This window comes from Mytilus trossulus, chromosome 12, assembly GCF_036588685.1.
Source record: "Mytilus trossulus isolate FHL-02 chromosome 12, PNRI_Mtr1.1.1.hap1, whole genome shotgun sequence".
Taxonomy (NCBI): Eukaryota; Metazoa; Mollusca; class Bivalvia; order Mytilida; family Mytilidae; genus Mytilus; species Mytilus trossulus.
The window spans coordinates 13,637,153-13,777,738 of NC_086384.1; the positions used below are offsets into that span (position 1 = coordinate 13,637,153).

The 140,586-nt window shown below is 32.0% G+C and overlaps 6 protein-coding genes across 8 annotated transcripts; all 6 read left to right on the top strand.

Moving 5' to 3' along the window:
- The first annotated feature begins 27,133 nt into the window (after nucleotides 1-27,133).
- LOC134692897 (uncharacterized) lies at nucleotides 27,134-30,869 on the top strand. The gene is made up of 2 exons (XM_063553523.1): nucleotides 27,134-27,164; nucleotides 28,832-30,869. The coding sequence occupies exon 2, from the start codon at nucleotides 28,834-28,836 to the stop codon at nucleotides 30,526-30,528; it is 1,695 nt and encodes a 564-aa protein (XP_063409593.1). The 5' UTR covers nucleotides 27,134-27,164; nucleotides 28,832-28,833; the 3' UTR covers nucleotides 30,529-30,869.
- Nucleotides 30,870-38,125: 7,256 nt separating this feature from the next.
- On the top strand, nucleotides 38,126-40,664 carry LOC134693001 (tripartite motif-containing protein 66-like). Its single transcript, XM_063553670.1, has 2 exons — nucleotides 38,126-38,233; nucleotides 38,749-40,664. The coding sequence occupies exon 2, from the start codon at nucleotides 38,751-38,753 to the stop codon at nucleotides 39,717-39,719; it is 969 nt and encodes a 322-aa protein (XP_063409740.1). The 5' UTR covers nucleotides 38,126-38,233; nucleotides 38,749-38,750; the 3' UTR covers nucleotides 39,720-40,664.
- A 7,647-nt stretch (nucleotides 40,665-48,311) lies between these two features.
- Nucleotides 48,312-49,994, top strand: LOC134692225 (uncharacterized). Its single transcript, XM_063552676.1, has one exon. The coding sequence runs from the start codon at nucleotides 48,312-48,314 to the stop codon at nucleotides 49,992-49,994; it is 1,683 nt and encodes a 560-aa protein (XP_063408746.1).
- Nucleotides 49,995-54,224: 4,230 nt separating this feature from the next.
- On the top strand, nucleotides 54,225-109,015 carry LOC134693479 (centromere-associated protein E-like). Of its 3 annotated transcripts, none has more exons than XM_063554311.1 (33): nucleotides 54,225-54,324; nucleotides 57,624-57,845; nucleotides 58,612-58,870; nucleotides 60,379-60,566; nucleotides 62,012-62,132; nucleotides 63,046-63,270; nucleotides 67,322-67,433; nucleotides 68,317-68,388; nucleotides 69,671-69,817; nucleotides 72,125-72,290; nucleotides 72,771-72,870; nucleotides 73,525-73,643; nucleotides 77,653-77,792; nucleotides 78,287-78,458; nucleotides 80,449-80,613; nucleotides 81,271-81,342; nucleotides 82,007-82,096; nucleotides 82,647-82,772; nucleotides 83,774-83,903; nucleotides 88,653-88,828; nucleotides 90,334-93,819; nucleotides 94,354-94,506; nucleotides 95,224-95,431; nucleotides 96,060-96,185; nucleotides 97,169-97,710; nucleotides 99,369-99,473; nucleotides 101,426-101,530; nucleotides 102,261-102,392; nucleotides 102,874-103,035; nucleotides 104,289-104,447; nucleotides 106,251-106,407; nucleotides 107,119-107,300; nucleotides 108,339-109,015. In XM_063554311.1, the coding sequence occupies exons 2-33, from the start codon at nucleotides 57,642-57,644 to the stop codon at nucleotides 108,399-108,401; spliced, it is 8,364 nt and encodes a 2,787-aa protein (XP_063410381.1). In that variant the 5' UTR covers nucleotides 54,225-54,324; nucleotides 57,624-57,641; the 3' UTR covers nucleotides 108,402-109,015. The 3 variants fall into 3 exon arrangements, with proteins under 3 accessions (XP_063410381.1, XP_063410383.1, XP_063410382.1); XM_063554313.1 differs by having other exon boundaries at nucleotides 106,251-106,353; XM_063554312.1 differs by having other exon boundaries at nucleotides 54,261-54,374.
- Nucleotides 109,016-116,180: 7,165 nt separating this feature from the next.
- Nucleotides 116,181-119,049, top strand: LOC134692981 (uncharacterized). Its single transcript, XM_063553647.1, has 2 exons — nucleotides 116,181-116,284; nucleotides 117,238-119,049. The coding sequence occupies exon 2, from the start codon at nucleotides 117,334-117,336 to the stop codon at nucleotides 119,023-119,025; it is 1,692 nt and encodes a 563-aa protein (XP_063409717.1). The 5' UTR covers nucleotides 116,181-116,284; nucleotides 117,238-117,333; the 3' UTR covers nucleotides 119,026-119,049.
- Nucleotides 119,050-128,365: 9,316 nt separating this feature from the next.
- Nucleotides 128,366-129,740, top strand: LOC134692227 (basic phospholipase A2 2-like). The gene is made up of 4 exons (XM_063552677.1): nucleotides 128,366-128,384; nucleotides 128,608-128,755; nucleotides 128,909-129,012; nucleotides 129,631-129,740. Exons 1-4 carry the CDS (start codon nucleotides 128,366-128,368, stop codon nucleotides 129,732-129,734), a joined length of 375 nt encoding a protein of 124 aa, XP_063408747.1. The 3' UTR covers nucleotides 129,735-129,740.
- The last annotated feature ends 10,846 nt before the right edge of the window (nucleotides 129,741-140,586 follow it).

The window sequence follows — 140,586 nt, forward strand, 5'->3', positions numbered from 1 at the left end:
TTCAATACCTTTTTTGTAAGCAGTATTCATATTTTACGGAATTTATCAACTGAAAGATATGAATACATATGCAATCGCGTTTGTATTGTTTTATCTAAAAAGTCTAGTTGCCATCCGATTCTTAATGTAATTTCTTGTTTTGATGAGGTCAAGTTAAGAGCAGACCTTTCTGTATCGCTGATATATTCAATGCAATTCAACATAGTAATACTCACTTTAGTTATTAAATGAGAGTATACCGTCTACAGATGATTGAATACCTTAACAATTAATTAAGTCACGAATTCCATTGGATGTCCAATTTCTAATGTCCCAAACCTACACAAAGAGGTTAAAGTTTGCATAGATACCAGGCATATAATTTAAGAGGCGTGTTTCGTCTACACAAGATTCATCAGCGACGCTCGGATAAAAAAAGTTAGAATGCCAAACAAGTATTGAATATGCAGGTTAAATGTACAGTTTTCATTATAGTCATTCAAATTTAAAATATGGATGGCAGTAGTACTTAAATATCAAAAAGACGATATGGTATTATTGCCAATGAGACAACTATCCACAACAGACCAAAATGACGCAAACATTAACAACTACAGGTAACCATATGGCCTTCAACAATGAGCAAAGCCTATACCGCATAGTCAGCTATAAAAGGCCCCGATAAAACAATGTAAAACAATTCAAACGAGATAAGTAACGGCCTTATTTATGTAAAAAAAATGGACGAAAAAAAGAATATGTAACACATAAACAAACGACAACCACTGAATAACAGGCTCCTGACTGGGACAGGCACGTACATAAATAATGTGGCCATAAAATACATGAAACCTATCCTTCTGTTGTTATTATCTTGTAACCAAATCTATTATCTTATCTATAAGATTTATGGTAAGTTACGGACTCGGTTAGAACTACAATTGAGTGTTATAGATGTAAATGATTGATATTCATTTTTTTTTTAAATAATCAATATCAATTTATATATTAATATATTTTAAGCGTTTTAAACATCTTTATTTAACTTTAGTCTATAACATCCTGTGTTCTCTTATTCAATTACGTTTGCTAAGGTTTATTATTCACCTTGCTATGTTATATCTCTATTTCTGTAATTCTTAACATAACGCGTCATCTTTTAAAATCAACAATAGTGTATTTAACAAAAACTATTATGTCACCACAACCTTAGCTTGAACGTGATTGTGTTGTTGTTTACCTCATCAAAACGTCGCAGTGATAGAGTGAAAAAAATTGTAAATTTACAATTTAAACATTAATATTCAGCAAATCAAGGTTAAATATTGCACGGAAGACATAGAATATAAAAGGAAATATTTTGAGTTTAAACCCCTGGAGATTATTTAATATGTGATTGTCAAAAGCATTGGTTACAAATTATATGAACGACAATCCAATTGTGTATTCCTTAATAGAAGAAATATTGTGTTTGATTGCTTGTTAGCTAATCAGGCTATAAACATATCGACGTTTTGTCAACGTATGTTTGCGATTCTAACTCGTTTAAACTGGTAGATAAAACAACCTTCCCCTCATTGAAGTAGGCACGTGAACATAACATAAGCATTAACAAAACTCTAAGGTATATTAAAGCAGGGAATAGAACAAACCTGACAATTCTTGTAGGAATTTTCTGAAAGAAAGTCGAGGGTCCACGTTAATGGTGATCAGTGTTATGACATGTAAATTTTTGGTTGAATATTGAACTCAGAGAGAGTAATGATGAGTTATTTAGACTTTATACTCTAAAAAAAAATGAAAACTGTCAAAAAGCATTTTATATTTAAGGGGAAAATCATTATGGTTACTCAAATGTAAATGAACAGGACATTGTCAAATTTTATGCATACATTATGAAAATAATACTTGCCATATTTGGCACAGGACCTTCTTTGTGTTATCTTTTGCAGCAATGGGGAAAATAGAAATTCAGTTAAATGTCTAAATAAAAGTCGTCCTTCTGCAATGAAGCATTACCTGACAATCATCCCAAGCAACTTATCTTTTTGACTGCATTTTTGTTTTACAATAAAAAAAATTAAAAAAATTAAAGTGAACCTGACTTTTATAACAGGACGTTCTAAATTTTTATTGTAAATGAAATCGTAGATGATCAAAATATGATACGACTCAAATCTATATAAAATCAAACCTCCGGTAAAAACATGATTTTCTGATAAAAAGCCTTAAACAGTTACTTTTATTTCAAATCATACATTTTGTTATTTGAACTGGTGATATGGGAGAGAAAAGTCACCTTTTTCAAATATAAAGTCACTTGTCGTCAAAATCATTCAATCGCGTAGTGGAATTAACTTTTTGTGGATTCTTATAAATTCTATATATAACTTTTGGACTAGTTTAAATCCCAAGTCCATTTCTGAATTTTTTTTCATACATACTTTTGATTTTTTAACCCTGTATGCTAACATTGCTTTGTAAATTTTAAAAATGTGTGTATGCACATTGAACGACAAATCTGTGTGACGTATACAAAGTTTTCTGACGTCAGACACAAAAATCAATGAATGTGTTTGTATATAGTAGATGATTTTGTGTTCTGTTAAATTGTTCCTTTTAGAATTGTTATACGATGATGACTGATGTACCCATATTTTAACTTTTTTATTTATTTTGTCTGTTTAGTTAACGCATCAATGTAAATATAACGGAATTTGATGAGACTGTCATCAAAGTGAGAGGGTTAGTGCTATAAAAACCAGATTTAATCCACCATATTCTACATTTGAAAAATGCCTGTACCAAGTCAGGAATATGACAGTTCTTGTCTATTCGTTTTTTATGCGTTTTGTTATTTGATTTTGCAATGTGGTTGTGGACTTTCCGAATTGATTTTCCTCTAAGTTCAGATTATTTGTGATTTTACTTTTTGTTACGCAACTGTTTCATATATGCTTGATCGGGTATAATTTATTAGGTATTACAAGTCCATAACAATATCACTTCTAGAATGAAGAGTCACATTAAATTCTAACAAAGTTACAATGAACGATACTTCAGTTAACATATTTGCTTTTTGACGAATGTGCTAAAAAAGGCAATGCATTTTCTACAAATTAAAAATTATGATCTTTAATAAGGCGAACATATTGCATTTTGTTTGATTTCATCATCAACTGTATGAAGTTTTAATTGTTTAATCTTCATTTGGTATGAAATGAAATAAACCCTTAGTTTAAACAAATATTCCATCTCTCCATGGATTTTGTCAATTTTCTTCGTCAAATAAACATGATAAAATGAACAGCCTATTAATTAATACTGTTCAAATATTTCCGCTAAGATCATTAAGATGATTTGTTTCAGGAAATTATACTGCTGTGTGCATTCCGTGTCTCCGTCATCAACAAAACCAAACAAACATTGGAAAAACAAATACAAAAAAAATATTATAAACTTATTCAAATCAATTTGAGGATAAATAAATTAAAGGTGAGGTATTTAACACTACTTTCAGCACTTTTAGCGATTTCGCAGGTTGTTTTTTTTACAGGAGAGAGATCTTCTCAATTTAAACCTCTGTCTGTCACTAATGTATCAAAGGTACAAGTCTCAATTTTAGATTCGATAATTGTAGTTTGAGTTATCAACCTTCACAATAAACAAAATTATATTGCAAGCAACAAAATTGAACTGAAAAAAACACAGCCGAGGATCTGAATATGGGTGTTTTGGATTAATTATTTAGGAAGGTGTGTTTAATTTAGTGTAATGAAATCTCCTTTTTTTAATCTGATACATTCCTTGTTATTTTTTCATATTTCCTTAGTTACCATATTCCTTAAATGACATAACATTAAGAAGTAACGATAGAGTGAATGAATTTTAGTGATATCTTTTATTTCGGGTTAATCTATATTGTATTGCTTACAAAATCATTAATATTATCAAATTGCTATAGTTTAAGACATAGAAGTTATATTATAAAGCACCATCCTACATGTATGTAGATTTTAGTGAAATGCAGGAAGCTATTTTGTCTGTTATTTCCGAGATCAATTTGAGATGAACAGTTGTTCTCATTCAAGATAATCACTCGGAACTCTTAGAAGATGTAATGAAAAGTGTAAAGTGTTTCCTTTTAACCTAGTTGAATTATCAAACTCAGCAGTTTCACATGTTAAAGTTCATTAATCATAAAAAAAAATATAGCTTGTTTAAATTATTTCATTTAGTGTCTTGAATTAGGATAGAAGACTATCTTGCAATTATTTGAGTTTCCAATCTGTAACTCACTTTAATGGATGTCTTTATTTAATTATAAAATTTCAAGTAAGACAAATTAATGTGACAGGATCTTTTCATGTCAAATTTAAATTATAAGCGACATTTTGTTGTACTTTCTGGAATAATTTAAGGCCATAAAAACAAATTGACGGAAAAGAAGATTTTTATGATTTGATTGATAATTTGCTTTGCTTAATAAACACACATGAGACCTACTTCCGCTTTTGCTAGATTTACCTCGAGTGTTAATTTGTTGGAGGTTAAAAGTGTAAATCATTTAATAGATTACAACATACTTCATACACATTTGTCAATACCAAAATGGATCAACTTTATATGCAGAAGTTTCAATCATCTTTCTCGTTCGATCAAACATATTTGAACTGAAAATGAACAATGAAGCATACTTCAAATTATATCTCTTTGACGGGATTGTTGACCTGGTAGTAAACAAGTACGCTCTGAGCTCAACTGATTACGGCTGAAAAAGTGTCAGCCGTAATCAGTTGAGCTCAGAGCGTACTTGTTTAGCTTGGTCGATATACGCGCTGCCTTGTAATACAAAGATCCCGGGCCCAATTCCCGATTGGAATATAATTCATGCTGTCTGGTTCCACCTCCATACATAAGCACTGGCTACAGCACGGATGGTACCCTCGTGCATTTCTTTGTTGTCCGGCTTCTCTTCGAATCCAAAATAATTAATAAAAAGGGTATACTAACTGTATAAGTCGTCAAGAAAACTGGTTCTGGAATAACTTGCAACGCTGAAATCCAAAAGTGTTTGACGAGTCTTTTGATGTGAATACACTTATCATAGATAACAGGTACTAACTTAGTACGTCACATAGATTGCATACGAAAAAGGATCGATATTTTTTCCTTGAATTTATCAGTTGTAGGAAATTAAAAGAAATCTACATTTCATTACTAAAAATCGACGTGATGAAATTGAGAATGAAAATCTGGAATGTGTCAAAGAGACAACTACCCAAACAATGGGCAGAAAACATTAAAACATAGATGTTTATTTCAAGGCAATATTTATTTCTACTTACTATTTCCATAAAAACTTTGGAAACTTGGTGTTACATTGGTACTAAAGCTTGTAAACAGAAATAAAGTGGTGGACATTTGATTAACGGCAGCTTGTTTGGAATATATCAGTTTTTGGTAGGATTAAAAAAAAAAACCAAGCATATGACAATAACACAATTTTGTTTAGGGACAGCTGTGCGGGATTTTCTATCTAGTTTGAAATCCCTAGCATAGCCTTCGGCTGTTGTCTGCTCTATGGTAGAGTTGTTGTTCCTTTGACATATTCCACATTTTTATTCACATTTATGACAAGTTATGCAAGCATGAAATGGTATGTGCACATAAATATTCATTCTAAGCTTTGAAAATATCTAATTTTTAGTCCCTGCCGAAAATGGGACGCAAATTTCATCGTATCGACTAACAGCCTTACAGACAGAGGTGAAACCAGAAACTGCCCTCAATTATGGCAGTTATATAACATTTTTTTTGTAGGAAAAAGGAAAACAGATATACAATATTGATACAAACCGTGTAAATCATTTGCAACGAAATTAACTAAAATGTCTATTCGAGGAACAAAACCCATCAACATAAAAACCAAAAACACATAGCACCAAAATAAGAGTACTCATAGTTATTGAAAACTAGTTCAAAATCAATTACTACTAATAAATATATCATGATCTCGCAGACTAAGTTATCAATCATTAAACATCCAACGAATTTAGTGAAAAGCCGTCATAGACAGTTTGCGAAACGCATGACCTTGCTCAACACTACAATATAGTATCGACAATTCGGAGGATCCTAGTTTTCCTATACATCTTGATTTTTTTCTGCTCTTCCGCGGCTTGTGTTTTGTTTCCTCCCTGTTGAAATATATAATAAAAACAGTCGGGTGAAGTTTGCGATATTTTCAAACAGACCAGTATTACATTCCTTTTGCAGCTTCAATTCATTTGAAAAAATGGCCTACCAGTCATAGTCACGTGCTATGTGTCCGATATGTGCCTCTTATATTAAGTTAATAAAATATAGATTCTACCACTGCATCGAGTGTGATACGATATTCATCTACTCGAGACAGTTAAATTTTTTAATTTAAAACGCGAGGCTCGACGATCGTTTTAAATATTTAAAATTTAACTGTCGAGAGTTGATAAATATCGTATTACACGAGATTTGGTGGTAGAATCTGTTTCTCTAATGATTTTCAAACAATATGCAGACAAACATATTCTTTTTTTTCCGAATGATCTGCAAAAAGATGTGTTCTTTCTATGTGACTTCATCACTTTTTTTCGTGCCATCACAATAAGAAATTCAGAGGAAAGCAAGAATCTTCGACGTCATAATCGGATTTTAACCAATGAAGAACTGAGATCAAACGAACCACACGTTGATTAAAATTTGTTATACAACGGGTGCAGGAAGGGATAAATTGACAAAGAATTAGAGAAATGGTGTTATAAAGTTATTCATTGAGTTCGTTATCAAATCTCAGTGAGGAATCTATGAAATGAAGGTATCCAACCAGTTAACTTTACAAAGGGAAATACGCATGTCAGGAAAAAAACATTATTTAACATGCTTGCAACCCGAATTTGTTTTCTCTCAATTGATTTGATACTTTTGAACATATGTATTCTATAATTGCCTATATTTGTATATGTACATGTATTGCAACTATGAATGTAAATTGATTTCATATGTTTCCTTGACAGACCTCAAGCGCTGTTCTTTATTCAAATATAAATTGATTAATGCATAATAAGGTAAGGATTATTAACAACATTGCAAGTTGTGACTATATGAAATATTTTATTTTTAAATGTAGACCCTGTCTTGTTATGTGTTCCTTTATTTCTTGGATTGTTCCAAAATGATATGGTTTATTTCTCAATATGTTTTAAAGTTTATGGATTGTACCTCAATGAAATGGAATGTTCATCAAAGTTATCAATTGTGCCACAATGTTCTTGATTGTACAAAATATTATGGAATTATCCACAATGATATCGATTGTGCCACACTATTATGTATTTGTCTTCATGCCGACATACCTCTGCTTTCTTTCCTATATGTTGTTTTTTTGGCACTAGATTCAAGTGCAGTCATTTTTAAAGAAAAGAACCTGGTGATCAAAATGCCAACTCTTAAATCTGAAACATCAATTTTTATTCCTAACATCGTTATGTTGTATCACCTTGTAGGCGACCATAGTTCAATTGAGATCCGTTTTATCGGTAAAACCTTCATAATTATATCAATCACCGGAAACTTTTAATTAACGGTCATCAGACCGTTTTTATTTACACAATAGCTAATTACTTGGTTTTTGTTTGTATACACTGTGTACAATGACCAAAGTAAATAATATCTGTTTCTTATAAGTACAAACATCTGGCATGGCTACACGTATTCCAGGTCAATGGTTAGTGGCGACCTTTGATCAGTTGTCATGTAGAGAGTTTTCAGTTTCTAAAAGAACAATTAAAAGATATAAAAATATGTAACACTAAACTAGATAAATGTTTAGTTATATAAAATGTCGTCATATGTTGGTCATGTCTAATAGACATGAAAACATATGTTGTGTACACATACCTCCTTGTCTTATCATCAAACACACGATTTGTTTATGGAAAAGACATATTTTGTTCATAACTAATTCACAGAGTTGAGACTAATTACTGGTGGTTGCAATACAATATGTTGAAGATAGACGGCAAATATCAAGTGAATATTCAAATTCATAAGTGAAAATGAACTAACATTATTGATGCAAAAAAATATGAAAAATAGACTAACATCACAAAGAACAGTTTATTAGACGCAACACAAAAGACTGAAGACCAAGCAACACCCCTCTAAAAACTGGGTGATAACTGGAAGTCTAAAAAGATCCTGCTCGACTATTGGTATCCGTCATGTTTTCAAAATAGGTTAACATTCAGTTATAATATATTCGAGAGAAAGGAGGATGAAACTATTCTCGGACATATCCGTTGTCATGTGATATATATATATATAGGTCGATAGTATGATGTAAATAAGAAGATCCAATGAGAAACCCCTCTTTCCGAGACAAAATGTATAAAAAAGTTAACAATTATGTGTCAAAATGATTTGTTTCGTGTTTTTGGGTCACTGCCTCATCGATGTAAACCCCAATTTTTTTTTTATCGTTATCTTAACTCCGTCAAATTCATGACAAAATTCGCCGAAACGTTATGTAACTTATTCGATCACCATCTAAAATCACTGGTGCCAATTTAGATATGTCTCAGTTACCACTTAAGGACCACTTAAGGACACATTTTAAACAATCAAAACTAGAAAACTAACAGACCCTCTTCCTAACCAGGGACATTGGCGTAACAGTACAACATAATAAAAGCTATACTAATCGTTTAAAAATTACTTGACTCATCAAAAATATATAGCAACAAACAAAATCCAAAAACACAAATGATCCAAAATGCAGATAAGGGAGTAAATGCAGTTACTGACATGATAAAAAAATAATCAGTACACATCCAACGTCAAATGGATTTATTGTAAAGATGCTGTCAGAGAGAAAAACGGGACTTTATATAATGCCAAAATATAGGTATTTAGAAATTGTAGGATCTGTTTGTATATATGTGTTTAATAAAACTATATTTTGTTTATGTAAAATTTTGTTTCTTCATTGACGTAACATCAAAATCTTATATCATTTATACTAAAGAAAGATCAAAGTGCAATATTCATATATCAAACACTCTTTTTTTTCATAAAATATCTTTCTAGTGCGGCTCATGACTATGAACTAGTTCCAAATAAAGGCAACAGTAGTATACCGCTGTTTAAAAGTCATAAATTCATGGACAAAAAACTAAATCGGGGTAACAAACTAAAAGCGAGGGAAACCCCAAACACTGTCAAAATTTCCCATTATGGTCACATCATATATATAAAAAACTAAAGTCAATAATATTTTATATAACACTGGCGTTTCTCCGTTTAAAGTTTATTTAATTGTGATTGTTTCCTCTTTGTTTGCCTGTTTGTACTGAGAACTATTACTATCACAATAATATCTTCAAAATTCATTTTCGGTCCAAAATGTTATGAAATTCATGAACCTACTTTAAGCAGTTCATAAGTTTACGTATAGAGTTTAAGCATTAATGTACAAAAACAACTGTAAGAAACTATTTTTAACCAGTATAGTCAAAGAAAAAAGTTTACAAACAAAGTTAATGAGAATGAATTTGACAAGACATCTATATATACAGTTTATAAGATGAAACAATTGATGATTTATAAACCTGGTACACATACAAGAGCAAGGTGACAAAACACTAAGTTAAAACTAACTGGTTGATGGGAAATGAGAGTCGTCAAATGAGACTTCTCCATCATTTTAAGTACTGTCACAGTTGGTTGCGTTTCGATTGGGTTTCTACAAATGGCGGTCACGGCGGGCACTTGCTACTACCAGATAATTATCAAATTAAAAAAATGTAATTGAATGATTGATACATTATTGGTGTTACAGTAATGGTAGCATGTATTATTTATACAGAAATGAATAACTTTAATTAAGATTAAGTGATGGGAATCTAAAAAGGTGTTTCAATTGATATTTATTTTCGATAAAATGACACGTGGGTCGAACGTAATCATAATAGAATTTTCTTTCCCATTTATCAAACGACAAAATGTAATTGGCAAAATATTGAACAGTTATCCCGTCATTCATAATAAATAAAATGTGATTCAGATTTTGAAAGGTGTTTTTTTGTGACATTAGAAACTGAATATAATATGAATATATAATGGAATCACATTACCAGTATATTCAATTTGATATTTATTATGTTTGTCATTTATTTATTGTTTTATATTTGATAGCAATTTGTGATATTATCTATTTTACCATTTGTTAGATGGAAACTTCCTGAAAAATATAAAAGTTAATAAAAAAAAAAATAGTTATATGCATATGGGATTAATATTTCCCAACTTATTCGTTATTCAAGAGCTTGCAGTTCCTACTCAGACTTTGTAAAACATCGTCAGTGTCTGAGTAGAAAGTTGATGAACCAGGGGTATGTCAAAGAACGTATCGTCCTTTTTTACAAAAAAAAGTTCATTTGAAGGTACCAATACCTTGTTGATAAATATTCCGAATCAACTTCTCAAATAATACACGATGGTCTTGATGTATAGATTCTGCGTACTGATGTTGTTTATCATCTTAACAACGTGTTTTATAGTTCTTTCATTTGTCTTTGTTCTGTTATTAATATTATATTTACTGTTGAATGGTTTTATGGGATATCCGTTTGAAGTGGCTCGGTACTTAACATCTCGTTAATGTGTTTGTATTGGCTTTCATCTTTTGGTGGTCTGTTTTGTTTATGTGACTTTTTGTATTTTTTTTGTCCTTATAACGTGACTCTGTACTTTAAAAGATCCCGTCAGTATGATATTGTTCTATTATATGTCATTATGATATATTTCTATTATGAATTACAATATACGTTGAACCACAAATGTCAAATTCATTCAATCGCGTAGTGGAATTAACTATTTGTGGATTCTTATAAATTCTATATAGAACTTTTGGACTAGTTTAAATCTCGGTCTATTTCTGAAATTTATTCTTATATACTTTTGATATTTTAACCCTGTATGCTAACATTGCCGATGTAAATTTTAAAATGGTTTGTATGCACATTGAGCGACAAATTTATGTGACGTATAAAATTTTCTGACGTCAAACACTCAAATCAATGAATGTGTTCGTAGGTAGTAGATTTTTTTTGTGTTCTGTTAAATTGTTCCTTTTAAAATTGTTATACGATGATGACTGGTGTACCCATATTTTGACTGTCTTTAGTTAACGCATCAATGTAAATATGACGAAGTTTGATGAGACTGTCATTAAAGTGAGTGGGTCAGCGCTATATAACCAGGTTTAATCCACCATTGTCTACGTTTGAAAATGCCTGTAACAAGTTAGATATATGACAGTTGTTGTCTTTTCGTTTTTGATGCGTTTTGTTATTTGATTTTGCCACGTGATTATGGACTTTCCGAATTGATTTTCCTCTAAGTTCAGTATTTTTATGATTTTACTTTTTCGTATGATAGTGGGTTTTATTCAATCTAAAATTATTATCTACGAAAAAGCATCCAAAAGGCGAATTTCCTGTTAAAATAAAGATTTCCTACTATTAACAAAATGTCACATATTACGACATTCTTACAAAATGTGCCGGTTTAAATTTCTTAGAATAATCAATTTAAAAAAAACCAGTTATATTTAGAAGAAATTGTTATAAACTACAGATCTCATTTGGTTCATTAGGTAAGGATACAAGCATTATGATATTCATTGCTTTCAATGGCTATCTTGGGTTTTTTTAAATGTGCGTTATGAAAAAGCACGGGTCGCGAGAATTTGTAAGTTATGAAATTAGGTCTCTTCTTCATTTGGCATAGTGCTAATACATGTTGGCATTCAAACTTGCTTAATTAGAATAGTTGCGTTCTGCTGTTGTTTTTTCTATGGTCGGGTTGTTGTATCTTTAACACATTCCCAATTTCCATTCTCAATTGTATGCATTAATTTAACCAATGAAACGGGAGAATGGTGAAGATGTGTATAAAATGTTCAATCACTTATTTATGATAAAGACTAGGCGAGGTTAACTTATATCTACATGAACTCATATTCAAATATATTGAAATTTACTGTACAATGAAATGATAAACGTGAACCATTTATCTTTGAAACAAAATCAGTTAACATTCATTTAATAACAGCAATTGTACGTGCAATTTGGAAAATAACAGATCGGGCTTTGCTCATTATTGAAGGCCGTACGGTGACCTACAGTTGTTAATGTTTTCATTTTGGTCTTTTGTGGATAGTTGTCTCATTGGCAATCATACCACATCTTCTTTTTTTATATTTAAGTCGAGAAATTGTCTGTATTAACACTATCAAATAGTATGATTTTTTTCTTCTAAATTATGATTAAATTTAAGCTTTTTGTAGACTTTTTGTTCCTCCACTAGTTGGAGTAAAAAGTTTAAGAAGTATGCATAAAGATAAGTTTGCTTTACTTTTTTTGTGTTAAATCTATTCATTGTTCAATAAGAGGGGGCGCTGCGAAAGAATGAATATGTAATCAGGCAATCTCGTTTTTTTAATTAATTTCTGAATTAAATGACAATGTTCATGTCCTTTTATATCCATTACAAGAAAGCTATTGTTGTAGGCATATAACTGATGTTGGTTTTTTTTTTTTACATCTTTCAGATATGTATCTGATATAGTGAATATATGATCGTAATTGAAATTCAAAATCACAAAGCAATTAAATGGGTAAACAGTCCCTTTATTTATACAATGATAATTTCCTCGGAATATGTCATAAAATAATAATAAAACTATAATATAACATCGTCTGTAAATAAATATGGTCATCCTTTTATTAAAACAAAATAATAATAACTTGATAATTATCTTAATTTCCTCCAATGTATTCATAAATTAATATGGAATCAAATCAATGTTTGATAACGACATGATAAGATAATATTTGATTTTGAAATTAATCGGAGAAAACAACTTCTGTAATAAAAATGATTTATAGTCTGTTAGAATTGAAATTTAACTTCACATTACAAAAGCAATTTGAAGAAATTGATATTGTCAGTGATGTATATACTTAAGGGACATCTATCAAATGAACACGTGGAGTGGATGACAACCATTGAATAAACACGAGGAAGTGGGGGACAAATATAAAAATAAACACGTAGAGGCGGCCGGGGGCGGGGGCTTGGATTAAACAAACACGTGGATGTGGCGGGACAAATCTAAAAACAATCATGTGGAAGTTAGGGGTCATCGATTAAATATACACGTGGTTGTGGCGTAAAACCCTTTAAAAATCACGTGGAAGTTCGGGGGTATCGATTAAATAAACACGTGGATGTGGGGGACACGTTAAATCAACACAATGAAGAGATCGAGAACAAACATAAAATCAACATATGGCAAAGATTTAAATGATATAGTTTCAGTCCTTCTCACGCTAAAGGAGTGGTATAAACCAGTATAGAGGGGGATAGGATCTTTATCGGGACTCCGGGATTGGGTGTTTGTAAGCTCAGGATTTCGGGATTGACACTTTCGGGATCCGGGATTTTTTTTTCGACTTTCGGGACTTTGAGATTTTTAAGTCCGGGATTTTGGGACTAGGACCTCTCCTACCCCCTCTCAGTATATGCATGGACAAAACTTAGCATGGCAATGTTAACATGTTTTATATTTTTTGTTTTTGTTTATCGCAATCATTAATAACAGTCAAATAGTAAAATAATAATTCGCTTTTAGAAGCCATTTAGCTTTATTATTTTCAAATAGGCTAATAAACAAGTGTTTTGACCTCATTTTGTCCCTTTGTATGTGACCTTCTGATTAAACCTTAAACTAGATATGTGTTACTCATGAATAAGGTCAGTTCAATTAGCAAAAGTACATAATGTCAACATTTAAAGTGAAACAAGGGTAAACCAATTGAATGACTGATACAATCCCCAAACAAAACGATGATTAACATGTACTTTTAACCTGTAATATGAAATCAAACAGATCAAGAAAAGCCAAATTGCACGAGATCGCTATCTATTTATAACAACATTTATATGTATATCGGGTTATATGACCAACGACAGTCTTCGGAGATCCCCAGATGGTTACCTAGTCGGCATCTAAACTAAAATTATCATCAAATGCTGATACATATTATTGATTCAATGCATTGCAAAATCATTTCATACTCTTACAATTTTCATATACGTTATATATTAAATATACGAATTTAAGTCATTTGTCAAGATTTCATTTGCTTTTCATTTTCGTTCGGAAAGTATTTTTCTATTCCCTATGATAGGAGCAGGTAGCTGAGTGGTCAGGCTGAAGAAGTTTACTTTCTGTATCACTTGCCTGACAACAATAAGGCTGTGAATTCGACTCCGGACTATGAATGTTTCCCTACCGAAGGTCGGTCATCCTCTCCGGACACTCCTGATTCATTTACCAAATAAAATCTTACCGTCATGATAAAGCCAAACCTGCTGAAAGTGGCGTTAAAAATCCAGCTTCAACAATTTAAATCATCAATAAGCATACTTTTAATAGAGTAAATATTTTGTATTTGTTCCGTAATGGGGCTTATTGTTTACTAGTTATTGTTCGATAGCTTCAGCCTGGTAATTGTGTCCTAACAGAAAGTCACTGAAAACAACTTGGCAATGAAAATTAAAGAGTCTAAATATCATTTATTCTTTTCTACATATTTTCTTAAGACAATTTTGTTACACTATTGCAAATGTAAATGTGTTGTACAATATTGCAGCAACATTTACATGATTAACCAAAAAAAAGTATTTTATATCTGAAAGACAATTAAACTAGGAATAGTAACATGTAACGCATTTTTGCGACTGTCCCAAGTCAGGAGCCTCTGGCCTTTGTTAGTCTTGTATTATTTTAATTTTAGTTTCTTGTGTACAATTTGGAAATTAGTATGGCGTTCATTATCACTGAACTAGTATATATTTGTTTAGGGGCCAGCTGAAGGACGCCTCCGAGTGCGGGAATTTCTCGCTACATTGAAGACCTGTTGGTGACCTTCTGCTGTTTTTTTTTTTATTTGGTCGGGTTGTTGTCTCTTTGACACATTCCCCATTTCCATTCTCAATTTTAATCATAATATAAAAACATCTTTTTTTTGTTGATAGGATAACATTTTGACTATATATGGAATCTTAAGATTGTGGTTTAAGCTATCTCTATGGATTAATAGTTTGCTCATATGGTAAGGGAGTATTTATCCCAAAGTATGCGTTGTAAGCATATGTTCTGTGTCATTCAATAAAGAGTAGTAGTTTATTTTGAAAGTTGAAATGTTTTTTGGGAAAAAGAAATCGGGCATAATGTACTCTAACTGGATAATTACTCTATGGTTATTAAACATAAAAAAAAACCAGATCATATTCAGTTTGTGGTTTCAGAATGTGATACGGTCAATGATTTAATTGTTATATACTCTTTGTAACACGATATGAACAAACAAATGTTGTTTTTTAACATGGCACGGTCAATACATTGACAATTCATTAGAAATTATAAATGAAGAGAATATAAATGAAGTCAGATGATATGTGTATCTCAAAACCATTTCAATTAAGATTTATTGCACCTGTTTCGTAATGATAAAATATTTCTAAACTAAAATTAATAGATTTTCTCGTTGTTTGAGTAATGGGGATTTAATTACTGGCAGTTTTATTCATTTGCCGGTTATTGTTACCATTTTTATTATTTTTCGAATAAATTCAAATAATATTAACGATATTCGATGTAATTTTATATTTTTGCATTCCATATTTGATTGCAATTAAATTTTGTGAAAGCTTATCCGCCAAACATGTTATTCCCTCTCTGATTCTTTTATTATTTTGTCTATGTGTCCTACTTACAGTATTCTATAGATTCAGTTGACACATTGACACGATTCTATTTTATCTGTATGCTAAAAAATTAAAACAACATGTTAATAATAGCTTGCTCCCGAAGCGCTTTTGTAAACGGTTCTATAATGGTTCTTAAAAATAAGTACACTTAATTCTGATATAACTAAAAAGGAGAAATGATACAATGGGACCAATAAAAATCTATGAATCATAATTATTGTATACCTTCAAAACTACTTAAAAAATCAAAGATAGCATGAAATCACAAACACTCGCTCAAAGTTACAATACAAATATATTATAAATGTGTAGATTTTAAGTTGATAAGTTACGTAATTTCAATACAAGCCATGAATGCCACTCCCTCTGGTGAGTTGATCATTCAACTGATTGGGTCGTTTTATTTCTTTATGGTATCACATATTTTGTTGATTTGGCTTGATTTAGTCTCTTGAGTTTTTGATAAGCGTTATTCTTCAAATATGTGTCTTACGTAAGAACTTTTTTACCACATTAAATTTCGTGTCTCTCAATTCTGGAACTTATTCTTGCGTGTTTCGTCACAATTAATTAAAATTACAGTATTATTCTTACATAAAACTGATAACGGCTTAATATATTAAATATTTCTTTGAAATATGGTCATGAAATAGGAGAAAACATACTTTCATCTGATGTCTTCTATCACGCTGTTTGACAAAATTATCGTGATGAAATTTAATTAATTGGTTGTAAATGATTTTTGTAATGTTACATGATACAGGAATTACTATTTACTAATTATCATTAAGGCTAAAATCACCATGAAACGTGCTTATCTAACTCTGAAAGCGATAATTTTTTTCGACGTAGATATCACTTTCGATGGATATTATACTTAATAATTCAAACTAAAGATTCAAGGTAACGCATTAAAAATGCATAAAATAAAGAGAATGAAAAAGTATCCTCGTCAACAATTACAAATTAAATAATTTTTACAACGATTTTTGCCTAAAAAACACCTATACAAGATCTACCTAAACCTATCCCGATAATAAAACCAACGGTTACGATAGGTCAAGCCTCAAGTTAAATTCAGTTATCTCATACCTTTTCATATTTATTTTTCTTTCTTAAATTTGTTTTGCAATTATTTAGTTGGCACATAATGTATAGACATCTGTGTATTGTTGACAACAACTTGGTGTTCTCTAAATGTCTGCTAGGAGGCTATCAAACCAAGAGTTCCAAATGGTGACGCTGAAATTATACCTTCGTAAATTTTACAGACGCCATCACGAGTTGGTTGATCGTTATGGAATAACCGTTTCACAGATGATATTGGTTAGTTCCTTATGCCGTAACTACAATACCCATATCGACGAATGTGACCTTCCAAATTAAACTATTTATTATGTTATTTATAAGCAACACGATGGGTGTCATATGTTGAGCAGGATCTGCATACCCTTCCGGAGCACCTGAGATCACCCCAAGATTTAGTTGAATTCGTGTTCCTTGGTCTTTAGCTTTCTATGTTTTGTCTTCTGTACTATCATTTTCTGTTTGTCTTTTTATTTTTTAGCCTTGGCGTTGTGAATAGAAATAGCAAGATGTGGTGTGAGTGCCAACGAGACAACTCTCCTTCCAAATAACAATTTATAAAAGTAAACCATTATGATGCAATGTACGGCCTTCAACACGGAGCCTAGGCTCACACCAAACAACAAGCTATAACATCTTTCACATTAACTAATTGAATCAATTGAAATAGACAAGTAAGTGTTTAAAAAGTGTCTAAAATCTTTAGTTAGATTAACTTGAAAATTGAGGCCGAAATCGGCCCTTACATGACCTACTACTTTAGGAATTTTGATAAGAAATAACTAAAATTAATCCAATGGTCATGAATGTAGGAAAAACGTCACTTTTTGCTGTATATCTATCAAATTAAAAAAGAAAAATGTATCATTGACATTTTCATGAATTATGGTACAAATAATCTTCATACGTAATCAAACAAATGGGGGGGGGGGGTTTAAAAGAGGGTCCATGAACTCATTTAAAAGTTAAATCAGTTGGAATGATAAAAATCAATCGAAAAATACATCTTTTCCCGATAGTTCACAGTTTGACGTCGCAAAAATAACGCAATTAGTATGTACCTATAGAACCGGGTTTACATACTTTAAAATAGAGTTCGAAATTGGTCTTCAATATTAGGAATGTTAAAATAGTCGTTATCAATTAAAATAAATACAGATATCCAATGAGAATGTGACTCCAAATGCATTGTCGTCAATGCATACACCATAAGCTGTATTCAAATATTAATAAACATAATAGTTTCAACGTTCGGCTTTTTCACTGTAAAAGAGGGAAGAAAGATACCAAAGGACAGTCAAACATCGTGTTATCAGTTAACTTGCAACTGTACGTCATACGGTCATACGGTCAACTTCCTTGTTAATGGTCCTGCGACATTGTCAAGTAAACAATAGATACGGGTTTAAGTAACATTGAACATTTTTGTGTATGTATTTGTCTTTGTGTTAGTGTGTGTGTGTATGTGTGTTTATTTCAGTCGTAAACGAAATGTGTTTGAGGACAAAATCAAACCTCATTCTTCATTCGGTTGTTTTAAGACATGTATAGTGGCTCATTTACATACATGTATGTCTTATAACAGCAACAATCATCATTTAAAATTGGCGTGGATAAATTAAAAAAATAAACTTAATATGGATTTAGTACATCACTGTTGCATATATCTGCCCCGCTCCTACGTTGCACTTAGTTAAGTCGTTTAAATCAGCTCAATAAGTCGACTTGCCAGTTAAGTATACTTGTCAGATACTATCCACAACATTTAGCTTTTGATGTAATCTGTATTAATGACAGCATTGTAGCTGTATTATCATATTTCAACAAGCAAATAGAAATCATAAACATAGATACAAAGGCAATAAATTCCATCCATACTAAAGATGTATGTTATGGCATCATACACGAGGATGGATCACTACCTTGTTGTATCCAAGGAAATGGAATCCAAAATGTTTGATATCCAAAGTGAGAGAAGTACTAAAACGAGAGGGTTAGCGGTAAACAACCAGGTTTAATCCACCATTTTCTATATTTGAAAATGCCTGTACAATGTCAGGAATATGACAGTTCTTGTCCATTTGTTTTAATGGGTTTTGGTATTTGATATTGCCATGTGATTATGGACTTTCTGAATTGTTTTTTCCTCTATGTTCAGTATTTTTGTGATTTTACTTTCTACGATTGCACCATGTGATTTCGGTTCAGAGTCGTTTATCGTTTCCAATAACAATAAACTTTATTATACGAACACCGTTACATGTTCACTTATTTTGTTGTCTGCAGATTAACAAGAAAATGGACAAGTTTTGAAGAAAGACAACGGACTTAAGGATACAAGTGCAATAGCTTATGATAAGATCACAAATCGTTTTTGCGTTGTAAATTTGTATAATAACGGATTTCTGTTTGATGAAACATTTTGAGAGGAGATTGAAGAAATACTGGTTTATTATTGTTAAGGAGTTGTATTTGATTTATCTGTAATGTATCTATGTATGAATAAAATAGGTACCTCCTTTATTGATGAATAAACAAGAAGACAAAAAGGAACTTTTCTCAGCATACCATTTTCACTTGCATTCAATATTTAGACTAATTGTTAAAGTACGCTTTGATTGATTCATTAGACGTTACCAAAGAACAATAATGTTCAAAGTAAGAAGACAGAAACAATTATATTTCGTAGTTGCTTGATGATTGTTATAAAAAAATGCATGACGGTTCAATACGTGTTAGCTCCTTCAGGAAAACCATGTTTGTCTATCTGTGATTTTATGTCTGTTAACGAATTTAATATGTGATTTTGACCGTTAAAGCTTTGTTGTGCAGACATCAGTTATTTTGGCCTAAAATCCGATTTAGTATCATGAACACAATCATGTTTATAAATTTTGCATATATTTTGAAGACGATCACACGTTGTATATCAATTGACATATAGACATGCTATACGAAGAGGAGAAGGTTGCTTCTGCTGAGAAATTAGATGTGTATTGATCAATATTTCAGTTTGATTCATTTATAAGTTGATATTTGTTTTGAATTTACTTTTGACTTTATCTTACTAAGCAGCATATTTTATAAGAGTAACACAATGAGTTTAACACGAAGGATCTTTTCTTGGGCACCTGAGATCCTCACTGTCTTTTGGGATTCGTCTTGCTCAGAACTTTTTTGCCTATAAACTGTTTTGTGGACCTATTTGTTTGTTCATCTTTTTTCATGAAATGTCAGTTTCTTTTTGTTGAATAAGATTTTAATACCTACTACGAATTTGCCTACTTGAGGTTTTTTTTACAGTATCTCTGATTAGACCTTTTAGTTACAGTAGTGATAAAATTAAAATCAAGGATTTAGTTACGATGCAAGAACTTGATTGAAAAGTGGGTAATTGAAAAAAAATCATCCAAATATCTGAAAATTGAGTTGTAACTTTATAACTGCCTTTTCTTTTTCATGGGAAGGTTTGGTATGAGTTCAGGTTTATAAAGGTAAGGGAGCTTACAATAAGTGCCCCCCCCCCCCCCAAAAAAAAATGCTGTCCAATCAAAATTCAATATAAGGATATTATCTACTATGGTATATCTGTTATATGAATCAGGTTTGTGTTTTTATCAGAAAAAAAGTATACTTCATCACCTTCAGTTACAAAGTTGTATCTACTGTTTTCATGTTAATATCAAGGAATAAAGGACTATAAAACAGTCAAATGAAAACAGGTAGCCACCATCCATTTAACTGTTAAATCGTGGAGAATTTTGGTGCATTTGTGAGACTCCTATTTTGATGTGAATTCAAAAATAAAAATAAGAAGTAATGAACGACAAAGTCTTGAGTATGCCAAATCTGATATTGATTTAAAATAATAGATTTGATGTTCTGCCTACTTGAACTACAACATTTGGGTTTTGTGGGGAGGTAAATGCATCCACAATTTGAGTTTCCCAAAAGGATTACAAACCCGTGTTACCATGGTTAATCATAGTTTTATAAATTTATATGTGAATTCTTGACCAAACATTATTGATGTACTCAAATCTATACATTCCTGAATAGTTCATAGGAAACCTGAAGTTTTTAAATTGATTGGATAGATAATTTGCTTTTTGTGCCTTTAAATGACAGCTATCGTAGATCTTATCTCTCTTCCTCCTTATCCACTGCGATGACTCTTCTGTTTGTCTTCTGGCACATTCCCCATTTCCATTCTCAGAATCTACTACTCCTAAGGTCCTGGGAACGTACCATACTGCGTGTCACGCAAAGTCGCTGCATCTTACTTCAGCAGCAAAGCATCACGTCACCTATTCCCGATGTTGGCAATATGTTACAAGCTGTGGGTATTTTTTCTATTTTCCGTTCGTGTGACTGATCCATTCTTTCTTCCGAATGGACTGTCAGTTTCGGCAAGACGGTCTTCCTAGTTCGCTGTGACCATAATACCATATTTGGTCTTAGTGGTGTTTTTTTCTCTTTCTGCTGGATAGCTGCAGTAAACTACCTGTCTGTTGCTGTTGAAAGGATTACATAGCCTTCAGGTGTACTGTTTTTGCTCTCTTCAGCCTAAATTAAGTAAACGCAAGTGATGTTCCTCTTTACCTTTTATTCTTTCTCTGATTTTGTTTAACCTCGCTGCTATTGGTTTCAGTACATTATCATGTTTCCATGTGTACCAACCATCTTAAAGTGCTACTTAATATGATGACAACTCATGTTGTAGAATTGCTAGTTTGTCTCTGCATAAGGTGCACATTGCATCTGATATCAACCCCATGTATGGAGATTTGATGGACTTAGTAGTACATCATAAACTGATCTCAGACGGAAGCTCAATCGGTATCACTCAATACTCCTAATCTCGCTCCATGACAAGGTCTTGCTTCAAATGATAATCCTGGAACCTTTGATAAATATTTTAGCTCCTTGCCTATACAGCCAATTACCAGCCTGGTTCATGCCTACCGCCTTGATATTCCTGCTCTTAAATCTATCTGTCAAACTTCCTGATGTACCAAATCTCGCTTTCCCTTCTCATCTGCTGTATCCCATTTTGGTTTTGTTGTCAGATCCTTGCCTTCCCACTGCTGTGACACCTACGATAACACTGTGTCTACGTCTCATCTCTCCTTCTTTGACGACTTCCTCTGCCTTTTTTCTAACAGTGGTATTCTACTGTCTAAAAGAGGGACGAAAGATACCAGAGGGCATGTGAAATTCATAGCTTGACAATAAACTAGCAATGTCATGGCTAAAACTGAAAAAGATAAACAGATAACTAATAGTACACTTTAGGAGCTTGTAATTCAGTGGTTGTCGTTTGTTTATGTATGACATATTTGTGTTTGGTTAATTGTTTTATATAAATAAAGCCGTTAGTTTTTTAGTTTGAATTGTTTAATATTTTCATATCGGGGCATTTATAGCTGACTATGCGGTATGGGCTTTGCTCATTGTTGAAGGCCGTAAGGTGACCTATAGTTGTTAATGTCTGTGTAATGTTGGTCTCTTGTGGACAGTTGTCTCATTGGAAATCATACCACAACTTCTTTTTTATATTTCCACTTTCTTCCTGTCCGGATCGTCACTTTGGATCCTCTAACTTTGGCCTCTTTGCTGTCCCTCCATACTCCTCACTGTCGGGTGTTTGTAAATCTAAAATCTTCACTCTAAGCATTGAGTGGTAATTGAAGCTTAGACCCTGTACTGTACAAATCAACGCTGCTGGTGAAATTTCTTGGTACGTCGAGGCAACGTCTGAAGCACGCACTGATCTTTCTTTCTAAAACCTTAACTGAAGACTCGGGAAACCATATACCAATAGCCAAAGTATTATTAGCAAAACTCTATGTTGAAACATACAAGCTTTTAACCTTCCTGTCAGGCCACCTTTGGCTATCTTCTATAGCCAATCTACCAACCGCGTTTGTATTTCTTTATTGTTTCCACTGTCTGCTAGTGTAGCGTCAAACTTTTCTCCAACTGTTTGTTATATTTCCCCTGCAAATTCAAAAGTTTCATCTCTCACTATGCCTCAAAACCAAACTTTTTTATTTACTGGGTTTGAATTTCATTATGTAGAAGTAAATAATATTGTGATTATATGGAAATTTGTATATCTATGGAACATTTGTTTTTGTGTATGACTCAGACTCCTTTATTCTACACAAACATGCCTAAATTTCCATATTGGATTTGTCAACTTTATGATTTCCGCCAGTGAGAAGATACAAGGGACAAACGCCATACGCCTTGCCTAAATGAAAAGACGTATGTATCATATAACTAAAACTGTGTTGCTAGAAATAAAATAATTCTCACAAAAAATAATTGTCTGTATAAAGGATATTGAAATTCGAAATTAATTAAAAGGAATCTTTTTTTAAGAGCCATAAAACCACAAGTGTAAAATTATAAACGAGTCCAATTTATAAAATTGCATTTTGAAATTGATATGGAATGGGACAGCCACTCTAGTATTGACACGTTTGACCTTTTGTCCTCAACTTCCGGCTATTCAGATGATTTGTCATGAATTTTTAATCGTTTAATCAATTTCTATAAAATTAAGATATAATTTGATATCTAATAAAAAACAATAAAAACTTTGGTTGCTATTTAGACAGCAATTTAGACACATAAAGGTATTGATTTATAGTTTTGTCCATACTTAATATTATCAGCATTGTTTTCCTCTTTTGTGAATATTTAAGATTTATTAACCCGAGTGCTTAACTTTGCAGTTAAGAACATGAATGTGAAGACGCGTCATGCGTAAAGCACTGTATCCAAACAGTACGATCCTTAGAATCGTGATCAACTGACTTTTTTATTATTGTTTCAAAGACTTATCTTTTAGTCAAAGAGAAGAGGAAAATACAAAAGTGATCTTGAATATCATTAGTCGAAAGGTATTACTTATAATACCGAAACCTAACTTTATTTTATCAAGTGACAAGCAAAAAAAGCCAAAAATATAATCAAATGCCCGACTTAATTAAATAGCAAATGTATATATCACATCTGGAACAAGTTTGATTACAGTTTACCGAGCACCAGAGATAATAGACGAATTTCAATGGAGTATATTTTCTCTGTCACTAGTTTATTTTGCTTTATTTTGTAGACTTGTGAGGAAAAACTTTAATTGATACCTTTTTGGACGAATTGTGCTGGTTTTTGCTTTATTCTGTAAGTACAAAAAAAGTAAAATATAAAAATATAGAACTCCATGCAAAATAGAAACTACAAAATTCCCTATCATATGACAAAATCAAAAGCTCAAACACATCAAACGGATGAAAATAAATTGTCTATATTCGACTTTTTCTTTTGTACAAAATAATGGATTATAGCTGTTTAAACCTCTATCTCCCTTATATGACAGTGATATACAATTCAATTTGATTGACAGCACTAACAACACAACAAAACAAACAGACAAATATTTTAAAAAAATATCAATGTGTTCGTTTGGTAGACAGTGGATTATTCGTCATCGTTGTTTTTATCTAGTCGTCTTACTTATAAACATGGATGTAAGCGGGCATCGTTGAAAACAATCATTCTGTCACCTGGAGTTCTTTTTATATGTGATACAGTTTATAATCAATCTTCATACAATAGTCAAATTGAAAAAAATATGTGATTACGAAAATATAAAATAATGTTAAAATTGATGCAAAGAGATATAACTCCGACATTTCTAACTATTTTATATAAATTATGAAAGGCATGTTGTTGTCGTCGCTTTCCTTTGGCGATTAGCCATCAAAAAAGAAATAACAAAGACATTATCTCTTTTTTTCATTTTCATATCGTAACCAAATAATTGCATACATATAATACAATAACTGTCCTCCATTTGATGACCAGACATTAAAACTAATGAAAAATCATTTGAATTGTTATTTGTGTTTTATCTAACCGTGTTATTTGTGTTTTATTTAACTGTGTACATTTTGAGCACTGTTAATTAGTTTTGAAGTCTGTTCTGAGTTTGAAATTTAGTTCTTAAGAGAGATAAATGGTGTAGCTTATGCATACAGATTCTATTAAAATGTTTACAAGTTGTCGATCTTGTTCAACTTTACATGGACACTATTGTATGTAATACTTTTTATATTTGTAATGAAGTAATCGCTACTGGTGGTTGTTGTTCGTTTTACAAATGTAATTAACAGTTTGGACAGAATAAAGACATGCCTCGTGTATTCTCCACCCAAAACATTTCAAACGAAAACAAAGAGATTTTTTTTTAATGTTAAATTAAATTCTTAATCCCTTTCAAGAAGTTTAGATTAAACGCGGAGACAGCGATACTTGTCAATGTGTATATCTGCTTTATTTTGTATAATGCTATACAAATGGTTAACTCATATACAAGAATATAAGTGGTTTGCGCAACGCAGATAATGAAAGTTTGTTTGCCTTGTAAGCAGATTTCAAGATGATATATTTTGCATTTCTTTTGTGTAAAGTAACTAGTGACACGCACAATAGACAAACGAATGTGTTGATCGTTACACAACATCCGTTAAACAAATGATAGTGGAAATGTTCTTAATGTTTAAAGCGCTATCTGGACGCATTTTCTTGAATGAAACATATTAAATTAAACTTATTATCGGATTTGTACTAACATGAGCAACACGATAGAAGCCATATATTCGGCGGAATATGCTTTATTATCCATCCAGAGCACCAGAGGTCACCCCTGTATTTAGTGGGGTTTATGTTGTTCAGTCTTTAGTTTTAAAGTTTTGTTTTATGCGCTTTTTTGTTACATTCTGAAGTTATAAATCACCGTACGCCTTCAACGAGCAGACGACCCACACAGCACAGTAAGTAATATCTATATAAAAGGCCCTTAAATGAAAACAATTCAAACGAGATAACAAACGGCTTAATAAATGTACAAAAAGAACAAAAAAACAAATATGTAACACATCAACAAACGCCTACCACTGAATTACAAGCATAATGCATATGGTGTGTTTAGATATATTAGCGGGATCCCAATCATTTTCCTAACCTGGAACAGTGATGTGACAGTACAACATAAGAACGAACTATGACCATCGGGTGAAAAACTTTGTTTGTCTGTTTGACCTTTTCCTTTTTAGCCACGGCGTTGTAAGTTTGTTTTCGACTGGATGGTTTGAATGTCTCTCTGGTGTCCTTCGCCTCTTATTTAATTGTACACCAAACTTTACTCCTAAACGCAGAGTATACTGTTTTATTTTCTGCAACTGAACAAGATCTCCAACACCAAATAAATACATTTATTTACCCATTTCCATTCTCAATTTTATATTTAAGGAATATTTGTGAAATATGGAACGTGACGATTAATCCAATCAAACAAAAAGTTATTTTGTTTTGCAGTCAAACAATCTAAATTTTGCACGTTATAGAAAATTAACTCATCATAGATACTAGGACCAAATTTTGCATATAGTTTAGACGCGTGTTTCGTCTACAAAAGACTCATCAGTGACGCTCAATCCCGAAAAGGTAAAAAAGGGCCAAATAAAATACGAAGTTGAAAAGCAAGTTATCAAGCAATTGTAACGAATATATAGTATATTATATTCAGGCAATGTTTCGATAAAAGCGTTATACCAACCTTTTTTATTATATTGCAGCTATAGCAAAAGTCCATTAGAAATTCTGTAAAAAGTTATGAAAGGTACCAGGATTATAATTTAATATACCAGCCGCGCATTTCGTCTACATAAAACTCATCAGGGACGCTCAGATCAAAATAGAAAAAAAAAAATCTTTAAACTTTTGTTCGAAAAAAATCCAACAAAGATTCTATGTAAAAAAAGGTTGAATACTGTACAGTTACATTTGTAGTCTTATAGCTGTAACAGAGTACAATATACAGTTTGCTGAGGTCAACGTATTGTGTCGTGAAACTTCACGTTTATCTTATTGATGTGAGAGATCGCGAGTAATGATTTAAAATTGCCCTATAAATCAAACTCCAGAATAATAAAAGGTTATCATATATTTGTTGTAAAAAAAATATCGTAATAGGATTGAAATTCATATAAATTGTTTTTCGTCTCGAATCTAATTTAGAAATTCGAATTTTGTAAATCCCGCTATCTCAACTGTAAAAAACGTGTTATCAGGTAAACTTGCATAAGTCATATGACAAAACAACTTCCTTAAATTGTTGAAATTCCAGCGACATTTTAATGTAACAATAGGTAAGTGTTATGTAGTAATTAGATTGTAATCACTACAGGCTTTATAATAGTCAATGTAGAATTGATAATATGTTGATGCACATCACAACTGAACAGTGATTTGTGTGCATCATAAAATGGATGTTTATCTATCATGTTTATTGATCATATTGTTGTACATATATATTGATACACTTGTTTTCGTTGGATTGTATTTGAATTGTCTCCCCTTGACTTAGGTTGTCATTTAATGTTGTTATTTATTTTGTGATTCTTTCCAACATGTCCTGTCTACCCTTTTCTGTAACTGATTTCTGGTGGCCTCTTCTGGTACCTTTCATGTTTGACATCATAGTATTGACAAAGAAATTAGAACTATTAAATGATTCACGTAAATGTGATAGCTTTTTTGAATTATTTTCTGTTTAGTCCATTTTGGTAATTTACTTTTGTGTTGACTAGGTATTTAACTATTTAAAGATAGTGCTAATTTGTAATTGTGCTTAGGTCATTTTTGTGTTTTTGTGTTGTTGATTTGGTTTCTTGTTAACTTTGTCTTTATAGTGTACACTAGAAAAAAAAACGTGAAATCGCTGGTCCGTGACTGAATTAAAGTTTATAACTATGTGTAAGTCTCTTTTCAGCCTGGGTATTTAGTATTGATATTGTCATGTGATAAAGTCATGCTGATAATAAGATGCACAGTTTTATCTACTTTCAAAATCTTTCTGTTTGAAACCGTCGACCTGGAACTTATCAATTATTGGTAATATGATTATTTGACAAACAATAGGGCCTGAAATGGAGTAATTTTTCATCAACATTGTCCAATACTAGTTATGAATAAAGTTGAATTCTTTGTTTCTCTGTTTTGCGTCATGTCGGCTTACAAATTGGAATCTGTACCTATACGCCTTATTTTAGGTTGAGATTTTTAGTATTCGTATTGCCATCTTTTTAAATCATACTGATTCAAATAGTACAATAGGAAACAATGTGACAATGATAGAATTTAGTCATGTCATCCCTATGACTATGAACCGTGTATATAACAAATCCTAAATACACCGTTTGGCGGTGCACCTGTCAGATGCGGAACGTACAGCTAAGGTATAGGTAACATTTGAGTATATTTTTGGTATCGGCATCGGATTCTACCCAGTAAATTATTGGCAATAGTAATTATTGGGAAAATAAACGGGTCTGGAGTGGTGTAATTTTTATCAACACAATTGTCCTTTATTAGCTATATATAAAGTTGAATTCTCTGATTTGTCGTTTTTACCCCATGACAGCTGATAAATTGGACCTTGTTATTTTAGTATTATAGACGTGCCATTTTGTTATTCTTTGTTGAAACAGTTATTTGTTTAATCCAATTTTTGACATTTTTACCTTTTATGTCTCGCTCTCACATCGTTGTCAATATAATAAAATTATATGCGACTGTCATACAAGTGAGAAGTTGAACTAGCAATAAATCCAGGTTCAATCCACCATGTTGTACCTAAGTAAATAAATGCTTAAACCAAGTCAGGAATATGGCAGTTTGCTTCCTTGCGTTTTGTGTGTTTAAGCTTATGATTATGGCATTTGATAAAGGACTTTCCGTTTGGAATTTTCCTTAAAGTTCGGTGTTTTCTTATTTTACTTTGTTTTGTTATAATTTTCGTTTTATATGTTTACAGCTATGGCATCAAATCCTAAATTTTGTGGTATATGTGATCAACGTCATATCACAAAGTCCTCAAGTGACTGGTGTTCCGAATGTAACCAATCTCTGTGTATCGAATGCAAAGATTTCCATACACTGTCAAAAGCTTCACAAAACCATTCCACGATAGCGATATCAAACTACTTAGCTCTTGAATCCTCTTTTTCCAAAGTTGAGGGCCACTGCTCTGTACACGACGACAAGTACGTACTGTTTTGTCAAACCCATGATTGTTTACTCTGCCTTACGTGTCTAGAGGAACACACAAAGTGTGAAGACGTCGTTCGTATCAGTAAGATAACCAAAGATGTCAAAACTTCTGAAAGTTTGTTAGACACTCAAAAGAGTTTATCAGACATCATATTGAATCTTTCAAAAATTCAATGTGATCTCGAGGAAAATATATGCGATATAAAGAAACAGAAAGATTCAATTCTCCTGGAAATATCTCAGATGAGGGAAAAGATAAACAGCCATCTTGATAAAATCGAACACGCTCTGAAAACAGAATTATGTAAAGAGGTTGATAATCAATGCAATAACACTATGTATAAGACTCTGGAAGACATTAAAAGAAAGAAAATAGATATAGAAAAATGTCAGCAGCAAATGAGTGACCTGGATAGATATGGATCAGATCTCCAAATGTACTTCGGCCTGCGGGAGATAACAGCCAGGACAAATACCTACGATCTGTATATACAGACATTAGATGACGATGGTAGCTTGAACAGAGTGACTATTTCCTGTAAAATTGATAGCGAGATTTCAAAATTCGTTAAAAAAGTAGCGAGTTTAGGGACCATACAGGTGCAAAAAGTTCCGAGTCAACTAATCTTGAAGAGATCAAAGGACAAACAGGCACAATTAGTAGATGTGAGAAACAAATCTATCAACGATATCAAGCTTAAGTTGGTGCATACTTTTACATTGATGGGAAGTATTACCGGATGTTGTTTTCTTCCTGATGGAAAAATTGTTCTTTGCGATCGTTCATTAAAGAACCTTGTACAAATATTAAATCAACACGGCGTATTAATTTTTGAAGTTTCCATGTCCCCCTCTTATACTTTTGATGTTACGTGCATTGATGACAAAACTGTAGCTGTATCATCAGACAGTCCCAACCAGAAGCAAATTGATATCATAGATGTGAAAACAAGAGCAAGGAGGTCAATTCCTACTGCAGATAAATGTTATGGAATAACACATAAAGATGGATCACTAATGGTTTGCGTCGCAGGGAAAGGAGTACAGAATGTCAATACCCAAAATGGGAAAAGCATTTCACTTATACCGTGTGATATAGGTAGATGGTCTTATATTGTTACTAGTGACAATAAACTTTATTATACGAATTCTAAGAAGCACACCGTAACCTGTTGTGATAAGGGAGGTAATATTATCTGGACATTCAAAGACGAGAATGTTTTTAGGGATCCTCGTGGTATAGACGTTGACAATTCGGGAAATATTTACATTTTGAGTAACACATGTAACAGTCAAAATAAATTAATTGTGATATCTGCAGACGGACAACACAGTAGATCACTTTTGTCAAAAGACGACGGACTTGTAAATCCATATGCAGTGGCTTATGACAAGATTCAAAATCGTATTTGCGTTGTTAATTTTAACGATAAAGGATTTTTGTTCGACTTAACAATTTGAGAGGAGATGGAAGTAAGACTTATGATTTAGTTTGTTTTTTATAATGTTTTGTGTGTGCAGATGTTTTAGGGAGTTTTTGAATGACTGATTTTGCCTTCTTTACATAAATTATCAATAAAAAAACAAAAACGCGACAAGTAGAGATTGAAATTACCAAAAAAAATTATGAAAAAATCAGTCATACTTAAAAGTAAATTGTTCATTGTTTTAGAAGAAGGCATGAAATATCTACATGTTTTGTAAGTGCCTTACTAAAGATTCTGTTTATTCAATGTTAAATTTTCATCGATCAATGTTCCAATATTCATATCAACATAATCAGTAAAACAAAATGGACCAAGGAGAAGTGCATCTTCGATATAAGTTTTACTTATTTTGTTGTGAGTTTTAACGTTTCAATTATTTCTGACGACAAATAAATTATGTTGACAGTTAAAGCTCAATGGTGTCGTTTTTGCTTATAACTTATGATTTAGCATCAGAAACACAGGCCTTTCAATAAGTTTACATATTGTAAACTTGATCCCACGTAGTATAACAATTACGATATGTTAATGCTACACGACGAGGAGAGGGTTTCCTTCGAATGAGTAATCGGATATGTATTGATTAATTGTTCAGTCTGATTCAGAACGATAGATATCAGCGAGACAGTTAAACTCATAGATCGAAAATAAACTGACAATGCTTTTGTTAAAAAAAAGAGTAACAGACAAATAAAAATACACGAGACACAACATAGAAAACTAAAGACTAAGTAATACGGACCCCATCAATGTTGTTCGAAGCAGATCCGGCCCCACATGTGGACCCCCTTCGTGTTGCTCATGTTATTAAAAACCCGGTTAATAGTCTAATTCTGTATGTCACATTGGTGGTGTAGAGGGAAGTGGATGTAGTTAGGACATAAGGAACATATCCAATATTATCTGTGAATTGTGATATTTGCTGTGAATTATCTTTTAATTAAAATAGCTTAACATCATAATAAAATGGGTTTCATCCGTGGAGCAAAACTAGAATAAATTAAGATGTTTGTTTCTCTTGTCTTTGAGAATGTGTGTGACTTCTGCATTATATGAGTGCATAAACGAGTCGACCGACCAGCAAGGACTTACAATAAGTGTCCTTATGATTAAGAAGGTTTTTTATTTTTATAAAACTGTTATTCACCAAGCAAAAACTTAACAAAGTCAATCAAATGGTCAACATTATGAAATAATAATATTGCTTTTTTTATTCATTGCTGTTATGTATACTCCATCACAACATACTACATAAGAAGGGATCACATGAATCGCCAAAAATTGTGCAATGCGATAACCTAGATATTTGGTAATTTACAAAACGAAGAAAACAACAGAAAAGGAAAATCCATCTCCAATGCATCTTTGGTACAGCCACAAAATGGGGGTACATTTAAATCACATTAACGTGCACACAAACCACTGGCCTACTTAGACTATGTGTAATAGTCCCATACAATACAATAGCAAAGTCAACAGTGAAGTTTCAGACATGGTGAATGTTTATTCAATGAATTTAAAAACGATCATTTCATCTGGAAAGCAGGGTCAACATGTTGTCTCTACTACAGATAACTATCTCAGGTAACTACAGCTATAAATTGGTTATGAGCAACGATCCTATCAGTTTTCATTAACAATTCAGTCAAAAATGTGTGAACTATTTTTATTTCATTTTTGGAGTCTTTCCTGTTGAAACAATTAATTCTAGATTTTGGATACACTATTTCTCAGTTTTTTAGATAGATAAACGACATTTCAATTTTTGAATGCCTTTGAACAATTGACAAATGATAGAAAACACTTTAGAAAGATCCTGTTTCATGAAGGGTATTAGTACATAAGCAACATTCCTATTTGTATGTAAATTCAAATATGAAAATATGAAAATATGAAAATAAGAAGTAGTGGTATGAAAAGTTCTTTAGTAAGTATTTAAAGTACAAATATAATGTACTTCGGGGAAAATCAAAAACGGAAAGTCCCTTATTAAATTCTCAAACACATCTAACGAATGGATAACAACTCACGCATTCCTGACTTGGTTCAGGTATTTTCTTATGTAGAAATCCAGTTCTAATATTGATTCAAAACAATATATGAAATTTTCTATGTACTTGAACTACAACGTATATATGTCGCGTGGAAACGTAAATGCTTCCACAATACGGAGCTCCCAAAAGGATTACAAATCCATGTTATCTGAGTTTTTCGCTATTTTGTACATTTTTCCTTTGATATTTTTTGTGATAATTTTTGATATCATGCTACTGGCTAACGATGGAAAATTTTCGCTTGAAACTAAGGAGGCACGTGGCGTTGCTAATGAAATTAACATGAAATTGACAACGTCGTCATAGGTTAAATAGGGATAAACAGATTAGCATTGGTCATCCTAACTCGATTGCCGTACCAGCTCAAGCGAGAAAATCAATATTATTGAGATGATCAACGATAATCTATAATCATCACGGGTTCTAAATTTAAACAAAATTGTTTCAATCAAACATACCCATTATTTAAGATGAACAGTTTGTAAGAAACCTGGAGTTTTTCCAATTGATTGGCTAGATAATTTTCTGTTCTTGCTTATGAATGAGAGTTATGATCGTAGTTTTTCTTTGTACACGATGCTGATTTCCTAGGTTATAACACGAGCACATTACTATATTTGTATAAAATCAAATTCACAAAGATTCCGAACTGCCAGGAAAATTAAAAACGAAATATCTTTAATCTGATAGAAAAAATTAAAAGCCAAAACCCATCAAACGAACGGAGAACGACTGATATATTTCAGACTTTTTTCAGTACAGGCATTTTGTATGTGAACTTTATATATTTGAGAAATCAAGAGGTTTCGATTTTACATTCTTAAGTATGAATGATTCTTGTGAATATAATATGTTTGAATACAATATGTATGATGTAGGTCATCGCACGGCTTTCAACAATGAGCAAAGCCCATACCCCATTGTCAGCTATAAAAAGGCCAACAAATGAAAATGTAAATCAATTCAAACGAGAAAACTAACGGCCTTATGTATGTACAAAAATTGAACGAAAAACAAATATGTAACACATAAACAAACACGCTCTTTTCCTGAAATATAAAGTATATATAATATAGCTAAAATAGTGTTGCTAAAATGAATCAAGTATCACAAATAAGTGATTGCCTATAGAGAGTATATTGGAACTTGTATAAAATAAAAAAAAATTAAAAGGAAACATATTTTGAACCATAAAACCACAAGTATATAATTATAAACGAGTCAAATTTATAAAATTGCATTTTGAAAGTTATATGGAATGCGATAGCCACTCTAGTATTGATATATAATTCGCTATGTACCGTCAGTTATTTATGACGTGTTAACAATTCATATTCGAAAAACTTTTCATATACATATATATTTTAATTACCAAAGATGTCTGATAATGAAACTGAGGTTGTCGCCAATGCAATCATTTCTACAGAACGCATAATTAACACTGATCTGCCGTTTCTATAGCAATTGGATTTTCGAGGAAACATTGAAAAACAAATGGGAAACGCTTTAAAAGAATGTGGACAAACTATGAAATTGCAAAGGTTAGAGAAGCAAAAGGGCAAAACAAAAACTGCTACGTTCTAAACGTACACAGAAGAGGGACAAAAGATACCAAAGGGACAATCAAACTCATAACTCGAAAATAAACTGTCAACAAAATGGCTAAATAGGGAAAAAAAGACAAACAGACAAACAATAATACACATGTGACACCCGTCGTGTTGCTTGTGTGATATAAAATCCGGTAAATAGTCTAATTCGATATGTCACATTCATGAAAGGAAAGGGATTCTAGTTATGACGTAAGGAACATATCCGATATCATTAGTGTGTACTATTGTTTGTCTGTTTGTCTTTTTTTAATTTTAGCCATGGCGTTGTCAGTTTATTCTTGATTTATGAGTTTGATTGACCCTTTGGTATCTTTCGTCCCTCTTCTATGCACGTTTAGAAGGCAGTAGTTTTTGTTTTGCCCTCTTGCTTCTCTAGCAAACGAAACCAAGAGCAAGTTGAAGACATTGATATATAGCGCTACATTGCGTACATTAGTCAAAACATGTTTTTATCCACAATAGAGAAAAGCTTAATACGAGACAGAATAGTAATTGGCCTACCTTTTAAAATCAACAAGAAAGAAGTTATTACAGGATGCAAAACTAACTTTGAACCATTGTGTAGTCGTCTGCCGCGCAAATGAGAAAAACGATTATAAAAATGAAAGATATTTCACAAGAAGAGGTCTAGTATGTAAGGAGACGGGATCAAAAACCCAGAAAAAAACTTGACACCGGGACCGAAAACCAATTAGACATTTCTCGAATCAGTATGAATTTACGCATACAAGTTCGCCAAGATATCCACAATCAAATGGAAAGGTGGAAAACGCTATCAATACAACAAAAAAGTTGATGGTTAAATCTCAAAAGGCCGTATTTAGCATTGTTAAATTGGAGAAATACACCATCTGACGGTTTATGTAGTTCTCAGTCACAACGAATGTTTGGAAGAAGGGGTAGAACCATTTTACTATCGGCTTCAAGATTATTGAAGCCGGACATTCAAACAGATGATGTGAGGAAACAAGAATATTCAACAGGAGAAAGAGCGCAACTATTATTCCATTTCTATGTAGCAACATTCCACTATCACCTGCATACGGGGTATACATCTCCCAATTAATACGATATTCCAGTGCTTGCATTTCCGATAATGATTTTTTTATAGAGGGTTGTTGCTCTCAAGGAAGCTATTAAAACAAGAGTTCCAAATGGTGAAGTTGAAATCATCTCTTCGTAAATTTTACGGATGCCATCACGAGTTGGGTGACCGTTATGGAATAACCGTTTCACAAATGATATCGGATATGTTCCTGACGTCGTAACTACAATCCCCTTCCCTTTCATTAATGTGACCTACCGAATTAAACTATTTACCGGATTTGTTATCTCATAACCAACACGACGGGTGCCACATGTGGAGCACCCTTCCGGAGCACCTGCGATCACCCCAAATTTTTGGTGGGGTTCGTGTTGTTTATTCTTTATTTTTCTATGTTGTGTCATGTGAACTATTGTTTGTCTATTTGTCCTTTTCATTTTTAGCCATGTCGTTGTCAGTTTATTTTCGATTTATGAGTTTGACTGTCCCTCTGTTATCTTTCGTTCCTCTTTTACAATCTTAGTGCTAAAGTTAAGACCGAACTAGCGAAAGGAGATATAGTCCGAATAAAACCGTTCAAAAATGGAAAAGAATGGACAAAAGCAAAGGTTGATGAGAAATGTTATATTAGATCGTACAATGTGACTTCTGAAGATGGCAGCACTTATCGGAGAAATCGTAGAGACATTTAATATAAACTAAAGAGCCGATGATTGAATGCAGTCAGAAATAGATCTACCAACTCAAACCGCCGATTGTATTGACAATCATTCACAGCCGATCATTATCGAAATCTCAGAACTTACTCGTACTACACCGAAACATCTGCAGGACTATGTATGTGTAGTGCGTTGACTGGACTTAGTGCCTGTTTATTTGTTTTTGGTTCGAATTAGTGGAGGGTTTTGATATTGTGAATTTATAATGGACTTTTAAATATGTTCTGTAGTAAAAGTTACTTGTCTGGGTGTGTGTGTGTGTGCTTGGGTGTGTGTGTGTGTGCTTGTGTGTGTGTGGGTTTTTTTTAAATCTAGGGTTAAGTTTGGTATGACTTTTTTTGGATATTTTACTGGCTTTTGTCTGATCATTCTGATCGTTGAATAATGTAAAATGTTACTAGACATGAGATTCTATGTTTATTATGTAACTATTGTGAAAATGGGCTTTATTGAAACAATAAATCCGCTCACACCATTATGACTGATCCGTTGAAATAACAGTGCTGGAACGTATTGTTTACTAGAAAACACCCGTGATATCGCGGGTCCGTAACTGAATTAAAGTATACAACTATGCGTATACCTTATTTTAGTATTGGTATTGTCATCAGATAAAGTCATGCCGATTATAAGATTCACTGTTTTGTCTGCTTTCAAAATCTTTCTGTTTGAACCCGTCGACTTCGAACCTATCAATTATTGGTAAGATTAATAATTTGGTAAACAAAAGGGCCTGGAATGGAGTATTTTTTACTCAACTCAACAGTATACAGTAAAACTCTAAATACACCGTTTGGTGGTGCGCCTGTCAGATGCGAAACGTACAGATGAGGTAATAGGTAACAGGTAAATATAGTACTATTGGTATCGGTATCGGATTCGATCCGGAACTTCTTAGTTATTGGCAATATCAATTACGTGGAAAACAAAAGGGCCTGGAGTGGTGTAATTTTTAATCAACACTATTGTACTATATTAGTTATATATTAAGTTGAATTCTTTGATTCATCGTTTTTACATGATGACGGCTGACAAATTGGACCTCGTAATTTTAGTATTATAGATGTATTTCAGCAAAAAAGAGCGGTACATGGCAACGTTTTGATTTGTTTGATAGAAATGTGTTTTTTCGTGTCGGGTAGTTTTTAAACGCCTATTAGAGCGTTTGCATTATTCATGTATCAGGATACGTGCACGGATCGACGTATACGTATCGAACAGATTTGTTTAGAATAATGATTTAACCCCGTTCTCAATTAAATTTAAATGCATCATAGAATATTTTCATCGGCACCAACTTGACTTAAAAGAGGGACGAAAGATACCAAAGGGACAGTCAAACTCGAAAATCTAAAACAAACTGACAACGCCATGGCTAAAAATGAAAAAGACAAACAGAAAAACAATAGTACACATGACACAACATAGAAAACTAAAGAATAAACAACACGAACCCCACCAATGTATCTTTACTCATATACGTGTGATACGATACGTCGATACGGATACGCCAGCAAATACTTGATTAATGCAAATGCCCTATTTGAAACAAATTTCAAATGTATCCTATAGTGTGTGAAGTTTAAACAAACACATTAGGTTGCTAAGATAAACATCCTTTTCCTATTAATTGATACACAACAAACTTTTTGTTCTTTTCTTTTTATATACAACTTCCATATTGATGAAATGCAGCTTTACACTTTAATGTTTTTTAAACGCCTATTTGAAACAAATTTCAAATGTATCCTATAGTGTGTGAAGTTTAAACAAACACATTAGGTTGCTAAGATAAACATCCTTTTCCTATTAATTGATACACAACAAACGTGTTGTTCTTTTCTTTTTATATACAACTTCCATATTGATGAAATGCAGCTTTACACTTTAATGTTTTATAAAGTTTGATTAATATTGTTAAATGATCCATGTCTCTATCCTTGATAACGCGTGAAGCATAACAGTTTACAAACAAACATTTTAATGTTTATAAATTTAAATGCGTTGGAATGATTTTAACGATGCATGACTTCTAAAAAATCAATGAATTTGTATTATTTTACTTTTGACTTTCAATACCCTTTTTTATATATATACAAGTCAATACATGCAATACAAATGATACCTTATTCAATGCAGTAAAATAGGTATACACTTTTCGTCACGACGAGGAAAACCTTGGATGTCCGTTTACTTATGGGAAATTTGCAATCCAAAAAACTTTTTGCAGTATATGTGACTTAAATTAGTAAGTGTTTGATTTTACCTTTAATTTTTACATAATATTTCATCAACTTACTTTTACGTATTACATTTTTAATCTACCATCAAACCATTTTATGACCTCTTGTGACCTTTATTACGTATGTAGTATTGTTTCTGTTCTATAAGAATATATCGACGAGTCATCGACATTTTGTGTATTTGAAGACAGATCGTTACGCATATAGCTATCATCATCTATTATCAACTTGACAGAAAATGTAGCAGTAACCAAATGACAAAAAAAACAAAAGCATTAAAATATTACACATGTAAGTAACCAACTAATAGCTTATCAAAATGTCAAGCTATTAACCGTGTAATATTCTGAATAAACTATATAAAAAGTTTCAAATAGCTCTTAAAAAAGTAAGCTTTTCTATGATCAAGATAAACACAATGCATTCAATTGCCACTCTTCCTAGGATTGCCAATATTTTTCCGGTAAACTTTTCAAAACCATTTGAACTTTAAATCAAATATATATTTCACACTTTTCAGAGATGACGACGAATCCTAGATTGTGCGGTATATGTTACCAACGCCGAATCACAAAGCCATCAAGTGATTGGTGTTCCGAATGTAACCAAGCTCTATGTACCCAATGTAAAGATCTCCATGTAATTATCAAAGCTTTACAACATCATTCTTTGATACCAATAGCAAACTACCTATCTATTGGTACCTCTTTTTCTTTAGTTGAGGGACATTGTTCCTTACACGACGACAAATGTCAACTGTTTTGTCAATCACATGACTGTTTACTCTGCCTTACGTGTTTAGAAGGACATATGAATTGTGAGGGCGTGGTTCGTATCAGTAAGCTAACCAAAGATATAAAAACGTCTGAAAAATTTATAGAAACAAAAAATGATCTATCGGAGATTATACTAAAGTTATCGAAATTACAAAGTCAGCTTGAGGATAACTTAAGGAATATCAAGATACAGAAAGAATCAACACTTCGGGAAATAAATCAAATTAGAGAACAGATGAATAACCATCTGAATCAAATTGAAAGCGCTCTGAAAACAGAATTATGTGAAATAATGGATGATCAGTGCCACAGTGGTATTGATATGACTTTACAAGAGGTTAAAAAGGAGAAAACGAATGTTGAACATTTCCAGCAACAGATTGAAGACCTCAGTAAATATGGATCAGATCTACAAACGTTCTTTGGCCTGCGAAAGATAATTGCAAAAGCTGCCACCGCAAATCAGTACTTGCAGACCTTGGCGGTCGATGGTAAATTTGATAAAATGACATTAACCTATGAAATCAATAAGCATATTACAGACTTCCTTGCGGATGTAAAGAGTTTGGGAATAATCCGATTACAGACAAGTCCGGGTCAGATTAAACTGGAAAGTACAAAAGACACAAATGCACAGTTGGTAGGTTCGGGAAACAAATCTATTAGTGATATACAGATTTCTTTTCTGATATTACATGGTGGGTTAATTTTATGATTCTAAACCAGTTATTTCAAATTGATGCGTGTTAACATGGTGGTGCTGGATATTATGGAGGTTTTATGTGAATTGGGACACAGATTTACCGATTTAAAGAACTATCACAGAAATATTAAAAATGCTATGGCTATTGTGTTGTTCACGATGAGGTGGTGAAATGTGTGGGTTTATAGACGTGTTGTCGTATCTACATACAACATGACTACGAAATGCATTTTTAACAAAGGTAGTTCTAGAAGCAAAACTTTAATGACTCAGTTGTGAACATTTTTCTTGTTGTCGGCTGCACACAATTTTAGCATCACAGCCTAATTGATCAGTGGTCGTAATAATGTTATTGCTGACGCCGCGTCAAGACTTTATGAACCAGGACAATTATCTAGGCTTTATGACAAATTTGTGAGCCACTTATTTTATTTACCATTTACGACTATCGAGGTACTAAATCACATATTTCTTGACTTTTTTAATGCCAGATGGAGAAACAATGGTAACACAATTGTTGCAGAACAGCGTGGTTCGCTGGAAAAGCGAGGGGTGGGCTAGTTTAACTTCAGGAACTTACCGTATCCATCTCAAGCCAAAGTATGACCTTAAACCAGTGCCATGCACTACCAAAACTGTAGAACTTTACATTGCTTTTCTTGTGGATGTGAAAAACTTTGCATTTAGCTCGATACTATCGTATTTGAACATTATTTCTGTTCTGTATAAATCGCACGACAAACCGGACCCTATTGCAAGCTGTTGGAATGTCGGATATTTTCTAACTGGTGTCAAACGGGAACCTGGTACCAGTCAAAATTGTAACACATCTGTTACGCCAGAACTGTTGTTAAGATTTAAGTCTTGAATGGCATAATAATGTTGTTTTGGGCTGCTTGCCTTACAGGTTTTCTTACTTCAACACTGGTTTTCTTTTCAGCACAGGTTTCTGATATAATAATCCAACAGTCTTATCTTTCTGAAAATTTTGTGAACGAATTTTCATGTTAAAAAAGTCCACAAAAACACTGAACTCCGAGGAAAATTCAAAACGGAAAGCCCCTAATCAAATGGCAAAATCAAATGTTAAAACACATCAAACAAATGGACAACAACTGTCATGATGTGATTAATAGTTGAACCTTTAATGGTCCTTATCAATTTTCAAATAAAAAAAAATAGTATTTGCTGAATTTTCAAGTATCCGAAAGGTCTGAAAAATTGATGTAGTGTATAAATCTTGTAACAAATGCAATGAAGACATTAAATAATAAAATGAAAACTTACGCCAAAACTTAAGGTGCATTAGTAGCCAAAATTTCTATCAATAACCATCGAATAAAATATGGTTTTTTTCTCGGTCAAACGTTATCTTAATTATAAACATGCTTTGCATCAATAATTTCAGTAACATTTAAATGATCAGAAAGTTTTAACACATGATTTTACGTGTAACCAAACATGAACGAAAAACAAATATGTAACCACCAATAAACGACGCCCTCTGAATTACAGGCTCTTGCTTTTGGACATGCACATACATACAGAATGTAGCTTGTTTAAACATGTAAGCGGGATCACAAACCTACCTTTACCTTGGACATTGGTGTAACAGTACAGCAAAAGAACGAAGTATAAAAACAAGTTGAAAAGTTTAAATCATCAGACGGATGCTAACAGAAATACATCTAACAAAACACAGAGTGACCGGTTCTTGTATACATCCAAACAACAATTAGACACTAAGTACAGAATGCAGGTATACTCATCTGTATTCAACCTCTCCTTAAATTTTACGGACGCCATCACGAGTTGGTTGACCGTTATGGAATAACCATTTCACAAATGATATCGGATATGTTCCTTACGTCGTAACTACAATCCCCTTCCCTTTCATGAATTTGACCTACCGAATTAGACTATTTACCGGATTTGTAATCACATAAGCAACACGACGGGTGCCGCATGTGGAGCAGGATCTGCTTACCCTTCCGGAGCACCTGAGATCACCCCTAGTTTTTGGTGGGGTTCGTGTTGTTTATTCTTTAGTTTTCTATGGTGTGTCATGTGTACTATTGTTTTTCTGTTTGTCTTTTTCTTTTTTAGCCAAGGCGTTGTCAGTTTGTTTTAGATTTATGAGTTTGACTGTCCCTTTGGTATCTTTCGTCCCTCTTTTAAATATCCTTCGAAAATAATCAAAATGGCAAAAATACCAAACTGCGAGGACAATTCAGATCGGAAAGTCATTTATAAAATGGCAAATGTTCAAACAAAAAATTTCGAAAATACTTGAAAGAGTTGTACTCAATTGTATATAGAATGCAAATCAATCTAGAATGCACAATTACACAAGTTTGACGTGAGAAAGTCTATACGTTACAAATCTGAAATAAGTTTTTATGGACAGACCAACCCATGCATCGTTGTAAAAAAAAAGCCGAAAAAGAGATAGTCATTCTTCACATGTACTTGTAAGTTTTATATCATTTTAACATTCTGGCACTTACATACCAAGCATAATAATTCTATTAACGTATCCGTCTATTTGTTTGATACCTAGCTGGTAGGAAAACTGACTTCATAACGTAAAACTACCGTAGGTTACTTTGAAAAATACGTTATATTTTAAATTTACTATAAACATTTGCATATTCTTAAACTTTATCATCGTCATCATCATCAGCATCATCATCATCATCATCATTATTATCATCGTGCTGAAAGCTGAAGTAGTACTTCTAGTTACAGCCGATTGCATTGAGTGTGTAGGCAAAAGCAATATATTTAGTTAGCGTGCTTACTAGTTGAACTGTGAATTAATTATAAGGTTATGTACACTACTCTCCTTAGAAGTCGCGTTGACTCTATATTTCTTTAATAAAGTAGGTAGATTAGAGGTTTAACATGTTTGATTAAAAACAATAATTTCATAAATTGTAAATCTCGTCAGAAGTATAAAGTTAAAATATCATAAAGTACACGTTTACATATTATATGTAAATGTATTTCTTGGCCGGCATTCAATGAGTGACTTTCCAATGGTTTAAATCAAGGTAAATTTATCATTTAATTTTAAAAATCAAATCCGTGTGGGTATGTATCTGTGTTTGTGATATCTGTGGGTATAGGTTAGGTTTCACTTTTATGATATTTTCCTAGTTTAAGTCTGATCATTATGATCGTTAAATATTGTTATGTGTAATTAGTCACGAGATTTCCATGTTCATTAAAGGAGCACTAGCTACGATATATATAAAAAAATAAAGTATGATTTTTTTTTAGATTAATCATTAATTGAATTGGAATAGTGAAATAATAATTTGCTTTTAGCAATCAATTTGCTTTAATTTTGTTGAAATAAGCGATTATACATAATTTTTGACTGATTCACTTGCAAGTGAATACGTCATCATCATTCTTACCGGTATTCATGTGAACTTCAATTTAACCCCCTAGCTAGAGACTGACAACGCATGCATTGTACGTGAACTGGTTATTTAAAGAAAAAAAATGTCAACAATGAAAGTAAAACTACGGTAAATCATTTGATTACTAATTCGATCCACATAAATCATTCTTATACGGTTAAAAACAATAAGAAACTTATATTTTTAATCTATAAATTCAAATCAAACAGATCTATAAAAATCCAATTGCACGTGTTGGTTTAACCTATTCATATCTTTATTTGTGTTTACATCGCTTATATGGTCATCTGAGGTCAAATCGATAGTTAATTAGATGGCATCTGGATTTTAATACACACGAAACGAACCTACATATCATCTACCCCATGCTCTGTAAACTGTTTATTTTAAACGTTTGATAGATTGGATAAATGTTTTACATTGTTAATAATCAAATGTCAGAATTTGAGTCAAATTGGTGACCATGAATTTGACAGCTAGTGCCCCTTTAAGTATTAACTACTGTAATAATGGGCTTCTTTGACTGATCCGTTGAAATAACATGCAGTGCTGGAACTTATTTTTTTCATGTATTTCGGCAAATGAAGCATTACATGGTAACATTTTGATGTATATGATAGAAATGTGTTTAATTTGTGTCGAGTAGTTTTAAAACGCCTATTTGAAACAAATTTCAAATGTATCCTGTATTGTGTTATAAAGTTATATATATATAAGTTTAAACAAACACGTTAAGTTGCTAAGATAAACATCCGTTTTTTATTATTTGTTATTTGTTCTTTTTTATATATAACTTCCATATTGATTAAATGCAGCTTTTCACCTTTATGTAATTTAAAGTTTGATTTATATTGTTAAATGATCCATGTCCCTATCCTTGATAATGCGTGAAGCATAACAGTTTACAAATAAACAACTTAAATTATACATTCAAATACGATGGAATGGTTTTAACGATGCACAACTTATAAAATCAATGAATTTGTATTATTTTAATTTTGACTTCCAATACCCTTTTTGTATATATGTACATGTCAATTTATGCAATACGAATAGTGTCTTATTCAAATAAGCGACGCCTTATGTAAAATATTTGTAGTTAAATAGTTATACACCTATCGTCACTACTAGGTGACACTTAAATATCCGTTAACTTATGGGAAATTTGCTATCTAAAAACTTTTAAATTGGTAAGTGTTTAATATTATCTTTTATGTTTTAGTAATATTTCATAAACTTACTTTGAATTCACGTACTGTGGATTCATTTATTTTCGTGGGTACCAATTTTTGTGGATTGTGGAAAACTGAGATATTCGTTGATAGTTAATTTCGTGGTTTTTGCAACATCTTCAATCATTCTTTTGAAAAATATGTAATTCGTTTAATATTTGAATTCGCGGTTCTCTTGTTCTCACGAAATCCACGAAAATTAGTATCCAACGAATATTAATGAATCCACAGTATTACATATTAAATCTACTTTCAGAACTTATCATATGACCTCTTGTGACTTTTATTACGTATGTAGTATTGATACTGTTTTATATATTATGTATATGATCCAGACAGTCTTGATGTAAGTTTATATGCTATTTATTTTGTTTTGAGCGTCACTGATGAGTCTCATGTAGACGAAACGCTCGTCTGGCGTACTAAATTATAATCCTGGTACCTTTAATAACTAATTAGGGGACAAGCATAAATACTCGTGCATTTTTCTTTGAAACTTTTATTCATTTAGAATATTTAAAGTTCTAAATGAAAATGGTTCTTCCTTAGTGATATAACTGAGTATTGTGGAAGTCTTTCTGTTCTTAATTGGAATTTTAACAAGACAGTAACAATCAAAGACAAAGACTCACAAAACCAAAGGACATTTACGTCAACAGTTATAAATAATAAATAAGAAAAACCACGAACTCCACTAAAAACCGGGAGTGAAATGAGGTGCTCCGGAAGGGTAAACACTTCCTGAACCGTATACTGCATCCGTCGTGTTATTTCTTTGTTCAATTCGGTATTGATGGAAGGTTGTTATGACTGAGGAAGAATATCAGAAATGATTTCTGACACACTTTTGTCATAATGGCCAATCAGCTCATGATGGCGATCGTAAAATTTCTTGAGTGGTAACCTTAATTTGATTGATTCATAGCCCTGTCTTAGCAACCTTTGAAAAAGCGGTATCCCTCGTTCAACAAAATCAACTTACTTTGAGCTAGCTTTAGAGTAACGTTTCAGTTGAGACACATATATTTTATGTATACATATGCTGGTGCCGCTGGGATGTTGCTACACTGAAATGGAAAGTTGACTATAGAAAAATTAAAATCATCGCGTGTGTCATAAATTTTGGTATTCACCACCTACCATCAGTAGCCATTTCTAGAAAAAGTTCTAAATATGAAGCAGATGTATCTGTGACGGTAGTATCTTTAATTGCAAGTTCACTTGTATATATTAAATGAAAGTGATCACTGAATCTATTATTATTAAGAGACAGTACATTATCAATATACCGAAAGGTGAAATTAAAAAAACTGGGCTAATTCCTTTTCTCCTTTCTGTACAAGCCCTTGGATAAATTCAGCTTCATAGGAATATAAAATCAAATCTGCAAGTAGAGGAGCGCAATTGGTACCCATTGGGATTCCAATAGTCTGTTGGAAGACCAAACCTCCAAATTCAACAAATATGTTGTCAATTAAGTCCAGAATGGCAGTGACATCCTCTTCTGTATATTTTTCCCTTGATTCGGTATGGTTTTTCACAAAGTAAGCTGAATTTTAGTATGTGGATAGTGGTATAAAGAGTTGAAAATCAAAGGTTATAATGTTTTAATGATTGAGATTATAAATTCACCAATAACTCTTTGTAATTATTCAGTATCCACATTTGATTAAAAACAATATTGTTTGAGGCTCTGTCAGATGGAACGACAACATATTTGTCATGGAGGCAAGACAACTCCTATATGACCTGAGGGTCTTTAAAGATGAGAGGAGCTTTGGTGCTCATTGACCCTTTAAGCTTACTTACTCTAATCTGAATCAATGACCTTACTGATTTTACCCACTCCGAAAGAGTGCCAACCTCAACCTTTTCTCTTTTTGTCCATTATTTTGAATAGCCCTCAACAGAATACATTAGTAGTTTGAAGTTCTGCTTCCAATTGATTGTATATATTAAATGAAAGTGATCACTGAATCTATTATTATTAATAGTATGTGCTCTCTGTATGTTAAGATCAACCTCAAAACGAGTTTTTCATTTCAGAAATAATAGTAAGTCATACAATTTGTATCTTTATGTATATATGTATGTATTTACATAAAACGGAGATACATCAATGGAACAGTTACGGTTTGAAAAGAAAAAAACAAAAGCATTGAAATTTTTATAATGTCAAGCTCTTAACCTAAATTATTTTGAATGAACTATACAGAAAGTTTCAATACCTCTAAAAAAGACACGAAGGTATGAACTATGATTACTATTGCCATCGTTCATAAACCACATTTACGGAAAATATACTTCATTAATTATCCTCCATATACTATAGACATTTCATCATTGTTGTAAAAACATTGTATAGTTTGTATAAAAGCGTCTTAATTTTTAAAACTTTTCAGACGGATGAGTTGGAATTTATTTGGTAGTTTTTGCTTTATTATCTAAGAACCATACAATGAACTTATTAATATAGAAGGGATACCAAATAGATATTCAAACTAACAAGTCGATAACAAACTGAAAATACCATGGCAACATCAAATACAACGAAAAGACAACCAGTACACAACATAAAAAAAAACAAGTAAAACTAACGACTAACGAACACGAATAATACAAACAACAAGAGTCAAGTTATATTAACATGCACGTCTACTATTATAAATAGGCATTTTAAAATAGTCCTTATTTTAATACAAACATTGATGTATTTCAAAGAGACAGCTGCAGCTCTGAATTGCAGTACGACTCCTGGTTAGACACTACATACGTTGACAAATACGATATGTCTGTGTTACCTCTCTAGCGACATGTTTTCGCAGTCTTAATCTTTAAAGAAGATAGAATAGTCATATGATCTATAAGTCCTATAATTTGACCGATGGTTGCCTTTAACCGATTGTAAATTTCTTGAATGTGGATTTACATGACGGATGATGCATGCATATCAGAGGACGCGTCTGGAAAATTATCAACCTGGTACCTTTTAATAGCTATTATTTGTGTGTTTCTCTGTCCTATATGTTCCCCTATTAGCTTGTATTGTAGTCCTTTCATGTAAGGTTGTCATTTAAATGTGCTTTTTAACATTGCCATAAAAGCGGGAGGGTTTGGCTAGCCACAAAACCAGGTTCAATCCCCCATTTTTTTTCTTACAAAATGTCCTGTATCAAGTCAGGAAAATGGTCATTGTTTAGTTCGTTTCTGTGTGTGATACATTTTATTGTTGTATTTCTGTTGTGTCGTGTCCTCCACTTATATTTGATGTGTTTCCCTCAGTTCTAATGTATAGCCTGGATTTGATTTTTTTTCTCGGTCTATTTATGAATTTCGAACAGCGGTATACTAATGTTGCCTTTATTTACCTTGTCGATGCAGCCGGTATCGCTTCTTTTGGAATTCATGCATATCCCTTAGATTTTGTTTTATATTTTACATATATAAAAGAGGGACGAAAGACACCAAAGGGACAGTCAAACTCGTAAATCTAAAACAAACTGACAACGCCATGGCTAAAAATGAAAAAGACAAACAGAAAAACAATAGTACACATGACACAACATAGAAAACTAAAGAATAAACAACACGAACCCCACCAAAAACTAGGGGTGATCTCAGGTGCTCCGGAAGGGTAAGCAGATCCTGCTCCACATGCGGCACCCGTCGTGTTGCTTATGTGATTACAAATCCGGTAAATAGTCTAATTCGGTAGGTCAAATTCATGAAAGGGAAGGGGACGTTTGAGTCTATTTATGAGATTTGAACATAGTTAAACTACTATTACCTGAATGTATATACTGGTTGGTTAGACACTCTGCGGGCAAAATAAAAATAAAAATACATTCAATTGATCCTCCACATCGGATTGTCACTTATTCTCCTATTCACTTGTCAGTACTATTTAAACATTAAATAAAATAAATCTTTCATATTTTTCAGAAATGACGACAAATCATCAATTTTGCAGTATATGTGACCAACGCCATCTCACTAAGCCTTCAACTGACTGGTGTTCCGAATGTAACCAAGCTATATGTACCGAATGTAAAGATCTCCATGCAATTATTAAAGCTTTACAACATCATCCTTTAATACCAATAGCAAACTACCTATCTCTTGGTACCTCTTTTTCTTTAGTTGAGGGACATTGTTCCTTACACGACGACAAATATCAATTGTTTTGTCAATCACATGACTGTTTCCTCTGTCTTACGTGTTTAGAAGAACACATGACTTGTGAGAATGTGATTCGTATCAGTAAGGTAACCAAAGATGTAAAAACGTCTGAAAATGTTATAGAAGCTAAGAAGGGTGTATCGGAGATTGTACTAAAGTTTTCGAAATTACAAAGTCAGATTGAAGATAACTTAAGGGATATCAAGACACAGAAAGAATCAGTACTTCGAGAAATAACTCAGATTAGAGAAAAGATGAATAACCATCTGAATCAAATTGAAAGCGCTTTGAAAACAGAACTATGTGAAATAATGGATGATCAGTGCCTCCGTAATATTGAAATGACTTTACAAGAGGTTATAAAGGAGAAAGCGAATGTTGAACATTTCCATCAGCAAGTGGAAGACCTCTATAAATATGGATCAGATCTACAAACGTTCTTTGGCTTGCAAAAGATAATTGCAAAAACTGCCACCGCAAATCAGTACTTGCAGACATTCGCGGACGATGGTAGAGCAGATCAAGTGACATTTACCTGTAAAATTAATAAGCAAATATCAGACTTTTTTGAAGATGTAAAGAGTTTTGGATCAATTCAATTACAGGAAATTCCGAGTCAGATTACATTGGAAACTGCAAAGGATAAAGATGCACAGTTGGTTGGTTCGGGTAACAAATCTATAAGTGATATCAAACTCAGTTTGGTTAATACTATCAATTTAAGTGGAGAATTTACTGGATGTTGTATTCTCCCAGATGAAAAGATTGTGCTTTGTGATTGTAAAAATAACAGTGACTGTATACAATTATTGCATCCACATGGAGAACTCATTTTTAAAATCCCCACAGCATCCAGCTTTCATTCAGATGTTACATATATTGATAACCAAATCGTAGCTGTATCATCAGATGTCCAACAGCAAGTACATGTCATAAACGTGGATACAAAATCCATAAGATCCATGCCAACCCCTGATTCATGTTATGGAACAACGCACAAAGAGGGATCACTGCTATGTTGTATTCAAGGGAAAGGCATCCAAAGTATCAATCTTGGAAGTGAGAAAAGTACTACGATTGTAAACTGTAATCTGAGTCCATTGTCTTCTATTACTTTTGTCGACAAAAGAATATTTTATACTAATCAAAAAAGAAATAGTGTGACTTGCTGTGATATGGACACGGGTAATATTATCTGGACATTTAGAAACGCATCTGTTGTGAAGGATTTTCGTAGAATTGCAGTTGACAATGTTGGAAATGTTTACATTGCTTGTTACAGTCAAAATAAACTCGTTGTATTGTCTGCCGACGGACAACATCATAGGCAACTGCTATCGGAAAAAGATGGACTTCTTAAACCTTATGCTATTTGTTATGACAAAACCAAAAATCGTCTCCTGATTTTTAATCGAAAAAATACCGGGTTTTTGTTTGATGTGTCATAAAAGAACATAAACCAAATGCCTGTTTTATATTGTTTTTTGTTATTTTGAGTTTTTCCTGTGTTTGTTTGAATGTTTTGTTGTTTTTGGTGATTGCGGCAGTTGGGGCTGCAAAATTCCGAGTAATTCACATTTCGTAAAGTTTGCTTAAGTTCGTAATTAGGATTTCTAAAATTATTAGTCATGATAGATAATTGTACTACTAGTCGAACTCTTTGCTTTACACAGTAGATATATTGTCCATTGTCTGTATAGCGTTGACACTAGGTTTGTGAGACTATAACATGTATAAGATACAAGGGTCACACTTTGTCATGAGACCCTTTTTACCCGTAGCTGTATGTTTTCTCCCTACATGTAGTGATATTTATATTGTCTGACTTTCGTCTGCCGCTATGGTGTTTCTCGAGATCTTCGATGTATACTAGTTTTAAATGTCTCCTTGGTATCTTCCGATTCTTTATTGCAATTAGTTCGCGCGTAGTTTTGTGGTATCTCGCCACTTCCACGATAAGTTGTACATTGAAGAACGGATAGACCAGTTTGAACTTTAAAAATATTTGGATACACTTGAATAAACTGGCAAAGAGTCTTTTATCATGTCGAACCTAAGTTATGACCACTCACATATCAGTTTTTGTATCGAAAGCAACACATCTTTTTTTAACAGCAATAACAAGCTCTCTCAGATTCATCTCCAATGCCGGATAACAATAATTCACACGAATAATTACTTGAAAATTTTAAACTTCAAACACTTAAAATCAGACACATGAAAACCATGGCATTAGAAACTTACAAAAGTGTGTCCAAATCCAGTCCAGAGTTCCCATGCCAAGAAATTCGCGCTCACAACTACGGTGACCAATGGCACTCATGAGTAGTTAAAGATTTGTTTTCATTCAACAAATCAATTTATGACCTGCATGTACGTGTCGCTTAGAACACAGCCATATACAAAATGATCGATTTTAATCAGCCATGTAATTAGCTCTATGTGATGTTTGAAAACATTCAACTGAGGCAATTATTAATTGGAATGGGAGAACGGAAGAAAGACCATTCACAATTTGTCCAATATTGTCTCTCTTTTAACTAAATTTTTAAAAAAACCTTTCAAATGAAGAGTTCATAAGATAAAAAAATATACCCAGTGGACCTCCCCCTTTACTTGCTCTTTTTATTTTCAATCCTCTAATTCAACTTTCTAATCTAATTAAAATTAAAACATTGCTTTATAACCGATCTTTTCGTGTATCGGACGAGGATCTCTCTTTATTTAAAAAGAAAACCTACGATGCCGTTATACACATGCATGGTGTCTGCTTGGAGTCTCTAACCGAAAAGAGAGAAATAGCATAACTCAAATATAATATATTCCTATATCACGTGATTTTTACTCGTGGAGCTTACATTAGAAGAAATACCAAATATGTTATATAGTGACACTATAATTCAAAACGTAAAGATCGAATGCTAATAGAAGAAAAATATTTTTTTAATTGCAAAAGAGTGCCGGGGTAACCCGTTCTATGTTCAAAATATACATGAAATATTTGCCACTGCACCTTGTTTGTTTTAAATTCTAACCCTGAGTTTTCTATCAGTTACATGACAAAACAAACTCGTTCAAAACTCCGTATGAATTCCTACGGCAACCATTAGTAGTTAAAGATTTGATTTCATTCAACAAATTAATTCATGAAATGCATGTACGTGTGGCCTAGAACACAGCCATATACCAAATGGTCAATATTGATCATCCGTGTAATTTGCTCTCTCATGGATGTGTTTGCAAACTTTCAACGAAGGTAGTTTTTTGGCATGTACACATTATATTAAATGTTAAAGAGGGGGTCAAGGGGTTTAACTGTTATGATGTTATGAGTCAATTTAATTCTGTGTTATCTGTTATTTTGAAAAATATTTGCTGAAAGCTGTTATTGTCTTATTCTTTGCTAGCTGGCTTTTAGTTTTTTTTGTTATCTGTTATTGTGATTATGTATTTGCTGTTAACTGTTATTGAAAATTGGAATGTTAGCAATTTTTTTGACAGTCAATAATTGGTATACATTGAAGATCATTGGACATTTGGGTCTACCACTACTGATACGTTTGTCCCGTATTCAGAGAAGGATTCCATTAATATATACCCATCCCAGAAGTGAGGTCCAGGACAATTCAAGTATATCTTATGATCATCCTTTGAAATAAATTCCATTTTTATGAATGTGTATTTAGAATTATCTTAATTTTTTGTATGAGAATAATGTTCCTTGTTTCTCCTACGAACATATTAAATTAAAACAATTCTTAATATGACAAAAAGGAAAACATATGGCCAGGAATATCTGACAAGGATCTCAACTAAGGACTAGGTCCTAACAACCACTTAACCTTTTATATAATATGGTACATAGACTCAGCTCTGTGATTCTTTTCAAAGCAGACCCATATGCATTGTACAATGAAAGTTCCAAGCATGTACTTGGGTCCGAAGCTGCACATAACTCATTACGTATAAAAAAAGATTTATTTCGTTTCAAGCCATTATTTCCCTACTAAACTTTGTATTCTACTTACTAATACACTTGGTACAATCAAAAACCTGATAAAAAATTGTTCAAATCAAGCCTTTGAAAATAGTGGAAAAAATTGCTTTTGGAGTGTCAAAATTCGTTCGAAGTACTTGATAAATTGCATGCTTATAATTGGTGCTTTTGATTTTTCTACCCTATATACCACTTTGCCTCATAGTCTTATTTAGAAAAATGCACACACCTCATTAAATGGTCATTTAGAAAAAATCAGAATATTCAAACTCTTTTAGGTCATTTTTTTATAAGCAACAAAGGGAGCTTCAGTCAATATATATAAACAATACACCCGGTGCATTACGTTTGCGCGCATTACCATGACATTTGCGCGCAAAAATCATTACGTTTTCGCGCAGCTTTTGATTACAATTGCGCGCATTTTTTTGACAGTTAAACTCAGGTAAAATACAGGTAATAATCCTTATTTATTTATAATTTGTTCATTATTTACAAACATATATATATAAGTTCTCATTCCGTTAGTCTTAGTCCCCCCCTTTTTAATTAATAAAACCCGACTCGGAACTGTAAAATCCAAAATGTATAAAATTTGAAAGTGACCTCGTGTTAATAGATATATACAATTCACTAAAATTCCTTACATTGTGAAAGCATTTTTGAGATATTATCAGAAAACTGAAAAAAAACAAAACCAATTTTATTGAATAAAAACCCATTACCCAGAAACTTAAAATCTAAAATTTATAAAAAAACAAAAAACAAAAAACAAAAAGGGAGCTCACGTTAATAGATATAAGCAATTTCCCAAAGTTTAATGCAAATTGGTTAAAGAGTTTTTGAGTTAATGCCCGACATGTCGACAACAGACGGACAACAGTATACCATAATACGTCCCGTAAACGAGCGTATAAAAAAATATTATAATATATTGAGTAGTAATTTTAACACATTCTAGATACATAAATTAATACTAAAACATAATCATAGAAAATGGAATGCATTACAAAGGATTATATCCGTAACTAGAAATACTGATTAGTAAAAGACCGAATTATTTTAATATTTCATTTACTGTTATCTGTTTTTGTCCATTTTAATTCCTTGTTATCTGTTATGAGCCAAATCAATTTGCTGTTTTACTGTTATTGGGACCCCTTGCCCGGCCCTCTTCTATAGCTCAAGTAGACAGTAACTTGGTTGTCCCAAAGCTGAAGTCTTCTAGCCCTCGGTGTTCTCTTTGTTGTATGACTTTATTTCAATTATTGGATTTAGTTTATGTCTAGAGCTGTGCCAGTTAACTCAAAATGTGCTTTTCATTGATTTTTTTTATATGTGTAAATATTTATTTTAAAATAAAATAATTTAAATTATGAGTAAATAAATCGATCTTCTAGTTGGAAATTAACGAGATCATGTAACAAAATATTGAGTTTGTCCAATTTGCACTGATAGAATACTAGTTTATATATACTAGCTACATTCTGTTACAGTAATTTATAAAACTAAATATTTTTTATGTCAATTTTACTCTATTCAATACATATTTCATCAAAGATTGATTTTGCGTCAGAAAGGGAGTTTAAATGAGATTGACAAGTAGTGTGTAATACATGCGCGACTACGATTAGTGAAGAAAGTTACGGTACGAAACAAATATGGTCCGAAATTGCAATAATTTAGAGTTGCTTCCCTTGAAAGACTTTTTTGAAAGCTAGTTTTTGATTGGTTATTTTAAAACAAGCGGGCTATAGGAACATCGAAGAAGATAAAGAATGGTAAATAATACAGAAAATTTAATAATTAAGAACACCCTGAACTGATCATGGTAAGACACTTGCCTCAAAAGTAAGAGAGTGTATAAAAATTATGTTTAAACATGTGACGTCGTCGTAAACACAAAAGAAGCGTGTCCGATACGTTTTATATCCACTGGCACTGGGAAACAAAATTTAAAAATTCTGAAATAGTACTTACTTGCTTTTGATGCCGTCTTTTTAGAAATTTAAATTCCCTGTATCCAATTGATATTGACAATCTGTTTAGAAATCTGTTCACTCCTGGTGGAACCAAATCTTGACTTTAGGACTGATTGAAAGCAGAGGGGGATAGGAGGGGTCCTGATCCCGAAATCCTGGGCTTAAAATCTAGAGGTCTCAAATTCCCGAAATTCGAAAAAAAGAATTCCTAGATCCCGAATGGGTCAATCCTGAAATCCCGAGCTTAAAAACACCTGATCCTGGAGTCCTATCCCCCCATCAGAGCAGTTTAATAATCTTACATAGTCTGTAACTGAGTGCCGGATCACTCCACTATGCCCAGATCTTCGGTTATTTGCTGACTTGTTTCGGATCTGGTTCCTGTGTCAGCTTTTATACTTAGTCCGAGATTACTCTGACGTCCGACGGCTGTTTAGCCAGACAAGCTGGGGCCGTGGGACGTCAGAGCTTGTCCCATATCAAAAAGCGGATATTTGCCTACCCAAAATAGATGCGCTACTTCCTCGCTTCTGAAGCCGACTGAGGGCCTTGGAATTATATAAATCGGGCATCAATCTCTTCAGTTTTCATTTATCTCTTCATTTATGTAAGTTTCACCTACCTGCCAAACCTTTAATTTTCTATATTTTAACATTTTTCACAGAGACCCATGATTTCTCCATTTTGTCTTTCATTTTCAAAGTTTATCACGTGACCACGAGAAAATAGTGCAAATGACCATAATGTAACACCTCGTTCATTTACGCTTTAAGTTACCTAAATGTCCGAGAGCTGCCGATTGTTATCGTGGTCGGAACTAAATGTTAGTTACCGATTTCCTTTAAAGGAGGTGAAAAAACGTGGTTGCTTCTAAATGTTATTCATCGATCTCCTATAAAGGAGGTAACAAAATATAAATATTTGCATATTTGGGTCTCGAGGCCACGAAATCTCTCGTAACTTGACATCCATTTGAAAGTGAAAGTCAGAAATGGAGAAATCATGGATCTCTGTGAAAAATGTTAGAATGTAGAAAATTAAAGGTTTGGCAGGTAGGTGAAACTTACATAAATGAAGAGATAAATGAAAACTGAAGAGATTGATGCCCGATTTATATAATTCCAAGGCCCTCAGTCGGCTCCAGAAGCGAGGAAGTAGCGCATCTATTTAGGGTAGGCAAATATCCACTTTTTGATATGGGACAAGCAAGGTTGGCAAAAAAGCGGTCAATACTAGTATTGACCATGCCAGTGGTAAATACCGGTATTTACCGGGAAATACTGGCAAATACTGGGAAATACCGGCAAATACTGGTCGATTGAAATTTTGAGTGGTCATTACTATAGAAACCTCTATCTACTTGGTCAATTATAATTACAATTAATAAAATATTAATTAATTTATATAGAAGGTGTTTAAATCATTTTTAATGCTTTCATTTTTAATTCTATTGTAAATTCAAACAGGAATCTATATTGATTAATGTGAACACAATATTATAGTTAAAGGATAAAAACTTTTTGTCCCTACTTCAAATTTTCATTTCAAACATGAAGACGGTTTTTTATCTCACAGTTAAATAGCTATAGACAGGAAATAATTTATTGTTTAGGGGAGTCTTCAAATATCAATTTTATTACTTTCAACCCATGTAGTGTAAACTTTTATTGGAGGCTGTTGTTTTAGTGATTAAAGTTTCACACCTAGCAATGCCAGGTGATAGGTAAAAAGACCCATGTAACTTCATTTACCTGTAGTTTTATTTACCTTTAGTTTTAATTTCCTGTAAAATCATACATTTTGAATAAAAATTCATTTATTTAAACATGTTGAAATAAAATATAAATTTGTATATATATATATATATATATATATCTTAAGTATGTTATATTATAATTCATAAAAACTAAATTTTTAAATCAGTGACAGTAAGAATAAGTGTTATAGATGTATAAAACATATCAAATTTTTCATTAATTTTATAAGCTGACACATCATATTTGACTTTTTATCAAGATTTTACTTCAATTATTAGTAGAAACAACCAAGAAAATTTCAATTGACCAGTATTTGCCAGTATTGACCACTTGGGGAGTATTGTCCGGGGCGGTAAATACCGGTAAATACCACTGGTAAATACCGGGGGTGGTATTTACCGCCCAACCTTGGGGACAAGCTCTGACGTCCCACGGCCCCAGCTTGTCTGGCTAAACAGCCGTCGGACGTCAGAGTAATCTCGGACTACTTTTATACTATGCTTCCTCTTATTCCACATAAAATCTTCTGAGTAAAATTCTTTGTAGTGTTGAACTTTCATGACAGCTTGCAATCATTTATTTTTGGTAACTCCACCCACCTTAGGCTTTGATCGTGTATATTTCTTATATCTTAAACCTGAATTAAATTTTGTTGCGTATTACCTTATTTCCGCATAGATACATCTGAAATGTTTAGAAAATCAATCAGATAAATGGGTCACCAGTGTTTTTCACAGAAGTGTGATTGTCCCGTAAGTCTGCCCATGTGTAGTATTAAAACATGTATGGAGGAATGATTTATCATATTTTAACGAATTAAAGATGTTTCAGTGATGGAATAGTCCAAGATAACTCTGACATCCAACAGCTCCAATCTCGGACTAGTGATGGACCAATATGAAAGGAGTTCTAACAAAATATAAAAAAATAAAGTCAATATGATAGAGAAATTGGTGAAAATGGACAACAAACCAAAATGTGAATATCTTCTATATCCAGACAATAACAAACAAAGGGGTAACTTCCATGAGCATGATGAGTACATCATTACAAGAGAAAACATCAATAGCATAATATAAGAAAAACACATAACAAATCAATTACAAATAAATTGTGCGCTGTGATAAAAGTTTAAAAAGAATTATTGAAAATTACGCGCTTACCACAGCGCTATCAAAAAGTAATATTTACATTTCAATTGTTTGCATTCTGTGTATTTTTATTGTGGTTACAGAAAAAACTATGGAGTTAGAAGTCAAAATTTACACTAAATTTCTACATTTACATTATGTAAATATTGAGATAACCTGACGAGAATCAACAGGATGATTTATTTTTCAGTAAGAAGATACATAAACAATGGCAGGAAGGACAAGATTGCATTCAGATGTTGTGTTTGGAGACACTACTCAAGACGATGATATCTCCTTCAGGAATCCCAAGAAGAGGATATTGTTTGACGAGGAGAATACCAATACACCTGTGGAGATCTCAGAACACATGAAATGTTATCTCAGGATAAGGCCTTTTTCAGAAGAAGAAGTAGATAGCAAGGAAGACCAGGTATTCTGTTCAATACTAATCAAACACACAAAGTAATTTGAAACTGTACAAGGGATCAAACTTGGTTTTATTCATGTTTCTTAGCAATTTTGTACAAAATATTTAACTGATTTCAACACAGAAACAGTCTATTGTAATTGTCTTGGTTAAAAATGACATTTAAAAAGGGGTCAGTTTGGTTACCAGTGTATCCCATATTGACAAAACGTCAGACAACATTATCATCGACAACATTCATTCATTCAGTCAGACAGAATTTTCAGATTTTTTTGTTGAAAATATAGTTGGCATTTCTTTTATGGTCAGATAAACTCTAGAACAGTTTGGCACAACTGCTGAATACAGTTTTGTAATAACAATACACAAGTTTACATTTGTATCTTCATTTACATCATAAGGTATTAGTTTTGTTACCTTAATGTCATTGCTAACTTTTAGATATCCTTTGTCAATTTGTCATGTTTGTTATGTTAACTACATTGAAACTACTTGTGTTTTCAAAACATGCATATATATAAACGAAGTACATTATACTTTAAATTCACAAATTATTAAGAGTTTTTTTATTATTGTGAAAATTGCGATAGCGTTGTTAACGCAATAATTTAAACTCACATTTTTGAATATTTAATATGAATTAAGTAGGATTCTTCCCAAAATCGGAAATATTAAACTCGCATTTAAGTCTAAAATGACAAAATCGCAATAATAAATGCACGCAATAATTTCTGAATTTACAGTATACATGTGTATCTTTATTTTACAGAAATGTTTGACAATTGAAGATGAGCACACAGTAGCCACACATGCACCAAAGGAATCCCATACATTTAAAAACTGTACGCATGGTCTAGGAAAAACTACTCATAAGTTTAAATTTTCCCGAATATTTGATTCGGTAACAACCCAGAAGGACTTTTTTAATGAGACAATGCTTGGTCTTGTTAAGGACTTCATTGATGGACAGAATTGTTTAGTGTTTACTTATGGTGTAACAAGTTCTGGCAAAACATATACTATTCAAGGTAACTATGTGTTTGAATGCATCATCTATTAAAACTTTGAATAATTAATCTACCTTACCACTCTTAAAGCACATTTTTTTGCCCCACCTAAGATAGTAGAGGGGCATTATGTTTTCTGGTCTGTACGTCTGTTCGTCCGTCTGTTCCGCTTCAGGTTAAAGTTTTTGGTCAAGGTAGTTTTTGATGAAGTTGAAGTTCAATCAACTTGAAACTTAGTATACATTTGCCCTATGATATAATCTTTCTAATTTTAATGCCAAATTAGAGTTTTGACCCCAATTTTACGGTTCACTGAACATAGAAATTGATAGTGCAAATTTCAGGTTAAAGTTTTTGGTCAAGGTAGTTTTTGATAAAGTAAAAGTCCAATCAACTTGAAACTTAGTATACATGTTCCCTTTGATAAGATCATTCTAATTTTAATGCAAAATTAGAGAATTTATTCCAATTTCACGGTCCACTAAACATGGAAAATGATAATGCGAGTGTGGTATCCGTGTACTGTGGACACATTCTTGTTTCACTAGCTGTAAGTAAGAAAATTCAATTTGTATAAAGAGTTTAATATAATTTCCATTTTCCAACAACTTTTTTTTTTCTTTTTTTCAGAAAAACTGTAAGGGAATAAGATTAAAACAATATTTTAGAAATGAACTAAATCATTAATCACATGTATTTCAATAAACTAATGAAAGCGGCACATCTTTACTTCTTATACAGGTGATTTTTTCACTTAGTTCCCTTTTAGAGTGATTTCTCACAAGTTATAAATCTTTTTTCACCCCCTACAACTTGGCACTCACACCACATCTTCCTATATCTATTATAGAGCTCTGCAAGAATATTAAAACTTTCATCAGACATATCCAGAATTTTTTCAGGAATGACAATTTCAAAAGCCTTATTATTTTAAAAAATATATATATACTTCTTGGACCATTAGCAGTATCTTAGTTGAAAAGATGAAAACAAAATAAAGTTATTTACCTTACAAAAAAATTATGCATTCTTTGTCATAAAAAATCTGTCTTTATTGATGGGTTTCATTGTGAAGTATATTTCATTTATTAAACATAGAGTGTTTCATAAACATGCTATGTTGCTCAAAGGCCTTTCAGCAGTCAATGTCCAGGTTATAATGTTGACATGAATCCAGCAAGAATTTATAAGTCAGCAATATTTTTAAAGACAAATAACAAACTTAAGTTTAGTAAAAGCTTTTATATACATATTTCAACTGAAACATCAACAGATACACAGTAATTCCAAAACACAATCTCACTCTGATATGTTCAGTTGACTAACACTAACAGGAAGGTGTAAATTCTCTTTGGACAATTCTGTTTTAGTGGTTTTTTTTTAACTCTTTGATCTCAAATTAAGTTTACTGGAACTATAGATAACTCAAAACATTTTTTACCAGGCTCTCAAAGTTTGACATATCTAGTGAATGTAATGATTGTTGTGTATCTGACCCTTCCAATCTAAATAGCAATTTACATTTTCAGGAAAACCTAAAGATGCAGGAATTTTACCTCGAGCTCTAGATGTGTTGTTTAACAGTATCAATGGTAAACAGTGGCCTAATAATAACCTGAAGCCTAAGATGTTTATGGATGTAACTAGACTGTCAGCTGAGCAAGCAGCACAAGAAGTTAAAATTAAGGAGAGGACATTGAAGATGGTCACATTTGATGTATGTTGGTTTGGAAGTCATAAATGTTAAAGGACTATGCAGGCCTCATAAATTAAAGAATTCTGACTTTTTTCTCTTCAATTTTAACTATTTAACATTATCTATTTTTGACAACTGTATCAATACAGTTCTCCAATCTTACTGAAACCAGAAATGCGGATTTACTTTCAGTTACCAATATTTCAAAGTTTACTCATTCAGTCAGTGAAAATTGTGCTTTAACCAAAATCTAGTAATAAAGCAGTGAAATATATTTCACAAAATCCTTAAAGTCATATGAAACGAGTGAGTGGTGAAAATTTGTGTTTATCCAATTCTTGAACCAATGCATGTATATATCATAAACTTGGTCCTCTGTGCACGATTTTATCATTATTTTCGCAAATATATCATATAATCGTCGATATTTTCTCTCTCTGTTATGATTTAACAAATGGCTGCTCATTAAATGACGTGTTTTAAAGCCGAGTTTTACCGATTGTCACCTTATAGTAAACAAATCACAAAAAGCATGAGTATTGAGCAGGTGTTTAACATGTATAATCAGATATTTGTTTATTTCAATGACAGACCCATGCGTATTGCAACCACCGGATTTTTACGAGGAGGGTTACACTCGGGTCACTATGCATACAAAAAATATGTCGGCGAAATGCTTCCTGGAAGCAAGCAATTGAAAATGTTAAAGTAAACTTCTTCTAAATGTGGACAAATTAAAGAATTTTCCTCAAAAAGTATATGTGCATAAGTTGTAATGTGAAAACTATCCATTTAGTTATAAAAAACAAATGCATATTTTTTTTTAATTTGATGTTTCTTAAATGTTATGACTTTAAAACATTTGAAACAATGATATTAACCCTTTCCTCCATAATGAAGCTTTTGACACCACCCCATGAAATTTTTTCGTTTTCACAATGCATTAATACTATAAACCTGATAATTTTTTTTTTATTGAAAAAGTCCTATGCGAATCAAGTATGTGAGAGAAAAAAATTCCATCGAGGAAAGGGTTAAGCAGAAAACAGAATTAATCAGATCAGAGGCATTTTAAAAGTGTGGAAAGAATTAATTAGCATGATTTAAAACTAATATTAATTCTATTGAATATACAGTGAGGCATTTGCACCCTTAATCATCCCAGCTTCTTCATAAATAAATAAAGAGATACTGTGAAAATGTTCAGAATACAATTGCTTGGACACTAATGTTATATACATATTTGTATGCTCCTCAAATGTCCTTGTTCTGTTCCATGGTAAGAAATGCTAATATGTTGACTGGTGTCTAATATATAATGATAAGTTGTTAAAATGTGGGTAAAACTCTTGAATTAGGAGGTCTATTCTTTCTTTAAAGTTGTAAATATGGAATGTTGGCTCTAGATGGTGTGTCATATCTTAATAATTAGTATTTTAATCTTGAAATGTCATTTTATTTAACAGGAACCTGATGTGATGAGCCTTCTTGGTGATGATGCCTCAGATATGTCAATTATAAATAATACTACTACATGTTCAGAAAGTTCTAATGCTTCATATGGTCCTGCTGGTAGAGTATCTAAAGGTATATATATATATATATACATACATAAGTACGTCTGAGTCAGTGACAACACTACAACAGATGTATCCATCGGATCGCCATCAATGATGGTGATACATGGCTGTGTACATAATGTATATACAACTCGTCTAAACATCAACCCAACAATGTTAGATCTGTAAATTTGCTTTTGCAAATTTTGGTTCTTCCCTCGCCGGGATTCGAACCCATGCTACTGTGATATCGTGACACCAAATCGCCTGCACTGCAGCCGTCCCGCTAGACCACACGCCCACCTGGGCTCTCATATATATACACTAGTAAATACTTGTCCATTTTAAAGAAGCAGTCACAGACGTATTTCTCTCTTTCTAATCATTTACTTAAACTTTATGTCCTCTACTTCTTCGAATTCTATATATACCAGACTTTTACCAGGATCCTTTTTCTTAAAAAAACCAACTTGAATGATTTTGAGGAATATTGATTTATTAACCAGTGTTAGGAAAATACTGTAAATTCAGAAATTACTGGGATGTTTTTAGTATCGCAAAAATTTGACAGATTTATCATTGCACTAATTTAAACTCAAATTTAGAATTTTTATGTCCCATTTATGTGATGTGTGGATGGGGCATCCCTGTACTGGAAACACATTCTTGTTTCATATGAATTCACAGTATTTTTTCTCAATATTCGAAAAGTTAAATGGCATTTTAATGGCAATAATTTATTAACTTACAGTAAATATTTAATTTTAGTATTGTTTGTGTTTCATTCAAACTCAAAAGAATTATTTTTTTAACCTTAAAAAAATTGTGTGGTGGAATCTTTAACAATGCAATTTTCAGTTTTAAAAGTATTAGAAAATATATTTTCCCAACTGAACAACTCTTTGTAAATGTGTTCATTAAATAACAATGTTGTTTTGTAGATTCGTTAGATGAAGTTTTTTCTGACCTTGAGAACCGTGTTCGTGAGGAGGCAGCTGTCAATGTAGAAGACCAGGGTCTAATGAAATTCTCTGTTTGGGTCAGTTTTGCTGAAATTTATAATGAACAGATATTTGATTTGTTGGAACCAATACCTAAAAAGAAAACCACACGAAGACCTGTTCTACGACTGAGTGACGATAGAAATGGTAGTCCTTATATAAGAGGTAAGAAGAGAGAAATTTTAAACATGATATTTTCACAGTGTGACATTGACCGGTCAGCCACTGGACTTTAAGCAAACATCAATCAATCAATTTAAATGTATACATAAAACTTACAACAATTGAAAAACAGTGCAAATGAACATTTTAACAAACAAACAAAAAATATATAAACTTGTTTATGAAGAAGACCAAAGTGTATAACTCAATTACATTAGTAAAATGAACCAATATAACCAACTGCAAGTGTATATGAACATTTTCGTTTCATTTTTGTCGAGCCTTCGACTTTAGTCGAAAAAGCGAGACTAAGCGATCCTACTTTCTGTTGGCGGCGGCGGCGTCCACAAATATTCACTCTGTGGTTAAAGTTGTTGAAATTTTAATAACTTTCTTAAACTATACTGGATTTCTACAAAACTTGGACAGAAGCTTGTTTATGATCATAAGATAGTATCCAAAAGTAAATTTTATAAAAATAAAATTCCATTTTTTCAGTATTTTACTTATAAATGGACTTAGGCCGTGTTCACATTGACCTAAACTCGGTGTTATGTTAGTGTAACTCACACATAAACTAAACATAATTACGTTCCCATTGATAAAACTCAAATGTTTACATGTAGTTTAAATCATGTTTTGCCTACATGCAGTCGATAGTCGATGTAGGCCTTGTGTAGGTTCAGTGTACACAAAACTAGGCATTCCGAATTGTGATTTTTCCATTTATACGTAAAAAAGAAACGATTTTTATATAAAATTGATACTTATAACACTTATTAATAAAGTTCTTTACAGAAATATTTGTCTAAACTTGATATATTTATTTGCTATAAAACACTTTACGTAGCCTTATTCATGTTATTAGCCCCTTATCAAGACTCATCCATCATCTTTGCCGAACACATAATTTATTAGAAAAGGTCTACCCATATCGACTGGAAGTACACACTTGACAGAAATATTTGCCACTGGTATTTATTCAAACAACGATTCACTCATTAATGCATTACTGAAAAAGGGTGAGGTTACTTGCTTGTTTGTGTAGAATCTCAGATCCGTTAAAATACAATTAGAAATAAAAAAAAATATCACCCTCTTCTTTTGCCAAAGAAAAACTTGTAGAAAAAATATCATTTCAAACAAACAGAAAAGATAGAAATGTACTGAACCTTAAAATCGCTATTCTTTTTCTCTGTCTATAAGCAAGCTGATGCAGTTTTTTTTAATGCGAAGTCGAGACATCTTTAAACTACTGCAAATCATCCAAAATTACTTTCTTAAAGGAGCAACCACTTTACTTTAAAAACAAAGGGGGGGGGGGGGTCTGAGTCCGAATTTTTCTCTCGCGCGAAAGTTAATATTTATTTCGAGGATGGCAATTCAATATTTAACACTAAAATGTATGGGGAAACTTTGGATTCAGAATTTTTTTTCATTCTAATCATCTGTTTGACCCGATTTTTTTAATCAAATGGTCGTTCCCTTACTGCTAGAAAAGTTGTTTGAAAGTTTGAATTCGGTTTCTACGTAATGAACATTTAAATGACATATAGTTTACAAGTGTGAACAAATCTTATGTACAGGTAAATAAACAAGGTGTATAGATGTGGACAAATCTTATGTGAAACTAGTGTACAGTTCATTAAACCAAATGTAAACATGTTTACTGTACACGGCGTTTGGTGTGAACACGGCCTAAGTTTATTCTGCGGGGAAACATTACATTCACTCTGTGGTTAAAGTTTTTAAAATTTAATAACTTTCTTAAACTATCCTTGGTTTGTACCAAACTTGGACAGAAGCTTGTTTATGATCATAAGATAGTATCCAGAAGTAAATTTTGTAAAAAGATAACTCCATTTTTTCTGTATTTTACTTTTAAATGGACTTAGATTTTCTTCCAGTTAACATTTACATACAGTCTGCAGTTAAAGTTTTCAAAACATGTATTAGATTCATTAACCAGGATGTCAATAAGATTTGAAGTAGCAGGCTAAATCATAAAAGTAGGAGGCAACAATGTCGGACGGCGTAGCCGTTCGGCGCAACGAGCTTGCTCGTTGCCCTTCACGGCGAGGGGTCTGTTTTTTTTTTAAATGGTGCAAAATCCTGCACTCTGGGGTGCTCCAGAACTCTAATTTGTTCTTTGCAAACACCATTTTTATAATGATGATAAGGTAAATGAGCAGCAAGATGGTCATATTTTCTATAAAGTTGATAGTCACATAAATATCATCAAGACTTTCAGCTAACAAGTTACTGAAGTTGTTTGCAGATCTTTGAGGAAAATGATGAAGGCGTTACTCTTTAAGACATGGTGATATTCAGGAAATTTGATTTTATTAGTTGAAAATATTTTTAATACAACTGTAGACATGGTAGACATGCAATTATTCAAATAGTTCTAACCCATAGAAAACATTTTTCAGTATTAATAATTTCAAATACTAATCAGAATAAATCAAATGATTAATTCAATGGACTGTTTTTCAGGCAAAAAAAAATGCACTTTGGTTAAATCACAATAATCTAGAATTCAAAATTGATACTATAAGTCAGAAGAGCATTAGTTAAGAAGCAAACAAAAGGAAAGAAAGAAATCTTAGATCTGCTTAAATTTTGGTGTTAAAATGACTTTTTATGAGTTATTAATTGAAGTCTCATATTTAAGAAAGGAAAAATGGGGTCATCATGGTCATGGGTCAACATATTTTACTCTGTAGTGTATCATAGGGAAAACAACGAAGATCAAACATCTGACAGAAATTCCAGAACCTAGTCAAAGTACATCCTTGAATGAAAATGCAAGGCTTAAACTTAAATAATCATAGGGAGACGTGACTTCTCTTTCTGGAACTGATAGGGAGGAGTGGTGAGATTTGAAAGAGAAGTTCTCCTTCGAACATTGTGCTGCAATGTTTGTTCTTTGCTTCCAATATGTATAGTACAAAGGGTCATATATGTGAATAATGTTCTTTTTATATTGTTCAATTTATATCTGAGTAAACAATTAAAGTAACAGTCGAAATTCAAAGTTATTTAAGTTAAGGTTCTAGTTAGAAACTACTAACTAGATATAGCACTAAAAAGATTTGTTTAATGACACTGAGAAAGGGAAAGAAATGATAATATAAAAATTACAATTCAATAAGAAAAAAACTGTCTTGTTTATCATGTTTATGAAGTTCAGTGCTTTTGAAAAATCTAACATAAAAGTCTGTAAAATTGTGTCGAATGCGTAATTTTTCCATTTGGGATAAAATTTCTTCTTTCAGCTGTTCCATTCGAGGGTCGTAGATATGGGCCGTAGTTATTATTGTAAAAATACGGATTCCGGTCATAGCTGGTCCGTTTCCGATTTCTAGTTTACACATTAATGGCAGACGAAGTCCCGGGAAAATTAACAAAAATAAACGATGTTTGACAAGCTATTTGGAACGGAATAGGACGTTTTTAATGCAACAAATGGATTACACATTAACCGGAGACAATTTTCATCACGTTCAAATGAAGTAAAAAACTTATTTTGCCGCCGAAACTTAGATCGATGTACGCTTCTCTTGTCAACAAGTACTGAAACTTGCGGAAGTGATAAAAAGTTGTCTTTTTATTAAATAATCTGCCTCACACTGTAAAGTCAATGCTTAAATCTTTGTTCTTTAGAAAATGAATTGTTTATGTCCAAATTTCTATCATGATCAATTCATGATCGTTTCATCGACTAGGAAAAAATTGAAATTTTTTGAAAATATTATTTTTGACAATTTTGAAGTAGCCGGCGCCAAAGCAGAAATACCCGGCGTATTTCGCCGGTTGCCGGCTTCTAATGACATCCCTGTTAACTATCCTAGATTTTTACCAAACTTGGACAGAAGCTTCTTACAATCAAAAGATAGTATTAAGAGGAATATTTTTATTGTTTTTTTTCCTCATTTTTGTTGAGCCTGTGATTTACAGCAAAAGTAGGTGAGACACTGGGTTCCACGGAACCCTTACAAATTTTTTGAATATAAATCATGTATTTCACTACTGGTAATTAATACTGTTTTAGGTTTGAAAGAGATCCATGTAACATCAGCTGATGAAGCATATAACTTACTGACAGTGGGACAGAAAAATCTACGTACAGCTGTCACCAAACTAAATCATCAGTCATCTAGGAGGTCTGTAACAATTATAACAATGCCCCTTTTGATTTAAATATGTTGAATACAACCATCCACATAAGGAGGAAACATTATTTTCTGGACAGCTCTAAGAGCTATAATGCATCTGACTCTGAAGCATTATTTTCTGGAACAGCCCAAAGGGCAAAAAAGCATCTGACTTTCTGTGTATTTTGCAAATATCCCTTAACAAGCTGTAAGAAATTGTTGTCTCACATAGTTCACTTACAAAGTGATACACATTATAAGAGTTATTGATGTCAAACATGATTTTCACAGTGAAATTTGAAAATATGAGAGCATCTCTTGATGTCATGTATACTTGAAATAAAATGAAAACCAAAAGAATTTTGATTTTTTGGCAGGATTAGCTGTTTTGGTGAACATTGCAGTACACACAAATACAATCACATATGATAAAATTTTACTGTTTTTATTTCAATATTACCAATATTTCATGAGAAAGAAATATTCAAGTTTACATTAGCACAACATGAGTGCAAAGAAAAGTTAAACTATACAAAACATGTATCATGAATATTGCTTTACAGTTATCAAAATCAATATTCAAGACATCATTTTTTACCCATCCTATTTGTCCTTCACACTGCAATCAATAACCAGGGTTATATGTTGGTGTTATTACACTTATATTATTTATAGTGCTTTGAATAATGCAAGATACAACTTTGATAGTATTTAGATATTTATAGCGTACTTTCATGTAAGTATTAAAAAAAAGATGTGGAATGATTGCAAATGAGACCAACTCTCCACAAGAGACCAAAATAACACAGAAATTAACGAGGTTCAGTTAAATTGCTAAGTATTGTAAACATTTTATGAATTGTATATATAATTTGATTTATATATATTTCAGTCATTGTATTTTTAACATCAAGATTTTACGTGTTGTTGACAAAGGAAATCCAAATCATGCACGGGTCAGCATGTAAGTACTTAAACATATTCATATTAAAGATAAGATTCTGTTCTCTATGTTGTTATAGGCCAAAATGAATATAATTCAATGTACCTTTTGAGATCTGTTCAAGTTGAAAGTCATGATAAATACGGTAATCTTTTTTGAAGACTGCATATTTTGATTTAGGTCAGAATTTATTAAAATATAAATGTAATTTCATAGCAAAATTGATGACTTATTATTAAAAAATATATATTAGAGGGAAAACTTATGAAAATTTAACAACACAAGAAACTGAACACTGCTTGAAATCAATGCCACTATATTCCTCAGAAATGAAACCTAATTGGAACTAATTTAGTTAAGCTGGATGTAATTCAAATACTGTTTAAGATGTCTGTAGTCCTCTCTTGAATTAAGAATTACTGTAACAAAAGTCCAATGATGATTTTATCCTTGCTCACAGATCGCTGTCTTTGGTCAGCATGTAGATAAAACCGGCCCCCTGAGTTAAACCATGTGAGGTTAAGCTTGGGGCTGAGGACTTATTCCTTTTTGTCTTGATTTGATAATCCCCTTATATGTATTACAACAATCATACTAGAATGTTTACAGAACAGAAGGACTTGTGACTGTTTTTTACTAAAGCTTTATTTTTCGGTCCCATAAAAAAAATATATTCTACAGACTAATGGTAGCTATCTCAATAGCTAATTTTTTGGTACATGTTCACATACAAATTGAAATTTAAAGATGAACAACATTTATACCAAATAATATCATACATTTAGATGGCATTTTACCAGGATTTGATGAAAAAAATGTTAAATTTGTATTCTGCTATTGATATCAAGGATCTAACAACAATTGTTTCTAGCATGTTCGAAGCTCTATTGTTTGAATAATTGCTGTGTCAAAAGTCCAATGATGATTTTATCCTTGCTCACAGATCGCTGTCTCTGGTCAGCATGTAGATAAAACCGGCCCCCTGAGTTAAACCATGTGAGGTTCAACTTGGGGCTGAGGACTTTTTCTTTTGATAAGCATCAGATACCATAAGATTTTTTATATTTGTGACATAGAATGTTAATATACTTGTGACTTAGACAGTCAGTATTGATATTTGTGACTTAGAATGTTAATATACTTGTGACTAAGACAGTCAGTATTGATATTTGTGACTTAGAATGTTAATATACTTGTGACTAAGACAGTCAGTATTGATATTTGTGACTTAGAATGTTAATATACTTGTGACTAAGACAGTCAGTATTGATATTTGTGACTAAGGAAATGTATATTTGTACAGGTTGTCTCTATGTGATCTGGCTGGATCAGAACGACATTCTAAAACCCAGAGTAAAGGTGAGCGACTGAAGGAGGCGGGTAATATAAATACCTCATTGATGACACTAGGGCGATGTATTGAAGCACTGAGAAATAATCAACACCACAAGTAAGTACAGATGTGTACATCTTCATTTCACTTTATACCATAAATTGATGTTGATATAGGTGTAAGAACTTTAGATAAGCGCAAGAATAAAGAAAAGAAAAAAAAAAAAAAACACCAGGAAAAAATGTATCTTGTATTTGAAAGGCATGTTTTAAAGTTCTGTTGTTTCTTAGTCTTGATTAAAAAAATCGAAAGACATCGTTTACTTGCTCTTCATATTGCATGAGAACTAGTGTTGTTCCGATGATCGGAATAAGTCGGAAATCAGTTGGTTGGGCGTTGCGATGTCGATAATCGATTGGGATTTTGTTCAATCGATTGTCGTTTTTAGTTTCCGGACCTTTAGCTTGTCAACTTCCGGTCTGTTTTACGGTTTGCATTTTATATGCGCAGTCAAACAATATTAACCAGTCGATGACAGTAACAATGTCAAACATCCAATAATTAAAGAATTAACCAATTTCCTTCTTTATAAACGTGACAAAAGCATTTGCAGATTTATGGAAGGTTATTTAACATTAATAACTTTGTATGAAATACTTTCTTTCATTACCGGTACAGTACTTGTTACTTGAGAGCGGTACAAATCATTCTGATTTTAGACAAAATAATTTCGTTGCTTCATTAGAACGTGTTGCAAATTGCCTTTTAGAAATGTTTATCCATGTGTTGCATCAAAAACGTCATATTCCTTTCCAAATTGTTTGCCAAACATCGTTTATTGTTGTAAATTTTCCGAAATTTGTCCGCCATTTATAAAAATATAAGAATCACGAATCGGATACGGTTCAACTATGTAATAATTCCGCATTCTTACAATTATAGGTTCAGACGTACGAATGACACAATTGACAGAAAATAATGATCACAAGAGTGAAAAAAAGCGTTCTTCACGAATTAACAGACAATGGCTTTGACAAACCCTTTGTATACTGTATATCTTATAATGCAAATGCATTATTTTTTTTTTTTGTGTTAATTTTAAATTTCTAAAAATTGAAAACTTTATATATCTTTTCCTAATTAGAAGCATTCAAATGTTCATACAGCTATGTTATTAAAATTGTTTTGTGAGTTACACCATTGAAATTTAGAAATGTTAGTGTCACTGTTGGTAATAAATGTTGTAATTATGAGATAAAATATGTTCAATATGAATCTTGATTCTTATCAAGACATTTCATTGTTTTAACTGCTGAATAGATAATTATCAAAGGTACCAGGATTATAATTTAGTACACAAGAATATGAAAAGGAAACAAAAGATTAAATATGAATATATAAACTCTGCAATGATATTGAATGTACACATAAGACATGTACAATGAGACTAAATACATGATTTCCTTTAAAAAAAAAGGGCAAGGTATTATGATCCGATTATAACCGATAGTCGGTTGGTTGCTGTCAACCGATTGTAATAGATAATCGGTTGGTAATTTCAACCGATTATCCAACACTAATGAGAACAATATAATATGTTATCTTTTGTAAATGTGGGCGTGGTATCTCAGTGATAACTTTTATGAATAAACTTTGACACTGGTGAAATTCAGTGAGACAATTTTACATTGGTTGTAATTTCAAAAAGACAGGTTAACCACACATACAAAAATATATGATCACTACTCCTGGAGATATCAACATTTCACAAACATTATCTCTAGATTCAGTTAAGAGTCATTAGAACAACACAGATTAAGTCAAAATCATGTTGAAATTGAAACCCAAGAATTTGGGCTGTTTCATTAAAATATAAATGTCGTCGCTGGGCTTCTAAGATGTTGTATATGACTTTTTTGACTAAAAATACTTTTTGACACCAATGGTCTGGGCGGGAGGAAATCTTTGGTATTACAAAATAGCATACAGTTAGACCAATCAAAATGTGTGAAATAAGACATATTACAAAATTGCCAATGTCAGTTGTTTGTAAAGTTTGCTTCCAAAATGTTGTATAAAAACTTGAAAATGGTTGTCGAATGGCTTTGGGAGAAAAATAATTGTACACTTCTTTATTTCTGTGAAAATAACTTAAGTTCTTGGATAATCCAGAAATGTCAAAGTTTTTATTTCATTGCTATCTACAAAAATGTTCAAGTTCACATACAACATTTTGGAAGCATGCATTTTGCCAAAATTTTCAAAGCTTGTTTGTGAGAAATCTTTTTTTTGAAAAATTTGTAATATACAACATTTTAGAAGCCCAGCGACGATGTGTATTATGCTGTGGTAAAGATTTGAAAATGATATTATAACCAACTATTAACTTGAATTTCAGAAATAAATTTAACTCTTTGTTTGTAGAGATAAAACCCAGCTGATACCATTCAGAGACAGCAAGTTGACAAGATTGTTCCAGAATTTTTTCTCAGGTAGAGGAAAAGCTGCCATGATTGTCAATGTAAACCAGTGTGCCAGTATGTTTGATGAAACTTTACATGTCTTCAAATTTTCTGCCGTAGCAAAACAGGTACGGCTATACTAAACCATTGTTTTGTGGTTGTTCCTGTCGCTTACTTGGATAAATGGCTAACTTTTATCTTTTTACAATGAAGTTGCATTGTCAATATAGCAACACCATTTGTTCATACATCACCCTTTATACAAAAAACACAGCATTGGATTATTTTTGATACATTTGCGTAAAGGACGGAAGGCTTTCAAAGAAGATTTGGGTACAGACAATGGAAAAGCAAACTAACAACACTTATAACCAAAACACATGTATGATCTATGAAAAATCTATCCAGGCAAATTAAATTAACTGTCTTATAGTTATGTTCACAATAAAATGCCGACAGGACCAGTGAGGGTTAAATTATTTTATATTCCTCCTCAGAATTAAATAGATGTAGGATTTTAATGCCATATTTACATTGTCAAACCTGCAAAATACTCACATGTTAAGTGTTGTTATATAAATACTCACATCTTCATTGTTTGATTGTAGGTTGTAGTAGTTCAGAAACCAGAACCACCACCAAAGAAAAGACTGAAATCTGCACCTCCTCCTAAAGTACCCAGACCATCTATTCCATGGGCTACTCCAGGTTTGTTTTATTATTAACCAGGAACACAGGTTTACTTAAGTGGTTTACAGAACTTCTAATTCTAATATTACATATATAACCAAACAGTCTTGGACAGTAATCATCCCTTGTAATTCAACTGTTCCCTTTAACTTGCTGAAATGCCTCAAATCACACATGTATGCTGCTTTAATATGGATGATTTTGTCAATAATGTAAATTATTTCGTTTATTTATACCCCTCCTTTAAGTTGAGAGGTAAACGGCTTTGCCTCTGTTCAATCTCTCCTGTGTAATTTAATACAATCCCATTTATCACAAATCAGGTCTTCCTGAACTTTGGTTTCAAGAAAGTTTGTGAAACATTTTAATTACTAGTCATTCCTTTTGTTGAGGAATACAAATTAGAATAATAGTAATTATTGTAATAGGAGGGGTATATTTTTTTTGTTTTAAGTGGTTCTACTTCATAAGAATTGTTATAAAAAAAAACCAGGCACATTAAAATGCAAGTGGATGTGCCTTCAGATAAATCTCAATGCTTTCCAGCTAATTTTATTTAAGTAGCAATCATTTATTAAATGAAAGAATAAAAGTAACACATTTGTGATTTTTTGTAAATTTCATTAGTCACATAGATTTGTTTAAAATGAAGAGCTTGTTATATATTTTCAGGTGCAGCTGACATGTCACTAATGAACTCTGCCCTGAAACATGGACAGCAGATTCCATTACCAGAGGATGATTTTGATGAAGATATGGACTCTGATTCTATGGATGATTCAGAATCGGCTGTAATTATTTTAATATTAGAATTTTATGTTTAAAAATGTTTTTAGATTCAGATTTGTTACATGTCAGGGTTAAATGAGTGTAATCAATTGTTTCACTGTTTTACATTAAAATGTATGGAAAATTGGGCTTTGGTTGTTTTCGAATATAACTAGCTATAACTTTTTTAGCTCACCTGGCCCGAAGGGCCAAGTGAGCTTTTCCCATCACTTTGCGTCCGGCGTCCGTCGTCCGTCGTCTGTCGTCCGTCGTCCGTCGTCCGTCGTCGTTGTTAACTTTTACAAAAATCTTCTCCTCTGAAACTACTGGGCCAAATCAAACCAAACTTGGCCACAATCATCATTGGGGTATCTAGTTCAAAAAATGTGTGGCGTGACCCGGTCAACCAACCAAGATGGCCGCCAGGGCTAAAAATAGAACATAGGGGTAAAATGCAGTTTTTGGCTTATAACTCAAAAACCAAAGCATTTAGAGCAAATCTGACATGGGGTAAATATGTTTATCAGGTCAAGATCTATCTGCCCTGAAATTTTCAGATGAATCGGTCAATCGGTTGTTGGGTTGCTGCCCCTGAATTGGTAATTTTAAGGAAATTTTGCTGTTTTTGGTTTTTATCTTGAATATTATTATAGATAGAGATAAACTGTAAACAGCAATAATGTTCAGCAAAGTAAGATCTACAAATAATTCAACATGACCAAAATGGTCAGTTGACCCGTTTAGGAGTTATTGCCCTTTATAGTAAATTTTTAACCATTTTTCGTAAATTAAAGTTATCTTTTACAAAAATCTTCTCCTCTGAAACTACTGGGCCAAGCTAATCCAATCTTGGCCACAATCATCTTTGGGGTATCTAGTTTTAAAAATGTGTGGCGTGACCTGGTCAACCAACCAAGATGGCGGCCACGGCTAAAAATAGAACATAGGGGTAAAATGCAGTTTTTGGCTTATAACTCAAAAACCAAAACCTTTTGAGGAAATTTGACAGAGATAAAAATGTTTATCAGGTCAAGATCTATCTGCCCTGAAATTTTCAGATGAATCAGTCAATTGGTTGTTGGGTTGCTGCTCCTGAATTGGTAATTTTAAGGAAATTTTGCTGTTTTTGGTTTTTATCTTGAATATCATTATAGATAGAGATAAACTGTAAACAGCAATAATGTTCAACAAAGTATTATCTACAAATAAGTCAACATGACCGAAATGGTCAGTTGACCCGTTTAGGAGTTATTGCCCTTTATAGTCAATTTTTAACCATTTTTCGTAAATCTTAGTTATCTTTACAAAAATCTTCTCCTCTGAAACTACTGGGCCAAATTAATCCAAACTTGGCAACAATCATCTTTGGCGTATCTAGTTTTAAAAATGTGTGGCGTGACCAGGTCAACCAACCAAGATGGCCACAAAGGCTAAAAATAGAACATAGGGGTAAAATGCAGTTTTTGGCTTATAACTCAAAACCAAAGCATTTAGAGCAATCTGACTTGGGGTGAATTTGTTTATCAGATCAATATCTATCTGCCCTGTAATTGGAAGATGAATCTGACAATCTGTTGTTTGGGTTGCTGCCCGTGAATCGATAATTTTAAGGAAATTTTGCTGTTTTTGGTTATCATCTTGAATATTATTATAGATAAAGATAAACTGTAAACAGCAATAATGTTCAGCAAAGTAGGATCTATAAATAAGTCAACATGACCAAAATGGTCAATTGACCCCCTAAGGAGTTATTGTCCTTTATAGTCAATTTTTAACAATTTTCATAAAATTTGTAAATTTTTAATTAACATTTCCACTGATACTACTGGGCCAATTTCATTATAGATAGAGATAATTGTAAGCAGCAAGACTGTTTAGTAAAGTAAGATTTAAAAACACATCACCATCAACAAAACACAATTTTGTCATGAATTCATCTGCTTCCTTTGTTTAATATTCACATATACCAAGGTGAGCGACACAGGCTCTTTAGAGCCTCTAGTTTCATTTTAAAAGACATTTTAGACAAATGGAGTTCAATTTTAAGTACAGCATTCCAAGAAACATTTCCAAAGAGCTTGTTAAATCACCATTACCTTTACCAGTTTTCAAATGATCAAAGAATTAAAAAAAAATATTTAATAACATCATATTTTTAGCTGGGCCAAGTGAGCTTTTCTCATCACTTGGCGTCCGTCGTCGTTAACTTTTACAAAAATCTTCTCCTCTGAAACTATTGGGCCAAATTAAACCAAACTTGGCCACAATCATCATTGGGGTATCTAGTTTAAAAAATGTGTGGCATGACCCGCAAAACCAACCAAGATGGCCGCCATGGCTAAAAATAGAACATAGGGGTAAAATGCAGTTTTTGGCTTATAACTCAAAAACCAAAGCATTTAGAGCAAATCTGACATGGGATTAAATTGTTTATCAGGTCAACATCTATCTGCCCTGAAATTTTCAGATGAATCGGACAACCTGTTGTTGGGTTGCTGCCCCTGAATTGGTAATTTCAAGGAAATTTTGTCCGTTTTCGCTCATTATCTTGAAAATTATTATAGATAGAGATAAACTGTAAACAGCAATAATGTTCAGCAAAGTAAGATCTACAAATAAGTCAACATAATCAAAATGGTCAAGTTGACCCCTTAAGGAGTTATTGCCCTTAATAGTCATATTTCACCAATTTTTCGTAAATTTTGAAATCTTTTACAAAAATCTTCTCCTCTGAAACTACTGGGCCAAATTAAACCATACTTGGCCACAATCATCATTGGGGTATCTAGTTTAAAAAATGTGTGGCGTGACCCGGTCAACCAACCAAGATGGCTGCCACAGCTAAAAATAGAACATAGGTGTAAAATGCAGTTTTTGGCTTATAACTCAAAAACCAAATCATTTAAAGCAAATCTGACATGGGCAAAATTGTTCATCAAGTCAAGATCTATCTGCCCTGAAATTTTCAGATGAATCAGACAACCCTTTGTTGGGTTGCTGCCCCTAAATTGGTTATTTTCAGGAAATTTTGCTGTTTTTGGTTATTATTTTGAATATTGTTATAGATAGAGATCAACTGTAAACAGCAATAATGTTCAGCAAAGTAAGATTTACAAATAAGTCAACATGACCGAAATGGTCAGTTGACCCCTTTAGGAGTTATTGCCCTTTATAGTCAATTTTTAAACAATTTTTCGTATATCTCAGTAATCTTTTACAAAAATCTTCTCCTCTGATACTACGTGGTCAAATTAAACCAAACTTGGCTGCAATCGTCATTTGGGTATCTAGTTTAAAAATGTGTGGTGTGACCCGGTCAACCAACCAAGATGGCCACCACGGCTAAAAATAGAACATAGGGGTGAAATTCAGTTTTTGGCTTATAACTCAAAAACCAAAGCATTTAAAGCAAATCTGACACGAAGGTAAAATTGTTTATCAGGACAAAATCTATCTGCCCTGAAATTTTCAGATGAATCGGACAACCCGTTGTTAGCTATATACGTTGCTGCCTGTGAACTGGTAACTTTAAGGAAATTTTGCTGTTTTTGGTTATTATCTTGAATATTATTATAGATAGAGATAAACTGTAAAAAACAATAAATGTTACCAAAGTAAGATCTACAAATAAGTCAACATGACCGAAATGGTCGTTTGACCCCTGTAGGAGTTATTGCCCTTTACAGTCAAGTTTTAACCATTTTTTTGTAAATCTTAGTAATCTTTTACAAAAATCTTTTCCTCTGAAACTACTGGGCCAAGTTAATTATAGATAGAGATAATTGTAAGCAGATAGAAGGTTCAGTAAATTAAGATGTACAAACACATCACCATCACCAAAACACAATTTTGTCATGAATCCCTCTGCGTCCTTTGTTTAATATTCACATAGACCAAGGTGAGCGACACAGGCTCTTTAGAGCCTCTAGTTCTATTACTTTATCATTGTCAGCATGTCACAAATCAAATATAAACTATTTTGTTCTTCCTTTAAGAAAAAAAAATGTTAAACTTTTTTTATATATTTTATAGGAACTTGTGCGAATCATTGATAGTTTGCGTGAGAAACTTAAAGTTGAAAAACATGCAAAATTGTTAATGGAACGTGACATCAGAGATGAAGTGTGTAAAGAAATGATGGAACAGATTGTTAAAATAGAAAACGATTATGAGTAAGTAATGTTTATTGGGGCTGAAGTGTGGTAAATATCTGAAGTTTAATATTCGGGAGTTTGTCTTCATGAAATTAATCTGATGTGAACCAGTCTCTTTTACTAGGTTTATATTTTAAAGTCAGTTTGGTAAAACAGACCTGCCAAGTTTTGAAAATCTGGTCGGGTTGTTGTCTCTTTGACACATTCCCCATTTCCATTCTCAATTTTATTTACTCTCTCTCTCTTCAAGATGTATTTAATTTATAGTCATCACTGTAACAAGATGTGGCTATGTATTTTAACAGCCGATTTGATGCCTTTCGTTAACATGGGACTAACTGGGTTATGCATGATACACCACTGTCATTATTGAATTATATCACATTTGAAAATTGATTACACCAGCTACCTTTGAAAATAGATTTGTTATCAGACTTTTATCATATAAAATATTGTATAACTTGGAATCAATTGCAAATTTTTCAGAATAATTTTTAATTTGGTTGTTTTAGAGAACAGATAAGGGAACGGGAAATTTTAGCCGAAGAGATGATGGAGAAACGAATAAAGATTTTAACAAACACAATAAATCCCCGTAAACGACAAAGACAAGAGGTGATGGAGGATGAGGATGATGAGTGGGTGTCAAGTATGTTGTTACATCAGGAGAAGGTCAAAGTTCAGGTTTGTATCCCAAGTATTGAACCCAAATAGAAGGTCAAACAAGTAGAACAAACAAGTTGTCTTTTTATTTTTCCTCTTGGCGATAGAAAGTCCAATATTCCAACATTTACCTTGAAGGGAATGGGAAAAAATATGCAAGTAAACACCTTTTTTGACCATTTTGTAAAAGAACAGTTTACGGTGTTTATATATCTCAACTTGTACGATTCGCTCGTGTTTGTAACAATGTTTTAGATTTTAACGAGAGAAATTTATGTATTACTGAAAAATTATTACACCAGGGTTTTCGATATCACAAACTAGTCAAAACTTTTACTAAATTTTATCATCGGTATAAAAACATCATTCGTAAATATAGCTCAACATGCAGACTTTTTATACGTTCAGGTATTTCACATCCAATTTTTTATGGAAATATTCTTTATAAAGCACAAAGGTGTCAGTATTCACCTCAGAAACTTACAAGACCTTTAAATAGACTGATTAAGAAGGGATATAATTACGATACTGTTGTCAAGTCATTAAAGATTGCATATTTTGGCGTTAATATTGAGTCACTGATAAGGTCTTTGCGTCGGAACTAAAGACATTTATTCTGCTGTTGTTTTTTTATTTGGTCGGGTTGTTGTCTCTTTGACACATTCCCCATTTCCATTCTCAATTTTATTGTTTGTGAATTGCATAAGATGTACATAAATGAAGTATTTTTTTCCATAAGAACTAATGAACTATATTTAACTCTGAAATTTGTTTAGAAATATGTTATATTTACAATGACAGTGAGGAAAAACTATGTCTAACATGCCTGATCCCTGTAAAATATTTTGGCAGCATGATTGAATTATATTCTGATGTGATTATTTTAGCAATAATACCACTGATTAGATTGATTTACAGCTGATTTCAATGAGTGTGTAGCTAAAGGTAATATCTTTAGTTAGCTTGCTTGCTAGCTTAACTGTGAAGTCATTAGGTAAGGTATACATCCCCTCCTTTAAAATCGCCTAGTCTTACATACAGATACATTGGTTATTTGTCTGACTAGTCTACTCTTAAGGAGGGTAGTCTACCTTACCTTACAACGACTTCACGGTTCAGCTAGCAAGCAAGTGCATCAAATATATTACCTTTGCCTTCACACTCCTTGAAATCGGCTAATTTTTTTTTGTATTGGTGAATTAAGGATGTATTCTTCTGACATTTCAGTCTCGTTCAGTCTCGTTGAAATCTCGTTCTGGAATTATGTCTAAAACATGAGATACAAGTGTAAAATATGAAAGAATTTAAAAAATGTAATAATCAAACTCAACTCTGTAAAAAAATTGGGTATTTCCAATGAGTAGTTTTTGAGTAATACATTTTTCAAATTTTATTACCAATCGAGTCAGTCTTTTTAGCCAAAATATCGAGAAAATAGGTGAGTGATAAAAAAAAGGATTTTACCAGAAACATGTACATCCCACATCCCTTTTTTCTTTTCAAATTTCTTAGATATGTATGTTTTCAATCATTTATAACAAAGAAGTTGAAAAAATATGCAATTTGTACTTAAAACGGAGAAAAATCACAAATTTACAAAATTGACAACATGGTAAATTTGACACAAAAAAGCATCAAAATATGATAAAACTTTCTTATATTAACACCTACCTATAGTTTTTGAAATTAAAATTTATTCAGATTGGTCCCCTTCATCTTTATTGAAAGTATGACAAAAAGTTTAATTGTGGAAATGTGATTTTTTTTCATGATTAGAGCCCAAAAATAGGTAAAAACTGATGAAAAATGGGAAAATCCTGAAAATTGGGTACTTTCAAAGGGCCGTAGCAAAAAAAGAAGTGCACCACCGTATGATTTTTTCTTCACCAATAATTTTTTTACAGTCATATGAACACAAAAAACAGGTTTAGAAAAAAAGTTTAATTCTAGAAATTTTTGGCTCCTCAGAGGTGTACATCCTTAAGCTAAAGAGATAATAAACTATTTACAGGAAAGGGATGAAGAACTTAAAGAATTGAAAAAAGAGCTTGAAACCACAAAATCACAACTAAACAAGTACATCAAGGAGCAGGAGAATTATATTGCTAAGAATACATCTCTACAGTTTAAACTGGCTGATACAGAGCAAGTTCTTGAACAGACACAGAAAGATAAGGTATGATCTAATGGCAAGCACAAATCATATTTAGATGGTACCTAACACTACAGGGAGATAACTCTTTAGAGTCAGCTGAACGTTTTGATTACGGTGTGTTGTAAAGGAATATTAAGCTCCTCAATGATCAAATTTGGTGTTTGTCAAACTGCTATATAACCAGTGTAATTTTTCAGACAAAACGGTTGGTTAAATTTTTTTAAATTTTGTTAAAGTGTCAAAGTAAATACTTTGACGAAATTTTATGAAAAATAAATGAGCCAAATTAATTTTAGTGGAAGTGTTGGGTACCACCTTTAAAAGCGTTTGATCAAAGCAGTGCAGGTATATTTTTTTGTTGAGAAACCTGCTGTAACTGATACATGTTTATTTGACCAAAAAGGACATTTAACATTCAGTTTTAAATAAAATCACATTAACAAATATTTTTTTCATAATTCACATTTATTCACTCCTTTGAAAAGAATGTCTTTTGCTGCAGTATTACCAATATGTGCTGACACAGTGTTAAACTACCAAAAAAAGCATCAATTGTATTTCAAGATAGAGAAGACCACATAAGTGACCTTATATCTCCTTAAATATATTGTAACAATGTAAATTTGTCCACTGCAGCTTGTACTACTTATTAAATGAATTTGTGTTGTTTACTTATAGGAAGAAGCCAAGAACCAGGTGAAGAAAGTGAACAATAAAATGGATGAACTTGTAACTAATACTGTAGAAAAGGTAATCATTAAATCTTTGCTCTAAAAGAAAGGAGGTATACTGGTTCTATCTAAGTTTCTTTCTCTTTGTAAGATTATGGTGGCATTTTATTGGGAACTAATAATCAGAGCTTCCCGAAATTTGGTATCAAACTACATGTTTGTCCACTTAATTTAGAAAATGATAGTGTTAGTGGGGCATCCATGTAATATGGACACATTCTTGTAACATTTATTTGAGTTGTGAATTAAAAGGAATCTGGTGTTAAATGTTATTGAGATGGCAACCCAACAACACATGGCAATAGTAAAGACATATTATTTAAGTACTAGGAGAATACCAGCCTTTATCCAATCGTGTTCATATTGCAGACTGAAAATAAAACTGGATTCTTTTTATTTTTGTGGAGGAAGGGGAAATTTTTTATTTCGTGGTTATGCCAATCTCTGCATACAAAGTTTATAGAAAATTTGTAATTCTTTGAATATTTGAATTCATGGTTCACCTTTACCAATGAATAATAATTAATCCACTGTAACTGTTTTAGATTATCTTTGTGTAAAGATAGAACATTGTGATCTTTTAATTAATCACTTGTTTTCCTCCATATTATTTTGGTTGAGACAATTTATTGATACACTTGTTGTTTTGAACATAGATATTAAGAATGTTGCCTATTTTACAGAGAAAGAGTGATATTGATTTAGGAGATACTTGTTTGTTAGAAACCTTGTCACAACAGTTACAACAGGCTAAAGATCAGATCAAAGAACAGGTAATTAGGCTGATTAAAAATAGTATCTTGACTGTTTACTGTAAACCAACTTATTTTCGCGAGTGAAAAATAACGCGAATATAAATCGTCGTGATTATGTAAAATCTGGATATTTCCTTATCAACTACATCAAGTTAATCAGAAAATCACGAAATTAAATAGCTGCAAAATAGTCCAGAAAGGGTAAAACACGAAATAGAGTATCAGTGTAAATAAGTTGGTTTACAGTATAGATATTACCTTAAAGAAAATATTCGAGTTTTATAAGGAATATATTTCATTTACAAATTGATGCTTTTAATTTTGTTCTGTGTAATCTTTAGACAAATGTTGAAACTTAATTTACACCCAATGCTGAACATTAAAGCCAAACAGACCTTAGTGAAGTAGATTGATGCTTATGAAAAGAAGGCAGGTTTATGACGTCTGATCTAAGAAAGTTCATTACACACTTCTATATAAAGGTGACAGAAATTTAGAAATTAAATGCTGTGTTGTACAACAGTCCCTGAGCTATTAAAGAAGGTTCATTAAATACCTCTATTTGTAGGAGACAGAAATAAAGGAATTAAACTCTATGCTGACAGAAGCTGGAGAAACATTTCAACAGACAGATACAGAAATCAAACAGCTGAAGGAGGTCATTAATGATGACGAGGAGAAACTCAAACAACAGGTAAACACAGGGATACAGGCTTCATATGGAGGGGGAACCCCAATTAAAAATTTCTTTCTTCACATGAATCCTAAAGAATTAATTTCGATTGAAGTTCAAGTATAAGGTCTTTATTAATTTGATAATTGGAAGTAGGATTTGTCGATTCTTAAAAACGAAATACTCTTTGTGTTGAAAATAATTCATACTGGTGATTTCTTCATACAAATTAAAAGAGAGAATGGACTATGTTCATCTTCAACATAAAAATCCAATTCACCTACCTTTTGGGAAAGTTTTTGCGTTAAATATTTCATTCATTTTTAAGAAGAGTATGGTCTTTCCTCAGAGCTAGAACTAAGTGTCATCTTGTACAAGAATCCTTTAAATTTCCAACGACAAATCAGGCATTTTTTCATCATTTTATGTTTAATGATCAATTTCTGTCTTGTACTGTGCAATTTTATTTTTTGAAACATTCTTAGACTTTTGATACTATATTTGAAACATTTATGCAGTATTTGTGATACCAAAATCTGTCACCTTTTTCAACAGGAAAAGTGCAATTGTTTTGTTATCACAATCCCTAGCCTGTTGCAATAACAAGTGTCATGAACAGAAAGCTATAAAAAAGATGTGGTATGATTCACAATGAGGGAACTCCTCACAAGAGACAAAAGTGACCACGAAATTTACAATTTTAGGTCTATGTATGGCCTTCAACAATGAGCAAAGCCCATACCACTTATTTAGCAATCAAAAGCCCCAAAATTATAAATATAATTAATTTAAACGAACAAACTAATGGCCTCATTTTTGTACAAAATAATGAACTAAAAATAAATATGTAAGACAGCAACAAAAGACAACCACTGAATTACAGTCTCCTGACATGGTTGGACTGGCTCATACAGAATATGGTGGGGTTAAACTTGTTAGCAGGTACTGTCTGTTTGTAAAGTAATTTCCTTTTCGACTTAAAAAGTTTTACTTTACATTTACATGATTTATTATTTTTCCAGCAAACTTTGATATCAGAGCTTCAGACAGCATTGGAAGAAAGTACAAATGCTGTAACCACTGCTGAAGAAAGACTAATAAAGAAAGATGAACAGATCGTTAAACTGGAGTCTGAAAACTCTGAGTTAGAAGGTATTGACAATATTCCCTCCTCCCAAGGTAATCTGTGTCCCCCACTGAGCATGCGTCATTCTAGTCAGGAATTCATTATCAACCGACCATTACATAACAGCAGTCGTGTGTTACAAGTGGTGCTGACGCCCCTGCAGAACAAACTGACTGCACATCATACTAAAACTAGCCTACTAAGGCTAAGAAACTCACCTATAGCTGAAAATAGACGTAGTCGACAGATAGTGAAAAAAACAGTCAACGACCGAATAGTTAAGGACAAAGAAAATGTAAAGTTGGTCAAACGTAAACTTGGTGACAGATCCCGTGAACGTCTGAACACAAGTAAACGAAGACGAGTCAGTAATTCTGTCAAACAGAAGTTAGCTAGGTTGTCAGGGAAACATTCAGGTTTGAAATATAATCTGAGGACCAGAAATTGAATGTTTTTACTAGGCATGCTGTGTTTGATTTTCTGTTAGATTTTACTAAAGAGTCTCATTGCTGAAAATCTAAGAAAATCAATGAAATAATCCCAAGATAATCAGGTGTTTCCCATAATGTTGTGTCTGACAAAATATGTCTTGAAGTTTTTGATAATTTCCTTGATTTTCTCAGAAGCTAGACAGATTTTTTGCATCAAAATTCCAAACTGACCTCCAAATTTCATTGTTTAATTATTTTTAAGCCATAAAAATTATCAGTCTGTTTTAGATGTTTCAGAAACATGTCTTATTTATATCTGTTTAAGGTTATTGGCATAAATTATGCAAATTTCTTTGAATGACATGACAGAATTATATTATTCAAATAACGTATCATTACAGTTACAAATTTGTGTTTTTCTTGGTAAATAAGGCTCCTTTCATTTAACACCTGTGTTCATTTATAGAAGCTGCTGGTCATAAGATGATCAGTCAGCTTTTGTTATTTTATTTTGTTTTTATTTGAATTTTATTTTATCATTTATTTATTATTTTAACCCTCACATTTGTTTAGAGTCGACGTCATGACATGAAGATATCATGTATGAATAATATGGTTTATTTTTTTTTTTAATATAAACATCCATTGATGCACAGCTGATGTTCTAATATGACACTGACCACAGATAACTACTAATGCCTTATATTATTGCTTTAAGTTTTCAAAACAAATTCATATGTCTTTAACAGTATGCACCAAAAACTTTTTCAACTACCAATCCGAAAACCAATATTCAGACGTTTTTCTTTTTTGTCCAAACAAAGTTTTTGCAAAAACTCACTAGTCTGAATGAAATTTTACTAGTCTGGGGCATCTGACTAGTGGTTAACCGTGCAGACTGCTTTAATCAACAGACAAAAAGTTAACTTTTCGACCAAATTTGGTAAATAAAAACATCAACCTCTTGAAAATGTGACTTGTATTTGGGTATAATATTGAACCTTTCAGATAGCGAAAAGAATATAGGGACCTTTTTGTATATACTAAAAAAACTGCTTTATATGCAGTGATGGCTAATTTAAAGTATAAAACTCTTTACCACCTTGCTAGTTAACCCTTTCCTCCATAATGACGCCTTTTGACGCCACCACCTTTACTCCATAATGACGCCTGTGTAGTACATTAGTTGAAACACTTTGAATACAAAGTGTCTGCAGTTGACTTAATAAAATTTGTATCCAATATGAAAAGGAATATCATAGGAATATCCGACTTAAATTTATTTGATGAAATAGTTGTTTTTCGCAATGCCTTAATACTTTAAAGCATATGTTTAGTATTTTATTAAAAAAATCCTATGCGAATCAAGTATGCAAAAAAAAAATTCAATGGAGGAAAGGGTTAATATATAATGTTTGTCTTTGATAAGTGACCAAATCTATAATTCTGGTCTAAGATTTTATATAAGGTTGTCTCTTGACTTTTAAAGCAAATGCATATGACATTAACAACAATGTTATGAAAACCCCTAGAATTTCATAAATTATTGATTTTTAGAGCCTTGTAACCCCTACCACTGTTGACTTTTACAAACTTTGTTTGAAAGCTTGTATGTATTTTCATTAATATTTTGTGGTATTATGTTGCACCAATGTGTTGTCTGCCAGGTGCTGAATCACTGTGATGATGTATATTTCTCTAATAAAATTTTATACTCAACGATTTTACCTGTATAGTTTTATATATCACCTTTCCTACAACAACATTGTTCAGGTAGTTGTGGCTTTTGAAGCTACGAAATACCTTCATCCTAGCTTATCCACACTATACTTGCCCATTGTAAGTATTGTCCTCAGTGATCCTGGCAGACACATTGGCATGCTTCTCTCACTATGTATCTATAAACTTTCACCTGAATTTTTCTTATTTCAGGTGAGTCTGTTCAAGTTACTGATGTGCAGCCTAGCATGTCCATGTGTTTGTCAGGTTTGGCTTTAAAATACAATTAATATATATACTTAATAATCCAAGGGGGTCTTTGAAAGTGGTTTAATACCAACAAACACTGAAAACAGAAATCATTTAAAAATGGTAAATATTTATTGCATTCAGCGTGTTGGTCACCATTTGTGTGTCTGTCTATAGAAAAAAAGAAGATGTGGTTTGATTGCCAAAGAGACAACTCTCCACAAGAAACAAATGACACAGAAATTAACACTTATAGGTCACTATATGGCCTTCATTAATGAGAAAAGCCAATACCTGATAGTCGGTTATGAAAGGCCCAGAAATGACAAATGTTAAACAATTCAAATAAGAAAAACTAACAACCTAATTTATGTACAAGAAATGAAGGAAAACAAATATATAACACATCAACAAATGACAACCACTGAATTACAGACTCCTGACTTGGGACAGCCACATACATGCAGAATGTGGCAGGGTTAAGCATGTGAGAGTTATTTTAAACTTCCCCCTAACTTGGGACAGTAGTGTAACAGTACAACATAAGGATGTCTGTATTTTGTCACACTTTCATCAGATACTACTGAACAGAAAGACTTTATATTTGGTCAGCAGCTTATAATTAATTACATCAGATGATACATATAGGCGTACAAACTAATTTACTTAGAAAACAGTTGATTCCAATTTTCATGTCGACAACACCTTCATCCCAAATTATAAACATTTCAGTACATTACAATCAAAAAGGAGCCTTCATATCTTTGCCTGAGAGCATGACAGTTTAGGTTATAGTAGAATTATATAGTTTGTGATCTGAAATGTTACCAACAGATTGTATCATTCAATTCATGCCAGTGCAAAAGCACTAGCTAGCCACTGGAAGAAGTGCAAAAGCACTAGCTAGCCACTGGAAGAATGGAATTGTTAGGGACTGTCAAACTGAAAACCCAGTGTTAGTAACCAAAAGCTTTCTCATGGTATTCAGGAGACCAACATTTTAGAAGTTTTAAAGTATGATATCTGAAGGAATAAAAAGCAACAAAAAAAATGGTCTGAACATAAAAGGACTATCATTTATATATATATTATGTATGGTACCAAAGGAAAATTGTGTTATCTATATACATATGTAACAATCTGACAAAAACCTGCAGTAAAAATTTCAAATTGACAACCCTGGGTTTCATGATGTTTTGTATCTAAGGTTAGATTTGACAGCAGAACAAACTTCAATACAAAAAAAAAGAATTGGCTAATGCTTGTGAAAAGTATTTAATGATTGTAACGTCAAAAATACATTTTTAAAGATTGGGAAATGAGTAGTATTTTCACTCAATTTTTTCCAATGAATAATATCGAGCACAACTCTTGCAAAAGAACAATTATTTACAAAGGAAAATTAATTGGTAATTATGTACTTGCTTGCATAAAACTGTTATGGGCCACACTAGTTCTGTAAATAGAACTTATTTGATAACAGAAATCATAAAAAAATACAGAACAGTACACTGAGAAGTATGCAAAACCATGTTCCCATATTAAAGAAAAAAGAGGTACAAAGACAAGAAACAACTCAATGTTGGATATCAAATCATGTTAAAAAAATGTGTCAAAGAGCTTTTTTCACAAATGTATAATTTTTTATCAATTGATGAATATTTCTGAATCCATAATAAATTATCAGATATGGGGTAACAGTTACAATCGCAAAAAAGTGTAGTTATGAATGTATTTCTGTCAAAGTAACACATCTAAATGTTTTGACAGCTGTTAAATATTGAAAGTAGAAAATTATATACCATGAAACAACTTATAGGTCTGACCGTCATACAATGTTTTTTTTTAGTAAAGGCTCTAACAATCAGTCAAATTAAAACAAAATCTCAAAGGTTATTAGTTTAGACAGCTGTTATACTATTCCTGTTGAGAATGGAATGTGGATGTAGGAAAAGAGATTCTGCTGAAATGAATAATTTAGAGAATAACAAAGCTCTGATAAAAAATTTAATATTGATGCTACTTTATTTGGAAATAATTGTTAACAAAGTCTAAAAAAGAGATATAAAAGGATGATAAGACAAACTAGTTTACAAAACACTACACATATATAGTAAACTCAAAACTGAGCAACAAGAACTCCACCAAAAGCTGAGGAGTTATCTAATCTAGACGTATGGTAGGAACTATACGGTACAGTCTTAAATAAACCACAAGAAAACATTATCTATTCAAGCACTTCAGTGGTCATTGATAATGTATGTATACAAACAGTTGTTGGAGTGAAACAGACTTGAAATTTCCATTCTCAATTTTATATTACCGGTATATACATGTATATGAGTTTATATTTTATTGGTTATTTGAATTTCTTAGAGAAGTTGAAAAACCAGAAGAATTGTTGTTTGTTCCTGGAAGAAACTTTGAAGCAGAAAGACGAAGAAATAACTGGATGGAAGAATAAGTTTGCTAGGGAAGAAGATGAAAGTTTTAAAAGAGAACATGCACTCATTAATGGTTACAAGGCAGAAATCAGTAATCTTAAAACACAGGTGAACTTGAAGATTATAGTACAATGTACAATTAAAATCACTTATACTTAAAATACTTATGCTGTAAAAATTTGCAAAAGTTCATTTTGAAATGAAAAATTTTCACAAATTATTACCCAAAACAAAGTTAGATTTCAAATAATCCAAAAGACACAACTATAGTCGATAAGAAATAAAAAGATGTGATATGAGTGTTAATGAGACGACATTCCATCCTAGTCATAATTTGTAAGAAATAAAGCATTATAGGTCAAAATAAGGTCTTCAACACTGAGTCTTGTCTAGCTAAGAACAGCAAGCAATGAAAAGCTCTAAAAAGAATATTATAAGCTTCATTTGTATAAAGATCTGGAGTCGATTTCACAAAAAATCTTACGACTAAGATTAGTCTTAAGTTATGAACAAATCAGTAAACTTACGATAAATCTTAGTCGTAAGTTTTTTATGAAATCATCTCCTGAAGTTCAGTTATTTGTTGTCTTATCCCTGAAACTGAGATATATTTTTAACTTCATGAGTCTAGAGCCATAAACTAAATGAAAATCAGAAAATTCACTTTTAAGTGGACAGTTTAAATATGCTGAAAATATTAAAAAACAAACCATGCATTTATTTGCATAATCCTTTTTACGCACCAACTCTTAGAGTATTAAGTTAACATGTTTGATATTGTGCTTGAATTGACAAAGTCGTATCTACATTTTACTACAGAAACAAACATTCAACACACATATTCTATTGAAATAAACAAAATATAATAAGATGGAAAAATGTAAACGATGAGAATGATTAAAGACATCAACTAATAAAGGACATTTACATATACAAAAAAAGATGTGGTATGATTGACAATGAGAAAACTCTCCACCTGAGACCAAATGACATAGACATTAACAACAATAGCTCTTATGTACAGCCTTCAACAATGAGTGAAACTCATACTGCATAGTCAGCTATACAATATAATATATACATACATAGATAATCTTAGTGAGTGATGATCACCATTTTGCCTACAAAAACATTTATTTGATTTAATACTTCAAATAGAAGAAAATGAAGCAATATGCAATTGCCAATTGGAATTAAAACTAAATTGTCAGAAATTTTGCTGTAGGTGGGAAGGATTTGCATATAATTCATAATCATGTTGTCAAGCTTCTCTCTTCTGAAAATTGACTAGCTGTACTGTAGAATTGTATTGGAAATTTGGGCAAGGTGTTAAGATAAAATCATAAAAAATCCACTCCTGTCAAATTTACCCACCTCTCTAAGAAAGAACAGAATTGAGGACAATAAAAATGCACAAAAGATAAAACATACATACAATATTCGACGTAGAAATTGTAAAATTTTATATTCAGGAAAATCAACAGTATATCCAAGTAGTTCAGTTACAGTGACCTAAATTTAGAAAAGAAGATATTTTAAATCCAGGTATAAAAATGATTGTAACAAATAAGACGAATTATATGTATTATTTTAATGAAATGATAATTTTACAGATTCACCAGTTAAAAGCAGAACGTAAGCTGATGAGTCCTACGAAGAACTCGCCTTCAAAGAAATGTAAGGAAGTTCTATCTCCATCTCAATGTCTGAGAGAAACAGAATCTCCAAGAAAAACCAGAATAGACTCTCCTGTAAGGAGACTGAGAAGTAATGCCAATAATTGTGGAAGTGAAGAGAAAAACCACCACTTCAAGGAAAACCTTTCTCGACAAATCAAAGACTTGCAGGCTGAATTCATGAAGAATTCCTCCGTAACGGCTGAGTTAGAATCTGCATTGCATATAGCTAGACTTACATCAGAAGACCTAGAATCTCGTCTGGAAGCTGAACAAAAACATAAACAAGAAGCTGTTACTAAATTAGAGGAATTAACAACTAAGATGAGGGAGTTAGAAGATACAAAATCTCAGCTAGAAAAGGAAGTGGAAAAAAGAAAGGAATCAGATGAACAAGTGGAGAAATTAAAACTAGAACTAAAAGAACTTGATGACATTCACAATTCGTTCAAAGAATTGCAGGATAATTTTGGAGAACTTGAGAAAAAGATGGCAACCAAAGTTGAGGAAAATTTAACAGCTACAAATAAAGTAGAAACACTTGAGAGTGAAGTTGATAAATTTGAAAAGGAGAAAGTAACTGCAGACGGTCAAATAGAATCTCTTCAGAAAGATATTGAGCGACTTGAGAGAGAGAAGAATGAGGCAGATAGAAAAATACAGGATCTTCAAGACAATAATGACAGACTTGAGAGAGAGAAAGATGAATGTGTACAGAGTATTACCTTGTTACAACAGAGTGTTTCATGTTTGACTGTCTTAGAAGATAAAGTGAACAAGTTGGAACAGGATGTTCTCGATGCTTACGCTGTAAATAAAGACTTAGAGGAAACCAAAACAAAACTGGAATTGAATCTTGAACGTAGCAGACAGGAAATAAAGGAAAATTCAGAAAGAACAGCTTCAATTGAAAAGTATCTTCAACAGTTGAAAGAGGAACTTTCAGGAAAAGATATTGAGATTACAAATTTGACAGAAAAACTGGAAGAGACGGAAACAGTAAACTTAGGCCTCAGAGAAATGGTTAACCAAACAACCAATCAAATTCAAGAGAAGGAAACTGAAATCAAAGAAATTGTTGTTGAGAGTCTGCAATCATGTGACAGTCCGTCGTCTGATTCACTGACAAATATTCGTAAAAAGATGAGAGACTTGAAACAAGAGTGTGAAAAGATCAGAACAGAAAGTGAAAGTAAGTCACTAGAGATGGAACACCTGAAAAAAGAACTAGAAAAATCTAAAAGTTCTAACATGGAAAACGGGAATGAAATGAAGAAATTGGTGGAAAACTGTAAAGATTTAGAGTTCCAGTTGGAAGAGAAATCAATCGAAATTACAGACATGATAGAATGTAAGGTTGCCATTGAAACCAAGGTCAATGAATTAGAATGCAAGGTCAATGAAGTTGAATGTTTGTCAAAGGAGAAAACCACTCAGCTGATGGAATTGAATGATGAACTGAATAAGATAAAAGTTGCCAAAGAAATGTTGGAAGCTGACGTACGTGATTTGGAAGAGGAAAGAGAGGAGCTGCAAGCACACATTGAAACAAGGTCAAGTCTACAGAAAGATAACGAGACCTTAGAAAAAGATATTATAGAGGAACAAAGGACAATAGAAGATTTGTCTGAAGTTCTACAGAAAAAACAAAAGGAAAATGGGGAATATGTCCTAAAACTCGAGGATCAGATTACTGAGCTTAAAAATGGTGATTTAGGCAAAGAGGAGAGCCATAAGCAGACGGTCACCTTACTTGAACAGGAAATATCACAGCTTAAGAACGAGTTGGAAGAAAAGTGTAATAGAATTGAGGAATTAAATAGAGAAATTGATAATATATCAGAATCTGTTAGTGAAAAAAACAAAAAATTTGAGGAAATTCAAACACAACTGAAAGAAAATGTGAACTTGACTACACAACTTCACTCAGAGCAAAAAGTTTTAAATCAAAAGATGGAGAACGTGCAAGTAGGAAGTGACACAATTAGCAGGCAAATCAATGATATCAAAAAGGAAAAGGAAAGTCTGGAAAAAGAACATGAAGAATTAGGTGCAACGTGTTCTGAACTTGAAAATATGACTGTAGATTTGAAGGAAAGAAATGAAGCAAGTTTGGCAGAAAATAACTCACTAAGACAAGAAATTGAATGTGCAAATCAAGAAAAGCAAACTTTACAAACTGCTTTAAATAGACTTAAGATAAAGTGTAATGACCTCGAAAGTTGTAGTTCTCAGTCAGAGACCAGTGATAATGAACAGAGTTCTCGTAGTGGGGCCAAGTTACAAATTGCTGAACTCAAGTCTGCACTTCACATGCACAAGACGCTGCATGAAAATGCAAAGTCTGAAGTCTTAGAGAGTGAGGAAAGAATAGCAGAGCTTGAAAAGGAAATAGAAGATTTAAAGAGTAAACCTATCATTGTAAAAGATGATGTGGATGACAATGTTAAAGATGAGGATGAAGAAAATTTAAGACACAAAAAAGAACACGAAAGTTCCTTAAATAAATTAAAATCAGACTTGGAAATCAAAAATGTTGAAATAGAAAATTTGAAGAAACAAGTAGACTGTTTACAACAGGAAAATTTGGATAAAATTGAATCATGTGACAAACTGGAGTGTAAATTAGAATTAAAAAATGTTAAACTTCAGAAATTACTAGAAGACTTAGACAGTCTAAAACAGGACAAAAAATCATTGAAGGAGATGGATAGTTTGTCAAAAACATGTAAACAGCATGAGATTCTGATTAAGGAACAGGACCTGAAAATAAAAAGCTTTGAAAAATGTGTTAATGAAAAACAGGTATTAGTGGAAGAAGTAGAGCTAATACAATCTAAATGTGAAAAACTGGAAAAAGAAAAAAGTAAACTTAAAACTGAGATTGATGGGTGTAAGTTTCAAATGGAAGTGTCAGATCGAGAAATAAAAAATCTCAACCAGGCTATTTCTCAGCAACAAAAACTCATCTGTCAGCAGGCAGAAAAAGTTAAAGAATTAGTTCAATGTGATGGGTCGGTCACAATTTCACATGAATTAGACACTTTAAAATCTGACTTGAAAAGCAAGTCTGAGACATTAGAACTTCATAAAGATAAATTAACAAAAGTGGAAAATGACTTAGTCAGAATTAGTAATGAACTTAATAACAAAGAACAAATTATAGAGAACTTAAAGGAAAATCTTAATCAGTTCCGAGAAAATGAGTGCTTGAGTCCCACAAGTCAAAGTCACTGTGCTAGAAAGTTGCGGAAAGAAAAAATTGAAGTAGAAAATCAATTAATAGAAGCTAAGTTTAAGATTAAACAGTTAGAGAATGAAATACATAATGGAGTAATGTCATCACCCAGACGTATGGTACATACAGAGTCAATACAGAGGGCATCAGTAACTAGTCCTACAGTTCACAGAGAATTGAACAGGGTAGGTTGTTTTTTTCAATAGATATATGATAATGGTTGTTACAAAATACCACCTTTTGGCTCCAGAAAAGTTTTGTAATTACTAAACAAAAATTACTATAGAAAATATGTGGAGGTCATGGGTTCAAACCCAGACGGGTTCAAACGGAAGACTACAATTGGTATTTGTTCAGCAGACATTAATCATCATCATGGTAAAGTATAAATTATAGTGAACCTATTGAATAATGATTTTCAGTACTGGTATATCTGCTTCTTTTATTTGTCATAATGTTAAAATACTTTTATTTTCCTACATGAAAAAGAAAATGTGGTATGAACACTCTCCACAAGAGACTAAATGACACAGAAGCTAACAATTATATGTCACTGTACAGTCTTCAACCATGAATAAAGCCCAAACTGCATATATTTCATCTCTGTTATTTAAAGAAATGGAAAGTTTTAATTCTCTCTTTATTTTGACAATATACCTGTACATCTTCCTCAACAGTTTACTGTGAATTAGAAAAGAATGCTTTTCTTTGTTTTCTAGAGCCAGGAAAGGGAGCAAAACTTAAGGAGTCAATTACAACAAGCCAGCCAGACTGTAAAACAACAAAATGAAAAGATCAGTGAACTGGAAAAACAGATACTAGAAACCAGTACAAAACTTAGAGCCGCTGAAGATTCACTAAAACAAAGACAGGTAAGATGAATGTTATACCAATAATTGCCCCTGGCACAACATGTTGTGGAGGACATAGAAATACAGAGCATCTGTCTGGTATTGTTAGCCCTATCATGTGTACAATCTTGCCAGATTTTTATCCAACTTATATCAGAGGTTTATAACAGCAATGTCCTGGACTAGTTGAAAATCAGTACCAATAAGCTTTTTTTTTTTAAAAGATTTACACACATTTGAAATATTTATTTTATGGGAAATTGCATTGCAGGCGCTCTCGTGGGTACAATTGACATCTTTAGATTTTAATGCATTTCTGTCAAAAACTTTGGTTTTAGTGAACATTAGAGCTCCGTCATTTTATTAACATTGGTCAGCTGAGGGTTCACTAATGGAAAGACAGTAATATAGACTAGATACTAGTACCAAACATTTTCACTAGTTGTTTTTACCTGAAGCAGGTACCATTATCTGTATTGGTGGTAGGGTGTTCAATTAATGGAATTGTAAATTGTGGGTTCAATTCATTTTCAGTGTCCAAGAAAGGGGACACATTCTGCTGACCGTTACCTTAACATATTAAAGTCATACTTAGTTAACATGCGCTTGTTCAAATATATATGTAATGCTTGCCACTGGACATAAAACACCAATGAATCCATCTATCAAATGGCATAGTTACTATACATTAGGTTAAACAAAAAACAATAGGAATTTATTAAATAATTATTGTTTTAGTCTCTGTATGGAGTTCCACAAGACAGTTGTGTCCAGGAAGATATGAAGAGATTACGAGAGGAACATGCTAAAAGATGGGAGATCATTCAGAACTTGGAGAAAGATTTACAGAAGAAAGAAAGCAAGCTTCAAAGTAAAAGTCAAGTGGTTAAAGATTTGAAACAGACTATGGAAATGGAGAGAGATAAGTTTGAAGCTGCTCTTAGAGGTAATCACATTGGTATATGAAAAATTTATGTACATGCATATATGATTGGCAATCAGAAAAATATGGTTATACCTTATAATGGTGTTCATTTGAATTATAGTTTTTGATCAGAAATAGCTGTATAATAAAAGTAATATTTACTTTTTTCTATAATAACATACAACCCTGATTTAGAAATTGTTGGTGAATAATTTATTAAGTTCTTCTCATTTAGTGTTAGAATGAATAGCTATTTGTAATGCATCTCTAAATTTTGAAACAATGGAAATAACTTTAAGAGTAAGATTACATCTATGTAGGACTTCAAATGCTGTGAAATAGACTTTTGGTGCTATGGCGGCATAAAGGCAAACATCAGTCAATCAATCAAACTTTGAAATATGAGGTGTTCCTAATAGATAAATATTGCAGTCAATGGAGGAAAGAGGTAGAACTTTTTTGTCTAATGATTTAATAGAAAATGCTGAGTGCAATGTTTCTAGTTGGTCGAAACTATACAAAAGAAATTAAATCAATTTGTGCTGTATAAAAATATATCTTTTAATAATGGTTTAAATGCCTTTTAGAAAAAGAGAAATAGTTATTCCCAATGATAATTGATATAATGATGTATGATATTTGTCCCTAGATGCCAATGCTAATGAGGCTGTGATAGAAGAGTTAAAGAATGCCATAGCTTTACAGGAGGAAACGATGGAGGAACAAGACAGATACATACAACAGAAGGAAGAAACTATCAACAAATTACAACAGGGTAAACAATAAATAACTGGGGGCGTTAACTTAAGGTGGTACCTAACACTACAGGGAGATAACTCTGTAAAATCACCTAAACGTTTTATTGACGTTGTGTTGTTAAGGGAATATTAAGCTCCTCAATGATCAAAATTAGTTCTTGTCAAACTGCTATATAAACAGTAATTTTTCTGATAAAATGCTTGGTTCAAATTTTTTGAAAGTTTTATATTTTTGTCAAAGGGTCAAAGTAAGTACTTTGCCAAAATTTTATGAAAATTAAACGAGCGAAATTAATTTTAGTGAAAGTGTTGGGTACCATCTTAAAGGTCATCAAATTAGTCAAATTTTTTTTATGGCCCACCTACGATAGTACATTAAACAGTCAGACAAAAAAAATATATTTTAAAACCATTGGAGATGCTTTATCACTGTTTAATTCTTTAGCACTGGCAATATCTTTATGGACAATGAAGAGCAATGACAAGGATTAGTCACAACAAACATTTCAGCATGATACTATAGATTCATTTATTTCCGTCGGTACCAATTTTCATGCATTAAAGAAAACATAAAATTGAGAATGGAAATGGGGAATGTGTCAAAGAGACAACAACCCCACCAAATAAAAAAACAATGCATGTTCGTTGCATATCTAATTACATGGTTTTGCCAAATGCTGCATAAAGCCTATAGAAAATTTATTATTTGTTAAACAATGACTTTGGGGGTTCACCTGTATAACCAAATTCATGATAATTGGAATACCATGAATAATAATGAATCCACAGTTTTCTTATTGTTCAAAATATTTTCTTCTTCATATGTTGTTGCATAATTTAATTTGTATTAGAAGAGGTGAGAAACATTAACCCATAGCTCCCCTGAATATACTTCTCAAAAGATTTCTTCTGGAAAATATAAGCACATACCACAAGCAAGCAGCACGGAACAAGGTGTACAATTCATGAACAGCCCTATAAACAAACATGTCTTTTTCAGATGTTGAAAAGTATACAGATAAGTATCACCAGCTGTTGACCACCAGTGGGGACTCAGGAAAAGAAATGAGAGAAATGACGAGAGAGAATGTTAGACAGTCTGCAGAGGTCGATCAGTTCAAGAAAAATATGGAGGAAATGAATAGTAAACTGCAAAAACTGCAGGACGAAAAATTAGAATTATCGAACAAATTCAATGTAAAGTGTAAAGAACTGAGTGAACTTGAATCAATACTTAAAGAAAAGCGGGAGGAGTTTGATAAACTTCAATCTTCTACAAAGGGAGATAATGGAGAAGATCTTGATAAGATCGTTGAAGAACTGAAGCGTAACAATCAGAAATTAAAGGATGATAAATTATTATTGTCGGCAGTAATAAAGGAAAATAATGATGAACTTAAAGAAATGGAAAAGTTAGTATCAGAAAAACGAAAAGAGTGTGAAGAACTCAAGTCACAGAATAATACTGACAAGTTAGAAACTGTGGAGTCAAAAAGTAAAGAACAAGAACATGTCATTACAGAACTGAAAAATAAGATCAAGGTATGTTCTCTTGATGACAAGTGGAGCTTACATCAGATAATATGGGTGGATTAAAGTATAAAGGTTGTGAATACATTATGAAAAATCTGTGGGAAAAGATAATGGTATTTTGTCCAAAATCTGGCTTCACTCACTTATTACAAATTTTACAGCAGAAATATTCTACAAGTCTACTCAAAGAACACAAATCACTATTTCTTTTTTCAGAACTTAAAAGTCAAGAAAAACTTTTAGGGCAAGTATAGAGATGCATATGTTGTTTTTTGGCTTCATGAAATTTCCTTAGTCAAGACTATGAAATAGAAATCAAATAACAAACTGAATCTTTCTAAATTTGTACTGTATAACAATGAAAAAAAGGAAATATAGCATAAGGCAGATTTTACAGTATTGTGTTCTGTCTCCTACTTTCATGTTGCTAACGTGACAGAGACAAAAATTAGTAACGTTAGCGACATTTGGACAAGTCACATGAGCAACAACATCTTTAAAAGTTAAAATGTATGCACACAGTGATGTTTAATATATGCCTGGAGTAATAAAATTGTACAGTCTGGTTTAGAATTTCTAAATATACAGAATGTCATTTGTAGGTGTACTTTATATCAAATGAATACACAAGAAACCAATTCGTAATAGTAACATTAGCAACATCTACTATCATGACATTACGCTTTGTTGCGAACGTCTTTTTGATGGACGGAATACATTTAAGGTTCTCTTGTAACAATATTACATACAACTGACCTTCTTTGCTTCCCCATCATGTGAAGGAACTGACTCCGAATCTATTTCTGCAAAGGGCGATATCGTAACTCCTATACAGGAGAGTTACAGATCTAAATATGATGTTGCTCACGTGACACTGATTAGGACGGAAACCTCGAGCAGTAACGTTCGCAAAAAATAAAACAGCCAATGATATTGATTCCTCCAGTCCTTTGACCCCCTTACGTCATCCAAATTTAATATGATTGCTATTTTCAATTATTTATAAAACCCGGGATAAAAATAACTACAATGGCCTGTCTGAGAACCAACAAGAAAATTGCGATCGTGACATACCACAATGGACGGAAAAGATGTGACGTTAGCAACAATATTATTAAATTACCTTTTTTAGCCTTTACCAAAAAAAATCTGCCTTTAAGTTATGATTAAAACACAAAAGAAGACTTTTTATTAAAATATAAGTCCATGTTATTAGGCTCAACTTATAAATAATACTTCAAAATTCCACTCCAAATAAGCTGGATGTCAGTAAAGTAGGTCATGATGTCTATTCCATGTCCAATATTTTGAAATTGAAAACCCTCTAATTCTAACAAAAAACACAAACACAGAGTAATTTTTATTTTTATTTACTCAGAAAGACACATTTTATTCAATAACATAATGCATTACTCCATTACACAGTCTGTTTCACAGTTTCAGCAATTGCTTTTTTGATGGATACAAAAAAACAATAATTCCTTCTTATTGTAAAATCTGCCATAATTGCAATCAATCCTGCTTTAAAAAGTTCTGGGGGAATTGAATAGATGCAAAAACACCAAAAAGCAGTTCTTTTATATCAAATTTTGAAAGGAATCATAAATTGATTTTGATAAAAGGTATACCTGTGTCAAATGACTTATGATTGACCAACTATATTGCAGGATAAAGACCACAGTTTGAGGGATTCACACAAAGAAGTAAGAAGTATTAATGATGAACTGTCTAAAGTTAGACATGATCTAGATGTCTTGAAATCTGAATTAAGGGTAAGTTTTTCCTCAGAAAGAATAAAGTCGTCTTTAATTGCAATTGTGCTTTACTCTATATCTGTACTTTTGTAACAGTAAATTTGGTCCGGTAGGAAAATTTGTCCGCCGGACATTTTCCCCTAGGTAATCAAGTCCATGGCCAGAATTTTACTAGGAATAAAAGTCCTAGGACAAATTCTCCTAGGAAAATAAGTCCATAGCCAGTAAAATAAGTCTGGCATTTATTTTCCTAGGTAAAATTGTCCTATTACATGTTTTTCTAGTACTAAGTGAGCTTCGGTTCTATATAAAACTATAATAGAATCATGACTGGTGATTTAAACATTGATTATCTTAAAAACAAAAATCTCTACTAGAAACAATTTTATGATGAAAACTATTGAATAAACAACCCCATCTTAGTTAAGAAATGAAAGTTTTGATAATTATTTCCAATTAACATAAAGAAAGTGGACAAAATTTCCTAGGAAAATTAGTCTTAGGAAATATTTCATTTTAAATCTAAATACATAACTCTTTAGAAATATCAAAACAACACTTAAAAATATGGACGTTTCTACCTAGGACGTTTCTACCTAGGAATAATAAGAACATGGACATGATTTCCTAGAAATATTAGTCTGGGTTTTTTTTTTTTCTTCATAATATCAATACACAATTTTAAAACAATATTAAAACAACACAAGCCATGTTAATTAACCTTTAAACATAATTGATATGGGTGTCTTTATCTAGGAATAATAATGACATTAACATGATTTCCTAGGAAAATTAGTCCGGTGACATAAATTTAAAAAATATTAATACATAACTCTAAAACAATATTAATATCCTTTATGTAAAAAAACCTTTGAAATTAAATGATATGGATGTTTTTATCTAGAAATAATTATAGCATGTACATGATTTCCTAGGAAAATTTTTCTGGGTACATATTTTTTTCATATATTATTACATAACTCTTTAACAAAATCAAAATACATGAAAAGGTACTGGAAAAAGTTAAGTTGGTTAAAAATAACCTTTAATTCAAATTATAAAAAACATAGATGTTTTTTGACCTATTTATATTAATACCACGGACATGATTTCCTAGGAAAGTTAGTCTGGTTACTTACATTTTATCAAAAATATAAGAACACAACTCTTAAAATAATGTTCAATTATGTAAAGGAATTATATGTTTCAGATTTATAAAAAAAAAAGGACATGGACATTTTTACCTAGGATTATTAATGACATGGACTTAAATTCCTAGGTAAATTAGTCTGGGGACAAAAATTACTAACATCAGACTATATTTACTAGTAAAATTTGTAACCATGGACATTTTATACTAGGAATATGGGTCCACCCGGACATCTTTTACAAGGACAAATTTATCGCTTACACTTTAACATAACAGCAAAACAAATTTATTTTAAATTTATGCATTGGATAATATTTGGTATGCACTTTTATTAGCATCAGTGAAACTCGTTTTTCTGAAGAATGTTAAACCCTCCCAAACCCCTACAGTTATGGTCTATTGACTTTGCATTTTTGTTCAACCCTGCAAGGAAGACATAGTAATTCTACAGATCAGCAGTATCTATAATATACATGATATAATGTTTAGTCTTCCATTTCAGTCTTTTTAGACATCAATAAATTCATCAAATCTTCAGAAATAGATTTTTTGCAGTTTACATTTAGTTACAGTCCACAATTTGAGATGTCCATACATCATTCATCAAACTTATGTAACTTTCATCATTATCAAAGGACAGAGCAATTTTCAGTATTTTACTGATACATTTAGATGGCCTAAGTTTTAGCAGTTAACAATATTAGCATGAAGATTAGGGTCAAATTTCCAAACATCTAATTTTGTTAAACCTTCAAGAAATATTATGAGAATTGACACAGGATTCCACAACTTTTTTTTAATTTATTATTTTTTATTTCAGGAAAAAACTGATGCTATTACAGAATTTGGTAAACAGGTTCAACATAAAAATCAGGAGATTATCAGACTGCAGAGATCATTAGAAGATAAATCTACAGAACTAAATGTAAGGTTAAATTACAGTTCTACTACTTGTTGTATTTTTTCTATGTTGCCATTTTGTTTACATTTGTCTGTGACATAATTTTTGTTGAAGACTCGTGTACAAATCAAGAAACCTAAAAGGTTATTTGTTGGTGAATAATCGGTTTATCCAATATCTTTAGGGTTATTAGTCCTTTGTCACATGATAATGTATTTGCCAATAGATTGTATATAATAAATGTAAGGTATAAAATACCTCTTGGTAAAATACAAAAAATAAATTATAACTCAGATCTCATTAATCATGTTAATTACTAGTTTGACAAATGAATTCTTTAGGATGGAATATAAAGCTTCTTTTAATGGCTTAGTTTTAAACGAAAAAATCCAAAGATTAACTTTAAGATATAGAGTGAAAACAAATATAGTTCATGCAGTAAGTTTTTTAATAGGTTTTCCTGAGGATTCAATAAAAATTACAATATTGGTCCCCAGTCTGCTGGAAATCAAACATTGATATTTTAATGAAGATGTGGTTTATAATTGGTTGAATCGACAAATGCAAACAGAATTAGAAAACTTTAGGTTTGACTAACTTCAGTCAGATTAATATGCTTACAACATATTGTAAAATGAAGGAAATCACAACGTTGATACAAACTGACAAGTAAATCATCATGCATATGATATGTCTCAAATAATATTGCTCTTATTTTTGGTAGGTGTAATTTATATATTCTATTTACTTGTAGAATTGGAAACTAGAACGTGATAAGTTGGTTGATGGTCTGGAAGGAATAATGAAAAAACAACAGAAAGAAATAAACGATCTGAAAAAACAAAAATCCGAGTTAGAAGATAAACAGACGTCAAGACACAGACATGTAGGTCCTAAGTTGTATATGATGATGTATTAATAGGAAATAAACAGCATTGCTGTATTATAATATTAGGATTAGATGGGGTAGAATTATTTAGAATTACTGACTGACTTTTCTTGAACAGAAAAAATTGTCAAACTGCCACAGACTGAAAGTCTACCAAATGGTAGTAGTATGTACTGGTTTAAAGAAGTGTTCTCAGCAGGTTTCGATTTCCATTATAAATGACTGGCTTTAACAATTATATGATATTATTCATGGTTATGATGTGACATATGACAGCAACTAAACATGGTTGGTTCCGCCTCAAATATGATAATAATTTAAATTCGATGTTGTAGTTTCAGAGATTTCTGCTTTTAATAATCAGTCAGATTTTTTGGTCATGATATTTGTGGAAAGAGATGATTATGTAAAACTTTATTTCATATGGCAAAATTAAAAACTGTCTGTGTAGGGTAATAATTGACTTGATAATTTTCAGAGGTCCACTACACAGCATGAAAAATTAATCATTGTACCTGATTCTACAGAGGACATTGTTATCAAAGAAGAAATACCAGATGTTTTCCAGTCTCCACCCAGGAGAGCTCCAAGTAGGCGGGGTCGCAAAAGAAAATCACCAACCTTAGAAACCCCAGATATGGTAAGTGTCTTAAATGTATATCTTTCCATTAAAGAATGAGTATAAAATTATTTGTCTCATATCAACTGTGTTTAAACCTGAATGCTGTAAAAAAACATCTTATTGTTAAGAGTTTATATGACAATAAATATATTTGAATTAAATTGAATTGAATTGTAAATGTAATAATTTTCAACATTTTTATGCATGTAATGTATTTACAAGAAGATGAAGGATACAAATGTATACATCAAATAGACAGAAACCCAAAGATACAAATTACCGAAGACAACTAGGGGCAACATACAGTCTATTTGTAGCGAGAAATTCTCTCACCCAGAGGCGTTCTTTAGCTGGCCCCTAAACATATATATACTAGTTCAGTGATAATGAACACCATACTAATTTCCAAATTGTACACAAGAAACTAGAATTAAATTAATACAAGACTAACAAAGGCCAGAGGATCCTGACTTGGGACAGGTGCAAAAATGTGGCGGGGTTAAACATGTTTATGATATCTCAACCCTCCTCTATACCTTTAGCCAATGCAAAAAAGTAAACGCATAACAATAAGCACATTTAAAATTAAAGAACCTTAGTGAGAAAGCTCACATACCCCACGTCCCCACATTGTTATTGGAGAAATTAAAAAATTGTATAAGAAAAATTAATTTCCTGCCAATATGCACATCTAAATAGTATGTCATTATCTACAAAATTTCATGAAATTCTATTGTGTGGTTTCAGAGGAGTTGAGATGACAAACTGTTGCAGAAGTACATTGAAGCAAATAAGTTCAAAGGGGCGTAACTCCTAGAAAAAAAATTGAATCGCAATTTCCAGTCGATATGCACAACTACATAGTATGTCCTTTTTATCTGAAAAGGTTTCATGAAATTCTGTTGTGTGGTTTGAGAGCAGTTACGATGACAAACTGTGCAGTAGTACATTGAAGCAAATAAGTTCAAAGGGGCGTAACTCCTGGAAAAAAAATTGAATCACAATTTCCCGTCGATATGCACAACAACATAGTATGTCCTTATTATCTGAAAAGGTTTGGTGAAATTCTGTTGTGTGGTTTGAGAGGAGTTGTGATGACAAGAAACAGGACTGACGGACGGATGGGTCAAAAACATTATACCCTCCGCAACTCGTTGCTTGGGGTATAATTAAAAATGTCCATCATTTGATAATTTCTTGCCCAACATTTTCCATACTTATGCCTATTACCATTTGATATACTTCTTAAATCTTGTCCATATTGTTTTCAGCTGTCGTCTGCTAAGAAAGAAGTAACAGATGACAATATGACATTTGTATCGGAGGACGGAGACATCTCACATCATATAGAAATAGACGCTACCCCAGCCATTGCTGCTAAAACCCTCAGGAAAAGTAGAAAGAAGAGGTCCTCTGTTGATTTGTTAAGGGTAAGTAGTTTGTGAAGAGAAGATTTATTATGTTAAGGTTGGGTTTTAGCAAACAATACTAGTCTTATAGAATGTAGAAAAAGAGTATATTAGATGTCTCATTGGCAGAGTAATAAACCAATCAGATTGTAAGATTCATGCTTCATTAGAAATTAAAAAAAATTACATATCCCAGAGAAAGTGAAATATAAGGAAATTCATCTGATAAAAGTACCTTCAACCAATAGCAATGCAGGAAACATGTATAAGATGTTACTATAATGAATATTTTATATCTGACCTAATACACACATTCAAAGTAGAAAGAATCAGTATGAAAATTCTGTTTTATGATAAAAATTGAAATTGTGAAGTCCTGGCCTCATGGTCATAAAACTTTCAAGCATGATTTTTGTACTCAGACTTGAAAATTAACCAATCAAATTGCTGGATTTCATGTTTCCAGCATGATTTTTGTGCTCCGAGCGCTGAGCAAAGTTTTGTGCCTTCAAGGCCAGGTTTCCCTTCAAGGCTCAAAAGATAATCATTTAGGCCAAGTAAAAAATATTTGAAACTGATAAAACTAAGTTTAATGATTCTATTGCAAAGGAATTCAATATTCTGATATCAGAATGCAACTTGGAGGTTTTTCTGTTTAAAAAATTACATGCAAAAACTGAGTCTAATTCTCAGATTTTATCAAACTTGTTTTTTTCAATCATTGGTAGGCTGTTAGATTGCTTCACAAAAAGGTGAATTAATATATTAGATTGTTAACTTGTTTAATTTATCTTCTTTTTGTTTTGAACTATTAAAATTTATCTAATTTTGTTTGATTGTGTTATGTTTGTTTTGCCAATTTTCATTTAAAATTTCTTTGATTTGTTTTAATAGGCCTTCATAGGCTTCTCAAAAGTAAGTGACTTTTTGTTGTGTGACAACACAAGAATGTAGAACTGCAAAGGGAATAGTGGGTCATTACATAAAAGTATGGAGAGGTTAGAAGGCAATTTTATCTTTCAAATTATATTAAATCTAATGCCTTCTAATTCTTCATTCTATTGTAAAACTATCACAAGAATATTCTGTGTTAGTCTGGAAATATAATGGGGGTGGAAAATAGTATAATCAGAAAGCATTAAAAAAAGGTTTGCACGATTTTAGCTTAATGAAATGGATTTGTCTTTCCTTTTGTTTTCCACAATTTTAGAGCACAATAAAGAAGCTATTTAGTGTAATTTCACTTGTTAAAGGTTTATAATCAAATTGACATTCATAATGTGTACATATAATATAAATACAAAAAAATAGCAGTTTTGAACTTAACATGACATTTCACTTAAAACTTCAAAGTTATCTCCCTTTGATTATTTTACTTTATTTACATTTTAATTGAACTTATATAATCAGTATTTAAAATACAGCTAATGGTAACATATCAGGATTCGATTTAAAAAAAAAATTACGACTAAGATTGGTCTTAAATCATGAACAAATCAGTATACTTACGATAAATCTTAGTCATAAGTTTTTGTATGAAATCAACCCCAGGATATTTTACCTTATATATGATTTCATCAATTTTATATTTTTCTGTATTGAAATATAAACACAATGACTTACCCTTATTATATCAGTACTTTTAATCAAAGAGCCATTTAGATATTGGATTCATACCTTTTGAAATTAAAGATGTCTTATTATTACCACAACTTTACTGGAGTAACTCTGGTAACTGTGTCACAAAAAATTATATATATATATATTTATCATTTTGAAATTGATATTGAGTAGTGGCTGAAATTGTTGAATTTTATCCTTCAGGAAGAAAAATGTGATAAAGAAAATAAGAAGTCAACAAGAGGAAGAAAACAGAGAGCTTCTAAAACGTCCAGTGATACACCAGAGAGCAATGGAAAAGGACTAAGTAGGATTGGTTCTATTATGTCTGCCATTAAAGAATCTCCAATAACTAGAACTGGTAAATACTATCAGTGAAGGGAGATGAAGGGTACACATCGGTCAGACAACATACTAGCATTGGAGACTGTTTTGAAAATAAGAAAAACCTAAACAGTTCAGATCAATTCCAACAAAAATTATCCAATTGAACTAGTAATACAGTGTTCTTATCCATGTTATCTGCACATGATACAAATAATCCAACAAATTATGATAGCATTCAAGTACTTATTGGAGAGGACTAGCATTCACATTGTGTTATGATAGGCCATAGTTTAAAAAAAGTCCTTTATCTTTAGCAAAAATCTGAAAAATGACATGGTTGGTAGAGTATTATCAACTGAAAATTGTACTAATAATACTATTAAGTTTTAAAAGGTATAACACTAGGCTATAGGTGGTCTTTGGACCATGATTCTTGTGAAAAAATAAAAGGGCTAATCAAAATGATATTACAGATATGAGGTTCTAACACGTACAAAAACTTTCAAAAAATGCCTATTTGAAAGAGTTTTAAAATCACAATATACTACTGATGAACAATAAACAAATAGATGAACGAAAACAATGATTATGTTCCTTTTTCTTGGTTAGGTGGAGTACAAAAGACTGAAATATATATCCAGAAAACAAATAATTGATTTTTTATACCTAAAAAACTGCAGATGATATTTTGTCATTATATATACATTACCAAATTTCTTCACATACAAATAATGTTTGATTACAGCTAAGAAGTTATTGGAAGACATAACAGAGACTTCAGCGCCAAACAAAGATAGTGATATAGAAGTAGAGGATCATGGGACACAGATGTCGCCTGCCATGGCTAACAAAAGATCCAGGAGAAAACATACCTTGTATAAAGAGGCTCTACAGATATCGGAACCTCTGGATTGTGGAAGTTTTGTGGTAAGATATTTTATTCCCCTTTAAATGTGTCCTGTACCAAGTCAGGAAGATGGCCATTGTTATATTATTGTTCGTTTCTGTGTGTGTTGCATTTGAACGTTGAGTCGTTTGTGTTTTCTCTTATTTTTGAGATATTGAGAAAAGACGTGGCACGGTACTTGTCTATCCCAAATTCATGTATTTGGCTTTCATGTATATGTTATTCTCGTGGTGTTTTGTCTGATGCTTGGTCCGTTTCTGTGTGTGTTGCGTTTCGGTGTTGTGTCGTTGTTTTCTTATATTTAATGCGTTTCCCTCGGTTTTGGTTTGTTACCCCGATTTTGTTTTTTGTCCATGGATTTATGAGTTTTGAACAGCGGTAAACTACTGTTGCCTTTATTTAAGTTGTCTAGTCAAAAATGTGGTGTTCATTGCTATTTCCTATCCATAATAATTTTCTGGATGAAGGCATGTTATGATGATTTTGACAGTAAATTTTCTTGGTTTTTTTGCTATTTTTTTTTATTCAATTTAACAGCTCTCAGCTGATGATAGATCAATCATAAAAAACAAATAAACAAGTAATCTATATATTTTAATGTAAACAAAAGATATTACAACAACTTATAAACTATACACCGAAAATGAATTTAAACTGTGGTTAACTTTAAAACTCCTGCTTTAAGATCATCAGATATGTCAGATTTAACTTTAAAGAAAGAGAAAGCAGTTTCCTGAGACAATCAGACATATATAATTGGTACTATTTTAATACACAATAAATAATTAACCTGTTGTAAAGTTTCAAATAAACATAACCATCTAATACATCTTCAATAACATGTCGTAAAAACATCATTAACAGTATTGTTATAAAACAAATGAAATTAGTTGCATCTGTCTTACAGCAATGTTTATGAATATAAACTTTATTTTACCATTTTAACTGTGTATTTAGAGAGCATTGTTTACGAATATAACCTTTATTTTAACTATTTTTTGAATTAAAGTGCATTGTTAATGAATACAACCTTTTACCTATTTTTCCTGTATTTTTAGGGTCAATCTCCAGATGATGTCCATACAACTGTACAGAGGAAGTTACGTGGCAGAAAGAAGTGAAGTTTGTCTTGATCATGTGATAACAATCATGTCATTGATTTAATGGACCAAATATGCCTTCAGTTTATAGTGGTGGTACAGGTGATATCATCAGACATACATGTGCTTTCATTTTATAGGTCATAAATGTACTTTAGAGAATGTTTCACCCTGGTTTATTTGTATGTAATTGAATTATACAGTTAATACATGTACTTGAAACATAGGGTTTAGACATATACTTTTACTTTTGGTTCACACATGCATTTTCAATATGGGTTCGTACATGTACTTTCACATTAGGTTATTTACATGTAATTTCAATTTGGGTTATGTACATGTACTTTCATAGTATGTTAAGACATTTACTTTCACTAACTCATGCATGCATTCCCGTTTTACACTAGTTATTTTTGGGCCCTTTATTGCTTGTTGTTTGGTGTGAGCCAAGGCTCTGTGTTGAAGACAATACCTTGACCAATAATGGTTTACTTTATAAATTATTATTTGGATGGAGAGTTGTCTCATTGGCACTCATACCACATTTTCCTGTATCTATGTACTTTGAGTTATAACATGTAGTTTCAATTTGGTTCAAACATGTACATAGTTTCACTTCGTAACTCTTTTTTTGGTCGCATCTAAAATAAGAATTAAGTTTGTTTGACACTCTAGATACTGATGTCTCAGTCAAGTTTACAAGTTACAAACCCCACAAAAGATATAAAATTGTTTTATATCATGAACATTCATACAACTGATTGTATTTGTTTAATAGAGAGGAGGGTTCAATGAAAACTTAGATTTCATTACAACTTTATGTTCTTTTATAGGAAAGGATTTATTTTAAAAATTGTATACAGAGCATTCTTTACAAGAAGAGAATGTCTTGGGAGTTTACATTTATATCAGCAGAGAGTTGATCTGGATTTATTGTATTTTTGTATTGATATCTTAGAAGAGCATTTTTTGGTGCTATGCATATGGTGTTTATCATTTATATTTTTGGTTATATGATGAAGCCCATTATAGTGGCTTTGGTTTGTTGTTTGGAATGTCAAATTGAGATGCTTGAATGAACACAAGCCGAAAAAAATAGTGGGTTTGTCCATTCTATAGTTTTTTTAGATTTTTGTTTTCCAAATATAATTGTCATGAGGGCAATTTTATTGACTTGGCATTATGTTTTGAAAATTATGCCTTTGTCTAAATGTTTTGTTAAATCACACACTTATGTGAAGCATTTTAATCAACATTAGAAATTTTCAGATATAAACCAGTGTTCTCCCCAGGATTTTTGGATAGCACCAGGGTAACGTGTGACGAAATGAATTTTACAATATTTTGTGTCGCGTTGCGTCACTTATTTTTTTCTTATTAGTTTTTGTCATTACCTTTTTGCCTTTATTTTGTTAACTGTGGTACTGTGTTATATAGACTTTGAGTTAGAACATTATTGATAAAAAAGTAAATCAATAAAACAGTTTGTTTACTTTAATATCTTTGAAAAAGAAAAGAAAGCACAATTAGTCTCTGAACTAAAGTCACTTCTTTTATTTTGATCAAGCCATTTTGTCCCAATACTTGTAGTTACACTACACATTCCCCATGTTAGATTTGACCATAACAATGAACTTTGAACTAGATTAATTTATGATACAGAACGTTCAGCAAATTTTAAACTATTTTCCATTCTTTTTAACTTATATTGATTTAATTTCTCTTGCATATTATTTATTTATTTTTATTTAAATGTATAAGTAATATCATATTACACATTACTGTTACATTCAGGCATTAAGCTTGTCCGCTATAATTATCTGAAAAACCTACCAACTTAATATTAAATGTCTTTGTATCAATAAAGGTATGATTCTCTAAAATAATTTGCAAAACATTTTTGTTGGTATGTTTTGAGAAAGTTGTTATCCTTAATGTAACATTCTAATATAATATTGCATTCAATTTATACTTTATTTTAATTTTCAATGAGAAATTATATGTGAGGATCATTTATTTGTAATAAGAAAAATCAGGGGAAGTAACTCCACAATTTATTTCTAACAGGCAAATTATTTTGACTAAAGACTGGCGTAATTGAGTTCATTAACACATGTCTGCTTGTCCCCTATTACAAGTCTGATATTAAAATTATGATCTCTTAATTAATTAAAACACAAGAGAATCATGTACATCGATTAAATCCAATCATCAACAAGGTTAACCTCAACAGGTAAATCGATCACGTGGTGTAAACAATCTACTTGTCTATACTGGATTAAACTGGTTAGAACTGGTCAATTTTCATGTAAAATTTTAACCCTCACTGAAAGTTCAAGTCATCTGAAACTTTACCGATTTTAATACGATTTTTTACCGAAAACTTTAGCACCACGGAGAAAAATTATACATCGCGGCAAGAACGATACCACCGCGGTAGAAAATTATACATCGCGGGCCCGTGGTCCTTTAAGGGCCTGGGGAGAACACTGTAAACTTCTGGTCACTTACAATTTAATTTTATACCAGAAGTGTGCTGAAAATGAGTTTACTGTGTGATTATGAAGTCCATTATTATTACGTGTATGGCTACCACAGTTTTTAACACTCAGGGGCAGCTAATTGTTAATTGTTTTTCTGATACCTGAAGTGATGTTTATATTATAACTCCATAAAATTTAATACACTGCCCTATGATGCAGTTCTTTGCATGTGTCATTTACATATTGAGGATTCTGTAATTTGATAAATAGGAAATTAATGGATACAGGGTGAATTTATAGGAACATTTATCTTATGATAATTTCTATGAGTATGAAAGTTTTTAATTTTAGATAAACTTCAATTTTTGTTTTATTTTATTTATCTTTTCCATATGACCATAGATGGCCTTTTTTATGTGAATTTAAGAAGTTTATATTATAAACTCCTCACGTTGTGGCTATACTCCTACAGTTCTAACACTTCCCCTATAAATTTTCCCTTCTTTATACATTTTGTACTGTGACTATCCTCTACTCCTCAATCTATTCTAATTCATATGAAGAATTAACAGTATTAATGTATGTAAATAGACCATGAATATGTATGTAAAATATAGCCAATAATAAACAATCTGGCAGGTTGTCATACCATACATTTTGTTTTGTTCTATGCTGCATTGTGCAATCCAACATGTCCACTAAAATCAATTAGATATCCTTACCTGTTGTGTTGTTACCAGCTATTATAAGGGCACCTGCTTAATCATAGGAAGACCTTGAGTAATCAGCTTAACTGTCTGTGTACTGCTGTCCATCACAATTTGTTTAATTTTGAAACCCCATGTTGTTGGGTATAAACATTTGACATGGTTATCCAACATCACTGTTAATTTTGTCTTGTACAAGAAATATGTACAGTGAAATTTATAAACAAAAATAAGTTCATCATAATCACTCCTGTGGATATCATGTACAAAGATTGCTTATGTTTATGTTTTTAAGTTTTAATGAAACCCCTTGGAATTGGGTATTGATTGACACTTGTCATGATTATTCACCACTGAAAGATCAATCTGGTTCCCAGCATATATGTACTACTTAGTAATTATAAAAAAGAAGATGTGATATGATTACTACTAGGACAACTCTGCACAAGAAACAAATGACACAGAAATTAACAACTAAAAACCATTGTATGGCCTTCAGCATTGAGCAAGGCACATGCCTCATAGTCGGCTATAACAGATACTGAAATGACAAAATTAAAACAATGCAAACCAGAAAACTAACAGCCTCATTTGTGTACAAAATAGTGAGAAAAAAATATGACGCACAGCAACAAACAACAACCACTGAATTAAAGGCTCCTGACTTTGTGAAGTAACATCCAGAATGTGGCGGAGTGAACTATTTTATTTGTGCAAACCCTCCCCTAACATGGGATAGTGATACAACAACATTACACAAGAATAAAATATGCCAGATAATAAACGAAAAACAAATATAGAAAACAGGAAAAAATCTCTCAATAAAAATATATCAGCTTTTTTAACATCAAATCCATTTTGAGTATAGTTATGGTGGTTCATCATCCATTGGAATAAGCTATGTTGAAACCCAATAACACTTCACTTATTTGAAAGAGTTCTAAGTATGAATCTGAATCTGTTTGTTTACTAGAGCAGGGCCATGGCGACTCCCCTCACAGTTTACCTCAGGATTGCATAACATTAGATGCTTAGTCAGTAGAACAAATAAGTGTTCATCTCTTAGTTTTTTGTCTACTAGGTCATGCCTAGGCGTATGGATATAACTGAAATAAAGGGACTGAAAGTACTGTAAATGTGTAAACTAAATGAGTTATATACATATATACCATCAGTTATGAAATTGATTGATTGTTGAAGGATCTGATTTGCTCACAGAAAAAAAACCTGATCGGAGATGATAAATATCTTAAATACTTGATTGATTATTTTCTTGATGTCTGTTGGCAATTGAAGTAAAAAAAAGGACTGTCAAAATCAAGCAAAGTTTAGAGGAATAGCAGTGACTAAAATTCAAGAGTAAACTCAATTCAAGAATAGATAATAATGATTAAACAAATAAAAAAACCCAGCTAGAACGAAGATTTACTGAAGCAATACCCATGCTATTTGCAGATTTCATGGCATCAGAAGTTATAATACAATCTTGTGAAGATATCTAAGAAGTCCTACTAGTAACATTGGATGAATAAAAGGCGTTTGAAAATTTGGAAAATGAAATTTCATTCAGCAAGGTCTACCAATATGGCAATGACTGTTACCTGTCAATTCTACTCCGTAATATGTATAGAACAATAAGCATTATACTTGTTATAAAAATTTATGCCATGCATGATGCAAATAACATGGGTATTGCTTCTGTAAATCTTCGTTGTAGCTATTTTTTTAATAACTCATTAAAATTTCAAATCCTGGAACGTCAAATTGCAATGAAATATGAAAAAGCAACATTTATATTTATAAAACGATTACAGAACGTTCTGACCAAGTACAGGGTGATTATCTTATGAAACATCCAAAGGAAAAGGAAAAATGGAAAATGATAGTTAGATATCATGGAAATAAATACCGACATGAAATATGCATTGAAGATCTGTCAAATCAAAAGACAATGCCATAGTTTCAAATACAGGAAAACAGATCATTTATGCCGCATAATATCTGACAGTGAACGTACAGGAAACAATCCAACACATGTGAAAATAGGAAAAATAAAGAGCAGACTATTAACACAAACGTATTAGCTACAGACAGTTAGGTCTAGACACAAGAGTATATCTCCTATATGTACATTGTGAAATACATCAAACGAAGACATAGAACACTTCACTCTCATGCAGTAGGCCTAAGCATACACATGAAAGGCACCTCCATAAAATATAAATATACCTGCACAACTTAGATAATGGTTTCTATCAGAACTGTAACATGCTTGTACACATTGTGATGGACTGTACATCACACAACCATCAACCGTGGATTCCATATGAACCATCAACAATACATATAGCTAGAAAACCTCATACTATATTTCGGCTACGACATTCATATGGATTACCAGTTCAAAGAGACAGATGGCAGGATAGGGGCGAGGGTGTTGCATATATAGAGGCATTTTATCTTTACAAAAACAACGACAATCCTCTTAGCTACTTATCTTTGATCTACCTATTGCCTATACGGCAATTTTACAATATAGTGCTTTAACATTTTTCTTTTCCTATGTATTTGCCGCATAGGGCTTTAGTCACCTTTTGTGCCTTTTCACCACTTCGTTTGTGACGTCATTTATATGATTTTTTGCGTTGAGGCCTGGACTAAGTCGGGTGTGTCTATTTCTCTGTGTTGGTCTTTGTATTATGTATTCGGGTTTTGTTTTCTGTAATTAGTTAATACTTCAGTTTCATTATGTATATCTTTTATATTCATTTGATAAAATTTACTGTTTGCAATATCATAAATTGTTCTAAATAATAAGGATGTTTTATCCCAAGCATAAAAACATAGCCGTATTTGACACAACCTTTTTCAACTTTTGATTTTCAGTGCTGTACAACTTTGTACTTTTCTTCACTTTCGATCTTTTATATATGAGCGTCACTGGTGAGTCTTGTGTGGACGAGTCGCGTTTTTGGCGTATTGAATTTTAAACCTGATGCTTTGTCTAAAACGTTCTCCTATTTATTTGTATTGAAGTCCTGTAATATGATGTTGTCATTTCAATGGTATATTTAACATTACCGTTAAAGTGCGAGGTTTGGCATGCCACAAAACCAGGTTCAACCCACCATTTTTATCTTGAAAAATGTCCTGTACCAAGTCCGGAAAATGGCCATTGTTATATTATAGTTCGTTTCTGTGTGTGTAACATTTTAGCGTTGTGTTTCCGTTGTGTCGTTTGTTTTCTCTTATAATAAAGTGTGAATTCACATTACTTTAAGACGTGTCACTGTAATTTTCTATCCCAAATTCATGTATTTGGTTTAGATGCTTTATTTGTTATTATCATCGGATTTTGTCTAATGCTTAGTCCGTTTCGATCTGTGAGTGTTACATTTTAATGTTGTGTCGTTAATTGTTGTCCTCTTATATTTAATGCGTTTCCCTCAGTTTTGGTTTGTTACCCCAATTTAGTTTTTTTGTCCATAGATTTACTAGTTTTGAACAGCGGTATACTACTGTTGCCTTTATTTAGTGTGCTAATTTTTTTATTTTTTTTATATACAATGTATACATATTTTGCAAATGAACGCATACGTAAAACATTAACAGTATGTTCACAATAGAAGATATTAATAGATATAGGAAGATGTGGTGTGAGTGCCAATGAGACAACTCTCCATCCAAATAACAATTTAAAAATTAAACCATTATAGGTTAAAGTACGGCCTTCAACACGGAGCCTTGGCTCACACCGAACAACAAGCTATAAAGGGCCCCAAAATTACTAGTGTAAAACCATTCAAACGGGAAAACCAACGGTCTAATCTATATAAACAAAACGAGAAACGAGAAACACGTATATATTACATAAACAAACGACAACTACTGTACATCAGATTCCTGACTTAGGACAGGTGCAAACATTTGCAGCGGGATTAAACGTTTTAATGGGCCCAAACCTTCTCCCTTTTTCTGAAACAATAGCATAACATCACAACATATAAAAACATACGATAAAATATCAATTAGCAGACTTAACTCAATCAAAAAACGTATGATTACACAAAGAACGAATAAATTTGATCTGCGATATCTGAATACAAATGCACAGTTAATTAAATATTAGAGACAAACAGTCATGACCAAAAGGCTATAAAACAAATTCAAACACACTGAGAAATATTTAACCAATCAATGTTCACTTTAGAAAAAAACCGTTTTTTTATAATCTTGAAGTTTATACAAATGTTAACAGTTAACAGTTTATACAAATGTTAAATGTTAACCATTTTAACAGTGCTTATGTATAACCTGTTATAAAACTTATGTATATATGCGCACACCTAGCATGAAATAGCAACTAATAGATTAGGTAAGAAGCAGTGAAGAAGCCTTCTTGTAACTGTACTGTATTCTCGATGTACGATGTATAATTGGCACGTTCTTTTGTTTGTTGTTATGAAATATTAGTGGGTACGGGTGTATATTTGTATATATAAGAAGTGCGCTGATCTAGAAAGGCGATTCATACTTGTAGAAAGAAAGAAAAAAGCTTTGAATATTATTCATTTCATCAAAGGTAAGTTTAACATTTAAGTCACGTGATAATTTACTTCCTTGTTGACATGAAGTTCACCTGTATAATAAGCACAGTACTTTACACCTGTAACTAATGAATGCTCTGCCTCCTTCGTAAGATCTCTGTTTTCAGGTATGTATGTCTTTTTCGGCATCTCTGTCTTTATGTTTTCCTTAAACCACTATCAGCTATTCATGTTGTTTGCATATATAGAATATATATAACAACATGAACAATGCTGGCGATAAAAGTTTAGTCAAAAAGACATCTGATCAGCTATCGAGATAAACATCGAAGACTGCCGACGGTCACATAAAGCGAAATGAATTTTAGCATCGTGCAATAGGTTTTTCTTTTTTTTTTTTTTTTTTTAGGTCTGTTTGATTTCATGCTGAGGATAAAGAAATAAGACAATCATCGTATCAGTTTTCTTACTGGTTTGATGCCACTGCTGGTGGACGGTTTGTCCCCCAAGGTATCACCAGTATCCCAGGCAAAGATTACCTTAGCCGTATTTTGCACAACGTTTTTGGAATTTTGGGTCCTCAATGCTCTTCAACTTTAACACTTGTATGGATTTCTAACTCTTTTTTTTTTTTTTTTTATCTGAACGATGATTAGTCGTATGTAGATAAATCGTGCGTCTGGCTATCAAATTATAGGCCTAGTACCTTTGATAACTATTTACCTAGTACATATTAGAATGATTTTGGGACCAAAAGATGTCAACAAAATATTTCACCTATGTTTCACTTTCAATGTTGACATTATTTTTCTTTTCATGGCTGAACATTTATACATGCGTAACCAATTATTCGATAAGGGGTTAAATTGATGTTTATATGAATACGGATTCAATTAGGTCGAACTATTCACCAGTAATTTTTGTTTTACAAAACTGAACTAGACTGACTGCTTAAAGTGATATATATGTTTCACTCTCAATAATTATTGAACAAAATTTAATTTTTTTATATCTTGTAGTGAATGCCTCTTTAACATGTTTAATTAAGAATCATCATACTTTAATTTCAATATTTACATTGTGAATATGCAGTGAAAACATGCTGATTTTTTTTTCATAGGACTGGACAGAAATTTGAAGTGTATATATACTGATTAACTGGACTGATTCCATTATGGACGCATGCTGGTCTATTTCCCCATAAGTCTTGACAGTGATGACAGAAAATCCAAGGATCTGCAGTATATGTGATCTACGTCACCTTACAAAACCCTCGACCACATGGTGTTCTGAATGTGATCAGGCATTATGTGACGAGTGTAAGGAGTATCATAGTGTATTCAGGGGCACACAACACCATGCGACGATTGGAATTGATGACTACCAGTCATTGTCTCAGTCAGTTACCGTGTACAGTAACCACTGTAGTACGCACAATGATAAGTACCAGATGTATTGTCAAACCCACGACATACCTATCTGTATCTTCTGTGTAGAAGAACATAGCGAATGTAAAGATACAATTCCACTTAGTAAAAAAACAAAAGACATTAAAACATCGGATACATGGAAAGATACGGAACAAAATTTAGTAGATATTGATGAGAACATATATCAAATGGAAGCAGAAGTTAAAAAGAATATAGAAGAGATTGGGGAACAAAAGGGATCAATTTTAACGAATATAAGTCGAGTTCGACAGGAAATCAATGATCACCTTGACAAATTAGAAGAACGCTTGCGAAATGAGGTAACCAAGATAGAGGACCAGTCTACTAGCAAAATGAAAGATACATTACAAATGTTGGATAAAAAGAAAACCGAACGTTTGAAATACCAACAACAACTTCAGGACATGAAGAAGCATGCGTCAGATCTGCAGACATATCTCGGTCTTCATCAGATTTGTTCTGAAATCGTTAAATTGGAATCAAGTTTGCAATCTTTTATTGAAAACGGAAGCTTGGACAAAGTTGTTGTTATCTGCTCCATAAACAAGTCGCTTAATAATGTAACAAGAAGCATCCAAACCTTTGGAACTGTATGTGAGAAAAAAATCTCTACTAGTACAAATTACATACGCCAGAAAGATAAACAAGCACAGATTATAGGAGTTATTAATTGTAAATCCATTCATAATATCAAAATGAAATTGATTAAAAAATTTGATATTGACGCAAGAGAAATTAGGGGGTGTGATATATTTCCAGATAAAAGAATGGTCTTTAGTGACTATGACGCCCGACAAAAACATATAGTTATCACGGACACAAATGGAAAGCAACCGTTTAAGTTGTCTCTTGCTCCATCTGATGCATTTGATATTGTGTGTATAGATAATAGCACTGTAGCTGTGACATCAGGTTATTATGGTTGTAAATTAAACATAGTTGACATAAAGAGTAAAACTGTTAAACGTTACATACCTACAGAGAATCGATGTTATGGTATTACATATAGTGAGGGATGGTTATTCTACTGCGTCGAGGGCAAAGGAATCTTTAGGGTAGATCCAAAGGATTCAAGTGTGAAATGCATTGTAAAATGTGATTTGCCTATGTTGTCATATGTGTCATCATTCAAGGACAAATTGTATTATACACATAGAGACAAAAGCACGGTTATATGCTGTGATATCGATGGGAAGATAAATTGGACATTTGAAAACAAAAGTAATTTAATGAAACCTGGTGGTCTTACTGTGGATAATGAAGGGAACATTTACATTGTCAGTAGTCACCACAACAGTGTTCTCGTACTTTCCCCTGATGGTCAACAGTCCAAAACACTTATCTCTGAACATAGCGAGTTTAATAGACCCCATACGTCAAAGTTTGATAAGGATAGAAATCAAATGCTGATTGCAAATGAAGGGAATACTGCATTTCTGTTTGACATATACCGATGATTTTCCTTCCTCGCCATAACTCATGTAAAACATCAATATGACCGTGAATATTCTCTGTATTCGCATATCATTCCAGACTTTCATTGTTTGATTTTCACCATTTTATGTGTTTTTGTTACACTATTTGGATTAAACTATATTACAGTCAATATTGCTTGTTTTAATTCTTTTATAGTCTAGGATAATCTTAATCAAAAAGAATTGTTGTTTCAACAAAGAGTTTACGAAATCTGACAAAAAACCACGATAGATACAATTCTATTTAAATCAGTCTCGTACTTTTCTTTACTATAGTGGAACCCGTCAATAATAAGGCTAGTGTAAGTTCTTTTTAGTCATTTAGATGTCAAGTTCATAACATTGTGAATATTTTGCTAATAACACTATCTTCAAACTCACGACAAAAATATCAAACTACAAGGAGATTCAAAATTGAAAGTCCCTTTTCAAATGGAAAAATCAAAAACTCAAACACATCAAACAAAATGAAAGCTACGTAGAAACTGGTTGATTATACCTTGATTTTTAAAAAGTATATTTTAAAATCTATTTCAGGAAACATTAAAATTTACGATAGTCATGATGAATTGGTTATTCGTTTATATTTTTGACAATGTGTTGATACTATATTAAGTAGATACATTTAAAATTTAACGTTTATTGCATTTTTTTCTTTTACTTATTTAAGGACAACTTGTCTTTAAAGTTAAATGGATGCCCAGGGCTTGGAAATAAATTGCAGACAAAACAATTTGTAACATAAATACTGACTAGGGTGTTGCAGTTTATGTTTTTGTATATTTATATTCTCATGAAATTGACAGGTTTGCTAGTGATAATAACCATCTACTGCCTACCTGGGTTTTATTATAGAAAATGGAATATAATGGATATCAGTGCATTCACTGTTTATTGGTACGGTCTAAATGTGTTGTTTGTTCCACAGTTTGCATGTGATTGAAAGTGGCTATGAAAAGCTTACGGTACTATTGTTCTATATTTGTGGAGATCGGCGAATTATAAATCGTTTTCGTGTAAAAAAAACCAGGATAAAATTATTAATGAGGTGTGGGTTTCAGTTACTATTAAATTTATCAAGGGAGCTATTCGGTTTTGGTAATATAGATTTACCATTTAGGTTGTGGCTCTTGGAATGAATATTAAGGTGATATTATTAAACAATTACTAATTACTTTCATAGGTTGTTATTTTTTACATAGTTTAAATATTTTATTGCAGAAATTATGTATTCCTTTTTCTCTTTCTTTTTCTTCATTATGTGTTACATTTCTGACTTATGTTTAACTTTGAAAGAAATCACAAATTTACTTTAATAATGACAACAGTGGTGTACCGATATTCAAAAGTAAAAAAAAAATTTCAAAAAAAAATCAGGGTTATAAACTGAAACCGAGAGGAACAAATCAACTGTAAGAGGAAAACAAAGGAAAAACTAGAACACTCGAGAACATTAAAAACAAAAGCCAAATACTTACAAACGAACTATTGGATTACAAATGCCATGTTCCTGACTTGGTACAGAATATGTTAAGAAAAAATGGCGTGTTGAACCTGGTTTAATGGCTAGCCAACCCTACCACTTGATGACAATGTTGAAATATATCGCTCAAATGACAACAGTATGTGATAGAAATACAGCACAAAAACATGCAAGAACATTCATTCAAGAGAAACGCGATAAACAAATAATGTTATACTCGTAGAAACAGGGCAACTGCAGAACAACAACTTACGTATTCTATCAACGACAGACACCACAGGATATTACAGTGACGTTCTGTAATTTACGTGCAATCTCGAACTTTATACAACTATTTTCACAAGACTCGTCCAAACTAGTTTCATGACAGTGATGGTATGGAAAAACAATTTTATAGTTATTTGGACTACAAACTATAAGACATTTATCCAACCTAAACCATAACAGAAACATCAGAAAAAAGTACATGAACGTTGGGTGTACAAAATACTGAGACACGTCGTATATAACAATGCAAGTTCACACTCGCTATAACTGTCATGGTCAAAACTATATTAGTAAGTATGCTTTAACGAATGTTCAGAATAAATGTACAGAGTAACCAATATGATCTCGACAGGTATTTAGCCATATGTCCTATTTTTTTTATGCTTTTTGGGACGAGCTGTTGGCTCTTTTTGTTGTTTTTCTTCATTAACCAATTAAGTCATTAGGATTTGAAATAACTTCAATAAAGCGGAGAGACCAAAAACAAACAACAATCAAAACAATTTAGTCAGAATTATAGACAGAATACTATAAAACCAAAACGAGCATAACAGATAAAATTACTGACTGACAAACTGTGGATTGAACATTAATCTTTATTTAATATCGATAAGAAGGAGACTCCTACCTATCGATATCGAAATTATGAAGTCACATTGAATGCCAATTACAGTTTAGAATGATTAGACACGAATTTGAAAATATGACGGTACATTGCACGTTGGTTTGAGGAACATACCTCAATCTGGCTATTATAATAAATCCAAATATTAGAGATAGAGAGACATCATGTAACGACGTGACATCAGACTCTGGTATGCGTAGCGAACAAGCTAGTTGGCATATAAACTTGTTAGTTTTCTCGTTTAAATTGATTTACATTTGTCATTTAGCTGACTATGTGGTATGGACTTTGTCCATTGTTGAAGGAAGTATGAAGACATATAGCTGTTAATTTCAGTGTCATGTGGTCTCTTGTGTAGAATTGTCTCGGTGGCAATCATACCACATCTTATTTTTAACATTGTCAGTCAAAAAAAGGAAATTATGGAAAAAAATCGATTCAATATAAATATTAGTACATTTATAAGTTTAGCAATTTGAATATTGACGGAATTAGAAATCATTCTAAAACTGTCGTTCAATCTCCTTTGACAAAGTTGACCTGATATGGGTTTTGCCTTTGTTATGTCCCTTTAGGTCACATGACTTTTCACGTGTTCAAGTATTTATCCTTATCATGATTATTAAAATGTAGTTGCTGAGAGTTCGCAATGAAGGCACACAAAAAAGATAATCGGACTCACCAAATTTATATAAACTGCAGTGTGTAAGCAATGTTATTATGCCTCCTAGTTTTATAATTATATCATGTATATATAAGAACAGGTAAATGATAATAAAACTAGAAAAATGGACTCTTTCCTGTTAAAGCCTCGCCTTATGAGTATTGATAGTATTGGATCCGTAATACAAATGAAAGAAGAAGGAAGACTATATGAGTGACAAATCGACAACAAAGAATATAGCGATAAAAAATAATAGATGTTCTATTAAAAAAAAACAATCACGAGATGCGAAATGTTTTGTTTTGGAGGAAGTAAACGTTATTCGTCCTCCATATACTATTCATTGTTATGTGATTATTAAGTAACCTGTGCAATTTAAACAAAGAAATTGAGCTTATCTCACTTGGATTTGGCGTTAAAAAAATAATAATCAAGTAACCTTTAATTGTTATTAAATCTGTTAAAAATATGTGTATTTGGAACGTAGCTTTATAAACCTACATAAACTGTATCATTAATTTTTTTTAAACGATTGAACCCAATCTCAACAGTAAGTGTTAATAACAACAGTTATTTGAAACCGTTCATTACATTTTGAAAATGTTTTTGGAAATATATTACGGGAAACACGTTCTTTATTTTTAATCAAAATCTTTTACAAATGGTCATTTCAGTAGATATTCCATGTAGGCGTATTACATTTTTGCACGTGTATAAATTCCCTTATCAAAACTACGTTATCTATATTAATGATAGTTAACTTTTGGTAACATGTCATGTTTTACGGTGAAAACAACAGTAATCTAATACCAACAGATATTTGAAACTGTATATTAATGTAACACATGGTGACTTCACATCCGTCCTACTCATAACAATTCTATCAAAATAACCTTCTCTGAATTTATCATCAGGGTTTGGGTTTACTTTAAATTTTAATTCCTGTTTTATTGAACTTTGAATACTTCGAGACTTTTCTGTTTTTTTTAAACTGTTTAAAAACAACAAACTTATCTTTCCAAACATGTTATTTCAATAGTAATGACTTCCGCTTTCTTCTTGAAAGGTATTTGTTTAAAATTCTATGACAAAACCCAAATAAATACCCATATTATGTTAAAGTGAATAAACAGCCATTCTGTTAGTGCCGTTTTCACACTGTCCAGTTTATGTTGGAGTTTTACAGCTTGATATTTCAGTCTAGTGCATATAATGTTTTTTAAGTTGTTATTGGCTATCAACTATTTTATACCATATTACTCTATGTTCTATTTTGACCTGACGACACAATGTTCTAACTATTTTAGTTGAAGGACAATGAGGGTTTTTTTCCGACGTAGTCGGTATAGTTTCGGTTTGTGGCCTTTGAACTTAAGGACGCTTAACGATGGCAACAGAATACGCATGCTCGATAATCCTTTCTGTGATTGGACAAAATGCTGTCATGATGGGTAATTTGGTTGTGTTTGAAAAAAATGTCTCGAAAATTATATCGTGATGGAAAGCAAGTGAAAAACTGTAAATATTTGAACTATACAATTTTACAAAGATTTATATTTTTATTAAAATAATTGTTTCTCCAATAGCTCTTTGCATCCATGACAGCTGTTTATTCGGGACAATTATATAATTTATAATGTAAACTTTGTTGTACGAACGTACATGACTTTTAGAACGCACTTACGCATGTGAGATTTCCGCGGGGTTTTGGTGAATGTAGACAGAAAGATACTACTTATACTACCAATAGTTTCTATCTTTGATAACCATGAATTAATTTTAATGTAAACAGTAGTAAATGTATATTTGTTTCTTGTAATTTGCACCGGATATTTTGACAAAATTTTTTTTTAGGTGTCTTCACAATATTCTTATATATTATTGCCTTAATATAACCAGACTTAGTAAAGAATTTCTTGTAGTTACATTTATATGGAGATTTTATTAAAGAAGTCCTGCATCATTAAGTCATTGTGCTTCTGAAGGTTATCTGAATGATAGTTTTAAACATATACTCAAATTTAAATACGTCGGATTTCTTTTTTAAAGATAGTTCTTCTTTTCGAATACTTTTAGATCTTATTCTTGACGTTCTGTATGTAAAAAAAAAGTGAAAGGCGGTTGTACTTAATTATAATTGAAAGGTATAAAGTTGGTATAGTCATTTAATATACTAAATAAGTTAATATCTTTAATTATAAAAAAATCCTTTTACTTTTCAATGTTTATGGATACAATGGAACCGCTAATGGTGCTAGCACTGTAATTGTACATTCATATATGGAGCTTAAAGTGAGATTGTATCACACAATCATGTTTTGTACAAAATAGTTATCAAAGGTACCAGGATTATAATTTACTACGCCAGACGCGCGTTGCGCCTTCATTAGACTCATCAGTGATGCTCAGATCAACATATTTTCGAAGCAAAACAAGTACAAAATTGAAGAGCATTGAGGACCCAAAGTTTCAAAAAGATGTGCCAAATACGGCTAAGATAATCTATTCCTCGGATAACAAAATCCTTAGTTTTTCGAACAATTCATAGTTTTGTTACACATAATTTATTAAAATAGTTATATAACTGATATTCATGTCAACACCAAAGTGCTAACTACTGGGCTAGTGATTACCTCGGGGAAAATACGTCCACATAAAACAGACCGTTTTTTTCTTTTTTGAATTGTTTTAAGCTTGTAATTTTGCAGCTTTTTAATGGTTTATTATACCGTATCATGCGTATGGTGACCTCCTTATCTGCATGATTTAGTCTCTGAGGAACAGTTGACAGTCAAACTACATCGTCCTTTTTAGAACTATTTAATCGATGTTGTTGATAAGTTTATTTACACGGTGTAATAGATTTGACTCAAAAAGTAAACTTGTTTACGGAAATATAATTCAATGAATGGCTTCAATGTCCCTTTAGTATATTGTGCCTCATTTTTACATGAGTTTCACACGGTTCAGAATAATGCTTCGGGTCATCTTTTGGTTTAGAATTGAGAACGCATGAACAATCAGCCAATAGGAATTATATGTATTCATTTTTAAATAATCTGAATATGATTGAATGCCTAAATATTGTCATCCTTAGTATTGATATTTATAATAGAAGGATTATTAAGGTTGTATACGGACAAACGTTTTATACATATAAATTAACGTTAAAGTTCGAGGAAAGGTTAGAACGCTCCCATGAATGATCAAAAGGAACATCATTGATAAAAAAAGAAACATCATTGATAAAAAAAGAAACATCATTGATAAAAAAAGAAACATCATTGATCAAAAATAAATATAATTGATAAAAAAGGAACATCATTGATAAAAAAAGGAACATCATTGATGAAAAAAGGAACATCATTGATGAAAAAAGGAACATCATTGATGAAAAAAGGAACATCATTGATAAAAAAAAAAGGAACATCATTGATAAAAAAAGTGGAAATTTACAAAAGAGTACGAAAATCGTCTGACTTGCTAATTTGATATATTTATTGTGTTTGGTAAATGAATATTTTCTTTACAATTAACGTGTAGTTATATTGCAGGAGTCAAGTTCTATTTATTGCATAATATATAGATCGTTTATATTTGAAGCATTTATGTAAATATTTGTAGTACATTCAATATTTAATAGTAAGAACACTAACATGAACACACAGTTTGTATTTGATAAAATTTGAATAAAATAGTAATGCATATCAAAAATCAACTCTAGGATATACTTGTTTCTTTTAATTTCATTGTACAGGTGACACAGTTTAAGCCACAAAGGGAGTTCCAAATGCATTTTCTATATTTTCAGATATGTAAACGTAGACTTTTTGAACTCAAAACTGCATTTAAATCCATTTGAAACCGTGTTAAAAACAAAATAAACTGTACTAATCTGACTCAGTCCCCCCAGTTATACATCAGAAAATTGTCTACATGTTTCGACACTATTTAAGATTGAGCTGGCGTTTCCCTTTACTCAGTTCAACTATCATGACTGCTGGTTTGTTGGACATAAGAATAGTAATCCTGCTGATAATTTTGTTTTGGGAAATAATTAAAGTAATACTATTTTGACGGTGTGTTTAAGCTTTTATTTTGCCATTTGACAAGAGACCTCCCGTTTCTAATTTCCATGGAATTTGATATCTTTTTATATTCGTCTTTTTTATCCTTCAAGAATTCAAAATCCGTATGGAGGGCATTTCAAAATATTACTTATTTAACCTCATTTCAAAATTCGTATGGAGGGCATATACTTGTTAACAGATAGTTATGGTTATTTAGTGATTAATATTGTCATAAATTGTAAAATACTACACAACATTTTGTGTTGCAAGATATGAATACACAACCCCCGTCTAAGTGTTTCTCAAAGAACCCCTTAATACACCTCAAAATCCATCAAAATACGTTAGACAAAATTGACAAGGCTAACAGACTGTACATTTGATAATCGATTCTATGGAGTTATCGGTACGAAAAATTACAACAATAAAGAGATTTAAGAAGAACAAGAATATCACCTACCATTGTGAAAATAAGAATAGCAATGATAATGATGGATTGATTGTTGTCTTCCTTATTTAACACATAATAGATATTATTCAAATAACTGTTTAGAAAAAAAAAGGAAAACAGATTAACCTGAAAATTTTAATCCTAGATCTACTGAAATGTCTAATTTGTAACAATATACCACATTCATTAGGTAAATATTTCAACACGTAATACATTTTCATATTTAACCCTTTTAACATTTACCAAAAAGAGTGTGAAACCGTAAATCAATGTAACACATGCTAGCACCAATCGTTATTAAAAAATACAGAATTTTCCACGAATTTTTATCAAGGTTTTTAGATTATTTACCTGCAGTTGAAATAATATTATGTTTTTGGTAATTGTAGACTGTGTGTGGGTTATTTTGGCATTTATTTGTAAAGTATTACTTTCATATTCCTTGAATATGATATTGTTTTGTTTTTGTTTTTGTTTTTATTATTGTTTCCTCAATCAATAGTTAAGTTTAAAGTAAACGAATACATGACAAAACGAACATTGTAGTAAGTTTTTATTTAGACTTCTATAGATCGAAAAGGTTAGAAATATTTCAAGGTAACATTTTAATTTATCAATTCTTGATCAGTAGTTATAAGATATATCTTATTTTAAAACTAAGAATTTTCTGTCATTTCATTATAAGGCAATCATTTATTATGGGGTGGCCTCTATGATTCTGATAAATTGAATATGGATTGAGTAATTAGAAAACAATGTTAAGAATCCATAATTCCGGAGATACAATCGGTATACAATGCATATACAAGAATTATATTTTGATAGCATTATTATGACCCTCCTTTAAAGTTAAAATTTAAGAAATGCCTAGCATTTGTTCATCTTGTTTAAGAAAACTGCAGGGTGATTTGATAAAGGTGAGTTATTGTGAAATATTAATATATTTTTTTTATTATACTTATCATAGTGAAATTTCCAAAAAACATATGTCATGGCAACCTGAAAGGTTAACTAACTGCGATATAAAAAAATATGGTATCACGTATTTAGTCCAGAAGTAGATACGTGTTGAGGATAGCCTGTTTGGTAGTTATGAATTCACAAAAAAAACAAAAAAAAACAATATGCGATCCAATTTGCGACACTGAGTCCGATGAATATTTCTAGTTCTAGTGTCTCTATTTAAACTTATAAATACAGAATGATTTAAACTATTGTTTACTGTTATTAATGTAAGAATGATTAAAATCCTACAAGTAAAAGAATTTCACAGGAATAGATAATACATTTTCAAACAGACAATGTCTAAAAAGTAAGTCAAGCTTTTAATCGCCTCTGGTATAGATCATATGTCAATGAATTTAAGTAAAAATAATCGCCTCTGGTATAGACATGTGTCAATGAATTTAATAAAAAAATTAGTACAGATCTGCTAAGGCTGCATATTTCTTCAAAGAACAATTTGATGAAATGATGACAATGAAAATGAACAAAGATTTTATACAATAGCATGAAATTCATCTAATTTCAGATGAATTTTCTATTTACTTGTCTTATTGCCTGTACCGTATGCTCATATTGCGAGTAAGTACACAATAACGTATATGTTTAGTTGTGTTATTATCGTTTCTTGAATTTGATGGCATAAAAACTCGAGATGATTTGATTACAAATACAATCTTACTAAAGCAGGTCACGACAGTTTATTAGTAATTAAAGCATATAGTTAAGTCAAGTCATTCGCAATAACTCGAGGTGTATGATGTATGATGATATTTTCCGTAGCCAATCAGGACGCTTACAAATTTGCTTATATAAGTTGTGACGAAAAAACGGCTATAAGGACGTGCACACATTTACAAAGTTAAAATTATATTTACTCCCTAGCTATTTGATTTGAAACCGCATTGCAGCCGATAACTAACTCTCAATCATTAATTATGATAAAAAAACATATATAAATTATATAAATGTGTATGTAACAGTTTTTTTTACTTTCAACAGTCGGTTCACGCATCGAGAAGAGAAACCTAGTACAGCTCCGAAATCAGATAAAGCACGTGTTTGGATCAAGAAGAGTTGGGGAACTGAATGGTTATGGGTGTTATTGTGGATGGGGAGGAAAAGGAAGACCGGTAGATGGCGTTGATAGGTAGATATATCTTACTTATATGAAAGTTTATATGTTTTCAGATTGATTTTGTTCTATCCAGAAATGATTTAATTGGATCGGATCTCATGATAATGATAGATTGTTTGTTTAAGTTAAAAAAAATCAGGACAAAATAATGTTTTCTATTTTTAGATGTTGTCAAGCTCACGATCGTTGTTACGGCAGAAATTCAAGGTGCTCCCCGAAATGGAATATCTACTCGTACTCATTCCGGGGGAATACAATGATATGTAAAGGTAAATCTTGATATCTGTGTTTTAAACTAAGACCCGAGAAAAGAAAATGATTTGATTTAACAAAAATATCCTAACAGTACGAGAAGTTGCAACTATTTGCATTGAAATTATTTGGTATTTTTTTTTATAATTTCAAAGAACTGTTAATGTTTGCACCCAAATAAAATAACAAAAAGAAACACTTATTTCTTAATCAAAGTGCCTACAACAAATTATTTTTACAAATTTAAAAATCAAAGTCTTTAATTCTTTTTGATATTTTAATTTCTTTATGAATTTAAACAAAAATACGTTAGCTCCATGAGGAAAAAGAACTGGGTTTACTTTGTTTAAAAGATCAAGGATAAAAGATCAGGTAAAAGATCCACCTTTGACTAGAAGCAACTGTCGGCTATTATTATTTTTTTTTATTAATTATAAGTTAATAATGTAAGTAACGACTGCAGTATTGAATTACTTTGTCCAGGTTATATTTGAAAATTGTTAAAAACGGGAATAACAACTTGCTAATGATTATTATTTGAATGTTACTCCTTTATTAAGAATTGACAAGGATTATCTAAATACATACATGGGTTTCATGTTGAAATTCTCAGAGGTATTTTCTTTTCTTTTTAGATAAATCTGGATCGTGTGACCGAAATGTCTGTATCTGCGACCGGGATTTTATTCACTGCCTGCGAAGGAATACGTTTAACCGTAATAATATGGATAGATGCTGAGTATGACGTTGATTTAAAATTCTTCTAATAAAAATATAATAAACAGTATTTTTAATTGTATTGTTGATGGTAGACCTTTGATAGTTTATTCGCATGTTTACTCTTTTGATAAATGCAGGACGATGAAACTCCGACTTATTGTACATACATTATAATATTTTTTTCTGACGACTGGTTGTTGTACTGTACATATCTATTGGTCATTGTGTTGTTCCGGTGTTGTCTAATTGATATTTATTATATCAGTTCACAATTTGCATGTGTTTTCTTTTTGGCTAAAAGCATAAGGACAAAATAGATTTTATTAATGTTCTTCTTTTAGTACACAAAACTAGTTAACTTTACACAACGAACAATATACGGTGTAGCTGACAAGGTATATGCATGGTATGTGGTGGTGTAAAACTAGCGTTATGTTAACATTTACAACTTCCACCACACACTACTTCATCTCTTATCCACATAATATATCTATTATTATATTACACTATATAACATGTAAGGTAAACGAACAAATATTATCTTGCAGTGATTTTTTTACTTTTACATTTGTGTTGTTAGGTTGTTGTCTAATTAACGTGTATAAAAGTTGTCATTTACTATTTATACCCCTTCAGAGTTCATAAGTGATTATACATGATGTTAACCTTTCCATTTGTTTTAGTTTGTTGGATTCCGACTGTTTCACTACGTTAGTTTATGATGAAGAAACTTTCAATAAAGTTATGTTGTCTTTGCGATATCTCGTATAGTTATAGTTGATGTGTTTCCCTCGTCTTTAGTTTGTAACCCAGATTTCTTTCAGTCAATTTATGACTTTTGAACTGCAGTTTACTACTGTTGCCTTTATTTAAGTCAGTTTTGAAATATATCGAGTAGAAATATAAGAAAGCTTAACATATATAGAAATCACGAGATGTGATAAGATTTACATTAAAACAACTATCCACCAAAATTCAAATGGAGTGGATGTATACAATTACGACCATCCTTACGAACTTCAACAATGAATAATATGAACACCACATAATCGGCTATAAAAGGCCGCGACAAGAAAAAACACTTTGCAATTCAAATAAGGAAACTAACAGCCTAATTCATAACAAAACTATTCATACAAAAACAAAATATCACAGACATGACCCCACGATATCCACTGATCTACAGGGACAGTGAGACATTAACTTTTTATGGTTTATATAAAGTATAGATCGAGATGAAATATAAGATAAAAACAAAAGTTAATATAAGGAGATGTGTTATGGATACCATTTTGACAACTGTCCGCTCAGATGAAGTGAACGTAAGAAATTAAAGTCAACTGTATGGCTTTCGATAATGAAAAAACCAATACCGTGTAGTTAACCAAAAAAGCGCCGACAACAAAAAATGCGTAACGAATAAATTGAGAAATTAAAGGCCAAATTCATAACAAAACAATTTACCGAACACAAATATGACAGACATGAACTAACAACAAACACTGAACTACAGTCTGCCAACTTGAAACATGCACGTATGTAATGTAATGGGGTTAAACATGTTTGTTAGCGCTGAACCCTCTCATTTACCGGGACATCACTTGGTGGAAAAGGGTCCAACTTGTTATAGAAGTACTGAAAGAAAATTATTTATCAAAACACCAGTATCAGCTTCACAAATAGCATATGACGTCTTAAGTATAGATTCTAGGTACTGACGTTGTTTATCATCTTATAAAACTTGTTATAGTATTTTAAAAGTTGTCTTTGGGAATATTATTTAGCCTATTTTTGGTGTTATGTATTTGCCGTGACTCGGTACTGTTTGTTTTGTTCACACATCGTTGTCAAGATAGTAAAAGTTTATGAGCCTGCCATACAAAGAGAGAGAGATTTAGCTAGCTATAACCCTTGCTTCAATCCACCATTTTGTACCAAGTGAGGAATATGACAGTTGTTATTCATTCGTTTGGTGTGTTTCAGCTTTTGATTTTGTCATTTGAATGGAGAGCTTTCCGTTTCGAAGTTTCCTCGGCGTTCAGTATTTTTGAGTTTTAACATTTTGTAAAAACTAAAACTGAAACGTCACTTTATTTTGTATAATGCATTTTGTAAAACACCAAGTCATTAATCTTTATTTGTTTTCGATTGTTCAGTGTATGTCAAAATAAATGCATGCATCCACAAATTTATTAACAGTATGAATGTGTCTTTTGATTTTGCTAAGGGATTACATACTTTCGTTTTGATTTATCCTCGCTGTTTGATATTTTTGTTATATTACTTTTTTCTTTAAATATCAGAGGTAAAGTCAATGGTTGGGCGATTTCTATGTTCGATTGCAGTAAGCTTTCTTCATCTCCCATAGATTTCTCTATGTTTTGTTCCAATAACACATTTGTAGTCTTTATTTTATTCAAAACCCATATCAAACACAGGCACTTCTATCTGAAAACAAGTGCCTGTGATTTTAAATTGTTAAATTTACAATATATTAATGTGTATACTTTACACTGGGAGTATAGCCATAACAAATTTTTTTAAAGTTAAACAATACAAACAATTATTGTAAAAAAGAAGATGTGGTATGATTGCCCATGAAACTACTCTCCACAAGAGACCAAATGACACAGAAATTATCAATTATAGGTCAGCGTACGGTCTTTAACAATGAGTAAAACACAAACCGCATAATCAGCTATAAAAGGCCTCGAAATTACATTGTGAAACAATTTAAACGGGTAAACTAACGGCCCGTTATTTACAAAATGAACGAAAAACAAAAATGTTACACATAAACAAACGACAAACATTGCATATTGGTTAATTTGTATATAAAGCCTAATAACATATAATATATAAACGTTTTATCAAATTTCATATTTCAAGCAAAAACCACAGCTTCCGGTGATACCAAAATATATTTAAAACTGTGTATCATGTAACAAATACTAACTTACTCCGCTAATGTCATCAACATAGCATATTATTTTTCTGTGAGGTTTATTTTTCACTTGAATTTTAATTCTATTGAACTCTTTGTAATTGTAGATTGTTTTGTTATTTGATATTCGTTAAAAAAAATTGTACAGACATTTTATAATGGCATGGCAAACCTTGTTATATTCACAAAAACATATTAAAAAGTCTAAAATAGTTTTTTAACTCGAATATATGTTCATAAAAAATATATATTAGAATTATATGGGGACGAAGTCCATAAGTACGGTAGAAAAATCAATAAAAAAAAATCGGGAAAATTTCCCGAATTTTTCATTCTACTAATGAACTCAAAATCGTTAACTTTTTTTTTCAGATCTACTTCCTGTTCCGGTTTTCCCCGCATTTGCGCAGATATCTGTCTTGTTTGCATGAGACTTTGAAAAAAGATTATATTTATCAGTCTAGTAAAATATAAGATTGGATCTCAATACAAATTCAATTTTAATAATTCTTTGATATGGAAAAAAACGTTACCTGATGAAAACGTTTCTTTTGTTTAAATCGAATATGACGTCATTACTAAAATAACGTCACAGCTAATTCCCATACAACATAACCAAAATCGGGAACATTACGTACATTTGTGTACGGTATTTCGCTTTCTTTTATCAACATGATTGAATTAAAAAAAATGATACATTATACAGACTTCGTCCCCATTTACAGGTTATGCCTGCCTCATATTTAATCTATGTGTTCATGAAACAAAATATAAATATGCTCATAAACTAAAAATTTTTCATAAAAATTAAACATTTGTTCATAAAAATAATAAGCTGCTCATTCAAATGTTATCAATATTATAGGATTAAACGACGTTGTTAGGGAATTTTAGGGTGTATAAACTAGACAATTTGACTGACCAGTTTGACTTAGTTAACATACTAAAAAGTAAAATATCATTTGTATCGATCACCGAAAGGGGAAGTGGTTAAGAACACAGTATTATTTTTTATAGGGGGTTCACTCTATACACGCAAATTTTTTGTCTTCACTTCAAGGTAAATCGAGCAAAATTGGTATATTGGCACTTAAATATGAAGGAATCATTGTTTCCATTGAATGGACCCCTGGACACGCTGACATACAAGGTAATGAACTAGCAGACCAACTAGCTAAAACAGCAGCTCAGGAGGCAGAAAAAATACAAAGCATTCCAATATTTACAAAGCAAGATATACAAAAAGGAGCAAAAGACAGTGTTATGGTAAAATGGCAAAACCGATGGGACACCAGTGATAAAGGAAGAAGATATTATGCCTTTCAACAAAATGTAAAAAATACACTTCCAAAAGACAAGCCGTCAACTGAAATATATAGAATAACTACTAGTCTAAAAACAGGATAATTCAATTTAAACTTTTACAAATCAACAATATGCCCAGCACTCATCGACAAATGCAGACAATTTTCAAGTAGAAACAGTTGACCATTACCTACTGGATTGTGAAAATTATGAGGAGGCTAGAGAAAAACTCCGCTCAGCACTCTACTTCATAACAGCAAAACTAACACTTGAATCTGAAGTATTGTTAGCAACAACAGAAAATGATAATTACAAACATCACATAGAAGATATTCAACATTTGTTAGGGGTCTTTATTAAAGATACTAGAAGGTTCACAAAATAGATAGTTAAGGTTTTATAAGGGTTAATTATTTATTCAATTTTAATTTAATTTTTTTGGGTAATTAATTATTTAATTATTTTTTTAGTTATATATTTTTTTCTGCAGTGCCACATCATAAATACAAATGTACCAATGAGTTTTATACAAAAGTGACGTAAATTTACCAGTGTGATTCAAATTACAGAGAGATTATAGTGTCAAGTTGACATTTCTAAAGACTAAAGACAAATTTCGGTAAATTTCGATGTTTAACAGGTTTTCACTTTTAGCTACGGGCGCACGAGGGTATTATGTATGATCTTATTGCTGTGTCCACAATTGGTATTCTACGTATTTCACCCGTATCGGTGTGGACAATTCCATGTTTACATCACATGACATTTCCGCGGGAAATATTTCTATTGAGACCGTACGAATGGATGCAAATTTGGATTAATGCATATGTATTGTGAAATACATTGTTCTCTGTGTATATATTTTTGATGAATTGATGATCACGTTTTCTACAACATAGTTAGATGTCAGGTTTGTACACATTCATAGTCTCTACACTAGTCTATATTTAAAACTGAAGCCAGTGAACTGGTGCAGGGATACATGTGCTGCATAATCCCATCACATTTCAGGGACATTTCAACCAACAAAAAACAATTGAATATTTTCTCAACTGCCATATTTATTTTTATTTCATCTATAAATGTCATTCATGGCCCTGGCAGTATCATCCCGAGACTCCCATATCCGTGCCTATATCGGCCTTGAGGCTTTAGTCGAGGACCGATATGGGTCAAGATGATACCAAAAGACATGTTGTAATCTATTTATCACATATTGAAGTTTTGCAGGAAAGAGGGAAAAAAAGTTTTATTAAAACATTTTATTAAACAACTTACTACAATATGTATAGAAATGCCCATGCTAAAGGAAAATTTCGACATCTTGTCATTATGAAGGAGAAATTGCTACAGCCAGTCATTACGAAATCTCAGTCATGCATTACAAAATCACACCCGTGCATTACGAAATCAGTCAGGCATTATGAACAGATGAAACATCGATAAAATCAAAATGTCGTTTATTTCTCTAAATAAGTGTGACATTTTTAATTTTTTTTTAAACTTAATATCATAAAAACAAGTTTCAATGATGTTCATTGTTTTGTAACGACTTGAAACGGAAATTTTTCACAGCCTTTTTCAAGTACGACTTTTGATTATTATCACTGTTATATTTCCGTAGTTCAATCCTCAGAATGCAGACTTCAAGAATAGTTAAACTGTCTGATTTATTCTTCCCAGCTACTTTATATTTGCTAGATGAAATGAATTTTAATAGGATACAATTAAGTACTTGAATGAGAAATCAGAAATTACATCTGACAGTCACAATAATAAGAGATAAATGAAAAATGAACAGATTGATGCCCGATATATTTAATTCCAAGGCCCTCAGTTGGCAACAGAAGCGACGAAGCAGCACATGTATTTTGGGTGAGCAAATATCCACTTTTTGATATCGGAGGAGCTCTGATGTCCCACGGCCTAGCTTGTCTGGCAAAACAGCTGTTGGACAGAGTAATCTCCCAATAAGATATGACAAACTCTATTATCACAATAAAATCAAGCAAACCTAGAAAAGGTAGGGGAGGGGTGTGGTAAGGTCATTCTATGTTGACGAATTTCATGCATATTCACATCTATAAATTAAAATTAAACGTCAATCAGGACCCAATGATACAGTATGACTTAAACAACTTCGTCCCTGGGTTCAAAGGTGTTAATAAACCGATTCACAAATATAGATCTCCTTGCGCTCAAATGTAATCCTTAGTAAGTATACAGGCAACTTCGTTTACAGAAATATACACACTTTGTCAGTAATATATTGTCATGCTTCTGCATATTCACATTTTTTTCATGCTTCTGCATATTCACGTTTTTATTACGTAATGCTATAGGAGTAAGAATATTTTTAGCACCAATTTAACAAGCATCTTGGCCACCATCTAAATTATTTATCGTATACAAATTTGTGAAAAAGTGAAATCAATCTTTCAATCACTATTTTATGATATGTTTGTGTCTGTTTTTGTTTGCATATCAGAAGACATAGTGTTTTTGTTCCTGATATGAGTTGTGATTTTTATAGAAAAAGAAGGTAAGTCTAAATAAGTCATTGTGTGAGAGGGGGATCGGAGGGGTCCTGATTTCGAATACCCCGGCTTTAAAACATGAAATTCTGAGGTCTCACTCTGGAATTTAAAAAAATATCAAATCCTGACATCCTGAACTTAAAAATACCTAATCCTGACGACCCGAAAAAGATCCTGCCCACTCTCATTTTACTTATAAAGTCTAAAAAGATGACTCAACTTCAAAATTTTCCTCTAATTTTTCCTATATTTTTTGAAACACTCGTACTAAATTATAGAGCATTTGCTTCCCTTGAACTCTACAAATGTATTTGTCCCCTTCCCCATCATTTCCCTGTTTATTTGTTTAAAAGTCTTACTCTTTAATTGATTTACAGTAACAGCTGTTTTTTGATTTAAACTATCATTTTAATATTAAACACATTTAACCATTCAGTTTCCATGTATTTGTGTCTTATATGAAGAAGGTTTTAGGTCATGTTTCCTAAACATCTAATTGCTATTTGTCTGCCATGACTGGACATCACCCAGGTTCCTGTAAAATTTTGACACAATACAAAATAACTGATGCTACAATGGAAACAGGGCAGCTGAAGGACGCCTCTGGGTGCGGGAATCTCTCGCTACATAGAAGACCTGTTGGTGACCTTCTGCATTTGTTTTCTATATGGTCGGGTTGTTGTCTATTTGACACATTCCCCATTTCCATTCTCAATTTTAAGATTGTCATAGGCAGATCCAGTGGGAAAATTGGTCGATTATATAGGGAATTACTGGGAATTACTACCCCCAACCCACCCACCCCTTTTTATCCGCCACTGATTGTTGTATATAACATCAATAGTTGAAGTGGGACAGATTAACATTTTAGAAAACTGGGTTTCAATTCTAGTCAATTAGAGGGATATTTGATTTTCATTGGTTGTAGATATGAAATCTGATTTTATCATGAAGTCAGATTTGATTATGACTTGAGGAATGAAGATGTAGTAATGAGTCTAACGACCCAATGTCAGTTTTAGTATATTAAAATACAAAATGTATATAATTATGTGTACATATATCACTGATTCAGTGAATGTGGCAATGGTAAATAAACAATGACAATGCAAGTCTTAGATAACATTAATATAATAAAATACGATAAAAAATCATGTCTTTTTCAGGACTTCTGATCCAACCATGTAGTAAGGCACGTTATTGAGATATGGTTTTGGTTGATGGATGTTGATGAAGGACCTATAGTACAAAGTATATCACTGGATTTAGCTCTTTGTCAAAGTGTATTTTTAAAGTACTTTGCTTTGAGCTCAGTTCATTATTATATGCAATTCATTCTTTGTGAAATAAAGATTTGACAGACATTTAATACTCTAATGCTCAAGGATTTGTCAAAGCAGTATCACCTGTATGTACAATGTAAGTTATAGTGAGGTACATGTTAAAGCATTCTATTTCGATTTGAACCAAGCAATATATGTCCATTGACCAAATTTAAAAAAAAATAAAAAAAATTACACGACAATGCTACTCCCGCTACTGGAAATATGATGCTATGTTGTCTTAATACACCTGTTGCATACTGATGACTCAGTCCTGAGTGTAAATGGTCCTTTAATCATTTTATAACAAATAAAATACCAGATGCTCCGCAGGGCACAGCTTTATACGACCGCAGAGTTTGAACCCTGAACAGTTGGGGCAAGTTTGGACACAACATTCAATCTTGAATTTGGATATTGATTAAATAGTTGACACAACGTATAGGTTTCTGACACAAAATGAATGTGGTGTAAGAAATTAAACTTAAAAACTTAAAAAAAATAAATTAGACATTTACCTATATATTATGGTCCACTATCCAAAATATAAATACATGGTTAGATTCAGCATATCAAAGAACCCCAAGAATTCAATATTTGAAATCAAATAAAGTTCAATTTTGAACCCTTCAGACCTCAATGTGGACCAATTTGATAACCGGGCCCAAATATCAAAAATCTAAATACATGGTTATATATCAAAGAACCCCTTACATTTATTTTTTGTTGAAATCAAACAAAGTTTAAATTTGGACCAACTTGAAATTTACCAAAAAAATCCAAAAATAATGAAAATTGTTAAAATCTTACTTTTTAAAAAGGGCAAATCTCCTTAACGTGTCAATTGAACATTTTTGTTATGTTGATTTATTAGTAGATCTTACTTTGCTGAACATTATTGCTGCTTACAGTTTATCTCTATCTATAATAGTATTCAAGGTAATAACCAAAAAACGTCAAAATTTCTTTAAAAATTACAAATAGGGGGCAGCAACACAATGACCAGTTGTCCAATTCATCTGAAAATTTTGCGGCAGATAGATATTGACTTGATTAACAATTTCACCTTCCTCTAAATGCTTTGGTTTTGAGATTTATTAGCCAAAATCTACATTTCCCCTTATGTTCTATTTTTAGCCATGGCGGCCATCTTGGTAAGTTGGCATGGTCACCGCACACGTTTTAAAACTAAATACCCTAATAAAGATTGTGACTTAGCTTTGTTAAACTTTGCCCAGTAGTTTCAGAGGAGAAGATTTTTTTTAAAAATGACTATAAAGGGCAATATCTCCTTCAGGGATCAACTGACCATTATGGTCATGTTGACATATTTGTTGATCTTACTTTGCTGAAAATTATTGCTGTTTACTGTTTATCAATACATATAATAATATTTAAGATAATAACCAAACACGGCAAACAAATTACCAATTCAAGGGCAGCAACCCAACAACCAGTTGTCCCACTCATAAGATCTGGACTTGATAAACAATTTTACCTCAGTCAGAGTTGTTTTAATTGCTTTGGATTCAGAGTTAAAAGCCAAAATCTTCATTTCCCCCCTATGTTCTATTTTTAGCCATGGCAACCATTTTGGTTGGTTGACTGGCTCACCGCACACATGTTTTGAACTAGATACCCAAATGATGATTGTGGCCTAGTTTGGTTAAATTTGGCCCAGTAGTTTCAAAGGAGAAGATTTTTGTAAAAGTTACAACGACAACGGGCAACGCTGGTGTTATATAGCCATTCTTCCCCAATGCCAGTTTTCCCCCGGGGGAAAGACTGACATGAGCCAATGTTTCCCCTGAAGAAATTTTGGGTCATGGTCATTCTTCCCCCCTGGTATAAATTTCACTATATGTATATGCAAGTCTGGAAAGTAAACCGAACTGTGTTAAAATTAGACTTATTCATATACAAATTATGATTTGTTGTTAGTTTTCATTAACACAAGTCTGCTTACACATTTATCAGTCTGTCTAAATGTTTATCAGTCTGTCAACATGTTTGTCAGTCTGTCTACATGTGTATCAGTCTGTCTATAGGTCAACTTGTCTTTCTGTTCACCAGTCTTTCCATGTGTCCCCTTGTCTTTCTACATTATCAATTATTAATTGTCTATAGATATTAGAAGATGTAGTATGAGTGCCAATGAGACAACTCTCCATCCAAGTATCAATTTATAAAAGTAAAAACCATTGTAGTTCAAGGTAAGGCCTTTAACATGGAGCCTAAGCTCACACCGACAGCAAAGTTTATAGGGTCCCAAAAATTACTATTTTTGTTAGTCAATGATACCAAAGGTTCACACACGAGAATGGATGTAATTACCACATCAGCATGTGCGTCACGTGTATAATATAACAGGTATTTATCTCTAAATACATATCAAATGTATAATAAGTTTTTGTAATTTTAAACTAATACAAAAAAGTTACTTTTAAAAAAAATTCTAGCTGACGTCTCCAATGTTATATTACAAGGCAGAAAATAAAGCTTCTCACGCTAATAAAGGGAGAATTGGCCTGGTCCTGCCCCCCCTATACGCTGGGGGGTAAAAAGTGGGATCATGTCAATTTTGCAGGGGATTAAAACAATTTTCAAGGGATTAAAAAGCTCACTAGGCCCTGTGTGCCAGGTGGGCTAAAACCTAGATATTAAATAATAACTCTCCTAATGCTCAGATTGGTTGTTATCGTGCAACACAGTTAATAACACCACATAGGAAAAAAATAGAACTCCTTTTGTCGCAAGACACTG

Bases quoted from the DNA above. Each gene is read 5' to 3' on its own strand.
- LOC134692897 (XM_063553523.1), top strand. From the start codon at position 28,834: ATGGCATCAAATCCTAAATTTTGTGGTATATGTGATCAACGTCATATC.
- LOC134693001 (XM_063553670.1), top strand. From the start codon at position 38,751: ATGACGACGAATCCTAGATTGTGCGGTATATGTTACCAACGCCGAATC.
- LOC134692225 (XM_063552676.1), top strand. From the start codon at position 48,312: ATGACGACAAATCATCAATTTTGCAGTATATGTGACCAACGCCATCTC.
- LOC134693479 (XM_063554311.1), top strand. From the start codon at position 57,642: ATGGCAGGAAGGACAAGATTGCATTCAGATGTTGTGTTTGGAGACACT. The intron at 97,711-99,368 runs GTATGTTCTCTT...ACTATATTGCAG, and splicing joins AACTGAAAAATAAGATCAAG to GATAAAGACCACAGTTTGAG. The intron at 101,531-102,260 runs GTAAGGTTAAAT...ATTTACTTGTAG, and splicing joins ATAAATCTACAGAACTAAAT to AATTGGAAACTAGAACGTGA.
- LOC134692981 (XM_063553647.1), top strand. From the start codon at position 117,334: ATGACAGAAAATCCAAGGATCTGCAGTATATGTGATCTACGTCACCTT.
- LOC134692227 (XM_063552677.1), top strand. The intron at 128,756-128,908 runs GTAGATATATCT...TTCTATTTTTAG, and splicing joins CCGGTAGATGGCGTTGATAG to ATGTTGTCAAGCTCACGATC. The intron at 129,013-129,630 runs GTAAATCTTGAT...TTTTCTTTTTAG, and splicing joins GAATACAATGATATGTAAAG to ATAAATCTGGATCGTGTGAC.